Below are 142924 nucleotides of genomic sequence, written 5' to 3'. Positions count from 1 at the left end.
CATACCATCAGAACCTTAGACGTTGAAAGAGATACTTCATTTGCTCAAGTGTATAAAATTGTCCTGGAATTTTTTTTTTTTTCCTTTTTCTGAGACAGAGTATCACTAGGCCATCCATGCTTTTTTTTTTTTTTTTTTTTTTTTTTTTTTTTTGAGACGGAGTCTCGCTCTGTCGCCCAGGCTGGAGTGCAGTGGCCGGATCTCAGCTCACTGCAAGCTCCGCCTCCCGGGTTCACGCCATTCTCCTGCCTCAGCCTCCCGGTAGCTGGGACTACAGGCGCCCGCCACCGCGCCCCGCTAGTTTTTTGTATTTTTTAGTAGAGACGGGGTTTCACCGTGTTAGCCAGGATGGTCTCGATCTCCTGACCTCGTGATCCGCCCGTCTCGGCCTCCCAAAGTGCTGGGATTACAGGCTTGAGCCACCGCGCCCGGCCGGTCATCCATGCTTGAGTGCAGCGACACGATCTTGGCTCACTGCAACCTCTGCCTCCCAGGGCCAAAGATCCACCCCAGTCAGCCCCTCAAATGGCTGAGACCACGGATGCACACCACCACACCTGGCTAATTTTTTGTACTTTTGGTGAAGTGTCTCCTTCTCGAAACAACAGTGACTCAACCTGTAATGTACAGGTGGGGAATAAGACCAGAAAAGCTCAGTCAGAGTGACGCTGACCCCTGAAATACTTCGCCAAATAGTGTGTGGCTTTTCCTGTAGGAGAGGGCAATGCTCAGGTGTAATTTGAATTTTAAATGGATTCCTGTCCTCCCAAAATGTAAAAACACAAATACCAGAATGGAAAAAACGGGGGATTAGACTCAAATCATCTTGAACTTATTCTTTTCTCTGGCCACACCCACTGCTTTTCCTTATCTCACAGTTTTAACCCACCTACCCATGTCCCCTGCAGGCCTGTCCCCTGAGTTCTACAATCCTGTGTCCAGTTGTCTCAGCTCTGCTGGGACATCAAACAGGCATCTCCACCTTCACGTGTCCATAAGTGACTTCCTAAACCCCTAAACACGTTCCCTTACAGTCCTACACGTCTCAGATGAGGGTGACGGTGTACTTCTGGAAACTTAGTCAAACTTGACAGCATGTATTTTAAATATGGGAGATAAATTACATTATTTGTAAGTGTTGTCATTTATAATGTAAAGAGAAAGTTGCAGGTATACATAAAAGGAGTGAGAAAATACATCATTTCCGAAATTCTTTTGAAGTGTGAGAGAAAAATATTTTAAGACCTCATCCCTATGGATCTGGGCTCCCAGGACCCCTCTGACCTCATCTCCTGCCTGGGTTCTCCTTGCTCCCTCTGCTCCAGACACGCAGGCTTCCTTCTTTTTTCTGGGACTGAGGTTGCTCCTTTCTCAGGGCCTTCACTCGGGCTGTCCCTCTGCCTAGGATTCTCTGGCCCCTCAGCTGCAAGTGACAAGCAGCGTTTCTTCCCTAAGTATTTGTTCTGACATCAATTTTTCTGTGGAAACTTCTGATCGCCCACAGTCCTCCATTTGACATGGCAGCTCCACCTTCACCCCCACCTCTGGTCCATGTTGCCTGTTCCATGTGATTCTTTTTGCTCCTTCGCTGTTCACTGGATCCTGGTGGGAACAAGTCCCCAAGCAGACAGCAGAGCCAGAAGGTGGGGCTGTGCTGGGCTGGCGCCCTCTGAGGGGAGCTCGACCCTGACTTCACATTAGTGTTCTCAGGCATTTTGGAAATACATCTTTTATGCTGTTTTATCAGAGATTGCTATTATCATAGATTTAAACCCACCCTCAGTACTATTTACTATGGTGCTGGTGATTCTCATCGGTGTCCAGCATTGAACGTCAAGGCAGTTTTCTCCATGTTGAGAGCTGAGATCAGCCTGTGATCCACAGGGAGGTGAGGGGATTGTGGTCTGCATGGGGTTTGGTTAGGGCCAGATCTGTGCCCCGGAGATCTGTGTCCTGCTGCAGCGTGTGTGTGTGTGGACTATTCCAGGAGGGAGCAAGATCTGAAAACGGGTCAAAATTAGCCTTGTAGGTTTTCCTGTGGGACGTTCTTATCTCTGCATGATCTCGGGTGCAGTGGGCAGCAGAGGACACTCTTTCTCCTGGGTGAGGTCTCCCCTGTGTGTGTGTTTTGTCACGGGAAAGGAGTGAGTGATTTCTAAACATTAAATCTCTTATTTTTTTTCACACACAGGATTTCCAAAGACTCATGTTACATGAGGAAGCCACCAAGAAGAGCAAAGAAAAGGATCCAGGGATGGCTCTTCCTCAGGTGAGTGATATTCCTCGGTGGATTCTGCTGTCTCTTTCCTTTCTGAAATGCCAGGTATTGTGGTAGCCAGTCTTCTGTGAGTCTGAAGCGTCCTGCCTCACACGTTTGCTCGCACTCACCCATGCCTTTTTTCAGTCCTTGTCATCTTCACTTAAATTCCATCTCCTATAACCTAGTGAATGAGCTTGGGAAGAGGCTCCCCTGGGCATGGTCCTGGGAAGGGCTCACACCAGACATGGATGGAGATGGGGTGTGGGTCCCGTGCTGTCAGTGATGTTGGGCAGCAGGGATTGTTCAGAGACCACATCTGGATGCATGTTTAGCTCTTTGTGGACCAGATCAGAGAAACTGTATATGAAAGTCATACATTGTGGGTGAAAAGACAAGATATCAGACTGTTACTGTGTTTGTGTAGAAAAAGGAAGACATAAGAAATTCCATTTTGATCTGTACTAAGAAAAATTCTTATGCTTTGAGATGCTGTTAATCTGTAACCTTAGCCCCAACCCTGTGTTCACAGAAACATGTGTGTATTGAATCAAGATTTAATTGGTCTCGGGCTGTGCAAGATGTGCTTTGTTTAAAAAGTTCTTGCAGGCAGTATGGTTTGTGAAAGGCATTGCCATTCTCCATTCTCGATTAACCAGGGACACAATGTACCAAGGAAAGGAGCAGGAACCTCTGCTCAAGAAAGCCTGGGTATTGTTCAGTTTTTCCCCCACTGAGACAGCCTGAGATATGGCCTCATGGGAAGGGAAAGACCTTACAGTGCCCCAGCCCAGCACCTGTAAATGAAATGGTCTGTGCTGAGGAGGATTAGTGAAAGAGGAAGGCCTCTTTGCAGTTGAGGTAAGAGGAAGGCATCTGTCTCCTGCTTGTCCCTGGGAATGGAATGTCTCAGTGTAAAACCCGACTGTACATTCTATTTACTGAGATAGGAGAAAACCGCCCTATGGCTGGAGTGAGACATCATGGTGACAATACTGCTCTTTAGTGCACTGAGATGTTTGTGTAAAGTCAAACATAAGTCTGGCCTACGTGCACATCCAGGCACAGCACCTCTCCTTAAACTTATTTATGACCCAGAGTCCTTTGCTCACGTGTTTTCCTGCTGACCCTCTCCCCACCATTACCCTGTAGTCCTGCCACATCCCCCTCGCCGAGATAGTAGAGATAGTGATCAATAAACACTGAGGGAACTCAGAGGCTGAGGCCAGTGCAGGTCTTACTTGCTGAGTGTCGGTCCCCTAGACCCACTCTTCTCCCTCTATACTTTGTCCCTGTATCTTATTTCTTTTCTCAGTCTCTTATCTCCACCTTGTGAGGAATGCACACAGGTGTGGAGGGGCAGGCCCCCTTCAGCACATTAATGTGCATTGGTGTCTGGTAAATTCTGGAAAAGGAGACAAACTAGGGAAGCTATTTTGCATCTGATTTTGTAATGCATTTGAAGCTACACTAGTGAGTCAATATCTCTGACTCCAAACTTTCTTTTTTAAGAGACAAGGTGTCACTCTGGGGCCCAGTCTGGAGTGCAGTGGAACCATTCTATTAACAGCAGCCTCAAATTCATGGGCTCAAGTGACACCCATATTAGCCTCTCAAGGAGCCAGGATGATAGGCGTGTGCTACTATGCCAGGCTAATTCTAATCTGAGAGAAGGTGAGAATGAGAGCTGTGTACAGAATGAGGGAGGGAAACAGTGATGAAGATGAAGGGGGACCCTGGGTGCAGATGAGCGGTGAGTTGATTGGATGTGATGATGAAGTGATGACGTGTTGCTCCCTCTATTTGTAATGTAATGAATTTAAGTCCCTCTGGTACATAATATTTTAGGCAGGTGTTGAAGGATGGGCTGGACTGACTTTGAACCTTGGTTTAGCAGAGCCCAGGTGTTCATGAAGAAAACATTTGCTCAGATCTCATTTCTTTTTTTTTTTTTTTTTTTTTTTGAGACGGAGTCTCGCTCTGTTGCCCAGGCTGGAGTGCAGTGGCCGGATCTCAGCTCACTGCAAGCTCCGCCTCCCGGGTTCACGCCATTCTCCGGCCTCAGCCTCCCGAGTAGCTGGGACTACAGGCGCTGCCACCTCGCCCGGCTAGTTTTTGTATTTCTTAGTAGAGACGGGGTTTCACCGTGTTAGCCAGGATGGCAGATCTCATTTCTACAGCTGCCTCTTTTTCAGTGTTTTAAACACCTGCAGCTCTGTGTTCACAGTGTGTATATTTTCAACATATTTCTGTGACTTTCTGGGAGTGAGTGATTACATGTTTGGGATTGATGCCATCAGAACCTTAGACCTCAAAAGAAGTTTGTTTTGCTCAAGAATATACAAGATGGTTTTGGATTTTTTTTTTTTTTTTTCCAAGTGGCATGTCACTCTGTTACTTGGGCTGAAATGCAGTGGTACAATCTTGGACCACTGTAACCTCTGTGTCCCAGGCTCAAGTGATCTTGCATCAGCCTCCCAAGCAGCTGGGACCACAGATGTGTGCCAGGAAGCCTGGCTAATTTGTTGTATTTTCGGTAGAGATGGGGTTTCACCATGTTGCCCAGGTTGGTTTCAAACTTCTGGGCTGAAGTGCTCTGCCTGCCTCAACCTCCCAACGTGCTGGGATTACAGGGGTGAGCCACCCTCCTGGCTTGTTTTGGAGCTTTCCAGTGCAGGAAGACCACTGGGCCTATTGGGCCTTCCAGGCCATCACATGGGAATGAGCCACACCTCCTTCCTCCTCACCTCGGAGCTTCTCAGGATAACTTGGGGAAATGTCTCCCGCCATGAGCCTCGGTGAGCCCACCTGGAACATAGAGGTGAGGAATAAGACCAGGAAAGCTCAGTCAGAGTGACACTGACCCCTGAAATGACTGACAAAATACAGTGTGTGGCTTTTCTTCTGGGAGAGGGTAGTGCTCAGTTTTAACTGGAATTTTTTTTTTGTAGTGTGACATTTTTAATTTATTTTGGTTTCACTTAAGTTTAATGTTACTTCCACGCTGTGTTTTAGTAAGAACAATACACATTCTGTATCTGTGGCTCCAGTCAGATATCCACTATTACAGATTACCTTCAAGTTAGACATACTGAACAAAAGAGGTTGAGTGAGTGAAGGAGGGGAGGAGTGAGGGGAAGGAGGTAGGGGGAGGGGAAAGGAGAAGAACGAAGCATTGAACAGCCATGCCGGCTTCTCCATACCACCTTCAACACTAACCTGCTTCAGTGGGAGAGTAGAGTAGGCAACAATGAGCAGCCACAGACTGTTGAACTGTTACCAGCACCGTGCTTTTCAGCAACATTTCAGCAGAGCTTGAAACATTTTTTTTTTTTTTTTTTTTGAGACGGAGTCTCGCTCTGTCACCCAGGCTGGAGTGCAGTGGCCGGATCTCTGCTCACTGCAAGCTCCGCCTCCCGGGTTCACGCCATTCTCCTGCCTCAGCCTCCCGAGTAGCTGGGACTACAGGCGCCTGCCACCTCGCCCGGCTAAGTTTTTGTATTTTTAGTAGAGACGGGGTTTCACTGTGTTAGCCAGGATGGTCTCGATCTCCTGACCTCGTGATCCGCCCGTCTCGGCCTCCCAAAGTGCTGGGATTACAGGCTTGAGCCACTGCGCCCGGCCGCTTGAAACATTTTTTATAGCAAAACCATTACAACAAACTCTCTCCCCAAACAACCTCTAACCATCTCAAGCTAACACCCAATTACTTTCAAACATTGGTATAAAATGCAGTTTAAGCCATTAGAAAAATAGAAACCAATATCACTTATGTCTCTATCGTGTGATTAACCTCTCTCTTAGGTGCTTGCCTCACCTAGAGGTCTAATGGCTTTCAAATGTCATTTCCATTTCTAGCAGTGATAGTGCCACATCTGGCACGGAGACAACACAGTAACGGTGAAGAAGCCTGTATGTAGTTCGGTTAGTGTCTTAAAGAACCTAAAATCTGGGACCAGTAAAATCCACAGAAATTCACTCTCACCTTTAAGAACTTTTGAAAACTGTTAAAACAAAACCAAACCAAACCCAACAGGGCAGGAACCAAATTCTGAGACCAAATGTAAAAGTCAGATTTAGTGGTTCTTGGTGACAGTGGGGAGTTTCCAAGGGGTGGAATGGGGAGGACTCGGGTGGTCACAGATAGTTTCTCTTGTTGGCTTCTATGGCTCACTAATTTGAGTCTTTATGGCTCACAATTTGAGGCTTCCACGTCCTGCAGAGCTTCTTTATTCTGTTCTTCTCTGTCACCCTGCATGTCCGAAGTACATAGTGTCAGATTATCACGAAACAACTGCATGATAAGTGTAGAGTCCTTATAGCTTACTCCACTCAGCATATCCAGTTCTGCAATGCATCATCCAAAGCTGCCTTTGCCAACCTGCGGCATGGTCGGGGGAATTAAGAATTTCCTAGTAGAATATAAAACAATCGAGAGCAAGACCTAAGCGCATAGGACGTGTTGGTGGAAGTTCTGTCAATGCAGTATCACTAGCAGCTTTATCAGCCACTAGACTATTCTCCGCAGCCTCCTTCCTGTCATTTCCTGTGGCAAACTCTGCCAGATACCTGTGTAGTCCCCTTTCATTTTATAATAGAAAACCTTGGACTTGCCAGTGTTAGCTGCTGGAATGAGGGGTTTGTCCGGCACATCCAGAATGTCACAACAGATTAATGTTAGCTCAGTCTCAAATATTTGCTGATATCCCCAAATCATTCCTAGGCTGTCTTCTCCTCCCTTGTTTTCTTCTTCCTGTTCAATGCAGCTGCTTAATCTCCAGGAGGCCTTTATAGCTCCAATCACATTCTTACATGCAATAGAGAGAAGGTTTCTTTCTCCAACAGTCAGTTCCACATGCATCCCTGCTACTGTCTTCATGGACTCTTCCCGACAGTGGCTCCAGCAGGGTCTGCACTACGGATGGAAGTGGATAGTGTCTCCAGACTTCCTTTTTTTTTTTTTTTTTTGCTTTAGGACAGAGTCTTGCTCTGTTGCCCAGGCTGGAGTGCAGTGGTCAAGGGGGCCAGCCCATCCACACCTGTGTGTATTTCTTATCAGGCTGGATGAGAGACTGAGAAAAGAAATAAGAGACAGAGACAAAGTATAGAGAAAGAACAGTGGGCCCAGGGGACCAGCGCTCAGCATACGGAGGACCCACGCCAGCACTGGAGATGGTAGAGACAAGGGTCTCCATCTCAGAGATGGGATGATCACTATCTCTACCATCTCAGAGAGGGGGATGTGGCAGGACAATAGGGTAATGGGGGAAAAAGTCAGCAGGAAAACGTGAACAAAGATCTCTGGTCATAAATAAGTTTAGGCCGGGCGCGGTGGCTCAAGCCTGTAATCCCAGCACTTTGGGAGGCCGAGGCGGGTGGATCACGAGGTCAGGAGATCGAGACCATCCTGGCTAACATGGTGAAACCCCGTCTCTACTAAAAATACAAAAAACTAGCCGGGCGTGGTGGCGGGCGCCTGTAGTCCCAGCTACTCGGAGGCTGAGGTGGGAGAATGGCATGAACCCGGGAGGCGGAGCTTGCAGTGAGCCGAGATCGCGCCACTGCACTCCAGCCTGGGCAACACAGCGAGACTCCGTCTCAAAAAAAAAAATAAATAAATAAATAAAATAAATAAATAAATAAATAAGTTTAAGGACAGGTGCTGTGCTTTGATGTGCACGTATAAAAACATCTCGGTGCAGTAAAGAGCAGTATTGCCTCCAGCATGTCTCATCTCCAGCCATAAGGTGGTTTTCTCCTATCTCAGTGAATAGAACATGCAATCGGGTTTTACACCGAGACGTTTTATTCCCAGGGACGAGCAGGAGACAGATGCCTTCGTCTTATCTCAACTGCAAAGAGACCTTCCTCTTTCACTCATTCTCCTCAGCACAGACCACTTACGGGTGCCAGGCTGGGGGACAGTCAGGTCTTTCTCTTCCCATGAGGCCATATTTCAGGCTATCACATGGGGAGAAACCTTGGACAATACCTGGCTTTCCTGGGCAGAGGTCCCTGTGGCCTTCCACAGTGTATTGTGTCCCTGGGTACTCGAGATAGAGAATGGCGATGACTTTTACCAAGCATACTGCCTTCAAGCACTTTTTTAACAAAGCACATCCTGCACAGCCCTAAATCCATTAAACCTTGAGTCAACACAGCACATGTCTCTGCAAGCACAGGGTTGGGGCTAGGGTTACAGATTAACACATCTCAAGGCAGAAGAATTTCTTTTAGTACAAAACAAAATGGAGTCTCTTATGTCTACTTTTCTCTACATAGACACAGTAACAGTCTGATCTCTCTTTCTTTTCCCCACACAGTGGCATGATCTTGGCTCACTGCAGCCTCCCCATCCTGGGTTTAAGCAATTCTCCTGCCTCAGCCTCCGAGTAGCTGGGATTACAGGCACATGCTGCCACACCCAGCTAATTTTTGTATTTTTAATAGAGGCGGGGTTTCACCACATTGTCCAGGATGGTCTTGATCTCTTGATCTTGTGATTCAACCCCTTGGCCTCCCAAAGTGCTGGGATTACAAGCATGAGTCACTGCGCCCGGCCTTAACTCGAATTTTAAATGGATTCCAGTCCTCCAGAAGTGAAAAAAAAAAAAAAAAAAAAAGCAAAAGATGAGCAAAAACAGCGGATTAGACTCAAATCACCTTGAACTTTATCATCTCACAGCTTTAACCCACCCACACGGCTCCATGTTCCCTGCAGGCCTCTCCCCTGAGCTCTACAGTCCTGTGCCCAGTTCTCTCCTCTCTCTGCTGGGACATCAAACAGGCATCTCCGCCTTCACGTGTCCATAAGTGTCTTCCTAAACTCCCAAACATTCCCTTGCAGTCCTACACGTCTCAGATGAGGGTGACTGTGTACCTCTGGGGACTTAGTCAGACATGACAGCACGTATTTAAAATATGGGAGATAAATTATATTATTTGTAAGTGTTGTAATTTATAATGTAAAGAGAAATTAGTATGTATTCATGAAAGGACTGGGAAGATATATCACTTCTAAAATTCTTTTGTGTGTGTATGTGTGTCTGTGTGTGTGTCTGTGTGTGTGTGTATGTGTGTGTGTATGTGTTTGTGTGTGCTGGAGTTTGGCTCTTCTCACCCAGGCTGTAGTGCAGTGGCTTGATCTCTGTAGGCAGAGGATTACCCAGGTGCCGAGGCAAGAGAATGAAGGCACAAACTGTTTCAGTATAATAGAGAAAATAGTTAGAATAAGAATAGTCGTAATACAAATTAGATACAGAGATGATCATGGACAATTATCAATCATTATTAATTGTTAGCTTTTAACATTACTCTTTGTTGCATTACTAATATAACCTAGGAATAACCAGTGGGTAGAGGGGCAGGTGCTGAAGGGACATTGTGAGAAGTGACCTAGAAGGCAAGAGGTGAGCCTTCTGTCATGCCTGCATCAGGGCCGCGTGAGGGTTCCTTGGTGAAGTGGTAACGCCAGTGTCCGGGAAGGCACCTGTTACTTAGCAGACCACAAAAGGGAGTCTCCTTTCCTTGGAGGAGTCAGGGAACATTACTCTACCAGCTCCTTGTGGAAGGCTGGATATTATCCAGGCCTGCCCACAGTCATCCAGAGGCCTAAACCCCTGCCTGTGGTGCTTCAATGGTCACGCTCCTTGTCCACTTTCATGTTCCTCACATATTCCTGGTTCCTCTTTGGAGTTTGTAGTAGATAGTGGTAGAAGAAATAGTGAAAGTCTTAAAGTCTTTGATCTTTCTTATAAGTGCATAGAAGAAAACGCTGATATATGCTGCCTTCTCTCTGCTTCAGCTACCTAAAAGGGAAGGGACCCCTGTCCTGTGATCATGTGACTTGCTTCACCTTGTCAATCACTTAGAAGACTCACCCTCCTTACCCTGCCCCCTTGTCTTGTATGCAATAAATATCAGCGTGCCCAGCCGTTGGGGGCCACTACCGGTCTCCACATCTTGATGGTAGTGGTCCCCCAGTCCCAGCTGTTTTCTCTTTATTTCTTTGTCCTGGGTCTTTATTTATTACAATCTCTCATCTCCGCACACGGGGAGAACACCTGCTAAGCCCCGTAGTGCTGGACCCTATAGATCTCGATTCACTGCAGCCTCCTTCTGCCGGGTTCAAGCAGGGAGGTGGCTTCCAGGTCACAGATAAATGAGGCACAAATGGTTGCAATCTTTTGAGTTTCTTTTTTTTTTTTTTTTTTTTTGAGATGAAGTCTCATTTTGTTGCCTAGGCTGCAGTGCAGTGGCACGATCTCAGCTCGTTGCATCTGCCTCCCAAAGTGCTGGGATTACAGGCATGAGCCACGTTCTGGGCCCTTCTTTTGAGTTTTTGATTAGCCTTTCGAAGGAGGCACTCAGATACGCATCTATATCAGGGAGCAAAGGGGTGACTTTGAATAGAAGGCCAGTCTGGTTCCCTAAGTGGCTCCCAGCTTGACTTCTCCCTTTTACTTAATGATTTGGGGGCTTGAAGATTTATTTCCTTTCACACAGCCCATCATTCATCCCACCTCTGGTGCACGTTGCTTGTTCTATGTGATTAGTTTTGTGCCTTTGCCATCCACTGTCTGGATCCTGGTGAGAACAAGGCCCCAAGGGAAGAGCAGAGCCAGAACGTGGGGCTGTGCTGGGCTCACCCCTCTGAGTGGAGCTCAACCCTGGCTTCACATTAGACTGCAGAGCATTTTACAAATAGAGCATTTGTGCTGCTTTACTGGGATTCTTATTCTGAAGGGCTGGAGTCCACCCTCAGTAATAGCTGCAGTGGCCCAGGTGTTGTCATCTGTGTGCAGCATTGAGCATCGAAGCTCTGTGTCCCCCGTTTCTGAGGGCTGAGCTCAGCCTGTGATCCACAGAGAGATGAGGGGCTGTCCTCTGGATGGGGTTTGGTCAGGGATGGGTCTGTATCCTGAAGGGGAGATCAGTCCAGCCCAGCTGCCCCCTGCTGCCTCGTGTGTGGGGGCTTCTCCAGGAGGGGAGTGAGATCTGAAGACCGGGGTCAAACGTACACTTACAGGTCTTCCTGTGGGGCTTTCTTATCTCTGCATGGTCTCTGGTGCAGTGGGCCTCAGAGGACCGCCTTTCTACACGGTGAGGTCTCCCTTATCTGGGTGTTTTTGTCACAGGAAGGGAGTGAGTCATTTCTACATGAAGTTTCATATTTTTTTTTCACATACAGGATTGATTTCTAAAGACTCAGGTTACGTGAGGAAGCAGCTGAGAAGAGGAAAGGAAAGGAGCCAGGCATGGCCCTTCCTCAGGTGAAGTGATGTTCCTCTGGGGATTAATCTGTCTCTTTCCTTTCTGAAATGTCGGGTATGTAGTAGCCAGTCTTTTCTGAGTCTGAAGCATTTCCTGTCACCTGCTCTGAGATTCCATCTCCTGTGACCCAGTGACATGAACTTGGGAAGAGGCTCCACTGGGCATGGTCCTGGGAAGGGCTCACACCCAGACATGGATGGACACGGGGTGTGGGCCCCGTGGTGTCAGTGCAGCTGGGCAGCCTGGATTGTTCAGGGGCCACATCTGGATGTCAGCTCTTCGTGGACCAGATCAGAGAAATATTAAATACATACATTAATGTGTACAGATAGCTGGTAAATTCTGGAAAAGGAGACCAATAAGGGGAGATATTGTGTATCTGATTTGGTAATGCATTTGAAGCCACACTAGTAGATCAATATGTCTCTGACTTCAGACTTTTTTTTTTTTTTTTTTTTTTTTAAGAAACAGGATGTTGGTCTGGGTGTGTTGGCTGACGCCTGTAATCTCAGCACTATAGGAGGCCAAGGCGGGTGGATCCCTTGAGATCGGGAGATTGAGACCAGCCTGGCCCACGTGGTGAAACCTCATCTCTACTAAAAGTATAAAAATGAGTTGGGGGTGCTGGCGCATGCCTGTAATCTCAGCTACTCAAGAGGCTGAGGCGGGAGAATCACTTGAATCTGGGAGATGGAGGTCACAGAAAGCCATGATTGTGCCACTGCACTCCAGCCTGGGCAACAGAGCGAGACTCCATCTCTAAAAAATAAAGGAGAGAGAGAGAAAATGTCGCTCTGTGGCTTAGTTCTGGAGTACAATGGCACAATTTAGAGTTTACAGCGACCTGAAATTCCTGGGCTCAAGTAATCCCCACTTTAGTCTCCCAAAGAGCTTGAGTGATAGGCATGTGTCACCACATGTGGCTAATTGTTTTATTTATTTATTTAGAGATGGAGTCTCGCTTTGTTGCCCAAGCTGGAGTGCAGTGACAGGATCTCAGCTGACTGCAACATCCGCCTCCTGGGTTCAAGCAATTCTCGCGCGTCAGCCTCCTGAGTAGCTGGGATTACAGGCGCCCGCCACCATGACTGACTAATTTTTTTGTATTCTTAGTGGAGATCGGGTTTCCCCATATTGGTCAGGCTGGTCGGGAACTCCTGACCTTGCGTTTTTTCACCTCAGCCTCCCATAGTGCTGGGATTACGGGCCTGAGCCACCGTGCCCAGCTAGACTCTGCACTTTTAATGACTTGGAATGGAATGGAAAGTGGAGATACACAGCAGTGGAACAGGATGCTTTTTCACATCATTGATTTTACTTATTTATTTATTTATTTTTAGTTCAGTTTCAATCTGTCACTCAGGCTGGAGTGCAATAGTGGGATTTTTTCTCACTGTGGCCTCTGCCTCCTGGATTACAGTGATTCTTTTGCCTGAACCCCTTGAGTAGCTGGGATTAGAGGTGCACACCACCACGCATGTAACGCTGCGATGTGATGCGTGTGCGTGAATACATGGATGGATAAGCCCATGGTTTATGTAGAAAACACAACCTTTGCAGTAAGTTTTTTTTTTTATAATAATTGTAATGATTTTAAGATTTTTTCATTGTTGTCAACTGTCACAACAATGAGTTAATAGTAAGAAGGGGCCGGGCATGGTGGCTTATGCCTGTAATCCCAGCACTTTGGGAGGCCGATGCTGGTGGTCAGGAGTTCAAGACCAGCCTGACCAAAATGGTGAAACCCTGTCTCTACTACAAATACAAAATTTAGGATGGGTGCGGTAGCTCACGCCTGTAATCCCAGCAATTTTGGAGGCTGAGGTGGGCAGATCACGAGTCAAGAGATTGAGACCATCCTGGCTAACACGGTGAAACCCCATCTCTAATAAAAATGCAGGCCGGGCGCGGTGGCTCAAACCTGTAATCCCAGCACTTTGGGAGGCTGAGACGGGCAGATCACGAGGTCAGGAGATCGAGACCATCCTGGCTAACATGGTGAAACCCCGTCTCTACTAAAAAATACAAAAAAAAACTAGCCGGGCGAGGTGGCGGGCGCCTGTAGTCCCAGCTACTCGGGAGGCTGAGGCAGGAGAATAGCGTAAACCCGGGAGGCGGAGCTTGCAGTGAGCTGAGATCCGGCCACTGCACTCCAGCCTGGGAGACAGAGCGAAACTCCGCCTCAAAAAAAAAAAAAAATGCAAAAAAAATTAGCCAGGCCTGGTGGCGGGCACCTGTAGTACCAGCTACTCAGGAGGCTGAGGCAGGAGAATGGCGTGAACCTGGGAGGTGGAACTTGCAGTGAGCCGAGATTGTGCCACTGCACTTCAGCCTGATCAACAGAGTAAGACTCCGTCTCAAAAAAACAAAAACAAAAACAAAAATAAATACAAAATATAGCCAGGCCCAGTGGCAGGCACCTGTAATCCCAGCTACTCAGGAGGCTGAGATGAGAGAATTGCTTGAACCTGTGCGGCAGGGGTTGCAGTGATCTGAGATCATGCCACTGCACTCCAGCCCGGGCAATAGAGTCACACTGCATCTCAAAAATAAAGAAAAAAGAAACAAAAACTGTCATTATTATTGTTATTACAGGCATGAGCCACTGTGCTTGGCCTGGCTCTGTTTTCACAGACACATCTCTACCTACTCAGCCAGGGGATCCTTCTTCATGGCGAAGGTCTCCTTCATTGCTGTACTCCTCATAGAGTTTACTCATTTTTTTGTGTGTGTATGAAATTCTGGAATCTACACAAGGCATATTGTTGAGTATATGCTTGAAACTAGAAATCAGAGGCCATTTAATTTAAGAGATGTAAAACTGCTTTCACCTCAGGCCACCATACTGCTGCTTTTTTGGATCTCGTTGATTCTTGTCCCTTGCCTGTATTGTAATTTGCATAGTTAACCTTGGGTCAATATTTTACCATCTGCTAAATTAATTCCACTTTCCTCCAAGCTGAAGATTTGGTCTATCCTAGTGGAATTCTATTACCACAGACGTGCATGCACAAAGTTCACTCCTACATGCCCATTAATTCCTGCTGTCCACCCTTCCCTTCCTTTCCTGGCCTTGCCTCACATGGTACATTGATCTGGATGCAAATCCCAGCCTATTGATTTTGTAATGCTGAACACCCCAATTTCCCTGTGAGCCCCTCTCCTCCAACACTACTCTCACTGAGTAAGTCAAGACCTTGTTCATCCACTGGACAAAATTATAGGAGGCTGCCTGAATCAATGTGTGCAGGGCATGATGACTCAGCACATGGTCCATGAGTGATGACTTAGCACCACTGTCAGCAGCACAGCTCAGCCTTTGTGTCCCAGCTCAGCCCTGTGTCCCCCTTGTAGTATTTCATTCTGTTCTCCTTGTATTTTTTGTGACTGGTTATTTTCTGTACTTCCTTGGTGCACTATTGTGCTTAAAAACATGTCGTGGTATCCTTCAGGCCCAGGATCAAGTTTGTGCTTCCCTCACTGTATGTGCAAATTGAGGTCATGTACATGAACACTGTGGGCCTGCTGTACTTATTTGAGAAATAATGTTAATTTGTCTCCAGATTTTTTTTTTTTTTTTTTTTTTTTTTTTGAGATGGAGTTTTGCTCTTGTTGCCCAGGCTGGAGTGCAGTGGTGCAATCTCGGCTCACCACAACCTCTGCCCTGCCCCGCCCCCACCCTTCAAACAAATTCCCTGCCTGAGGCTCCCAAGTAGCCGGGATCACAGGCATGTGCCAACACGCCCAGCTAATTTTGTATTCGAAGTAGAGACAGGGTTTTTCCATGTCAGACTGCTCTCGAACTTCCGACCTCAGGTGATCCACCTGCCTAGGTCTTCCAAAGTGTTGGGATTATAAGCCTGAGCCATTGCGCCCGCTGCCTCCAGGTTTTTAAAACAAGCTAGTGCTATTAGATGGCTTCACACATTGCAGCTTTTATAAGACGAGCTGTAAACTGCCTTTGTGTAATAAGAGTTGTCAGCCTTCAGTGATGCTGATGATGACATGCTCCTTTTCCAGTCTCCGTCATTTCACTGTCCTATCAGTAATAGCTTAGACTGCCTGGCCATGGTGGCTCACGCCTCTAATCCCAGCACTTTGGGAGGCTGAGGTCGGTAGATTGTTTGAGGTCAGGAGTTTGAGACCAGTCAGTCCAACATGGTGAATCCTCGAATCTACTGAACACACAAAAGATGGCTGGGTGCGGTGGCTCAAATTTGTAATCCCGGTACTTTGGGAGGTAAAGACGGGCAGATCACCTGAGGTGAGGAGTTCGAGACCAGCCTGGCCAACATGGTAAAACCCCATCTCTACTACAAATACAAAAATTAGCTGGGTGTGGTGGCACTTGCCTGAAATCCCACCTACATGGGAGGTTGAGACAGCAGAATAACTTGAACCCAGGAGGCGGAGGTTGCAGTGAGCCAAGATCAGGCCATTGCAGTCTGCCTGGGCAACAAGAGTGAAACTCTTTCTCAAAAATTAAAAAAATAAATAAATAAATAAAAGCACTGGTCCTATTCATGAGTAGTTAACACCCATGACCAAATTATCTCAAAGGCTCCATCTGTAGGAACATCCTATTGGAGAATAAGAACTCTGAACATGGCTTTTGGCCAATATGAACATTCAGACCTGGGAGCCTGCATCTTTTTTTTTTTTTTTTTTTTTGAGACGGAGTCTCGCGCTGTCACCCAGGCTGGAGTGCAGTGGCCGGATCTCAGCTCACTGCAAGCTCCGCCTCCCGGGTTCACGCCATTCTCCTGCCTCCACCTCCCGAGTAGCTGGGACTACAGGCGTCGGCCACCTCGGCCGGCTAGTTTTTTGTATTTTTTAGTAGAGACGGGGTTTCACCGTGTTAACCAGGATGGTCTTGATCTCCTGACCTCGTGATCCGCCCGTCTCGGCCTCCCAAAGTGCTGGGATTACAGGCTTGAGCCACCGCGCCCGGCCGTTGCATCTTTTTTTTAATGTTTTTATTGTACAATTTGTTTTATACTATGTTTTCTCTGATCCCAGTTTAACAGTTTTCCCAGTACACATTCTATGTTTCATATCTTATGCATAGTGAACTAGATAACTAAGGGAAATGGGTATATATAGAATTGCTGTATTGCCTGGCTGTTACTTAACTGTAGTTGTGACAACATTATTGAACCCTTTGACACTGTTAGTCGGTTCTTTTTTTCTTTTTTGAGATGAAGGCTCTCCCTGTTACCCAGGCTGGAGTGCAATTGCATGATCTTGGCTCAGTGCAACCTCTGCCTCCTGGGTTCAAATGACACACTCCACTCATTAATGTCACAAAGTGCTGCCAGGTGCAGTGTCTCATGCCTGTAATCCTAGGACTTTGGGAGGCTGAGTTGGGTGGATCACTTGAGGTCAGGAGTTCGAGACCAGCGTGGCCTACATGGTGAAACCTTCTCTCTACTAAAAATGCAGTAATTAACCATGCATGGTGCAGCATGCCTGTAATCCCAGATACTCAGGAGGCTGAGGCAGGAGAATCGCTTGAACTCAGGAAGTGGAGGTTACATTTATCTGAGATCATGCCATTGCACTCCAGCCTGGGTGACAGAGGAAGACCCTGTCTCAAAAAAATTAAAATACATAGGCCGGGCGCGGTGGCTTAAGCCTGTAATCCCAGCACTTTGGGAGGCCGAGACGGGCGGATCACGAGGTCAGGAGATCGAGACCATCCTGGCTAACACGGTGAAACCCCGTCTCTATTAAGAAATACAAAAAACTAGCCGGGCGAGGTGGCGGGCGCCTGTAGTCCCAGCTACTTGGGAGGCTGAGGCAGGAGAATGGCATAAACCCGGGAGGCGGAGCTTGCAGTGAGCTGAGATCCGGCCACTGCACTCCAGCCTGGGTGACAGAGCGAGACTCCGTCTCAAAAAAAAAAAAAAAAAAATTAAAATACATAAAATAATTTTGAAAAAGTCACGAAGTGCCTGTTTTGCATGGATATTAGTGATATTCCTTGCTGAATTATCCTGTCTCTTTTCTTTCTGAAAAGGCAGGTATTACAGTAGCCAGTCTTTTCTGAGTATGAAGCATCCTGCCTGACACGTTTGCTCGCACTCACCCATGCCTTCTGTCAGTCCCTCTCATCTTCGCTTAAATTCCATCTTCTGGGCCGGATGCGGTGGCTCACGCCTGTAATTGCAGCACTTTGGGAGGTTGAGGCGGGCGGATCACAAGGTCAGGAGATCGAGACCATCCTGGCTAACACGGTGAAATCCCGTCTCTACTAAAAATACAAAAAAATTAGCTGGGAGTGGTGGTGGGCACCTGTAGTCCCAGCTACTCTGGAGGCTGAGGCGGGAGAATGGTGTGAACCCAGGAGGCAGAGCTTACAGTGAGTGGACAGGGAAGACTCTGTCTCAAAAAAAAAATAAATTTTTTTTCATGTTCTATAACCCAGTGACATGAGTTTCCATAGAGGCTGCACTTGGCATTGTCCTGGGAAGGGCTCACACCAGCCATGGAAGGAGACGGGGTGTGGGCCTCATGGTGTCAGTGCCACTGGGTAGCTGGGATTGTTCAGGTGCCACATTTGGATGCATGTTTAGCTGTGTGTGGACTGGATCCCAGAAACTACCTATGAAAGTCATACATCAATGTGCACCAATATCTCATACAGTCTGGAGAAGGAGACCAATAAAGGGAGATATTTTGTTTATGATTTTGTAATGCATTTGAAGCCAAACTTTTTTTTTTTTAAGAGACAGAGTTTTGCTCTGTGGCCCAGTCTGGAGTGCAATGGTACAATTCTAGTTTACAGCAGCCTCGAACTCCTGGTATCAAGTGATCCACACATTACCCTTCCAGGGAGCTAGGATGACAGGCCTATGTCACCATATCTGGCTAATTCTTTCATTTTTTATTGTGTGGCTATGGGGTCTTGCTATTTTGTCCAGGCAGGAGTATGGCAGTGTAGTCAAAGCTCACTGTAGTCTCGAGCTCCTGGCCTCAAGTGATTCTCCCATTTCAGCCTCCCAAATTGCTGAGATAACAGATGTGAGACAGCCAGCCTGGCTGGACCCTGCACTTTTTTTCTTTTTTTTTGGTGGGTGAAAATGTAGCCTTGCTCTATTGCCAGGCTGGACTGCAGTGGCATCTCTGTTGGCTCACTGCAACCTCTGGCTCCTGGTTTCAAGTAATTCTCCTGTCTCAGCCACCCAAGTAGCTGGGACTATAGGTGCACACCACCTGGCCCAGCTGAGTTTTTTGTTTGTTTGTTTGTTTTTCAGAGTCTCACTCTGTCACCCAGACTGGAGTACAATGGCGCGGTCTTGGCTCACTGCAAACTTCACCTCCCGCGTTCAAGCAATTCTCCTACCTCACCCTTCTGAGTAGCTGGGACTACAGGCGTGCGCCACCATACCCAGCTAATATTTGCATTTTCAGTAGAGATGGGGTTTTGCCATGTTGACCAGGCTGCTCTCAAAATCCTGACCTCATGACCCGCCCACCTCAGCCTCCCAAAGTGCTGGGATTACAGGTGTGAGCCAGCCCACCCAGCGCTAAGTTTTGTACTTTTAGTAGAAACGGGGTTTCACCACATTGGTCAGGCTGGTCTCAAACCTCTGAACTCTGGTGATCCGCCCACCTTGGACTCCCAAAGTGCTGGGATTACAAGCATTTGCCACTGCTCCCAGCCTTGACCCTGCACTTTTAATGACCTGGGATGGAGTGGAAAGCAGAGATAACACCAGTGGAAGAGGATAATTTCTTTTATTATTGCATCTAAAACAGGAAATCGGCCTCCCTAAGTGTTGGGATTACAGGCTTGAGCCACTGCGCCCGGCCAGGGGGGATTCTTTAAATCACTCTCAGCACTTTCATCGAACAGAGACTGTGGTTTTTTGCAGGACCTCTGATAAAGCAGGCATTTTAGGTACAACTCATTATAATTTTGCTCTGACATCAGAGCATAACTTCCTGTTAGAGAAGATGGAGTCATATTCTTCTACCCATTATTATTAAATGTTTCTTTTATGTTAAACATCACACAATGTATATATACATTGTATAGTAAAAGTTCAAAGAAAAGTTCACTTACGCATCCCCTTTCCTGTCCAGCCTTCCCCCCATTCCCATGGCTCAACGGGGAATCACTGCTGAGAGTTCTGTGGCAAGTCAGCATAAGTCCTGCAGAAATGTATTCAGTAACCATTATGAGATTTTAGACAAAATTATTTGATGAATGCGCCTGTCACCCAGACTGGAGTGCAGTGGCACAATCTTTGCTCACTGCAGACTCTTTCTCCCAGGTTCAAGTGATTCTCGTGCCTCAGCCTCCTGAATACCTGGGACTAAAGGTATGTGCTACCACGCCTGGATAAGTTTTTTGTATTTTTAGTAGAGATGGTGTTTCACCATGTCAGCCAGGGTGGTCTGGCACTCCTAGCCTCAAGTGATCCGTCCTCCTCAACCTCCCAAAGTACTGGGATTACAAGCGTGAGCCACTATGCCTAGCCAAATGACTTTTTTTTGTTGTATGTTTTGTGAGACAGTGTCTCACCCTGTCATCAGGCTGGAGCATAGCAGCACATTGCAACCTCTGCTTTGTGGGTTCAAATGATTCTCTAGCCTCAGCCAACTGAGTAGCTGCGTTACAGGTATGTGCCATCATGCTTGGCTAATGGTTATATTTTTAGTAGGGATAGTGTTTCTCCATATTGACCAGGCTGGTCTCAAACTCCTGGCCTCAAGTGATCCTCCCTCCTCAGCCTCCCAAGTACTGGGATTACATGCGTGAGCCACTGAGCTCGACATGTTAAATGTTTTGTTGCGGTATTTTATCCTGCAAGTCTTAAAATGTTCCACATTTTCAAGGTAGGAAACAAGATAGCTTGCTGTTTTTCATCCTCCTTGAGCATTTTCTGAATGAAGACACATGAGTCCTTCCCAGTTTTTCACTGTTACCAGGAAACCCACGCTGGCCGCCTGTGAGTGTGCTGACTTCACTACATGTATCTGGAGGGTTCCTGCAGGGGGCGCTATTGAAAAACTGATGGCTTCTTCTAGGATGTGGCATTTCCTCTTTTCTTAGATCTGGGAAGATTCCATCCCTACCCCCACCTGCAAAAGCGCTCTCTCTGAGAACACAGAGAGCACCATGTGTCCTGCAGCCTCTGCATTTCAGGCTCAAGCGATCCTCCCAGCTCAGCCTCCCAAGTAGCTGGGACTATAGGTGTGCACCACCATGTCCAGCTAATTTTTGTAGTTTTGGTAGAAACAGGTTTTCAACATGTTGCCCAGGCTTATTTTGAATTTTTAGTCTGATTATTTATAAGTCTCTGTTTTATAAATTTGTGTTTAATTTCTTGGGATCATCCATGTTATCTCTTTGTATATCTGGTTATGGTCTGTTGGAACTTTAGCAGTTCAGAAATCAGCCAGCTTTCATGGTTTTTGGTGTCTGACTTCAGTGAGGAAGGACACTCTCCAATCAGGCTGGCTAGAGATTCCTGAGACCTCTCCAGATTTTTCTCTATTTTCTTTTTTAAAGTTATTTATTTCTTTTTTTGAGATGGAGTCTCTCTATGTCACCCAGGCTAGAGGGCAGTGGCACAATCTCAGCTCACCGCAAACTCTGTCTCCCAGGTTCAAGTGATTCTTCTGTCTCAGCCTCTTGAGTAGTTGGGACTACAGGTGAGCGCCACCACACCTGGCTAATTTTTGTATCTTTGGTAGAGATGGAGTTTTACCATGTTGGCCAGGCTGTTTTCACAGTCCTGACCTCTGGTGATCTGTCCACCTTGGCCTCCCAAAGTGCCGGGATGGCAGGCATGAGCCACTGTGTGCCACCTTTTAAAAAATTTTATTTTATTTTATTTTATTTTATTTTATTTATTTATTTTTTTTTGAGACGGAGTCTCGCTCTGTCGCCCGGGCTGGAGTGCAGTGGCCGGATCTCAGCTCACTGCAAGCTTTGCCTCCCGGGTTCACGCCATTCTCCTGCCTCAGCCTCCCGAATAGCTGGGACTACAGGCGCCCGCCACCTCGCCCGGCTAGTTTTTTGTATTTTTTTTAGTAGAGACGGGGTTTCACCGTGTTAGCCAGGATGGTCTCGATCTCCTGACCTCATGATCCGCCCGCCTCGGCCTCCCAGAGTGCTGGGATTACAGGCTTGAGCCACCGCGCCCGGCCAAAAAATTTTATTTTTTATTTTTGAGACGGAGTCTCCCTCTGTCACCCAGTCTGGCATGCAGTGGTGCGATCTCAGCTCACTGCATGCTCCACCTCCCGGGTTCATGCCATTCTCTTGCCTCAGCCTCCCAAGTAGCTGGGACTACAGGCGCACGCCAACACACCAGGGTAATTTTTGTAATTACAGGAGAGATGGGGTTTCTCCATATTGTTCAGGCTGGTCTCCAACTTCCGACCTCAGGCCATCTGTCCTCCTTCAGTGCCCGGCCTGAAGTGGTATTTTTTAGAGAGTAACTAAACCTTTTTTCAGCTTAATGACCCAGGGATGTATTTCTGAAGGTCTTGGCAGTGCTCCTTGTAAGGCAAACTACAAGGGAGATAGTACCTCTATCTCAGTAGGAAGTTAAGTAATTCAAACATCAAATATTTCAAATTTAAAGCTACAGACATTTAAATAATTCTGAGTCTTGAGAGGAACGTGGTCATGCAACCTGAGTCCAGTGGCATGCAGGTGCAACTTCTAAGAATTTTGCTGACCAGGTGCGGTGGCTCACGCCTGTAATCCCAGCATTTTGGGAGGCTGAGGCTGGCGGATCACTTGAGGTAAGGAATTAGAAACCAGCCTGGTTGCCGGGCGCGGTGGCTCACGCCTGTAATCCCAGCACTTTGGGAGGCTGAGGTGGGCAGATCACGAGTCAGGAGATCGAGACCATCCTGGCTAACATGGTGAAACCCCGTCTCTATGAAAAATGTAAAAAATTAGCCAGGCATAGTGGTGGGCGACTGTAGTCCCAGCTACTCGGGAGACTGAGGCAGGAGAATGGCGTGAACCCAGGAGGCGGAGTTTGCAGTCAGTGAGCCGAGATCGCACCACTGCACTCCAGCCTGGGTGACAGAGCAAGACTCTGTCTCAAAAAAAAAAAAAAAAAAAAAAAAAAGAAACCAGCCTGACCAACATGGTGAAACCCCTACTCTACTAAAAAATACAAAAGCATTAGCCAGGCATGGTGGCGTGTGCCTGTATTCCCGGCTACTCAGGAGGCTGAGGCAGGAGAACTGCTTGAACCCTGGAGATGGAGGTTGCAGTGAGACAAGACTGCGCCACTGCACAACAGCCTGGGTGACAGAGCACGATTCTGTACCAAAAAAAAAAAAAAAAAGTGCAATAGAATTTAGTTTCCTAATATCAATTAAATAAATAAAAAAGCAGTTTACCTGTAAATAATTAGGAAGACTAAGCAGCCCCAGAGATAAGACGTTTTGGCATCATTGTCCCTTGTTCTGGAGTGATAAAGTAACCTTCCTTGAAGTGTATCAATCCGTCACCAATCAGGTTGCTGCAGCCGATGCACTGGTCTTGAATGGAAAATGTGATTCTGCTAAAGCTTCTCTGTCTTTCCCTGTGTGTGAAACCTAACCATCTCTACTTGGGAACAGGGGCCCCTTCATTTGGAATTGAGGTTTCCAGGTGGCTGTCCTCAAGCTTTGTGTTCAAATAAAGTCTATAATTAATCATGTATTCTAAATTTTATTATTTACTGCTGACATCAGTTTCTGTCCGATTGTAGGAGCCTCAACAGAGAGGGCACCTCTCACCATGTTGCAAAACTCACACTTGTCAAAAAGACATGGGTTAGGGTTACTCCCCCTCCCTCAGGATGAAGCTACTTAGCTGACACAGATGGTCACCTCCATTACCAAGTAGAGCCAGGATGAACTGTGTGTGACCAAGGGTGTTGTCAAGTCCTCTTCCCTGAGGACTGATTAGTGTTTATCTTGAAAATATATACTTAATGGGTTGTATAAAACAGTGAAGATTTTTTCTCTTTTCAGCCTCTCAGGTCTTCGCCTCTATTTCCCATCACATTCTGGTCTAAGGCTTATTTATTAATAAAATGGTTTTTATTTCTTCCTCTTTTGTCGTGAAGATGATTTCTCATTTTGGGGAATATTTTTTAGTTTTTCAATTGTATTTTCTCAACATTTAAAAAACTAAGTAAAGAGTATTTCTTGGGCCAGGCACAGTGGCTCACACCTGTAATCCCAGCACTTTGGGAGGCCGAGGCAGGCGGATCACTTGAAGTCAGGAGTTCTAGACCAGCCTGTCCAACATGGTGAAAGCCCGTCTCTACCCAAACTACAAAAATTAGCCGGGCATCCGAGATGTCGCCACTGCACTCCAGCATGCGCGACAGAGAAATAGTCTCAAAAAAAAAAAAAAACGAAAAGAAAAAATGTAAATAAAAGGGAAAAAGTAATAGATCTCTTTTACAAATATGCTGGGACAACTAACTGGATATCCACATGGAAAAGGGTAATGTTGGATTCCCATTTCATACAAGCAAAAAAAAAAATTTTTTTTTTCTTCTTCTTTTTTTTTTTTTTTTTGAGATGGAGTCTTGCTCTGTCGCCCAGGCTGGGGTGCAGTGGCTCCATCTCGGCCCACTGAAAGCTCCGCCTCTCAGGTTCAAGGCATTCTACTTCAGCCTTCTGAGTAGTAGCCTACGGGCGTCCGCCACCGCGCCAGGCTAATTTTTGTATTTTTAGTGGAGACGGGGTTTCACCGTGTCAGCCAGTCTCGATCTCCTGACCTCCCGATCCGCCCGCCTCAGTCTCCCAAAGTGCTGGGATTACAGGCTTGAGCCACCGTGTCCGGCCTAATCAAAATTGTATAAATTATTTCAAAATTAAAAGAAAAAAAAAGAGACTGCGGGAGGAAATGTTACTTTGTCGCCCAGGCTGGCCAGGACCGCCAGGCTCAGCGATCCTACCGCCACTGCTTCCTGAGTAGCGGGGACCTCAGGCTCCCACGCCCGCGCCCGCATCCCTGCTGTGTTTAAGCAGCAGGTGATGACCTCACTCCTCCCTGGTCTGAGCACTCCGTCCCGCATCCCAGGCGGTGGCCCTAGGGAAGTCTCTGAAGCTGAGCACTGGGTGGACTCTCCCTCCCGAGTGAATGGAGAATAGAAAGGGAGAGGATTTCTATTCTGTCCTGTGAGCCGTCAGCATGAAATCCTACCTTACGCTCAGGCAGGGTTTTGCATTTTACATTCTAGTTTGCATCCTCCTTCCAGACTATTCCAGGGCTTTTGAATCATCCTTCTGCTTTCTTGGCTACTCTCGCTGCTAAAAGCCGGAGAACAGGGCTGGAAGGAGGCTGAGAGACTCACAGGTCCCGCTCCGGCCCCGCCCTCTGCCGGTACTAAAGGGTAAGGTCTCTCCGCTTTGCGCCCCGCCCCTACCGCACGCAGGCCCCGCCCCTACCGCACGCAGGCCCCGCCCCTTCCTCACCCAGGCCCCGCCCACACCTCACCCAGGCCCCGCTCACCTCCTCATTGGCTCCACCCAGGCCTGGTTTCCGTCTAGCTCGCGCAAATGCGCGCAGACCAGGAAGCGGATCCCGTGGAGTGACGGTCGCACCGCGGCGGTGAGTTTTGCTCTGTGTTGTGTTAAGTCTGCGCTCCCCAGGTCGCGGCACTTCTGTACATGGGATGTGGGGTGCCCACAGACCTGGAATTTCTCGTCTTTCTTCCTTCACTCAGAGCAAATGGAGATGTTCTCCTGGGAGTCCGGAAGTCCCTTCTTTTGAGGTTTAAAGTCGCCCTGAGGCTGGTCTCGTCCTCGGTCTTTCTGCTACAGGGCATTGTATACACTTCCTATCGCGTAGTTTACCTGCTCAAAACAGTGTTTTGACTCCTTCCGCACTGCGCTTTTTTTTTTTTTTTTTTTTTTGAGACGGAGTCTCGCTCTGTCGCCCAGGCTGGAGTGCAGTGGCGCGATCTCGGCTCACTGCAAGCTCCGCCTCCCGGGTTCCCGCCATTCTCCTGGCTCAACCTCCCAAGTAGCTGGGACTACAGGCACCGCCACCACGCCCGGCTAATTTTTTGTATTTTTTAGTAGAGACGGGGTTTCACCGTGTTAGCCAGGATGGTCTCGATCTCCTGACCTCGGGATCTGCCCGCCTCGGCCTCCCAAAGTGCTGGGATTATAGGCGTGAGCCACCGCGCCTGGCCCCGCACTGCGCTTTTTAAAGTCCTCATCCGAGAGGTGTATTCCCTCTCTGCGCACCTCCCAGCCTCACCCTCATCGGTTGCTGGAGCACAGCACCCTGACCCCAGTCCCGGGGAGGCCGCGTTCTCTGTCTGGTCCTGGGATCCTGCGGATCCCACCCTTGTCTGAAGGCGTCGTTGCCCCCCACCTCCCTCCTCCTCATGCTGGGCCCCGCTGCTCTCCAGGTCCTCCCTCCGCAGTCACAGCTTCTCTTGAGCCCGCACTGTAGAGGTGCCCGGTGCCTGTCCTGTGATATGGGGTGTTCTTGCCTGCCCAGATCCAGCTCTTGGAAAATGCGCTCCTCCGAGATGCCGGTGTCTTCCTCCAAACCCTCGTGTGATTGTGTGGGCCAGCAGGATCAGGAGACAGAGAGAGGGACTGAGAGAGCAGTAGAAAACCAGAGGCAGAGAAAAGAAGAATGAGGAAGACCCATACAGATAGCAAAGTAGAGGATAGGTGAGGGATTTGCCAAGAGACAGCGAAAGTGAAAAAAAGATAAGAAAGCAGGAGAAAAGCAACTGCAGAAATGTAGAGAACAGCTAGATGTACAGAGAGATGAAGGACAGACAGCACGGTATGGAGAGGGGCAGAAATGTGGAGGCTCATCAGAATGAGGAAGAGGAGGAGGGATTTGGAGCCAGGACAAACAGAGCAGAGTGGTGCTGGTGGCAAGGAGAACAGAGGGAGAACCACAGCAGGGAGGACACCTGGGGATCTGGGGTGTCAGATTAGGTCCAGGGGGTTATAACAGGGAAGAGAGAATTTAATAGTGAGAGCAGAGGAGGTGCAGAGATGGTATAGAGGCAGAAATCTATGGAGATTGAGGACGATCTAAAGCTTGGGAAGGAGGAGCAACAAGAGGTTAAATAAGTTGTGACGATGGAGCCCGGGTAATTTTTGTATTTTTAGTAGAGACGGTTTCTCCATGTTGGCCAGGTTGATCTCAAACCCCTGACCTCAGGTGATCCACCCACCTCGACCTCCCAAAGTGCTGGAATTAAAGGTGTGAGCCACCGCAGCTGTCCACCCGTGTATTCTTGATTGAAAATTTTTGCTTATGTCTTAGTTCTACAGCTGACCCTGTTTCCCTGTTTTCAAGGTCAATAGCTGTGTGTTTACACTTCTGCATTTTATAAATGTTACTGAGATTTCCTTGTAAGGAAGAATTCAATGTTGGGAGTCAGTTTTCATCAGAACCTTTCAAAAGAATTTTCTTTAACCCAGGTATGTGATAGACACTTCTCTTAATTTTAAGGATGGGAATGATAAGACCAACCCATCCCATTAGCCCTTCCAGGCGCCCATGTAAGAATTCAGGCACACCTTCTCACTCATCTCAGACCTTCTCGGGGTAACTTGGTGAAAATGTTTCCCGCTCTGAGCCCCGGTGAGCCTCCCTGCAGCTTGATGATGAAGGGCTAGACCAGAAAAGCTCAACCTGAGTGACCCTGACCCCTGAAATGATTGGCAAAATAGTGGCGGTGTGTGGGCATGGCTTTTTCTCTGGGAGAGGGGAGTGCCCAGTTGTAATTAGAATTTTCCATGGACTGCAGTAACCCAAAAATGAAGAAAAAAAAAAAAAAAAAGCAGAAGAATGGAAGAAACAGAGTGGTAGACTCAGAAACAGAGACCATCTTCAGAGGCCTTTGTCTGTATGAGGATATCACAGCTATGTCTAAAGCAGGTCGTGTCAGTCCCTGGCAGGGAACCCCCCACTGGCTTCCTGTGTTCCCCGGGACAAAAGTCCAGCTCTTCACTGTGGCTCCACAGCCCTGTGTCCAGGGTCCCTGCCAGTGTCCAGCCTCCTCCTGGGAGCTTGCCCTCATCTCCTGGCTCCCTCTGCCCCAGTCACATTTGCTTTTCTCTTTTTTCAAACATCAAAATCCTTCCTGTCTCAGGTCGTCTCCGCTTTTATTCTATGTTTCTAAATGAAGATGGCACTGTCCCTTTCTCCTTCAGGTCTAGGCTCAGAGATGCCTCCCATGGCCTCCCACCCCCATCTGAAGTTCCCTCTGCCTGTCAGTGTCTATTACATTACTCAAGTTTTCTTATCTCTGTGTCAATCCCATCAGAAATGTACTTTTTTTTTTTTTTTTCAGACTCTCACTATGTCCTCCAGGCTGTGAGTGCAGTCTCGTGATCTTGGCTCACTGCAACCTCTGTCTCCTGGGTTCAAGTGATTCTTGTGCCTCAGCCTTCCAAGTAGCTGAGATTATAGGTGTGTGCCTCCACACCCTGCTAATTTTTGTATTTGTATTTGTATTTTATTTTATTTTTGAGTCTTACTCTGCCGCCCAGGCAGGAGTGCTGTGGCATGATCTCAGGTCACTGCAACCTCCACCTTTCAGATTCAAGCAGTTATCCTACCTCAGCCTCCTGAGTAGCTGGGATTACAGATGCCCACCAAGCCTGGCTACTTTTTGTATTTTTAGTAGAGAGAGGGTTTCACCATGTTGGCCAGGCTGGTCTTGAACTCCTGACCTCAAGTAATCCACCCACCTCGACCTTTCAGAGTGCTAGTATTACAGGCATGAGCCACCGTGTCCAGCCCAATTTTTGTATTTTTAGTAGAGACAGGGTTTCTCCCTGTTGTCCAGGCTGGTCTCGAACTCCTGACCTCAAGTAATCCACCCACCTCGACCTTTCAGAGTGCTAGTATTACAGGCACGGGCCACCGTGTCCAGCCCAATTTTTGTATTTTTAGTAGAGACAGGGTTTCTCCATGTTGGCCAGGCTGGTCTCAAACTTCTGAGCTCAAATGATCCTTCCACCTCAGCTTCCTAAGTAGCTGAGACCACAGACACACAGACGTGCACCACCATACCTGGCTAAGTTTTTGTATTTTTGGTAGAGATCTCCTGAACGGGAGCTCATCCCAGCCCAGCTCCCCACTGCTGCAGTGTGTGTGTGTGTGGGGGGGGCTTTTCCAGGAGCAGAGCAGGAGTTTTCCTGTAGGAATTTTTTGTTCCTGGTGCAGTGGGCAGCAGAGGGGACCATATTTCCTCAGAGTGATGTATCCTGTGTATGTGTCATTGTGTTACCGGGAAAGGATGTGTTGATTCTATGCAATAAACATCATATTTTTGACATTCAGGATTGACTTCTAAAGACTCTTGGTACGTGAGGAAGAAACCCGGAAGAGGAAGAGGAAAGCAGAGGAGTCAGGGATGGCTCTTCCTCAGGTGAGATGATATTTCGGTGGATTGTTCTGTCTCCTTCCTTTCAGAAACCCTGGGCCTTGGAGTTGGGAATCTTCTCTGAGTCTGAAGCGTCCTGCCTGACAGGTTTGCTCACACTCACCCGTGCCTTCCCTCAGTCCCTCTCGTGTCGCTTAGATTCCGTCTCTTGTGACCCAGTGGCATGAACTTGGAAGGAGGCTGCAGTGGTTGTTGTCCTGGGAAGGGCTCACACCAGACATGGATGGAGACGGGGTGAGGGTCCCGTGGTGTCAGGGCTGTTGGGCAGCAGGGATTGTTCAGGGGTCACATGTGGATGCACGTTTAGCTCTCTGTGGACCAGGATTAGAGCAGCTGCCACTGGAAGTCACGTATTAATGTGCACAAAGTATGTGGTAAATTCCAGAAAAGGAGACCAACATGGAGAAATGTTTTCTGCCTGATTTTTTACTACACTTTTAGGTAATTGAATGAGTTACTGTGTTTCTGACTCCAAAAATCTTACTAATTAGAATGGAAAGTTCATACGTAGATATGAATAATGAATGATTCCTTTATTATTATTATTATCATCATTATTATTATTATTTGAGGCAATATTTTGCTCTTGTTGTCCAGGCTGGAGTGCAATGGCATGATCTCAGCTCACCACAACGTCTGCCTCCTGGGTTCAGGCGATTCTCCTGCCTCAGCCTCCTGAGTAGCTGGGATTACAGGCATGTGTCACCACGCCCAGCTAATTTTGTATTTTTAGTAGAGATGGGGTTTCTCCATGTTGGTCAGGCTGGTCTCAAACTCCCAACCTCAGGTGATCTGCCCACCTTCGCCTCCCAAAGTGCTGAGATTACAAGTATGAGCCACTGTGCCTGGCCTATTCCTTCATTATTTTAAGAATATGAAATCAATGTAATAATAGCAGGAGGTTCATTAAACCATTCTTAGCACATTACGTTCATGAAGACAGTGGTGTTACTGTGGAGGGGCTTGTGAAACAAGTGTTTTTGGTTGCAATTTTTCTCAAATATGGAAGCAGTACTATTTTATCCAAGAGGATAAAGCTGTATTCTCATTCCGCGTATTGTTATTATTATTATTTTTCTGAAATGGAGTCTTGCTTTGTTGCTGAGGCTGGAGTGCAATGGCATAATCTAAGCTTACTACAACCTCTGTCTCCTAGGGTGAAGCGATTTTCCTGTGTCAGCCCACCTAGTAGCTGGGATTATAGGTGCGTGCCACCACGCCCAGCTAATTTTTTTGTATTCTTGGTAGAAACGGGGTTTCACCACGTTGGCCAGGCTGGCTTCGATCTCTTAACCTCAGGTGATCTGTCCGCTTCAACCCCCTAAAGTGCTGGGATTACAGGCACAAGTCACCATGCCCATCCCCACCAGTTATTATTAAATATAAATGGTTATATTTAAACGTCACATGATGTACACATTTGTTTTGTGGTAAAACTCCAAGCAAAGCTGCAGCTTAGACCCTTGGCCACAAGGCATCTCCTTTCCCTTTCACATCCTCCACCCTCCTTCCAACTTCGCTGGGAATTGCTACTGTCAGTTCTGTGCCAAGTGTTGTAAGTGTAACTGTGCCAAGTGTTCTGTGCAAGTCTTGTACACGCGTATTTCTGCATCTTTTTTTTTTTTTTTTTTTTTTTTTTTTTTTTTTTTTTTGAGACAGAGTCTCGCTCTGTCGCCCAGGCTGGAGTGCAGTGGCGCGATCTCGGCTCACTGCAAGCTCCACCTCCCGGGTTCCCGCCATTCTCCTGCCTCAGCCTCCCGAGTAGCTGGGACTACAGGCGCCCGCCACTGCGCCCGGCTAATTTTTTGTATTTTTAGTAGAGACGGGGTTTCACCGTGGTCTCGATCTCCTGACCTTGTGATCCGCCCGCCTCGGCCTCCCAAAGTGCTGGGATTACAGGCGTGAGCCACCGCGCCCGGCCTGTATTTCTGCATCTTTATGAGACTTTTAAACTTCTGTTGTAAGTTAAAGAAAATTTTTCACATTTTTTTTTACTTTACATTTGGGGCTACATGTGAGGGTTTGTTATTGAAGTCAACTTGCGTCATTGGAGTTTGCTGTGCCAATTATTTCATCACACCAGTATCAAGGCTGGTACCCAATAATTTTTTTTTAAATTTATTTTTTTGAGATTGAGTTTGCTCTTGTTGCCCAGGCTGGAGTATAATGGCATGATCTCAGCTCACTGCAACCTCCGCCTCCTGGGTTCAAGTGTGTCTCCTGCCTTAGCCTCTTGAGTAGCTGGGATTACAGGTGCCAGCCACCATGCCTGGCTAATTTTTGTATTTTTAGTAGAGACAGAGTTTCACCATGTTGGCCAGGCTGGTGTTGAATTCCTGTCCTCAGGTGATCCACCTGCCTCGGCTTCCAAAAGTGCTGAGATTACAGGTGTGAGCCGCTGTGCCCGGGCCCAGTAGTTATTTTCTCTGCTCCTCTCCTTCCTCCCACCGCCAAAGTATCCTTTCCACTGAGACAAGATTCCTCTTCAGTTAAACAAATCTTGCTACTTTTATATTTTAAAAACTTTTATATATATAAATATATATATACACATACATACACACATATCTATGCATAGACATACCTATATACACACACATACATATTTTGAAAATCTGGGGAAAATGACAACTTTTTTTTATTAATGTCTAATTTCTTGTGAGTCTTTGCACGTTTTATTATTTTTGGAGCATATATTTTCAGAGTAGATTTTCGTACTTTGAATAATGCTGTTTTCATATATTTATTTTATTTTGAGACAAGGTCTCACTCTGTTGCCCAGGCTGGAGTGCAGTGGCATGATCTTAGCTCACTACAACCTCCACACTCAGACTCAAGCCATCCCCCAACCTCTGCCTCTCAGGTAACTGGGACCACAGGTGTGTGCCACCATGCCGGTTTATTATTATTATTATTATTATTTTGAGATGGGATCTTGTTCTGCAGCCCAGGCTGGAGTGCAGTGGTGTGATGTCGGCTCACTGCAACCTCTGCCTTCTCAGTTTAAGCGATTCTCCTGCCTCAGGCTCCCGAGTAGCTGGGAATACAGGCGAGTGCCACCACGCCCAGATACTTTTTTGGTATTTTCAGTAGCGACGGGGTTTCACCTTTTTAGCCAGGATGGTTTCCATTTCCTAATCTTGCGAACTGCCCACGGCAACCTCTGCCTCCCAGGTTCAAGCGATTCTCTTGTGTATTGGTTCGTTTTGGGATCACGTTGATTTGCCTTCCTCTAAATAGGGACTCATCGGCCGGGCGCGGTGGCTCACGCCTGTAATCCCAGCACTTTGGGAGGCCGAGGCGGTTGGATCACAAGGTCAGGAGATCGAGACCATCCTGGCTAACACTGTGAAACCCCGTCTCTACTAAAAATGCAAAAAATTAGCCGGGCGAGGCGGCGGGCGCCTGTAGTCCCAGCTACTCGGGAGGCTGAGGCAGGAGAATGGCGTGAACCCGGGAGGCAGAGCTTGCAGTGAGCCGAGATCGCGCCACTGCACTCCAGCCTGGGCGACAGAGCGAGACTCTGTCTCAAAAAAAAAAAAAAAAAAAATAGGGACTCATCTAAGGCCAAGGAAGTCCTCATTGGCTCTTTGTCTGAGAACTCTATATATGCAAACCCTTTGGAATGGCCACTAAATTTGGCACAGAGTTTGGTAACACAGTTGACCCAACCACAGCCAGGACAGTGAGCTTCCAGCTCTTCTGCTGTTGCACCATGGTCCACATTACCAACATAGATGGAACGGGCATCAGCCTCCATCTTCTCCTCAATGTACATGATCTCTGGGCCAGCATTGCCTGGAGGTGGACTCATATTCATCTACTTCTCTAACTCGTTCTGTAGCTCCTTTAGCTTCTCAGCTTCTTCCTCCATCCTCCTGACTCCCGCTTTGATAGCTTCTAGCACCGCGTCCTCAATGGCGCCGTCCCCTGGGTCACCCTCGACCAGTCCCGGCTCTTCCTCTTCCTCTTGGCTGCAGGGGTTCCCGAACCTGGCCCAGGGCCCGGAGCTCCCGGGCGAGGGGCGAGGGGCGAGGGGCGTGGGGCGTGGGGCGTGGGGCCGGGGCGGCTTCTCTTCAGACTGGGGCTCCAGCTCGGGCTCCAGCAGCAGTTCCTCAGGCTCCATTTCCTCACACTCCAGGCCATTCCTTTCGTCCCCTGCGCCCCCGGGACACCATCCCCGGCGTCTCCATGGGCCCCAGGCACAAGATGGCGCCGCCGCCCCTGCCGGAGCCCTAGTGGCCTGCAGCTCCTGCTGCTGTTGCCGCCGCCGCTCAGACTCCTTTTATTTTTATTTTTATTTTTATTTTTTTGAGAAAGAGCCTCACTCTGTCACCCAGGCTGCAGTGAAGTGGCATAATCTCAGCTCACCACAACCTCCGCCCGGGTTAAAGCATTTTGTTGCCTCAGCCTCTCAAGTAGCTGAGATTACAAGCAGCCAACACCACGTCTGGCTTTTTCTTTTGTATTTTCAGTAGAGAAGGGGTTTCATTATCTTGGCCAGGCTGGTCTTGAACTCCTGACCTGGTTATTCACCTGCTCGACCTCTTACAGTGCTGGGATTACAGGCATGAGCCACCGCGCCCGGCCCATAATAGTTATTTTTTCTGCTCCTCTTCTTCCTCCCACCCTCCACCCTCAAGTAGACCCCAGTGTCTTGTTTTCTTCGTGTTCCAGTAAATATTTTGGTTTCATATTTGATTTTGCTAGTTGTGAATTTACACGTTGTCATGTTAGTAAACATGGCTAGCTTGCTCTTTGACATCTGCAGTGGAAACTGGCTCCTTTGCGATTTTTCCCTGTATAAAGAGTGCCATAGTGGCTGCCTCTGCGCACGCCTGCATTCCTACACATATCTGAAGCTTCCTCCAGGTCAGGCAGTTGAAAGGGTGATTGCTTCCTCTAGGATGGGGCATTTCCTGTTTTCTTAGATCCCACAAGATTCCCCCTTGCGCCCGACTGCCAAAGCGTCCTTTTCCAGCAAGATGAGATTCCTCTTCAGTTAAACAAAATTTGCTACTTTTTATATTTTTAAAAACTTTATATATGTATATACACATCCCCACACATGTGCACACACATATACATACAAACACATGTATACACACGTATATATTTTGAAAATCTAGGACAAAGGACAACCCTTTGTATTAACATCTAGTTTTTTGTGAGTCTCTGTAGGTTTTATTATTTTGTGAACCTATATATACACAATTGATTTTTGTACTTTGAGTAATTTTGTTTTCATGTACTTTATTTTATTTTGGGACGCGGTCTCGCTTTGTTGCCCAGGCGTGAGTCCCCTGGCGGGATCGTAGCTCACTGCAACCTCCACCCTCAGGGTCAAGCCATCCTCCCTCCTTAGCCTTCCAAGTAGCTGGGACCACAGGTGCCTCCCACCACACCCAGCTAACGTTTTTTTTTTTTTTTATTTTTTTGAGATGGAGTTTCTGTTGCCCGGGCTGGAGTGCAGTGACATGATCTGGGATCCCTGCAACCTCTGCCCCCCCCCGGATCAAACGATTCTCCTGCCTCAGCCTCATGCGTAGCTGGGATTACAGGCGTGTGTCACTGTGCCCAGCCTATCTTTTACTGTGGGCATTGTCATCTTTTAAGACATCAGTCGTGCTCTCTCTCATCTAGATAATGTCACTTGGTGTGTCAATACAAGTTCTGAACATTTTTATAACAGGAACCCAACATTGATTTTTCATTTGTTTATTTCTTGTATTTCTCACAAACATAGGAATTTCATACTGAAAGTGTGCCTGGACTTCTTCAAAAACTATAATAAAGACATCATGTGGCGCCGTCCCCTGGGTCACCTTCCTCAGATTTGTCAGAACATTCACTACAACTAAATCCATGCTTTCCCGTCTCTCCTCATTTTCGGTAAAGATGAGAACTCCTCCCATAACCATTTCCTTAAAATGTGTTTTCATTCCAGGGTCTGTTGACATTCAGGGATGTGGCCATAGAATTCTCTCAGGAGGAGTGGAAATGTCTGGACCCTGCTCAGAGGACTCTATACAGAGACGTGATGCTGGAGAATTATAGGAACCTGGTCTCCCTGGGTGAGGATAACTTCCCTCCTGGGGATGTGCCCTTGCATATCTTTGCCTTTTCTCTTGTTGCCTCTTGGAAGCCCCACACTTACTTGACTAAAATGGAAGCCGTATTGATTTTGACATGAAAAGCTTCATGATGCCAAGAGCACACCACTGCACTCCAGCCCAGGTGACAGAGCAAGACTCTGTCTCAAAAAACAAAAACAAAAACAAAAACAAATCTTATGGCAGACTTTAAACATATCCAGTTTCCTGTTTGCTTTTCTTGTGCTTTCAATTCGGTAGTTCTTGGAAGAGAGCTCGATGTCCACATATCACATATTACAATGCTCCCTCAGCATTCAGAAGGAAGCAGTCAGTAGAGGAATTTGTGAAATATTTTCCTAGATCCATCTGTAATGTTTTCTTTCCTACTGAAACATGGGCTGGGACTCTAGAAAAGCTCCAGCACATCATGGTCCTTTCTTTTTATAAGCAGGAGTCTCTTTCTGACCTGCTGTCTCCATGTTGGAGCAAGGGAAAGAGCCCAGGACTGTGGAGAGTGAAGTGAAAATAGCAAAAATATCCAGCTGGGAGGGAATGTATTACAGGTGTAAAGGCAGGTAAGAGCTCAGATGGGCAGAGTGGAAGCTCCACCTTCCACTAGTGTGTGGGGAAACTCTGCAAGTGGGAGAATTCTGTGGGAAAAGAAAAGTTTCAATCCTCATATCTCTGAAAGGGCATCTTTCTTTGCACCTGCTTATCTCTGTGCTCTTTCTTTCTTTCTATTCTTTCTTGTTTTATGACACAGTCTCACTCCGTGGCCCAGGCTACAGTGCAGTGGTACGATCTTGGCTAACTGCAGCCTCTGGCTCCTGGACTCAAAGCATTCTTGTGCCCCAGATTCCTGAGTAGCTGGAACTGCAGGCTCTTACCACCATGCCCAGCTAATGTTTGTGTTTTTAGTAGAGACAGTGTTTCACCATGTTGGCTAGGCTGGTTTCAAACTTGTGATCTCAAGTGATCCACCTGCCTCAGAATCCCAAAGCATCGGGATTACAGGTGCGAGCTGCCATGCCTGATCATTGTTATTATTTTAAATAGTTTTGTTTTTTAGTTCTTTAGATATTTGGGCAGAGGTTATTGTTGCAGGTATGTTAAACATCTTAAAGTTATAGCATAATAAAGAAACTTAAAATTTCCATAACCTGGATGTGTGCAGTGGCTCACACCTGTAATCCCAGCACTTTAGATGGCAGATCACCTGAGGTGAGGAGTTCAAAACCAGCCTGGCTAACATGTTGAAACTTCGTGTCTACTAAAATTACAAAAATTAGCCAGGCATGGTGGTGGGTGACTGTAATCCCAGCTACTCAGGAGGCTGAGGAAGGAGACCCTCTTGAATCTGGAAGGCGGCAGTTGCAGTGAGCCGAGATTGCACCATTGCACTCCAGCATGGGAGACAGAGCGAAACTCCGTTTTTCAAAAAGAGAACAAAAAAATTCCATAACCTGCAAAAACTACTTCGTCTCCACTGGAACATTTTTTTTTTATTTATGTCAGAATTATTTCTGTGTATGTTGCATTTTTGTTAACATATGTACAGTGTTTTTCTGCCTTTTATTTTAAATAATGTGAAAAAAAGTTTAGTTATGAAGAAGAGGTATACATATGCCAGTTTCTGTATCTGTCCTTTTATTAATTATGTATTTATGAGACAGAGTTTTGCTCTTGTCACCCAGGCTAAAGTACAATGCTGCAATCTCAGCCCACTGGAACCTCTGCCTCTCAGGTACAACCAATTCTCCTGCCTCAGCCTCCTGAGTAGCTGGGATTACAGGCATGTGCCACCACGTCCATATACTTTTGTATTTTTAGTAGAGACAGGGTTTCTTTTTGTTGCTCAGGCTGGTCTCAAACTCCCCACCTCAGTTGATCTGCCTGGCTCGTCCTCCCAAAGTGCTGGGATTATAGGCATGAACCACCACACCTGGACTATCTTGTCTTTTTTTTCACATTTACTGGAGAACTTTATTTATTTATTTATATTATTATTATTATTATTATTATTATTATTATTATTATTATTGTGATGGAGTCTCACTGTATCACCCAGGCTGGAGTACAGTGGTGTGATCTCAGCTCACTGCAACCTCCGCCTTCTGGGTTCAAGCAGTTCTGTCCTTCCTGAGTAGCTGTGACTACAGGCATGCGCCACTACACCCAGCTAATTTTTGTATTTTTAGTAGAGACGGGGTTTCACCATGTTGGTTGGCCAGGATGGTCTCGATCTCCTGACCTCGTGATCTGCCCCCCTCAGCCTCCCAAAATGCTGGGATTACTGGTGTGAACCACCACACCCAGCCTGGAGAACTTTATTATATAGACTTGTGGGTTGGAGTTACTCTTGTTTTTTTTGTTTGTTTATTTGTTTGTTTTGAGACGGAGTCTCGCTCGTTGCGCAGGCTGGAGTGCAATGGTGCGTTCTTGGCTCACTGCAAGCTCCACCTCCCGGGTTCACGCCTTCCTCAGCCTCCCCAGTAGCTGGGACTACAAGTGCCTGCCACCATGCCTGACTAATTTTTTGGATTTCCATAGAGACGGGGTTTCACTGTGTAAGCCAGGATGGTCTCGATCTCCTGACCTTGTGATCTGCCTGCCTCGGCCTCCCAACGTGCTGGGATTACAGGCGTGAGCCATCACACCTGGCCTGGAGTTAGTCTTTAGCCTTCTTTCATTTTTTTTTGTTTGTTTGTTTCTTTGAGACAGAGTTTCAGTCTGTAACCCAGGCTAAAGTGCAGTGGTGTCATCTCAGCTCACTGCAACCTCCAATTCCCAGGTTCAAGCAATTCTCCTGCCTCAGCCTTCCAAGTAGCTAGGACTACAGGTGAGTGCTAACACGCCAGGCTAGTTTCTTGTGTTTTTTTAGTAGAGATGGAGTTTCAGCTTGTTAGCCAGGATGGTCTCAATCTCCTGACTTAGTGATCCTCCCGCCTCAGCCTCCCAAAATGCTGGGATTATTGGCGTGAGCCTCTGCACCTGACCTGTCTCAAGGTTTTAAAAACATGTTAGTGCTAGTAGATGGCTTCAAATATTGCAAGTTTTACAGTACAGCCTCTTAACTTCCTTTGTTTAATTAGATTTGTCACCTTCAGTGATGTTAATGATGAGATGCTCTTTTTCCTGTCTCTGTCATTTCACTGTCCTGTCAGAAATAGCTTAGACTCGCCAGCCCCAGTGTCTCACGTTTCTAACCCCAACACTTTTAGAGACCAAGGTGGGTAGATTGCTGGAGGTCAGGAGTTTGAGACCAGTCTGGCCAACATGTTGAAATACTGAATGTACTAAATGCCAAAAATGGGCCAGGTGCAGTGGCTCACACCTGTAATCCCAGCACTTTGGGAGGCTGTGATGGGTTGATCACTTGAGGTCAGGAGTTCGAGACAAGCCTGGCCAATATGGTGAAACCCCATCTCTACTAAAAATGCAAAAATTAGCTGTGTATGGTGGCGTGCACCTGTAATCCCAGCTACTTGGGAGGTTGAGGCAGGAGAATCCCTTGAACCCGGGAGGTGGAGGTTGCAGTGAGCCAAGATCATGCCACTGAACTCCAGAACCGGTGACAGAGTGAAACTATGGACTGAGGAGGGAGAATCACTTGAGGTAGGATAATCCTGCCAGTACACTCCAGCATGGGCGATAGAGCGTGACTCGATCTGAAAAACAAACAAAAAAGGAAATAGCTTAAACTGGGAGGCTTAAGACACAGACATTTATTTCTCCTGAATTTGGAAAGTGGGAAATCCAAGAGCAAGGTGCCAGCCAAATTAGTTCCTGGTGAGAGCATTCTTCATGGTTTAGCCCAGCCATCTCCCTGCTGTGTCCTAATATGGTGGAAAGAGGAACAGGCAATGAGCTCTTTAATGTCTCTTTATAAATGCACTGGTCCTATTCACGAGTAGTCAACACCCATGACTCAGTCCTCTCAAGGTCTGCATCTGCAGGAACATCCTATTAGAGAATACCAAATCTACCGAAGCTTATTTGAGAAGTAGTTATTTATCTTGTTTGATTTTTTTGAGACAGTCTTATCCTGTCACCCAGGCTGGAGTGCAGTGGCACGATCCCGGTTCACTGCAACCTCCGCCTCCCAGGTTCAAAGGTTTTCTGCCTCAGACTACCAAGTACCTGGGATTACAGGCTCCCTCCATGACGACCAGCTAATTTTTTTGTATTTTTAATAGAGATGGGGTTTCACCATGTTGTCCAGGCTGGTCTTGAACTCCTGACCTCACGATTCACCTGCCTCAGCCTGCCAAAGTGCTGGGATCACAGGCCTGTGACACTGCACCCGGCTGTTAGTCAATTCTCATTCCTTATAATGCTGTGTATTTTCTTGACCTCATATATCAGAAGGTAGTGACCTTAACATGTATTTCAGGTCTTATGTTGTATGCTTATGGTAAGTACAAGTTTTGGCTCTTTTCTTAAGAGGGAATTGTTTAGAATTCTTCAATCTGTATAAATCTACTTATTATTTTCTGGCTTGTTTTATCATGGATTGCAGTATTTGATTAATTGATTTTTATGACTTTACATGTGAGTTTTCGGTATGTGGTATGCAATATAACTGACACACTGCCCCCATTAATGTCACAAAGTGCCACAGGTTGCAGTGGCTCAGCCTGTAATCCCATGTCTTTGGGAGGCCGAGACATATGGATCACCTGAGGTCAGCAGTTTGAGACCAGCCTAGCCAACATGGTGAAACCCCATCTCTACTAAAAAATGCAAAAATTAGCTGAGCATGGTGGCACGTGCCTGTAATCCCAGGTGCTCAGGACCTAAGGCAAGAGACTCATATGAACCCCAGCGCGGAGGTTGCATGAAGCCAAGATCATGCCATTGCACTCCACCCTGGGTGACAGAGCGAGACTCTATCTGAAAAAAATAAAAATATATAAAATTGAAAAAAAGTCCCAGCATGCCTGTTCCACATGGATATAGGTAATTTTGTAACAGTTATTCAGAAAAATACCGCATTAACATTTTCTTTTTTTTGAGATGGAATCTCACTCTGTCACCCAGGGTGGAGTGCAGTGGTGTGATCTCAACTCACCACAATCTTTGGCTCCTGAGTTGAAACGATTATCCTGCCTTAGCCTCCCAAGTAGCTGGAATTACAGGCGCCTGCGACCACGCTTGGCTAGTTTTTGTATTTTTAGTACAGACAGGGTTTCTCCATGTTGGCTGGGATGGTCAAACTCCTGACCTGAGATGATCTGCCTACCTCAGCCTCTGGAAGTACTGGGATTATAGGCACGAGCCACCACACCCTGCCTTTTTTCTTTTTCTTTTTCTTTTTTTTTTTTTTTTTGTTGAGATGGAGGCTCATTTTGTCACCTGGGCTGGAGTGTAGTGGTGTAATATTGGCTCACTGAAACCTTTGCCTTTTGGCTTAATGCAATTCTTGTGACACAGCCTTTGGAATAGCTAGGAGTACAGGTGCAGGCTGCCATACCTGGCTAATTTTTGTAATCTTTTGTTATCTTGTCAGTGCTGTGATTGTTTGACAATACAGAATTTCCATTGATTTTGGTTCTCCTTACAACAGCATGTTGTGGATTATTTACCAATATGGTATATTGTGTGATTCTTTAGCATTTATTTGTATACACTAAATATGCTGTAAATATGAAGATATATATTTTTATATTTTGATGTGACAGTGATGTGTTTTTTTGCAAACTGATACACTTTAGGGTCACAGTGGAAAAACACTCCTTTCTTTAGATTCACACATGTTTGCGCCCTGTCAGTGTCTTGTCATGATATTGGGAATAGGCTTCTGTAGAAATGATTTGAAGTACATGTAATTGCCCTTTATTTATTAAAGTATCTTACTGCTTTTGTGTTCATAAGCATTGAAGATCATGTTTGGGAAGTTTAAAATAAGTATTGTTTTTCATGTCATTTTTACACATTTCAGTATTATATACCATCTGTACTTAATTGGAAACCTATTGGTGTTTAAATTTTGTAGATATCTCTTCCAAATGCATGTTGAAGACGTTGTCATCAACAGGGCAAGGCAATACAGAAGTCATCCTCATCGGGACATTGCAAAGACAAGCAAGTCATCACACTGGAGAGTTTTGCTTCCAGAAAATTGAGAAAGACATTCATGGCTTCGAGTTGCAGTGGAAAGAAGATGAAACAAATGGTCATGCAGCACCCATGACAGAAATCAAAGAGTTGACTGGTAATACAGACCAACATGATCAAAGGCATGCTGGAAACAAGTCTATTAAAGATCAGCTTGGATCAAGCTTCCATTCACATCTGCCTGAACTGCACATATTTCAGCTTGAAGGGAAAATTGATAATCAAGTTGTGAAATCTTTCAACGATGCTTCCTCAGTTTCAACATCCCAAAGAATTTCTTTTAGGCCCAAAACCCGTATTTCTAATAAGTATGGAAATAATTACCTCCATTCTTCATTACTCACACAAAAATGGGAGGTACACATGAGAGAAAAATCTTTCCATTATATAGAGAGTGGCAAATCCTTTAATTGTAGCTCACTTTTAAAAAAACATCAGATAATCCACTTAGAAGGGAAACAATGTAAATGTGATATATGTGGGAAGGTCTTTAATCAGAAGCGATACCTTGCATGCCATCGTAGATGTCACATTGGTGAGAAACCTTACAAGTGTAATGAGTGTGGTAAGACCTTTGGTCACAATTCATCCCTCTTCATTAACAAGGCACTTCATACAGGTGATAAACCTTATAAATGTGAAGAATGTGACAAAGTTTTCAGTCGCAAATCACATCTTGAAGCACAGGAGATAATTTATACTGGAGAGAAAACATACAAATGTAAGGTTTGTGACAAAGCTTTCACGTGTAATTCATACCTGGCAAAACATACTATAATTCACACTGGAGAGAAACCTTACAAGTGTGATGAATGTGGCAAGGTTTTTAATCGACTATCAACCCTTGCACGCCATCGTAGACTTCATACTGGGGAGAAACCTTTTGAATGTGAAGAATGTGACAAAGTTTTCAGCCGCAAATCACACCTTGAAAGACATAAGAGGATTCATACTGGAGAGAAACCATACAAATGTAAAGTTTGTGACAAGGCTTTCGCATATAATTCATACCTGGGAAAACATAGTATAATTCACACTGGAGAGAAACCTTACAAGTGTAATGAATGTGGCAAGGTTTTTAATCAACAATCAACTCTTGCACGGCATCATAGACTTCATAGTGCAGAGAAACCGTATAAATGTGAAGAATGTGACAAAGTTTTCAGGTGCAGATCACACCTTGAAAGACATAGGAGGATTCATACTGGAGAGAAACCATACAAATGTAAGGTTTGTGACAAGGCTTTCCGGAGTGATTCATGCATTACAGAACATCAGAGAGTTCATACTGGAGAGAAACCTTACACATGTAATGACTGTGGCAAGGTTTTTAGTACAAAAGCAAACCTTGCATGTCATCATAAACTTCATACTGCAGAGAAACCTTACAAATGTGAAGAATGTGAGAAAGTTTTCAGTCGCAAATCACACCTGGAAAGACATAGGAGGATTCATACTGGAGAGAAACCATACAAATGTAAGGATTGTGACAAGGCTTTCCGGAGGGATTCACACCTGGCACAACATCAGAGAGTTCACACTGGAGAGAAACCTTACAAGTGTAATGAGTGTGGCAAAACCTTCCGTCAGACATCATCCCTTATAATCCATCGTAGGCTTCATACTGGAGAGAAACCTTACAAGTGTAATGAGTGTGGCAAGACCTTCAGTCAGATGTCATCCCTTGTATACCATCATAGACTTCATAGTGGAGAGAAACCTTACAAGTGTAATGAATGTGGCAAAGTTTTTAATCAACAAGCACACCTTGCACAGCATCAGAGAGTTCATACTGGAGAGAAACCTTATAAGTGTAATGAGTGCGGCAAGGCTTTCAGTCAGATGTCAAACCTTGTATACCATCGTAGACTTCATAGTGGAGAGAAACCTTAAAAGTATAATGAGAGTGGCAGCACCTTCCATCACAATTCAACCCTTGTAGGTCATAAAGCCATTCGTACTGGAGGGAAACCTTACAAGTGTAATGAATGTGGCAAGGTTTTTAATCAAAAAGCAACCCTTGCACATCATCGTAGACTTCATACTGGAGAGAACTTTACAGATGGGAAGAATGTGACAAAGTTTTCAGTCGCAAATGAAACCTTGAAACACATAAGAAAATTCATACTGAAGAGAAACCATACAGATGTAAGGTTTGTGACAAGATTTTCACATATAATTCATACCTGGCAAAACATCCTAGAATTCACACTGGAGAGAAACCTTAGAAGTGTAATGAATGTGGCAACACCTTTGGTCAAAATTCACACCTTGTAATTCAAAAGACAATTCATACTGGAGAGAAACCTTACAAGTGGAATGAATGTGGCATGGTTTTTTGTTTTTTTTTTTTTGAGACGGAGTCTCACTCTGTCTCCCAGGCTGGAGTGCAGGGGCCGGATCTCAGCTCCGCCTCCCGGGTTCACGCCATTCTCCGGCCTCAGCCTCCCGAGTAGCTGGGACTACAGGCGCCCACCACCTCGCCTGGCTAGTTTTTTGTATTTCTTAGTAGAGACGGGGTTTCACCATGTTAGCCAGGATGATCTCGATCTCCTGACCTCGTGATCCACCCGTCTCAGCCTCCCAAAGTGCTGGGATTACAGGCTTGAGCCACCGCGCCCGGCCTGTGGCATGGTTTGTAATCAACAATCACACCTTGCAAGTCATCATAGACTTCATACTGCAGAGAAATCTTAAAAATGTGAAGACTGTGACAAAGTTTTCAGTCACAAATCACAGCTTGAAAGGATAATTCATACTGGAGAAAAACCATACTAATGTAAGGTTTGTAACAAGGCTTTTGGGAGTGATTCACACCTGTCAAAACATACCAGAATTAACACTGGAGAGAAACCTTACAAGTGTAATGAGTGTGGCAAAGTCTTTAGTGGGCAGTCACCACTTATTCACCATCAAGCAATCCATAGTATACAGAAAGTTAACTAATGTAATGATTGTCACAAAGTTTTCAGTAATGCTACAATCATTACAAATCATTGGAGAATGCATAATGAAGAGAGATCTTACAAGTGTAATAAATGTGGCAAATTTTTCAGACATCGTTCATATCTTGCAGTTCTTTGTCAAACTGATGCTGGAGAGAAACCTTATAAATGTCATGATTGTGGCAAGGTCCTCAGTCAAGTTTCATCCTATGCAAAACATAGGAGAATTCATATAGGAGAGAAACCTCACACGTGTGATGATTGTGGCAAAGCCTTTACTTCACGTTCACATCTCAATTGGCATCAGGAAATCCGTACTGGACAGAAATCTTACAAATGTCATCAGTGTGGTAAGGTCTTCAGTCTGAGGTCGCTCCTTACAGAACATCGGAAAATTCATTTTGGAGACAGTTATTTCAAATGTGATGAGTATAGCAAACCATCAAGCGTTAATTGACATTACAGTCAAACAAGCATTGACCTGAGTTTGAGTTGGCTTAACATTGAGTTCAAGCATGAGTTGACATTAAACTGTTTATGTTAAGAGGATTGGGCTGGGTGCTGTGGCTCATGCCTGTAATGCCAGCACTTTGAGAGGCCAAGACAGGTAGGTCACTGGAGGTTAAAAGTTTGAGAACAGCCTGGCCAACAGATGGGAGCCACTTTTCCTGGCCTGTATTTTCATTTCTTTTTTTTTTTTTTTTTTTTGAGATGGAGTCTTGCTGTGTCACCCAGGTTGGAGTGCAGTGGCATGATCTCGGCTCACTGCAACCTCCGCCTCCCAGGTTCAAGTTATTCTCCTGCCTCAGTCTCCAAGTAACTGGGACTACAGGTGCGTGCCACCATGCCTGGGTAATTCTTTGTGTTTTTAGTAGAGACTGGGTTTCACCGTGTTTGCCTTGATGATCTTGATTTTCTGACCTTATGATCCACCTGCCTCCACCGCCCAAAGTGCTGAGATTATGAGTGTGAGCCACCGTGACTGGCCTGTTTTTTGTTTTTTTAACAAAAAGTTATATGGATTTCTATGGGTATTGTATTGAATCTAAATCACATTTGGTTATGTAATCATTGAGCAATACTAATTTTTCCAATCAATATGGGTTGTGTATGTATTTATACATGTTTTTAATCATTTTGATCAATGTTTGTAGATTTCAAGGTACAAGCTTCTCACCTTTATGTTTATTCCTAAATGTTTCTTACTTTAAGCTCTTTAGCAAATGGAAGTGGTTTTAATTTTCTTTTAAAATTATTTATTGTTAATGTATGAAAATTAAACTAAGTTTTGGTGCTGTTATTCTATTCTGCAAATACACTGAATGTGTTCCAGTTGTACTTTGGTTGACTCTGTGATTTTCTTCACAGAAGATCATGCCGTCTACAAACAAATAGGATTTTACTTCTTTCTTTCTGATTTGGATGAGTTTGATTTCTTTTGCTATTTCATTGCTCTGGCTAGGACAGCCAGTATTGATTGAATAGAAGGGGTGGAGCATTCTTGCATCATGTGAGATCCTACAGGAAAAGCATTCCATTTTCCCTGATTGGTTATTTCCACTGTGGTCATTTCATGGATTGTCTTTGTATTGTTGAGGTAAATTTTCTTCTTTATCTATTTTGCTTAGGATTTCTATGATGACTGGACGTTGAATTTTGTGAAATGCTTTTTCTCTGTGTATTGAGATGATGTGGTTTCCATCTTTCATTCTGTTCAAGTGGAATATCACATTGAATTGCTTGAATATGTTGAACCATCCTTACATCTCAGAAATAAGTGGCACTTGAATATCTACAATCCTTTTTATATCGTCTTGAATACAGTTTGCTAGTACAAGGGGTCTTCAAGAAGTTCATGAAAAATACATATTATGAGAAAATTGTGCATGACATCACATTTTTTTGCACCAAAATAAAATGGTACAAATTTGTTATGTGTAAACAGGGTCTAGTTTGAGGCACTCAGAAGGGTAAGATGAGTTTGAAAAGAGAATCCATCAAAGCAATGTAAATTCTGCTAAAATTGAAAGAAGAAGAAACGTTGAATTTACAATGAGACCAGATGCAGTGGCTCAGGCCTGTAATCTTAGCACTTTCAGAGATCAAGACAGGTAGGTCACATGAGCCCTGGTATTCAAGACCAGCCTGGACAGAATGGTGAAACCCCTTCTTTACAAAAAATACAAAAATTAGCTGAGCATGGTGGCACATGCCTGCTGGTTCAGCTTCTCTGGAGTTTGTAGTGGGAGGGTGGCTTGAGCCCAGGGGGTAGAGGCTGCAGGGAGCCATGATCATGCCACTGCACTCCAGCTGGGGTGACAGAGTGAGATAGTGTCTCAAGAAATGAATATGCTGAAGTTTGGGTAGAGGGACAATTAAATCATTGATGCTTTGTGAAAAGGTTATGGGGACGATGCCCAAAAGAAATCATTAGTTTGTAAATGGATAACTCATTTTAAGTTGAGACAAGACAATGTTGAAAGTGATGCATGGAGTGGCAGGTAGACCATTCACATCAGTTTTATAGACAAAAATAAATCTTGTTTGTGCTGCGATGAAGAGGACTGACAGCTAACAGCAGAAAGAATAGTCAGGAGTTTGAGACCAGCCTGGATAACATGCTGAATCCCCATCCCTACTAAAAATACAACAATTAGCTGGGCATGGTGGTGGCCACCTGTAAGCTACTCGGGGGGCTGAGACATGAGAATCACTTGAATCCAGGAGGCGGACGTTGCAATGAGTCGAGATCGTGCACCTGCACTCCAGCTGGGCAACAGAGCAAAACTCTTGTCTCAAAATAAAATAAAATAAAATAAATAAAATAAAACTGCTTCTCAAATAAGCTTTGGTAGAATCTTAAGGGGTCACATCATTGTTTTCCAACTATGATATGTGTTGAAAAATTTGTTCTTTGACCACACATTTTATTAGATTTTTTTTAACCATTATTAATGGTTTTTCTCTGAAATGTATTGTGTTCAGGTTACATTGAGGACTGCATGCTTTCTAGTCTGTATCATATATTGGAAACATTTTCTGGTACCTGATAAATGATTAGTTTGTTTCAATGTGTACTTGATAAAGATATCACGGAACTTTTTTCTTTTTCTTTTTCTTTTTTTTTTTTTTTTTTTTTTTTTGAGACGGAGTCTCGCTCTGTCGCCCAGGCTGGAGTGCAGTGGCCAGATCTCAGCTCACTGCAAGCTCCGCCTCCCGGGTTCACGCCATTCTCCTGCCTCAGCCTCCCGAGTAGCTGGGACTACAGGCACCCGCCACCTCGCCCGGCTAGTTTTTTGTATTTTTTAGTAGAGACGGGGTTTCACCGTGTTAGCCAGGATGGTCTCGATCTCCTGACCTCGTGATCCGCCCGTCTCGGCCTCCCAAAGTGCTGGGATTACAGGCTTGAGCCACCGCGCCCGGCCGGAACTTTTTTGTTTATGCTAACATCAAAATTTAGTTCAAGTGGCCATGATTCCATTTTATTTATTTATGTCATCTGATTAAATGGTGAGCTGTGAGCTTCTAAGTCATCGTTCCCCTCATGTTCCTCTGGTCCATAATATTTGCAGATGTTGAAGGATGGGCTGGATTGACCTGGAACCTTGTTCCACTGGAGCCCATGTGTTCATGAAGAAAACATTTGCTCAGATCTCCTTTTACCGCTGCTTCTTTTTCAGTGTTTTAAACACTTATGGCTATGTGTTCACAATTGTGTTTATTTTGAACGTTTCACAATCATTTTTCTGGGAAAATAATTACATGTTTAGGATTCATGCCATCAGAACCTTAGACATTGAAAGAGACACTTCATTTGCTCAGGTATATAAAATGGTACTGAAATTTTTTCCTTCTTTTTGAGACAAGAATGTCACTCTGTCACCCATACTTGAGTGCAGGGACACGATCTTGGCTCACTGCACCCTCCACCTCCCAGGCCCAGTGATCCACCTTAGTCAGCCTCCCAGATAACTGAGACCACAGATGCACACCACCACAGCAGGCCAATTTTCTGTACTTTTGGTAGCGACGGGGTTTTACCAAGTCTCCCAGGTTGGTTTCAAACTCCTGGGCTCAATGGTCTACCCACTCCAGCCTCCCAAAATGCTACGATTACAGGGTTAGCCACCATGCCCGGCCCATTGTGGAATTTTCTAGAGAAGGAAAACCAACACAGCCTATTGGCACTTCCAGCCATCACATGGGAATCAGCCACACCTCCTGACTCAACTCAGAGCTTCTCAGGATACCTTAGTGAAGTGTCTCCTGCTCGGAACAACTGACACAACCTGTAATGTACAGGTGGGGAATAAGACCAGAAAAGCTCAGTCAGAGTGACACTGACCCCTGAAATACTTCACCAAATAGTGTGTGGCTTTTCCTGTAGGAGAGGGTAATGCTCAGGTGTAATTTGAATTTTAAATGGATTCCTGTCCTCCCAAAATGTAAAAAACACAAATACCAGAATGGAAAAAACAGGGGATTAGACTCAAATCGTCTTGAACCTCTCCTTGTCTCTGTCCACACAAACTGCTTTTCCTAATCTCATCTCGCAGCTTTAACCCACCTACGCGGCTCCATGTCCCCTGCAGGTCTCTTCCCTGAGCTCTACAATCCTGTGTCCTGTTGTCTCCTCAGCTCTCTGCTGGGACATCAAACTGGCATCTCCACATTCACGTGCCCATAAGTGACTTCCTAAACTCCCAAACACATTCCCTTACAGTCCTACAGATCTCAGATGAGGGTGACTGTGTACTTCTGGGGACTTAGCCAAACTTGACAGCATGTATTTTAAGTATGGGAGATAAATTATATTATTTGTAAGTGTTGTAATTTATACTGTAAAGAGAAAGTTGCATGTATACATAAAAGGAGTGAGAAAATACATCATTTCCAACCTTCTTTTGAGGTGTGGGGGAAAAATGTTTGGAGACCTCATCCCTATGGATCTGTGCTCCCAGGACCCCTCTAACCTCACCTCCTGCATGCGTCCCTCTCGCTTTCTCTGCTCCAGCCATGCAGGCCTCTTTCCTTTTTCTGGGACTGAGGTTTCTCCCATCTCAGGGCCTTCAACTGTGCTGTCCCTCTGCCTAGGACTCTGTGGCCACTGAGCTGCAAGTGACAAGCAGAGTTTCTTCCCCAAGTCTTTGTTCTGACATCACTTTTACTATGGAGAACTTTATGTTCTCCCATAGCCCCCCATTTGTCATGACAACTCCACCTTCACCCCCACCTCTGGTCCATGTTGCCTGTTCTGTGTGATTCTTTTTGCTCCTTCGCTGTTCACTGGATCCTGGTGAGGACAAGTCTCTAAGCAGAGAGCAGAGCCAGAAGGTGGGGCTGTGCTGGGCTGGTGCCCTCTCAGTGGAGCTCAACCCTGACTTTACATTGGGGTTCTCAGGCATTTTGCAAATACATCTTTTATGCTGTTTTATCAGAGATTGCTATTTTCACAGTATGGGACCCACCCTCAGCAATACCTACAATGACACAGGTGATTCTCATCTGTCTCCAGCATTGAACGTCAAGGCAGTTTCCTCCATGTTGAGAGCTGAGATCAGCCTGTGATCCACAGGGAGGTGAGGGGACTGTGCTCTGCATGGGGTTTGGTTAGGGCAGATCTGTGCCCTGAAGGTCTCTCTCCTGCTGCAGCGTGTGTGTGGACTTTTCCAGGAGGGAGCAAGATCTGAAAACGGGTCAAAATTACCCTTGTAGATCTTCCCGTGGCACGTTCTTATCTCTGCATGATCTCTGGGACCGTGGGCAGCAGAGGACCATCCGTCTCCAGGGTAAAGTCTCCCCTGTGTGTGTGTTTTGTCACAGGAAAGGAGGGAGTGATTTCTAAACATTAAATCTCTGATTTTTTTTCACACACAGGATTTCCAAAGACTCATGTTACATGAGGAAGCCACCAAGAAGAGGAAAGAAAAGGATCCAGGGATGGCTCTTCCTCAGGTGAGTGATATTCCTCGGTGGATTCTGCTGTCTCTTTCCTTTCTGAAATGCCAGGTATTGTGGTAGCCAGTCTTCTGTGAGTCTGAAGCGTCCTGCCTCACACGTTTGCTGGCACTCACCCATGCCTTTTCTCAGTCCTTGTCATCTTCACTTAAATTCCATCTCCTATAACCTAGTGAATGAGGTTAGGAAGAGGCTCCCCTGGGCATGGTCCTGGGAAGGGCTCACACCAGACATGGATGGAGATGGGGTGTGGGTCCCGTGCTGTCAGTGATGTTGGGCAGCAGGGATTGTTCAGAGACCACATCTGGATGAACGTTTAGCTCTTTGTAAACCTGATCAGAAAAACCATATATGAAAGTCATTAATTAATGTGCCCTGGTATCTGGCAAATTCTAGAAAAGGAAACAAACTAGGGGAGATATTTTGTATCTGATTTTGTAATGCATTTGAAGTTACACTTGTGAGTCAATATGTCTCTGACTCCAAACTGTTTTTTTAAGAGACAGGTGTCACTCTGGGGCCCAGTCTGGAGTGCAATGGCACACAGCAGCCTCAAATTTGTGGCCTCAAGTGATCCCCACATTAGCCTCTCACGGAGTCAGATGACAGGCATGTGCCACCACGCCAGTCTATTCTAGTTTCAGAGAAGGTGAGAATGAGAGCTGTGTACAGAACGAGGGAGGGAAGCAGTGATGAAGATGAAGGGGACCCTGGGTGCAGATGAGCGGGGAGTTGATTGGATGTGATGATGAAGTGATGACGTGTTGCTTCCTCTCTTTACAATGTAATTAATGTAAAATTAAATTATGCAGATGAGAATCAGGGTTACAAGACTCCTGTGTCTAAGTGTGGTGCATTTTATAATTATGGTGTCAGAGACGAGCTTCCCTTTGCAATCCGTCTTCAGCCAGAGGACAGTGACTTAACTCGTTAGTTGTGGATCACCCTCTTCCCTTTTCATGGATGGGATGGAGAGTGGGGAAATGAAGTAGGGTAAGAAGTGACTGAGTCTCTGTTACTACATTGAATGTGATAAAAGGCATATTAAAAGTGCTTTTGTTCTCTTTTCATAATTTTTTTTGTTTTGTTTTGTTTTTTTTCCTGGTTTCTCTTTTAATTAGCTTAGCTGTTTTTTTGTGTGTTTATGTGTTGTGGGATCTGGCCAGCAGCCTGCAATGCAGCGGGCTGTCTCTTTTTTCCCATGAAGATCAGCAGGTCGAGGTGAGAGGTCGAATAAGTGGAGGAAAAGGCACATAATCCCAACAAGAATAATTTCGTGCAGCAGGTAAATCGGTGTGAAAGGAAACTGGTGAGACAGAAAGTAAAAGGAGGAGAATCATTAAATAAAACCTATTGTAGGTGAGATTGAGTGCTGAAGGAGGAAGAGAAGAACAGAGGCATGTTATTTTCAGGCTAATAGAAATGGTGAGATTTTTAGGTTTGTAAGGAGAAAAAGAAAGTTAATCAGAAGGGGGATTAGTTACATGGGTCTCCATTGCCATTAGGGGGGATTGAATTAGACCTCTTGTGATTTGGTGCGCCAGCTTCTAAGGAGTTGGCACAGATCTCACCACGTCTGAGGGCGGTTTGTGATGTGAATGTCTTTTCCCTGTGGTTTTCATCGTCAGTACTCACATGAAGCTTGAGTCTCCCAGTGGGTATCCAGAGAGGGGATTGGTGATCTCCCGGTGAAACAAGCATATCCTCTCCCCCACATTATAATTGTGCCAGGTTCTCAGGTATTGGTTTGGGAGTTTTTTTTTTTTTTTTTTTTTTGAGACGGAGTCTCGCTGTGTCTCCCAGGCTGGAGTGCAGTGGCGCGATCTCGGCTCACTGCAAGCTCCGCCCCCTGGGTTCACGCCATTCTCCCGACTCAGCCTCCCAAGTAGCTGGGACTACAGGCGCCCGCTACCACGCCCGGCTAATTTTTTTGTATTTTTAGTAGAGACGGGGTTTCACCGTGTTAGCCAGGATAGTCTCGATCTCCTGACCTCGTGATCCACCAGCCTCGGCCTCCCAAAGTGCTGGGATTACAGGCTTGAGCCACCGCGCCCGGCTGGGAGTTTTTCCATAACACTTGCTTGCCTTCATTTAGGGAGAATTTTTTGCCTTTATAATGGTGTTCGGCTGCAGTTAGATTATTATCTCTAGGAACATTTAAAAAATTTAAAGTAAATAATGCCAAATGTATTTGGGAATGGGGGGTAGTTAAATTATGCTTTTGTTGTTCAGACTGTTTAGACAATCGGGTTTTTAAAGTGCAATTGGCCCGTTCCACCACAACCTGTCCCTGAGGGCTGTAAGGGATTCCAGTAATATGGGAAATTCCCCGCTGTTGCATAAATAAATCAAAAGCCTTACTAACATATCCAGCGGCTTTGTCTGTATTTATTTGATATGGAAGCCCCATAATTGCAAAGCAAGAATACAGATTTTTTTAAACATGGGCCATGCCTTCCCCTGTTTGGCAGGTAGCCCAGATAAAACCTGAGAAGGTGTCTACAGAGACATGCACATGTGACAGTCTGCCAAAGGAGATAACATGGGTCACATCCATTTGCCATAAATCAGTAGGACTTAGGCCTCTGGGATTAACGCCAGGTTCCTGATTTGGAAGTACAAAAACTTGGCACTGAGGACAGCTGTGAACAATAATCTTAGCCTGTTTCCAGGTAAGAGCAAATGTATCTTTTAATCCAGCAGCATTGTCATGAGTGAGATTATGAAACTCCTGAATTTCTTGGGTTGCAAAAGAGACCAAACACTCGACTTTATGGTTACCGGCAGACATGGGTCCTGGTAGAGTGGTATGAGATCTAATATGCATAATATAGAAAGGGTGTCTACGTTGGTGAACCGCCTGTTGTAACCTTGAAGATAAAGAAGCCAATTCAGAATATCAATATGTTTGATAGTAGCAGTTTCTATATTTTTAGTGGCATGTACAACATAAGCAGAATCAGAGACAATATTTAAAGGATTAGGGAAATCCTGTAAGGCAATAATGACAGCAGTTAACTCTGCCTTTTAAGCAGAGGTGTAAAGGGTAGAAATAAGCTTATCTGCAGGACCCACATAACCAGCATTGCCATTACTGGAGCGGTCAATGAACACTGTAACGGCCTCAGGAGTGGGCTGACCTTTGGTTAAGACGTCACTTTTATAAAATCAAACAATTTATTCTTTGGATAATGATTATCAATAACGCCAATAAAATCAGCCAAGTGAATTTGCCACAGTATGGAATGTTGAAAGGCGGCTTGAACTTTGAGCCGATTTAAAGGAACTACAGTTAAATTCAGATCAAATCTGGAAATTTTAAGTATTCTACACCGAGCTTCTCCAATTACAGTGGCCATTTGGTCTAGATAAACAGACAAAGTTTTGACACGGAATGAGGAAGAAAACACCACTCCCCTAAATCATGTTGAACTATTAGTCCAGTAGGAGAGTGTAATGAAGTGAAAACCAGAAGCTGAAAAGGCTGAGACGGCTGTACTCTAGATAACTGGGCGGTCTGGATTCTTTCCTCTATAAATTCCAGTTCTAGTGAAGCCTCAGGGGTCAAAGTCCTGGGACTGTAGAGATTGGAATCTCCCCGCAGCATAGAAAACAATTTAGACAGTGCATAGGTTGGAATACCTGAAGTAGGTCTTCAATAATTAATGTTACCCAAAAGTTTTTGGAAGTCGTTAAAGTTTTCAAAGAATCTCTCCTAATTTGAACTTTTTGAGGTTGAATACATTGTTTATCGATCACCATTCCTAAATATTGAACAGGAGTGGTGTGTTGAATTTTATCCTGAGCGATGTGTAATCAGCCTCTGTAACATGGAGGCTCAAACTTTGATAACAGTCAATTACTTCTTTATCAGTGGGGGCAGAAAGTAAAATATCATCAATCTAATGAAGAATATAGGCCTGGGGAAATTGGGCTCGAACTGGGGAAAGCACTTGCCCAACATAGAGCTGGTAGACTGTAGGGCTATTCAGCATTCTCTGAGTAAGTACTCTCCATTGATAACGAGCTACAGCCTCCTGACTATAGATAGATGGTACAGTAAAAGCAAATTTTTCACAGTCCAATTTATGTAAAGGAATATGAAAAATATCTTTAAGATCGAGAACTATGAGAGGCCAATTTTTAGGTATTAAAGCAGGGGCAGGCCTGCCTGGTTGGATGGCCCCCATAGGTTTAATTACAGCGTTAATGGCCCTTAAATTGGTTACCATCTACCACTTGCCTGATTTCTTTTTTACTAGAAACAGGGGAATTCCAGGGGGAAAGAGAAGGTTCCACATTTCCAAGTTGTAATTGTTCAGAAACCAAGCGAGTTAAAGCCTCCAGTTTTTCTTTAGAGAGCGGCCACTGCTGAATCCAAACGGGTGTGTCAGATTTCCAGTGTAAAGGGATAGGATAAGGAGCCGAGGCAGCAGGATAACTTAAACCCACCCTGTTTTATTTTACAGTAACTGGGAGGGGTTTAGTAATCCCTTCATGTTTTGGATCGAGACGGAGTCCAGGAACAAACCTCATGGTTTCCATCATATGCTGACTGGGAGCACTATATGAATTATGTGGAATATTAATTTCAGCCCCCCATTGTGCCAGTAAATCTCTACCCCAAAGATTAATGAGGACTGGAGTGATATAAGGCTGAGCTGTACCCTTTTGACCACCAGAGTCAGTGCAAGGCAAGATAAATATGCTCTCATAAACTTCCTCGGCTTTTCCAACACATACTAGTCCCATGTTGGTGTGATGTTTAAGCCAGAAGGAAGACCATAAACTAGAGGAAATAACAGAAACATCAGCCCCAGTATCTACCAGGCCCTCAAACTTTTTTCCTTGAATGTGAATGGTGCAGGTGGGCTGCTGTTTAAAAATTATATTAATCCAGGCCGGGCGCGGTGGCTCAAGCCTGTAATCCCAGCACTTTGGGAGGCCGAGGCGGGTGGATCACGAGGTCAGGAGATCGAGACTATCCTGGCTAACATGGTGAAACCCCGTCTCTACTAAAAATACAAAAAACTAGCCGGGCGTGGTGGCGGGCGCCTGTAGTCTCAGCTACTTGGGAGGCTGAGGCGGGAGAATGGCGTGAACCCGGGAGGCGGAGCTTGCAGTGAGCCGAGATCACGCCACTGCACTCCAGCCTGGGAGACACAGCGAGACTCTGTCTCAAAAAAAAAAAAAAAAAAAAAAAATTATATTAATCCAATAAGCGGCCTTTTCACCACCTGAGCCAATCCTAGGGCCACGTGCCTTATTTCCTTTGTTTTAAATGATATTAGGTAGTAAAAGCTGGCCGGAATGGAAACAGGAGCCTTGGCAGATACGATTAATTTAATCTCATCAACGGAATCAGAATTAATGAGACCAGTATGAATGGTGATTCCTTTAGCAGAGGTGGATGCCCTACCTAACACCAGGCCTACTGAACCTTGAGGTAAAGGGCCAGTGACCCTTATGGGTACAATTAAAGGCAAAGAGTTACGTAGTAAATTTAGAGGAATAGTACTACAGATATCGACCTTCCCGCCCCCTACCGTGGAGTTGGACAAGCATTGTATTGAGACAAAAGGAGAGGCTGAGACCTATTTGGGTTGGCTGTAGGTAAATTTGTTTGTGCTGGGGGTTGCATTGGGACCGCCTGAAGCAGAAACGCAACTTTGGTCTGAGTCTGAAGCATCCTATTTGACATTGGGGCCTGCGGCTGGCCCTGCTCCCCATTTCCCTGGTGTTGTGGTGGGGGTTTCCATCTATATCATATTTAGAGCAGCAATTATTTGCCCAATGTTTACCTTTGTGACATGGGCAAACACTAGCAGCAGCATTTGGCTGTGTTTGTTGAGCTGGCTTAACAGCTTTTGTTTTTAACAGTGCAATTTTTTCAAGTATGACCAAGTTTACCGCTATTAGAAAAGAATTAGAAGTATACTGGTGATTACAGGTGTAAATGTGTGAAGAAGGTACAGAGAAGTAGTCTGAGTGGATGACAAAGGGACCCGGTGAGGAACCAAAATAACAGGAGGGTGAGGGGCTGAAGTGGATGGGGGAGGGCCTGAAGAATTATAGGTAAATTGTTGTTTGGTCCCAGAGCCATTAGGTAACTCTGGAGGTTTGAAGAGAGAAGAATTAGCATATATATGGTCCTGGACTGTCTGGGCTCCAAGAAAAGAATTAGTGGGACCAGTTTGGTTGGTGTCCTTCATAGCCCGTGCCCACAGAATAGCCTTGTGGGTGTCTGATTCAATGCCTTCACAAGCTTTAATATATACAGGCAACACCTTGTGATCAGGTAAATTTTGTCGTTGGACAGAATGCATAGCCATTTTACACTAATGGTTCGCATTTTCAAAAGCTAACATACGAAGGAGAATACCTTGAGCATGCTCATCAGAGACAGATTTTTCAACAGCATCTTGTAATTTAGCTGAAAAATCAGGGTATGATTCAGTGTGACCTTGTTTAACCATGGTAAAAGAAACAGGAGCTTGGCCTGGGGCACGTAATTTATCCCAGTTCTCATACCCACATTTGTTATTTGTTCTGTAGTAAGAGTATCAAAGTTTAATTGGGCTTAAGTATCAGAGAAACTATTGGAGCCTGTGAGCTGAGCCTGAGTAATTAGAATGCCATTAGTCCGACTTAGCCGGCAAACAGGCCTCTTCTATTTAATGGGTTGTACAGAACAGTGAAGTTTCTTTCTCTCTTTTTCCACCTCTTAGCTGTTTGCCTCTATTTCCCATCACATTCTGATCTAAGGCTTATTTATTAATAAAATTGTTTTCATTTCTTTCTCTGTTATTGTCATGGAGATGATTTCTCATTTGGGAGAAGAGTTTTTAGTTTTCAATTATACTTTGTCAACATTTAAAAAGCGAAGTAAAGAATATTTCTTGGGCCAGGCATGGTGGCTCATGCCTGTAATCCCAGCACTTAGGGAGGCTGAGGCAAGCAAATAACTTGAAGTGAGGAGTTCGATACCGGCTTGGTCAACATGGTGAACCCCGTCTCTACGAAAAATACAAAAATTAGCTGGGCATAGTGGCGCGCGCCTGTAATGCCAGCTGCTCCCGAGGCTGAGACAGGAGAATCGCTTGAACCCAGGAGGCAGAGGCTGCATTGAGTCGAGATCTCACCACTGCACTCCAGCCTGGGCGACAGAGAAATACTCTGTCTCACACACACACACACACTCACACACAAAAAAAAAAAAAGAAAGGAAAAGAAAAAGAAAAGAAAAAACAGAGAAAGAAAAAAGTAAATAATAATAATAATAATAAAGAAAGTAATTGATCTCTTCTACAAATGTGCCAGGACAACCAACTGGATATCCACATGGAAAAGAATAATGTTGGATCCCTTTGTCACACCATCAAAAATTTTAAAAAGTTTTTTTAAAAAAGAGAAAGAGAGAGACAAGGAAGGGAGACCTGTGGCAGTGGGTGTTACTTGTCGCCGAGGCTGGCTTGGAACCCCAGGCTCGGCGATTCTCCTGCCTCTGCTTCGTGAGCAGCTGGGACCTCAGGCTCCCACCCCCGTGCCTCTGCTGTGTTTAAGCAGCAGGTGGTGACCTCACTCCTCCCTGGCCTGAGCACTCCGCCCCGCACCCCAGGCGGTGGCTTTAGGGAAGTCTCTGAAGCTGAGCACAGGATAGACTCTCCCTCCCGAGTGGATGGACAATAGAAAAGGAGAGGATTTCTATTCTGCTCTGTGGGCCATCACCATGACATCGTACGTGCCGCCCAGGCAGGGCTTTGCATTTCATATTCTAGTTTGCATCCCGGTTCCAGACAATTCCAGGGCTTTTGAATCATTCCTCAGACTTTCTGGCCCTCTTGCCTCCACAGCCTGAAGACAGAGACGCTGGGAGAGGGGCTAAGAGATGCGCAGGACCTGCCCCGGCCCCGCCCTCTGCCAATTCTAAAGGACAGGGTCTCTCCGCCTCGCCCCCAGCCCCTACCTCGCCCAGGCCCCGCCCACCTCCTCCGGCCTCCCGCCCAGGCCTGGCTTCTGTCCTGCGCGCGCAGATTAACGCTAACCCGGAAGCGGATCGGGTGGAGAGACGGTCACGTCGCGCGGTGAGTTTTGCTCTGTGTTGTATTAAGTCTCCGGTTCCTAGGTCCCCAGCACTTCCCACCCTGGGAAGTGGGGTCTTCCCAGACCTGTAAATTCTCGCCCGTCTTCCTTCGCCCAGAGCAAATTGAGACATCCCCGTGAGACCCCGGGGTCGCTTCCTTTTGGGTTTAAAGTCGCCCTGAGGCTAGTCCCGTCACCCATCTTTCTGCTATAGGGCAATGTATACACTTCCTGTTGCGTAGTTTTCCTGCTCAAAACCTTGTTCTGACTCCTCCTGCGCCGCGCTTTTTAAAGTCCTCACCCTGGAGGTGGATTCTTGCCCAGGGGGCGCCTCTTAGCCTTCTCTTCGTTGGCCCCTGGAGCGCCGCGCTGCGGCCCCAGTCCCGGGGAGGTCCAGTCCTCTTCCGGGTCCTGGGATCCTGCAGAACCCAACCTTGTCCTAAGGTGCGCAACCCCCTCCCCACCTCCCTCCTCCTGCCAGGGCCTGCTGCTCCCCAGGTCTCCCCTCCGCTGTCACAGCTTTCACTGAAGCCGCACTGGGGAGGTCCCAGGGGCCTGTCCTGTGACGTGGGATCTTCTGGCCTGCCGAGCTCCAGCCCCTGGAAAATGCGCTCCTCCGGGATGCAGGCGTCTTACTCCAAACCCTCCTGTGATTGTGTGGGCCGAAGGGATCAGGAGACAGACAGAGAGCAGTAGAAAACCTGAGACAGAGAAAAGAAGAATAAGAAAGGCCCAGAACAGATGGCAAAATAGCGGATTGGTGAGGGATATGCCAAGAGATGGCAAAAGTGGAAAAAAAAAAAGAAAAAAAGTAAGAAAGCAGGAGGAGGAAAGCAACTGGAGAAATGTAGAGAAAAGCTAGATGTACAGAGAGATGAAGGACGGCAAGGTAGAGGGAGTGGCAGCAAAGAGGGAGGCTCATCAGAGTGAGGGAGAGAGGGAGGGATTTGGAGCCAAGGCAACAGAGCAGAGTGGTGCTTGTGTCAAGGAGAACCGAGGGAGAACCACAGAAGGGAGGACACCTGGGGATCTGAGGTGCCACAGAGTGGGGACAGGGAGTATATCAGGGAAGAGAGAATTTAACAAGGAGATCAGAGGAGGCGCAGAGATGGGAGAAGAGGCAGAAATAGATGGAGATTGAGGACGATCTAAAGATTGGGGAGAAGGAGCAACAAGAGGTTAAAAAAGTTGCGAGGATGGAGCAGAAGAGGTGGAAGAGAAGGAATAGAGGGAAGAAGGGGATAAACAGCAGAAGAGGAGAGTGGTACAAAATGAGCAGCAGAATCCCAGGGAGAAAGAAAAGAAAACGAAAGCTAGAGAGAGAAGGGGAGAATGAGAGGTATGTACAGAATTAGGGAGGGAAGCACAGTAACGAAGAAAGAGGGGCTGGGCACAGTGGCTCACGCCTGTAATCTCACTTTAGGAGACTAAGGCAAGGGGATTGCTTGAGTCCAGGAGTTCAAGACCAGCCTGGGCAACATAGTGAGACCCCCCCCCCACCGTCTCTGCCAAAAAAAAATAAGTAAATAACCGGGCTTAATGGTGTGCACCTGTACTCCCAGCTGCTCTGGAGGCCGAGCTGGGAGGATGACTTGAGCCCAGGGGGTCCAGGCTGCAGTGATCTGAGATCATGCAACTGTACTGCAGTCTCAAAATAAAAAAAAGGGTGAGAGACTTTGGGCTCAGATGAGTGGGTGAGTTCATTGGATATGATTAGTTGTGACATGTTGACTTCTGTGTATATAATCTAATAACTAAAAACTTGTTTAAATTATACAGATAAGATTGAGAATTTTAAAATTCATATCTGTAAGACGTGTATTGGCCGGGCTCAGTGGCTCACGCCCCCATAATTCCAGCACTTTGGGAGGCTGAGGTGGACGGATACCTAAGGTCGGGAGTTTGAGACCAGCCTAACCAACATGGAGAAACCCCGTCTCTACTAAAAATACAAAATTAGCTGGGCATGGTGGCACATGCCTGTAATCTCAGCTACTGGGGAGGCTGAGGCAAGAGAGTCGCTTGAATCTGGGAGGCGGAGGTTGTGGTGAGCCGAGATCGTGCCATTGCAGTCTAGCCTGGGCAGCAAGAGAGAAACTCTGTCTCAAAAAAAAAAAAAAAGACATGTATATTCTATAAATCTTGGCATAAGAGGTTATGTTCCACTTGGAATCCCTATTCAGCTAGGTTGAAGTGACTAATTCAGTTGTCAATCACTGCCTCCCCTTTTCCTAGGATGGGGTAAGACATGGGGCAGTGAAGTGGGAAAATAGTCACTGTTATTACATAATACTTTTAATTGAATTAATCAATATTTTGAGACAGGGTCTGGCTCTATCACCCAGGCTGGAGTGCAGTGGCCTGACCTCCTCTAACTGCAGCCTCGACCTCTTGGGCTCAAGTGATCCTCCTACCTCAGTCTTCTCAGTAGCTTGGACCAGAGGCATGAGCCACCAAGCCCGGCTAGTTTTTTTTTTTGTTTTTTTTTTTTTTTTTTTTTTTTTTTGTAGAAATCGGGTTTCACTATGTTTCCCAGGCTAGTCTCAAAATCCTGAGCTCAAAGGATCCTCCTGCCTTGTCCTCCCAAATCACTGGGATTACAGGTGGGATTACAGGGATGAGCCACCGTGTCTGGCCTACATAGCCCTTTTTTTTTTCTTTTCTTTTTTTTTTTTAAGAGAGGGAGTTTTGCTTTTGTTGCCCAGGCTGGAGTGCGATGGCATGATCTCAGATCACCACAACCTCCGCTTCGTGGTTTCAAGTGATTCTACTGCCTCAGCCTCCTGAGTAGCTGGGATTACAGGCGTGCACCACCACACCTGGCTAATTTTGTGTTTTTAGTAGAGACGGAGTTTCTTCATATTGGCCCAAGCTGCTCTCTAATTCCCGACCTCAGGTGATCCGCCCGCCTTGGCCTCCCAAAGTGCTGGGATTACAGGCATGAGCCACCATGCCAAGCCCATAGTAGTTTTTAAAAGGGACTTCAGGGCACTGTGGCTCACGCCTGTAATCCTAGCACTTTGGGAGGCCTAGGTGCGTGGATCACGAGGTCAGGAGTTTGAGACCAGCCTGGCCAACACAGTGAAACCCCATCTCTACTAAAGAAATACAAAAATTAGCTGGACATGATGGCAGATACCTGTAATCCCACCTACTCAGGAGGCTGAGGCAGGACAATTGTTTGAACCCCGGAGGCAGTGGTTGCAGTGAACCAAGATTGTGCCACTGCATGCCAGCTTAGGCAACAGAGCTAGACTCCATCTGAAAAAAAAAAAAGGAGAGAGAAAGGAACGTCAAAGCCCAGCGTGGTGGCTCATGCCTGAATCCCAGCACTTTGGGAGCACTTAAGGTCAGAAGTTCGAGACCAGCCTGGCCTACATGGTGAAACCCTGTCTCTACCAAAGTACAAAAATTCACCGGGCGTGATGGCACATGCTTCTAATTTCAGCTATTCCAGAGGCTGAGGCAGGAGAATTACTTGGACCCGGTTGGGAAGCCGAGGTTGCAGTGAGCCACGATCGCACCACGGCACTCCGGCCTGGGTGACAGAGTGAGACTGTCTCCCCCCGCCAAAAAAAAAAAAAAAAAGAAAATTAAAAAATTAGCCAAGGATGGTGGCATGTGTCTGTAGTCACATCGACTCAGGAGGCTGAAGCAGGAGAATCTCTTTAGGCAGGAGAATCATGCCACTACACTCCAGCCTGAGTGATAGAGCATGACTTGATCTCAAAAACAAAAACAAAAAAGAAATAGCAATCAGCTCTTTAATGTCTCTCTTTATAAAAGCGGTAGTCCTGGCTGTGCACAGTGGCTCACACTTGTAATTCCAGCACTTTGGAAGGCTGATGCGGGTGAATCACCTGAGGTTGGGGGTTCGAGACCAGCCTGACCAAAATAGAGAAACTCCATCTCTACAAAAAATACAAAATTAGCTGGGTGTGGTGGCGCATGCCTGTAATCCCAGCTACTCGGGAGGCTGAGGCAGGAGAATTGCATGAACCCAGGAGACAAAGGTTGTGGTGAGCCATGATTGCACCACTGCACTCCAGCCTGGGCAACAAGAGGGAAACTCTGTCTCAAAAAGTAAATAAATAAATAAATAATAAAAATAAAAGCGCTAGTCCTATTCACATGTAGTCAACACCCGTGACCAAATTCTCTCAAAGGCACTATCTTCAGGAACATCCTATTGGACAATGAGAACTCTGAACATCGCTGTTGGCCAATATGATCATTCAGACCAGAGAGCCTATATCTTGCCTTTTATGTTTTTATTGTGCAATTTGTTTTATACAATGTTTTCTGTGATCTCAGTTTATAAATTTTCCCAGTACACATTCTATATTTTATATTTTATGCACAGTTAACTAGATAACTAAGGGCAATGCATATATATAAAATTGCTGTATTGCCTGGTGTTACCTAACTGTATCTGTGACATCATAATTAATTTCACCCTCCGACACTGTAAGTCAGTTCTTTTTTTTTTTTTTTTTTGAGACGGAGTCTCGCTCTGTCGCCCAGGCTGGAGTACAGTGGCACAATCTCGTGATCCCCTGATCATGAAGTCAGGGGTTTGAGACCAGCCTGACCAACATGGTGAATCTCTACTAAAAATATAAAAATTAGCTGGGCATGGTGGCGGGCGCCTGTAATCCCAGCTACTCCGGAGGCTGAGGCAGGAGAATTGCTTGAACCTGGGAGGCAGAGGTTGCAGTGAGCCGAGATTGCACCACTGCACTGCAGCCTGGGTGACAGAGTGAGACTCTATCTCAAAAAAAAAAAAAAAAAAAAAAATGCATACAACCAGATAGATAATACCTGTGTCTCAGTAGGAAATTAAATAATTCAAACATCAAATGATTCCAATTTAAAGCTTTGGACCTTTAAATAATTCTGAGCCTTGAGAGGAATGTCATCCTGCAACCTGAGTCTAGTGGAATGCAGGCGCAACTTCTAAGAGTTTTCCTGGCTGACCATGGTGGCTCAAGCCTGTAATCCCAACAGTTTGGGAGGCCGAGGTGGGTGGATCACTTGAGGTCAGGAGTTCAAAACCAGCCTGGCCAGCTTGGCAAAACCTTGTCTCTACTAAATATACAGAAAAATTACAGGCGCCTGCTACCACGCCCAGCTAATTTTTTGTATTAGGGTTAGTGTTAGGGTTTCTCCCCTTCCCTTGGGATGAAGCTAATTAGCTGACAGAGATTCTCACCTCCATTACGAAGTACAGCCAGGATGAACTGTGTGTAACCAAGGGCTTGTCAAGTCCTCTTCCCTGAAGACTGATTAGTGTTTATCTTTAAAACATGTACTTAATGGGTTGTTTAGAATACTGAAGTTTCTGTCTTTTCAACCTCTTAGCTGTTTGCCTCTATTTCCCACCACATTCTGCTCTAAAGCTTATTAATAAAATAGTTTCTCTTTCTTTCTCTATTATCGTCGTAGAAATGATTTCTCATTTGGGGGAATTCTCTTGGTTTTTCAATTATATTTTCTCACATTTAAAAAGTGAAGGAAAGAATATTTCCTGGGCCAGACATGGTGACTCATGAGTGTAATCCCAGGAGGCAGGTGGATCACTGAAGTCAGGAGTTACAGACCAGCCTGGCCAACATGGTGAAACCCCGTCTCTACCAAAAATACAAAATTTAGTTGGGTGTGGCCGTGTGCGCTTGTAATAGCAGCTACTCCAAAGGCTGAGGCAGAATAGCTTCCACTCAGGAGGCAGAGGCTGCAGTGAGTCATGAACTCGCAACTGCACCCCAGCATGGGCCACAGAGAAATACTCTGTCTCAAAAATAAAAGGAAAGAAAAAAGTAAAAAAAGAGAAAGTAATAGATTTCTTTCACAAATGTGCTGGGACAACTAACTGGATATCCACATGGAAAAGAGTAATGTTGGATCCCTGTGTCACACCATCAAAAATTTTATTTAAAAAGGGCTAGAAAAGAAAAACAAAATCAAGGCGGGGCGCGGTGGCTCACCCCTGTAATCCCAGCACTTTGGGAAGCTGAGGCGGGTGGATCACGAGGTCAGGAGATCGAGACCATCCTGGCTAACACAGTGAAACCCATCTCTACTAAAAATACAAAAAATTAGCTGGGCATCATGGCGGGCGCCTGTAGTTCCAGTTATTCGAAAGGCTGAGGCAGGAGAACGGTGTGAACCTGGGAGGCGGAGCTTGCAGTGAGCCAAAATCTTGCCACTGCACTCCAGCCTGGGCGACAGAGCGAGACTCCATCAAAACAGAAAAAAAGGAAAGGAAAAGAAAAGGGCAAGAGAGAGACGGAGAAGGGAGTCCTCCGGGAGGGGTGTTACTTAGTCGCCCAGGCTGGCCTGGACCCCCAGGTTCAGAGATTCTCCCGCGGCTGCTTCCTGAGTAGCTGAGACCTCAGGCTTCTGTCTGGTGCCTGCATCCCTGCTGTGTTTAAGCAGTAGGTGGTGACCTCTCCTCTCCCTGGCCTGAGCACTCCGTCCCGCATCCCAGGCGGAGGCCCTAGGGAAGTCTCTGAAGCTGAGCACAGGGTGGACCCTCCCTCCTGAGTGAATGCAGAATAGAAAGGGAGAGGATGTCTATTCTGTTCTGTGGGCTGTCAGCATGAAATCGTACATTCCGCCCAGACAGGGCTTTGCATTTCACATTCTAGTTTGCATCCCCGTTCCAGAGAATTCCAGGGCTTTTGAATCATGCCTCAACCTTCCTGGCCACTCTCGCTTCCAAAAACCCGAAAAACAGGCTCTGGGTGCCAGGCAGAGAGACCCACAGGTCCCGCCCCTGGCCCACCCTCCGCCGCTTCCACAGGGCAAGGTCTCTCCGCCACACGCCCCGCCCCTACCCCGCCCAGGCTCCGTTAACTTGCTCGCGGGCTCCGCCCAGGCCTGGTTTCTGTCCTGCGCGCGCAAACCCGGAAGCGGATCGCGTGAGGTGAAGGTCCTATCGCGGAGCGTGAGTTTCACTCTGTCTTGTATTCACTGGCTTCCCAGGTTCCCAGCGTTTCTGTCCCTGGGACGTGGGGTCCCCACGGACCTGGAAATTCTCGCCTGTCTTCCTTCACCCAGAACAAATTGAGACGTCTCCGTAAGAGTCCGGAAGTTGCTTACTTTTGGGTTTGAAGTCGCCCCAGGCTGTTCCCGTCCCGGTCTTTCTGCTCTAGGGCAATGTATACACTTCCTATGCCATAATTTTCGCCTCAAAACCTTGTTCTGACTCCTCCCGCCCCATGATTTTTAAAGTCCTCAGGCTCGAGGTGGATTCCCGCCCTGTGCGCTGCCCAGCCTCGCCCCAGTCGGCCCCTGGAGCACAGCACCGCGGCCCCAGTCCCGGGGTGCTTCGACCTCTGCCTGGTCCTGGGATCCTGCAGGTCCAACCCTTGTCTTAAGGCGCTTTCAGCCCCCCACGTCCCTCCTCATGCTGGACCCTGCTGCTCCCCAAGTCTTTCCTCCGCAGTCACCGCTTCCCCTGAGCCAGGGTTGGGCAGGTCCCAGGGGCTTGTCCTATGACACCTGGTGTTCTTGCCTGCCCAGCTCCACCCCCTGGAAAATGCGCTTACTCCAAACCCTCCTGTGATTGTGTGGGCCAAAGGGATCAGGAGACAGAGAGAGGGACTGAGAGAGCAGTAGAAAACAAGAGACAGAGAAAAGAAGAATGAGAAAGGTCCATAACAGATGGCAAAGTAGAGGATGGGTGAGGGATTAGCCAAGAGACAGCAAAAGTGAAAGAAAAAAAAAGCGGGAAGAGAAAAGCAACTGGAGAAACGTAGAGAAAAGCTAGCTGTACAGAGATGAAGGACAGCAAGGTAGGGAGAGGGGCAGCAAAGAGGGAGGCTCACCAGAGTGAGGGAGAGGAGGAGGGATTTGAAGCCAGAGCAGAGTGGTGCTGGTGGCAAGGAGAACAGAGGGAGAACCACAGCAGAGAGGACACCTGGGGATCTGGGGTGCTAGAGAGTGGGGACGGGGGGTGTAACAGGGAAGAGAGAATTTAACAGGGAAAGCAGAGGGGACGCAGAGATAAGAGAAGAGGTGGTAATATATAGAGATTGAGGACGATCAAAAGATTGGGGAGAAGGAGCAACAAGAGGTTAAATAAGGACTGGGCGCGGTGGCTCATGCCTGTAATCTCAGCACTATGGGAGACTGAGGTGGGCGGATCACCTGAGGTCCAGAGTTCGAGACGAGCCTGACCAACATGGAAAAAACCACGTCTCTACTAAAAATACAAAATTAGCCAGGCGCGGTTGCACATGCCTGTAATCCCAGCTACTAGGGAGTCTGAGGCAGGAGAATCGCTTGAACCTGAGAGGCTGAAGTTGCGGTGAGCCGAGATCTCGCCATTGCACTCCACCCTGGGCAACAATAGCAAAACTCGGTCTCAAAAAAAAAAAAAAGAAAAAAAAAAGAGGTTAAATAAGTTGTGAGGATGGAGCACAAGAGGTGGAAGAGAAGGAATAGAGGGAAGAAGGGGATACATAGCAGGAGAGGAGAGGGGTACAAAATGAGGAGCAGAATCCCAGGGAAAAAGAGAAGAAAACAAGAACTAGAGAGAGAATTGGAGAATGAGAGATATGTACAGAATTAGGGTGCTCAGTCTTAACTCGAATTTTAAATGGGTTCCAGTTATCCAAATGTTAAAAAAACAAACAAACAAAAAAAAAACACAAGATGAGCAAAAACAGGGGATTAGTCAAATCACCTTGAGCCTTATCATCTCAGAGCTTTAACCCACCTACACGACTCCATGTCCGCTACAGGCCTCGCCACTGAGCTCTACAATCCTGTGTCTAATTGTCTCCTCAGCTCTCTCCTGGGACATCAAACGGACAGCCTCACCTTCAGGTGTCCATAAGTGATGTCCTAAACCCCCAAACATTCCCTTACAGTCTGCACATCTCAGAAGAGAGTGACTGTGTACTTCTGGTAACTTAGCTGAACTTGACAGCATGTGTTTTAAATATGGGAAATAAGTTACATTATTTATAAGTGTTGTAAATTATAATATAAAGAGAAACTTACATGTATACGTGAAAGGAGTGAGAAGATACATAACTTCCTTTTTTTTGGTTTTTTTTTTTTGAGACACATTTTCACTCTTGTGTCCCAGGCTGGAGTACAATGGCACGATCTCAGCTCACTGCAACCTCTGTCTCCTGGCTTCAAGGGATTCTTCTGCCTCAGAACCCCGCATAGCAGGGATCACCATCGACTTTCAAAATTCTTTTGGGTTGTGGGAGAAAATGTTTGAAGACCATGTCCCTATGGGTCTGTGCCCCCCCAGGACCTCTCTGACCTCATCTACCTGTGCCCTCCTCTCTTCCACTGCTCCAGCCACATGGATCGCTTTCCTTTTCCTGGGGCTGAGGTTGCTCCTGTCTCAGGGGCTTCACTGGAGCTGTCCCTCTGTCTAGGGCTCTCTGCCCCTCAGCTGCAAGTGAAAAGCAGCCTTTCTTTCCTAGGTCCCTGTTCTGATATCATCTTCTCCAGGTTTCCTTTGTGATCTCCCACAGCCCCCCGTTTGACATTGCAGCTGTGAAACCAGAAAATCTTACACAGATCTCAGTTAATTTAGAAAGTTTATTTTGCCCAAGGTGGTCGGGGCAGAGCTTTATTTTACACATATTATGGAGACATGCGGCATCATCAGTCAATATATGTAAGAAGTACATTGGTTTGGTCTGCATGGTGGCCAACTTTAAACAAAGGCAGGAAGACTTGAAGCAGGGCGGGGGCTTCCAGGTCACAGAGAACTGAGGCACAAATGGTTGCAATCTTCTGAGTTTCCTTTTTTTTTTTTGAAATGAAGTCTTGTTTTGTCGCCCAGGCTGGAGTGCAGTGGCACGATATCGGCTCACTGCAACCTCTGCCTCCTGGGTTCAAGTGATTCTCCTGCCTCAGCTTCCCAAGTAGATGCCTGGATCATTTTTGTATTTTTAATAGAGTTGGGGTTTCACCATGTTGGCTGAGCTGGTGTTGACCTCTTGACCCCAAGTGATCTGCCACCCTTGGCCTCCCACAGTGCTGGGATTACAGTCCTGAGCCACTGCTGGGTCCTTCTTTTGAGTTTCTGATTAGCCTTTCAAAGGAGGCACTCAGATATGCATCTATGTCAGGGAGCAGAGGGGTGACTTTGAATAGAAGGGGAGTCCTGTTCCCTAAGCAGTTCCCAGCTTGACTTTTCCCTTTTGCTTAGTGATTTGGGGCCCTAAATTCATTTTCCTTACACACAGGTGAGCCTTCGCCCTACGCCGGGTCCACATTGTCTGTTCTATTTGATTATTTTTGTGCCTTTGCCATCCGCTATTTGGATCCTAGTGAGAACAAGGCCCCAAGGGAAGAGCAGAACCAGAACGTGGGGCTGTGCTGGGCTCGCCCCTCTGAGTGGAGCTCAACCCTGGCTTCACATTAGACTGCAGAGCATTTTACAAATAGAGCATTTGTGCTGCTTTACTGGGGTTCTTATTCTGAAGGGCTGGAGTCCACCCTCAGTAATAGCTGCAGTGGCCCAGGTGTTGTCATCTGTGTGCAGCATTGAGCATCGAAGCTCTGTGTCCCCCGTTTCTGAGGGCTGAGCTCAGCCTGTGATCCACAGAGATGAGGGGCTGTCCTCTGGATGGGGTTTGGTCAGGGATGGGTCTGGATCCTGAAGGGGAGATCAGTCCAGCCCAGCTGCCCCCTGCTGCCTCGTGTGTGGGGGCTTCTCCAGGAGGGGAGTGAGATCTGAAGACCGGGGTCAAACGTACACTTACAGGTCTTCCTGTGGGGCTTTCTTATCTCTGCATGGTCTCTGGTGCAGTGGGCAGTGGGGACCATCTTTCTACAGGGTGAGGTCTCCCCTGTTCATGTGTTTTTGTCACGGGAAGGGAGTGAGTCATTTCTAACATGAAGTCTTTTTTTCACATACAGGATTGATTTCTAAAGACTCAGGTTACGTGAGGAAGCAGCTGAGAAGAGGAAAGGAAAGGAGCCAGGCATGGCCTTTCCTCAGGTGAAGTGATGTTCCTCTGGGGATTAATCTGTCTCCTTCCTTTCTGAAATGCCAGGTATTGTAGTAGCCAGTCTTTTCTGAGTCTGAAGCATTTTGCCTGACAGGTTTGCTCGCACTCACCCATACCTGCCCTCAGTTCCTGTCATCTGCACTGAGATTTCATCTCCTGTGACCCAGTGACATGAACTTGGGAAGAGGCTCCACTGGGCACGGTCCTGGGAAGGGCTCACACCCAGACATGGATAAACATGGAGTGTGGGCCCATGGATGTCAGTGCTGCTGGGCAGCCTGGATGGTTCAGGGACCACATCTGGATGTCAGCTCAGAGAAACTACATATGAAATACATATGTTAACTGGCCGGGTGCGGTGGCTCAAGCCTGTAATCCCAGCACTTTGGGAGGCCGAGACGGGCGGATCACGAGGTCAGGAGATCGAGACCATCCTGGCTGACACAGTGAAACCCCGTCTCTACTAAAAATACAAAAACTTAGCCGGGCGAGGTGGCGGGCGCCTGTAGTCCCAGCTACTCGGGAGGCTGAGGCAGGAGAATGGCGTGAACCCGGGAGGCGGAGCTTGCAGTGAGCCGAGATCGCGCCACTGCACTCCAGCCTGGGCGACAGCGTGAGACTCCGTCTCAAAAAAAAAAAAAAAAAAAAAAAAAAAGAAATACATATGTTAATGTGCACAGATATCTGGTAAATTCTGGAAAAGGAGACAAATAAGGGGAGATATTTCGTATCTGATTTGGTAATGCATTTGAAGCCACACGAGTAGATCAACATGTCTCTTTCTCCAAATTTTTTTTTTTTTTAAGAGACAAGATGTTGGTCCAGGTATGGTGGCTCACACCTGTAATCCCAGCACTTTGGGAGGCCAAGGCAGGTAGATCACTTGAGCTCAGAAGTTCGAGACCAGCCTAGCCAACACGGTGAAACCCCACCTCTATTAAAAGTACAAAAATTACCTGGGTGAGGCCGGGTGCGGTGGCTCACGTCTGTAATCCCAGCACTTTGGGAGGCCAAGGCGGACGGATCACGAGGTCAGAAGATCAAGACCATCCTGGCTAACACGGTGAAACCCTGTCTCTACTAAAAATACAAAAAAATAGCCGGGCGTGGTGGTGGGCACCTGTAGTCCCAGCTACTCAGGAGGCTGAGGCGGGAGAATGGCGTGAACCCGGGAGACGGAGCTTGCAGTGAGCCGAGATCGTGCCACTGCACTCCAGTGTGGGTGACAGAGCGAGACTCTGCCTCAAAAAAAAAAAAAAATTACCTGAGTGTGGTTGTGCATGCCGGTAATCACAGCTACTCAGGAGGCTGAGGCAGGAGAACCAGTTGAACCCAGGAGGTGGAGGTTACTGAACGCTGAAATTGTGCCCCTGCACTCCAGCCTTGGAGACAGAGTGAAACTCTGTCTCAAAAGAAAAAAGAGAGAGGAGAGAAGATGTTGCTCTGTGGCTTAATTCTGGAGTACAATGGCGCAATTCAGAGTTTACAGCAGCCTCAAACTCCTGGGCTCAACTAATCCCTGCTTTAGCCTCCCGAAGAGCCTGAAGGATAGGCATGGGTCACTATATATATCTATGTATGTATGTATGAATGAATGTATATATGTAGTTATTTATTTGCATTAAGATGGAGTCTCACTCAGTCACTAAAGCTGGAGTGCAATTGCACGATCTCAGCTCACTGCAACCTCCACCTCCCAGTTTCAAGCAATTCTTCTGCCTCAGCCTCCCAAGTTGCTGGGACTACAGGCATGCACCTCCACACCCAGCTAATTTTTGTATTTTTAGTTGAAACGGGGTTTCATCATGTTGGTTAGGCTGGTCTTGAACTCCTGACCTCGTGATCTGCCTGTCTCAGACTCCCAAAGTGCTGGGATTAAAGGTGTGTGCCACCGTGTCCAGCCTTATTTTTTACATTGTATTTTTATTTTGTTCTCCAGGCTGGAGTGCAGTGGTGCAATCACAGCTCTCTATAGCCTTGATATCCTGGCCTCAAGTGATCATCCCATCTTGGCCTCCCAAATGGCTGGCATTCCAGATGGGAGACAGCCAGCCCGGCTGGACTCTGTACTTTTTTGAGGTGGAGTCTCACTCTGTTGCCCAGGTTGGATTGCAGTGGCGGGATCTCAGCTCCCTGCAACCCCTGCCTTCTGGCTTTAAGCAATTCTTTTGCCTCAGCCTCCCGAGGATCTGGGATTACAGGCATTTGCTGCCACACCTGGCTAATTTTTTTGTATTTTTAGTAGAGATGGGGTTTCACCATACTGGTCAGGCTGGTGGAACTCCTGACCTTGTGATTCATCCACCTTGGCCTCCCAAAGTGCTGGGATTACAGGCCTGAGCCACTGTGGTTGGCCAAACTCTGCACTTTTAATGACTTGGAATGGAATGGAAAGTGGAGATAGGCATCAGTGACAGGCTTTATTACATCATTGATTTAACTTTATTTTTAAAATTTTTTTTTTTTTTTTTTTTTGTATTTTTTAGTAGAGACGGGGTTTCACTGGGTTATCCAGGATGGTCTCGATCTCCTGACCTCATGATCCGCCCGTCTCGGCCTCCCAAAGTGCTGGGATTACAGGCTTGAGCCACCGCGCCCGGCTATTTTTAAATATTTTTTGAGTTGTGTCTCACTCTGTCACCCAGGCAGGAGTGCAGTGGTGTGATTTCGTTTCACTGTAGCCTCTGACTCCTGGATTACAGTGATTCTGTTGCCTCAGCCTCTCAAGTAGCTGAGTTTAGAGGTGCGTGCCACCACCTGTGTAACGGCATGATGGGATGTGTGTGCGTGAATACATGGATGGATAAGCCCATGGTTTATATAGAAAACACAACATTTGTAATAAGTTTTATTTTTTATAATAATTGTAATGATTTTAACTATTTTTCATTTGCAATGTGTTTTATTTTTTATAATTGTAATGATTTTAAGTATTTTTTATTTGGAAGGCTGAGGCAGGTGGATCACAACATCAGGGGTTCAAGACCAGCCTGGCTAAGGTGGTGAAACCGCTTCTCTACTAAATATACAAAAATTAGATGGTTGCGGTGGCAGGTGCCTCAAATCCCACCTACTGGGGAAACTGAGGCAAGAGACTTGCTTGAACCTGGGTGGCAGAGGTTGCAGTGAGCCAAGATTGTGCCACTGCACTCCAGCCTGTGCAATAGTGAGGCTCCATCTCAAAAAAAAGAAAAAGAAAAGTAAGAAATATTGTGGAGGATTATTTGCACGCCTGTATGTGTCTATTCAGTGACCTTGTAGGATGCTCCATGTTCTCACCCTTGACCTTTATCACATTCTCTCCACTAGATAAACCTGTATCAGTTTAGTTTAAAGCTGTGTCTGTTACTTAGGTGTTTATATTCAAATGTGAACCCCAGACATCTGGATTCAGGTGCTCATGTTGATATTTTTAGCTATTTGATTTGTGACAAGTTTCCTAGAGTGTGTGTGATGTAACTGTCTCCAAGTACAGATCTTTCTTCATGGGATAGTATGTTATTTTATGGCTTATGACATGGGAAGCACTTAGAAGAGTGTATAGCACACGGGAAGCATTCAAGAATGTTAGTCATGGCTATTGCTGTGATCGTGACAGTTTTTTGTTTTTTGAGTTTTTTGGAGATGGAGTATTGCTCTGTCACCCAGGCTGAAGTGCATAGCATGATATCGGCTCACTGCAACCTCCGCCTCTTGGTTTCAAGCAATTCTATGGCCACAGCCTCCTGAGTATCGGGGATTATAGGCACCCCCCCACCATGCCCAGCTAAGTTTTGTATTTTTAGTAGAGAAGGGGTTTCAGCAAGTTCCTAGGCTGGTCTCGAACTCCTGACCTCATGATCTGCCCGCCTTGGCCTCCCAAAGTGCTGGAATTATAGGCATGAGCCACTGTGCCTGACCGATCATGATAGTTTTTAGATTCGGACTTTTCTTTCAAAGCCATTGGACTTTGTCCTCTCTGAAACAGCACTTGTATCTTAGCTCATCTAGAGACTTAATATCACCTGGTATGTTGAACATTATATCTGACATACCTCTAGAGAAAACCCTATATTTGCTTTTTTTTTTCCCCCTTTTTTTTTTTTGAGATGGAATATCAGTCTGTTGCCCAGGATGGAGTGCAATGGTGCCAACTTGGCTCACTACAGCCTCCATCTCCTGGGTTCTAGTGATTCTCCTGCCTCAGCTTCCTGTGTAGCTGGAATTACAGGTGCCTGCCACCAAGCCTGGCTAATTTTTATATTTTTAGTAGAGATAGGTTTTCACCATGTTGACCAGGCTGGTCTTGAACTCTTGACCTCAAATAATCTGCCCGCCTTGTCTTCCTGAAGTGTTGAGATTACAGGCGTGAACCACCATGCCTAGCCCTGTGCTTCCTTTTTATTTATATAGTTTTTATATTTTCTGTAAGATCGAGACTTCCATAGTGACTTATGGGATCTTAAAATCTTTGAAGGAAAAGTATAATAAAATGCAACTATGAGGAAAAAATATTCAAAAACACCTTAACGTGGTTTTGCCAGAACAGCCTTTGATCAAATAAATACTTATTTTCTCTTTTCTCATTTCCTGTGAAGGTGATAACTCCTCCATAATGTTTTGTGGAAATGTGTGTTTCATTTTAGGGACGCGTGACTTTCAGGGATGTGGCTATAGAATTCTCATTGGCGGAGTGGAAATGCCTGGACCCTGCGCAGAGGGCTTTATACAGGGAAGTGATGTTGGAGAACTACAGGAACCTGGAGGCTGTGGGTGAGGAAAATGTCCCTGCAGACATGAGGAGTCTGCTCTTGTCTGTCTTGGCTCTTCCTAGTTTTGTATTCTCTTTTGTGATTTTGCCCCATACATGGTTTTTTTGTTTTGTTTTGTTTTGTTTTTGTTTTTTGAGGTGGAGTTTCACTCTTGTTGACCAGACTGGAGTGCAATGGTATGATCTCAGCTCACCATAACCTCTGCCTTCCAGGTTCAAGCGATTCTCCTGCCTCAGCCTCCCAAGTAGCTGGGATTACAGGCATGCGCTACCACGCGCAGCTAATTTTGTATTTTTAGTAGAGACGGGTTTCTCCATGTTGGTCAGGCTTGTCTCTAACTCCTGACCTCAGGTGATCCACCCACCTCGGCCTTCCAAAGTGCTGGGATTACAGGTGCGAGCCACCGTGCTCAGCTCATTCTGGTTTTTGAGGAGCATCACAGAAGCATCTCTCACTGGCACTGTGACAATGTTCATCCCGTAAACTAATGATCATGTTCTCTAAGCAGCAGTCAGTGGTGTTGAAATTCCTCCTAGTGAGGAGGTCATTTGGGCTCACAGCCTCATATGTTTGAGGCTTTTGACTGAACTCTTGTTCATTTCGCATTTTCACACCAATATGTGCCATTGTTCATTTTTAACAAGAAAACCTATGTTCCCATTTTTTGTAGGATCAATCCTGTAACAGATATGGTTTTCATCAATCTTAGTGAGGGAGCTTGTGAAGTTGAATGGGGTTTCCATATTTTACTTCTACTGTCATTTCCTTAAGATACCGTGGCTTTCATCTTGTTGGTTTCTATGTTTTGCTTTGTTTTGTTTTGTTTTTGTTTTTTTTGATTCGGAGTCTCACTCTGTTGCCCAGGCTTGAGTGCAGTGGTGTGATCTTGGCTCACTGCAACCTCCACCTTTTGGGTTCAAGTGATTCTCCTGCCTCAGCCTCTTGAGTGGCTGGGATTACAGACATGTGTCACCACACCTGACTAATTTTTGGTAGTTCTATTCCCGATGGCGGTTTCGCCATGTTGACCAGGCTGGTTTTGATAGCCTGGCCTGACGTGATTCAGTTGCCTTGGATTCCCAAATTGCTGGAATTACAGGCATGAGCCACCGCCCCTGGCTCCATCCAAGTTTGTTTTTAAGGCTGAATAATATTCCATTTTATGTATATACCACATTTTGTTCATATATTTACCTGTCAATGGACATCTGGGTTGATTTCTTGTCTTTATTCTCATAAATAATACTGCCCAGGTGGGTGCGGCGGCACACACCTATAATCCCAGCACTTTGGAAGGCTGAGGTGGGTGAATCACCTGAGGTCAGGAGTTGGAGACCAGCCTGTCCAACGTGGGTGAAACCACATCTCTATTAAAGGTACAGTTTTTTTTTGTTGTTTTTTTGTTTTTTTTTTAAGACTGAGTATTGCTCTGTCACCCAAGCTGGAGTGCAGTGGTGCAACCTCAGCTCACTGCAAACTCCGCCTCCCGGGTTCAAGCAATCTCCTACCTCAGCCTTTTGAGTAGGTGGGATTACAGATGTGCACCACCATGCCTGACTAATGTTTTGTAGTTTTTTAGTAGAGACAGTGTTTCACCATGATGGCCTGGCTGGTCTCGAACTCCTGACCTTGTTTTCCACCCACCCATCACTTCTGGGATTACAGAAGTGAGCCACTGCACTCAGCCAGGCTCTGTTTTCACAAGCACATCACTACCTACTCATCCAGGGGATCCTTGTTCTCCCCCATGGTCTCCTACATTGCTGCACTGTACTCTTCATAGCGTTTACTTGTTTTTTTGTGTGTATGCATTTCTGGAATCTACACAGGGAATTTTGTTGAGTACATGCTTGAAACTAGAAATCAGAGGCATTGAATTTAAGAGATGTAAAACTGCTTTCACTTCAGGCCACCATACTGCTGCTTTCTTGGATCTCTTTCATTCTTGTCCCTTGCCCGTATTGTAATTTGCATAGTTAACCTTGGGTCAATATTTTACCATTTGCTAAATTAGTTCCACTTTCCTCCAAGCTGAAGATTTGGTCTATCCTAGTGGAATTCTATTCCCACAGACGTGCATGTACAAAGTTCACTCCTACAGGCCCATTACTTCCTGCCTTCCACACTTACCCTTTCTTTTGGGTCCTTGCCTCACATGATACATTGATCTGGATGCAATACTGTTTCTTTCCACCCTATTGATTTTGTAATGCCTGATGCCCCAATTTCCCCGTGAGCCCCTCCTCTCCAACACTACTCTCACTGAAGAAGTCAAGACCTTATTCATCCACTGGACAAAATTGTACAAAGCTGCCTAAATCAATGTGTGCAGGGCATGATGTCTCAGCACACGGTCCATGAGGGATGACTTAGCACCACTGTCAGCAGCACAGCTCAGCCCTTGTGTCCCAGCTCAGCCTTTGTATCCCGCTTGATGTACTTATTTCTGTTCTCCTTGAATTTTCTGTGACTGGTCATTTTCTGTACTGCCTGGGCTGACTATTGTGCCTAAGAACATGTGGTGGGATGCTTCAGGCCCAGGATCAAGTCTTGTCTCTCACTTACCATATGTGCAAACTGGGGTCATGTATATGAACAGTATGGGCCTACTGTCGTTATTTTAGAAATAATGTTAATTTGCTTCCAGGGTTTTTTTTTTTTTTTTTTTTTTTTGAGATGGAATTTTGTTCCAGTTTCCCAGGCTGAAGCGCAATAGCACAATCTCAGTTCACCGCAACCTCCACATCCCGTGTTCAAGTGATTCTGCTGCCTCAGTCTCCCGAGTAGCTGGGATTACAGGCATGCTCCACCACGCCTTGCTAATTTTGTATTTTCAGTAGGGATGGGGTTTCACCATGTTCGCTAGGCTGGTCTCGAACTCCTGACCTCAAGTGATATACCCTCCTCAGCCTCCCAAAGTGCTGGAATTACAGGCATGAGTGCCTGGCTTTTTTTTTAAGTGAAGTTTCCCTCTTGTTGCTCAGGCTGGAGTGCAATGGTGCAATCTCAGCTCACTGCAACCTCCACTTCCAGGGTTCAAGTGATTGTCCTGCCTCAGGCTCCCAAGTAGCTGGGATTATGCCTGGTGCAAGCCTGGCTAATCTTTGTATTTTTAGTAGACATGGGGTTTCTCCATAATGGTAAGGCTGGTTTCCAACCCCCAATCTCAAGTGACTCTTCCACCTGCTTTTTAAAACAAGTGAATACTATTAGACTTCTTCATATATTATAAGTTTTATAGTAGAGACTCTAAACTTCCTTTGTTTAATAAGATTTGTCAGTCTTCGGTTATGTTGATGATGAGATGCCTCTTCTCCTGTCTCACTCATTTTACTGTTCTGTCAAAAATAGCTTACACCGGCCAGCCGCAGTTCCAGACCAGCCTGGCCAACATGGTGAAACCCCGTCTCTAGTAAAAATACAAAAATTAGCTGAGCGTGTTGGTATGAACCTGTAATCCCAGCTTCTTGTGAGACTGAGACAGGAGAATCACTTGAACCTGGGAGGTGGATGTTGCAGTGAACCATGATCACTCCACTGCACTCCAGCTCGGGTGACAGTTAGATTCCGTTCCCCGCCCCCCCCTAAAAAAATTAGCCAGGCGTGGTGGCATGTGTCTGTAGTCCCTGCTACTCAAGAGGCTGAGGCTCTTTAGGTAGGAGAATCGTGCCACTACCTGGGTGATGAAGCATTACTCGGTCTCAAAAATAGATAAAAAAAGAAATAGCTTAAACTGGAAATCTTAAGACATAGAAATGTATTTCTCATGAATCTGGAGAGTGGGAAGTCCAAGAGCAAGATGTCAGTTAGATTGGTTCCTGGTGAGAGCCTTCTTCATGGTTTAGCCCAGCCATCTTCCTGCTGTGTCGTGACATGATGGAAAGAGGAACAGGCAATCAGCTCTTTACTGTCTCTTTTTATAAGAGCATTAGTCCTGGCCGGGCGTGGTGGCTCACGCCTGTATTCCCAGCATTTGGGAGGCTGAGATGGCCAAATCACATGAGGTCGGGAGTTTGAGACCAGCCTGACCAACATGGAGATACACCGTCTCTACTAAAAATACAAAATTAGCCGGGAGCGGTGGTGCATGCATTTAATCCCAGCTACTCAGATGGCTGAGGTGGGAGAATCGCTTGAACCTGGGAGGCAGAGGTTGCAGTGATCCTAGATCATGCTATTGCACTGCAGCCTGGGCAATAAGAGCGAAACTCTTTTTCAAAAATAAATGAAAGAAAACATACAATTAAAAGCCCTAGTCCTATTCACAATTAGTCAACATCCATGACCAAATTCTCTAAAAGGCCCCATCTGCAGGAACATCCTATCGGAGAATAAGAAACCTGATAATGGCTTTTAGCTAAGACAAACATTCGGGCCAGGGAGCATACATCATATTTTTTGTTTTTATTGTGCAATTTGTTTTGTACAATGTTTTCTCTGATCTCAGTTTATAAATTTTCCCAGTACACAGTCTGTATATTTTATGCATAGTGAACTAGATAACCATTGGGGAATGCATATATAGAAAATTGCTGTGTTGCCTGGCTATTACATAACTAGAGTTGTGACATCATAATTGCACTTTTCTACACTATTAGTCAATTATTTATCTATTTGTTTGTTTGTTTGTTTGAGACGGAGTCTTGCCCTGTCACCCAGGCTGTAATGCAATGGCGAGATCTCAGCTCACTGCAACCTCCGCCTCGTGAGTCCAAATGATTCTTTTGCCTTATCCTCCAGAGTAGCTGAGATTACAGGCGCCCACCACCACACCCAGCTGTTTCTTTTTGTATTCTTAGTAGAGATGGGGTTTTCCCATGTTGGCCTAACTGTTCTCGATCTCCTGACCTCGTGATCCACCTGCCTCAGCCACCCAACGTGCTGGGATTACAGGTGTGAGCCACCGTGCTCAGCCATTAGTCAATTCTTATTTCTTAAAATGCTGTGTATTTTCTTGACCTCATACCTCAGAAGGGAGTGATCTTATCATGTATTTCTTTTCTTATGTTGTGTGCTGATGCTTAAGTCGAAATTGTGGCTTTTTTCTTAAGAGGAATTGTTTAGAATTCTGCAGGCCGTATAAATGTACTCATTTGCTTGCTGGTTTTATCATGGGTTACAACATCTTATTTTTATAATTTTACATACGGCTTTACAGTATGTGGTATAGAATATAACTGACACACTACACTCGTTAATGTCACAAAGTGTCACCGGGTGCAGTGGCTCACACCTGTAATCCCAGAACTTTGGGAGGCCGAGGTGAGTGGATTACTTGAGGTCAGGAGTTTGAGACCAGACTGGCCAAGATGGTGAAACCCCATCTTTACTAAAAACACAAAAATTACACAGGCATAGTGGTGCGTGCCTGTAATCCCAGGTACTCAGGAGGCTGAGGCAGGAGAATTACTTCAACCCAGGTGGCAGAGGTTGCAGTGAGCTGAGATCATGCCATGGCACTTCAAGCTGGAGTGCAAGACTCCATCTCAAAAAAATAAAACTACAAAAAATTTTTCAAAAGTCACTAAGTGCCTGTTCTGTGTGGATATAAGTAATTTTATGACATTTATTCAGAATACATTGTAACATTTTTTTCTTTTTTTTCCTTTTATTTTTGAGGCAGAGTCTCACTTTGTCTCCCTGGCTGGAGTGCAGTAGTGCGATCTTGGCTCACTGCAACCTCTGCTTCTCATGTTCAAGAAATTCTTGTGCCTCAGCCTCCCGAGTAGCTGTGACTACAGGCACGGGCCACCACACCTGGCTAATTTTTGTAATCTTTTATTATATTCTCTGTGCTATAATTGTTTGACAATACGGAATTTACGTTGCTTTTGGTTATCCTTACATGAGGTTGTTGTGGATTATTTACCAATATTGTATATTGTGTGGGTTTTTGTTTTTTAGCATTTGTACACAGTAAATATGCTGTAAATATGAAGAATGTATATTTTTCTCTTCATTGATGTGACAGTGATATGTTTTTTGCAAATTGTGATACACTTTAGGGTCACAGTGGAAAAACACTCCTTACTTTCGGCTTACTCATGTTTGTGCCCTGTCAGTGTTTTGTCATGATATAGGAAATAGGTTTTCATGGAATTAATTTGAAGGATATGTAAATGCCCTTTGTTTATTAAAGAATCTTACTCCTTTTGTGTTCCTATACTTTGAAGATCATGTTTGGGAAGTTCAAAATAAGTATTCTTTTTGTCTCATATTTACACACTTCAGTATGATTTACCATCTGGACTTAATTGGAAACCTATTGGTGTTTATATTTTACAGATATCTCTTCCAAATGCATCATGAAGGAGTTCTCATCAACAGGGCAGTGCAATGCAGAAGTGTTCCACACCGGGACATTGCAAAGACATGAAAGTCATCACATTAGAGATTTTTGCTTCCAGGACATTGAGAAACAAATTCAGGACATTGAGTTTCAGTGTCAAGAAGATGAAAGAAATGGCCATGAAGGACCCATGACAAAAATAAAAATGTTCACTGGTAGTACAGACCGACATGATCAAAAACATGCTGGAAACAAGCCTATTAAAGATCAGCTTGGATCAAGCTTTCATTCACATCTGCCTGAACTGCACATATTTCAGATCAAAGGTAAAATGGGTAATCAACTTGAGAAGTCTACCGATGATGTTCCCTCAGTTTCAACATCCCAAAGAATTTCTTGTAGACCCCAAATCCGTATTTCTAATAACTGTGAGAATAATTCCCCAAATTCTTCATTACTCACAGAAGAACAGGAAGTACACATGACAAAAACATCTTTCCAGTGTAATGAGAGTGGCAAAGCCTTTAATTGTAGCTCACTCTTAAGGAAACACCAGACAATCCATTTAGGAGACAAAATATATAAACGTGATGTATGTGGCAAGGTGTTTAATCACAAGCAGAACCTTGCATGCCATCAGAAATGCCACACGGGTGAGAAACCTTACAAGTGTAATGAGTGTGGCAAGTCCTTCAGTCAGGTGTCATCCCTTACATGCCATCGTAGACTTCATACTGGAGTAAAACCTTATAAGTGTAATGAGTGTGGCAAGCTCTTTGGTCAAAATTCAGCCCTTGTAATTCATAAGGCAATTCATACTGGAGAGAAACCTTACAAGTGTAATGAATGTGACAAGGCTTTTAATCAACAATCAAACTTTGCACGTCATCATAGAATTCATACTGGAGAGAAACCTTACAAATGTGAAGAATGTGACAAAGTTTTCAATCGCAAATCAACCCTTGAGACACATAGGAGAATTCACACTGGAGAGAAACCATACAAATGTAAGGTTTGTGACACAGCTTTCACGTGGAATTCACAACTGGCACGGCATACCAGAATTCACACTGTAGAGAAAACTTACAAGTGTAATGAGTGTGGCAAGACTTTCAGTCACAAGTCCTCCCTTGTATGCCATCATAGACTTCATGGTGGAGAGAAATCTTACAAATGTGAGGTTTGTGACAAGGCTTTCGCATGGAATTCACACCTGGTAAGACATACTAGAATTCACAGTGGAGAAAAACCTTACAAGTGTCGTGAATGTGGCAAGACCTTTCGTCAAAATTCAGATCTTTTAGTTCATAAATCAATTCATACTGGAGAGCAACCTTACAAATATGAAGAATGTGAAAAAGTTTTCAGTCGAGCATCAACCCTTGAGACACATAAGGTAATTCATACTGGAGAGAAACCATACAAATGTAAGGTTTGTGACAAGGCTTTTGCATCTCATTCCTATCTGGCAAAACATACTAGAATTCATAGTGGAGAGAAACCTTACAAGTGTAATGAGTGCGGCAAGACCTTCCGTCTGAAGTCATACCTTGTATGCCATCGTAGAGTTCATAGTGGTGAAAAGCCTTACAAGTGTAATGAGTGCAGCAAGACCTTCAGTCAGAGGTCATACCTTCATTGCCATCGTAGACTTCATAGTGGTGAGAAACCTTACAAGTGTAATGAGTGTGGAAAGACCTTCAGTCACAAGCCATCCCTTGTATACCATCGTAGACTTCATACTGGAGAGAAATCTTACAAATGTACACTTTGTGACAAGGCCTTTGTGCGTAATTCATACCTAGCAAGACATACTAGAATTCACACTGCAGAGAAACCTTACAAGTGTAACAAATGTGGGAAGGCTTTTAATCAACAATCACAACTTTCACTTCATCATAGAATTCATACTGGAGAGAAACTTTACAAATGTGAAGCATGTGACAAACTTTTCAGTCGCAAATCACACCTTAAAAGACATAGGATAATTCATACTGGAGAGAAACCATACAAATATAAGGTTTGTGACAAGACTTTTGGGAGTGATTCACACCTGGCACAACATACTGGAATTCACACTGGAGAGAAACCTTACAAGTGTAGTGAGTGTGGCAAAGCCTTTAGTGAGAAGTCAACAATTATTTCCCATCAGGCAATTCATGGTGTAGGGAAACTGGACTAATGTAATGATTCTCACAAAGTCTTCAGTAATGCTAAAACTATTGTAAATCATTGGAGAATCCATAATGAAGAGAGATCTTACAAGCGTAACAAATGTGGCAAAATTTTCAGACATCGTTCATACATTGCAGTTCATTGCAAACTCATACTGGAGAGAAACCTTACAAATGTCATGACGGTGGCAAGGTCTTCAGTCAAGCTTCATCTTATGCAAAAACAGGAGAATTCATACAGGAGAGAAACCTCACAAGTGTGATGATTGTGGCAAAGCCTTTACTTCATGTTCACACCTTATTAGACATCAGAGAATCCATACTGGACAGAAATCTTACAAATGTCATAAGTGTGGCAAAGTCTTCAGTCCGAGGTCACGCCTTGCAGAACATCAGAAAATTAATTTTTGAGATAACTGTTCCCAATGCAATGAGTATAGCAAACCGTCAAGCATTAATTGACATTAGAGTCAAATCAGCATTGATTTGAGTTTGTATTGACTTAACATTCAGTTCAAGCCTTAATTGACATTAAAGTGTTTATGTTAAGAGGATTGAGCCAGGTGCGGTGGTTCATGCCTGTAATCCTAGCACGTTGGGAAGCCAAGGCACGTAGGTCACTTGAGGTCAGGAGTTTGAAACCAGCATGGCCAACAGATGTGAGCCACTTTTCTCAACCTATTTTCTGTTTCTTATTTTCTATTTTTCTTTTTTGAGATAGTGCTTTTTAAAGAGATAGTACTTTTTTGAGACAGTAGTTTTGAAAAGGGATATACCGTAGTACTTTTTAACAGGGATATCAGGCTGGGTACGGAGGCTCACGCCTGTAATCCCAGCACTTTGGGAGGCTGAGGCAGATGGATCATGAGGTGAAGAGGTTGAGACCAGCCTTGCTAACACGGCGAAACCGCGTCTCCACTGAAAATATAAAAAATTAGCCAGGCATGGTGGCGGGTGCCTGTAGTCCCAGCTACTCAGGAGGCTGAGGCAGGAGAATGGTGTAAACCCGGGAGGCAGAGCTTGCAGGGAGCCGAGATCACACCACTTCACTGCAGCCTGGGCAACAGAGTGAGAGTCTGTCTCAGAAACAAAACAAACCAGGATATGAGAGCCTGACAAGGTGGCTCATCCTTGCAATCACAGTACTTTGGTAGACCGACTTGAGTGGATCACCTAAGGTCAGAAGTTCAAGAGCATCCTGGCTAACGTGAAACCCCATCTCTATTAAAAATAAAAAAGTTAGCCAGGGCTGGTGGTGTGCACCTTTTGTTCCAGCTACTTGAGAAGCTGAGGCACAAGAATCACTTACACCTGGGAGGCAGAGGTTGCAGTGAGCCAATATCATCCCACAGCACTGCAGCCAGGGCGGCAGAGTAAGTCTCCATCTCAAACAAACACACAAACAAAAAATAGAAAAAAAAGAGACATCAAAAATTCTTTTGTTCTCATTGTATAATAGATTTCCTTTTTTTTTTTTTTTTCTTTCTGGTTCCTCTTCATTTCTCTATTTTTTATTTTTAATTTTTTTTGCAGTTTGAGTTTGAGATAAATCTTAGTGTTAAAAATTTTATTTCTGGCCGGGCATGGTGGCTCACACCTGTAATCTCAGCCGTTTGGGAGGCCAAGGCAGGTGGATCACGATGTCAGGAGATTGAGACCATCCTGGCTAACACTGTGAAACCCCGTCTTTACTAAAAATACAAAAAATTAGCCGGGCGTGGTGGCGGGCGCCTGTAGTCCCAGCTACTCGGGAGGCTGAGACAGGAGAATGGCGTGAACCCAGAAGGCGGAGGTTGCAGTGAGCCGAGGTTGTGCCACTGCACTCCAGCCTGGGTGACAGAGCGAGACTCCGTCTCAAAAAAAAAAAAATTTTATTTCTGCTCTCGGCCTTAGTGCCATGTTCTTGGAAACCTCTGTGCCATGAGAGCCAAGTGGAGAATGAAGTGAATGCTCAGCCTGAAGCACAAAAGAAGAAAGATGAGGTACAGCTCCAAGTAAACTGCTAGCTTGTTGCACCGTGGAGGCCACAGGAACAGAAACATGGAGTGCCAGACGCTGGCGATGCTGTTACAAGTTGTGAGACTGCATGCTACTATCTAGAGCTTGTCTCAATGGATCTAGAACTTCATCGCCCTGTGATCACCGATCACCTCTGAGACCCACCTTGCTCATAAACAAAACTGCCCATGTTGGTCCTCTGCCCTGGACCTGTGACATTCTGGACTATTTCTGTGTTTATTTGTGGCCAAGTGTAACAACCATATAATAAATCACCACTTCTGCTTTTTTAGCTGAACAATTGAAAAAAAAATTATTTCTTTCTTAATCCATAATGACTTCTGAAAGATGCCTTTGCAGCATCCTAAAATCAGCTCACATCATTCATTTCTGTACTTGAGTATTTTCCGGTTATTCTCTGTTGACCCCGGAATTCATTAGAATTTTTTTTTTTTAACAATTTCAAAATAGTTGCTGTTTGAAATTAGCATCCGGTTCAGTTCAAGGTCTGCATGCTTTCTAGTCTTTGTTATTTATTGGAAGCCTTGGTACCTAATACTTAAGTTTGATTGTTTCAGTGTATACTTGGTATAGATGTCAGTGACCTTTTAACTGAACATCAAAATATAGTTTAACCAGTTAGTCTGTTTTTCAGTTTTCTTTCCTTTTGTCATTTGTTAAAATCTTGAGCTGGGAGCTGTTTATTGCGTGTTTCCCTCAAGGCCCTCTGGTCCATCCTGTAAAAATGTTGAAACATGGGCTGCATTGGCGTAGAATACTCCTCCAAAAGAACCCATGTGTTCTTTTCTTTTTCTTGAAATGGAGTCTTGCTCTGTCGCCTTGGGTGGAATGCAGTGGTGCAAACTCAGGTCACTGAAACCTCTGCCTCCCAGGACCAAGGGATTCTCCTGCCTCAGTCTCCTGAGTAGCTAGAATTACAGGCACCCACCAGCACGCCAGGCTAATTTTTGTATTTTTAATATATTTTGGTATCTAAACATCACATGATGGACATATTTGTTTTCTGGAAAAACTCCGAGGAAAGCTGCCGCCATAGAGACCCATTGCCATAAAGCATCTCCTTTCTCTGTCACATCCTCCACCCTCCTTACAAACTCACTGGGCAGCAGCTACTGTCAGTTCTGTGTCAGGCGTCAGGGCAAGTCTCGTACACATGTATTTCTGCATAAAGCAAAATAGTGTTGAAGTGTTGGGAGGACGAAAATTTTTGGGGGTGGTATGGAGAGATAATGGGCGATGTTTCTCAGGGCTGCTGCAAGCGGATTAGGGGTGGCATGGGAACCTAGAGTGGGAGAGATTAAGCTGAAGGAAGATTTTTTGGTAATGGGTGATATTGTGGGCTTGTTAGAAGAAATATTTGTCACATAGAATTATTGGTGTTGGCCTGGATACAGTTTTGTTTGAATTGAAAACCTAATGGAATAAGAGAAGGAGAAAAACAGGTAGTAAAGGACTAAGAATTGGGAGGACCCAGGACATCCAATTAGAGAGTGCCCAAGGAGGTTCAGCATAGCCCTGCCAGCAAAGATTATTTATATACTTTAAGAGTTAAGAGTGGCAGTTTGGGAATAGCACCAGGAGATATCAGCTGTGATGTCTTGGAGAAATAGTGTAAACCAGCAGTGTAGAGAGCAGGGCATTTATGAGTAGTTGAGATCAGTGAATACAGAAGATAGTAGGGATGACAAAGTTTTGGGGACACAGTCCAAGTAGGTCTGGTGTCTGGAATGAGATTGGGACCTGATAAAAAGGAGTGTTGATACAGGAGCTCAAATGGGCTGTACCCTGTAGCATTCCAAGGACGGGACCTAATTCTGAGAAGGGCAAGTGGTAAAAGTATTGTCCAGTCCTTTTTAAGTTAGTGACCGAGCTTGGTGAGGTGTGTTTTGAAAAGACCATTAGTCCATTCTACCTTTTCTGAAGATTGAGGAAGGTAAGCAGTATGAAGGTTCCACTGAATACCAAGAGCCTGAGCTTGGGTGATTTAATAAAGGCTGGTCCGTTATTGGACTGTATAGAGGTAGGAAGGCCAAACTGAGGAATTATGTCTGACAGAAGGGAAGAAATAACCATGGTGGCCTTCTCAGACCCCGTGGGAAATGCCTCTGCCCATCCAGTGAAAATGTCTACCCAGACCAAGAGGTATTTTAGTTTCCTGACTCAAGGCATGTGAGTAAGTCAATTTGCCAGTCCTGGGCTGGGGCAAATCCCCAAGCTTGATGTGTAGGGAAGGGAGGGGGCCTGAGAAATTCCCAAGGAGTAGTAGAATAGCAGATGGAACACTGAGAAGTGATTTCCTTGAGGATAGAGTTCCATGATGGAAAGGAAACGAGAGGTTCTAAGAGGCAGGCTAGTGGCTTGTAACCTACATGGAAGAGGTTATGAAATGATGACAGAATAGAATGGGCCTGTGAGGCTGGAAGGAGATAATTTCCTTGGTTCAAGAACCATTTGCCTTGTGTGGGAAGAGATTGATAGGTGGAAGTTTCAGTGGGGGAGTGGCCAGATGAGAAGGAGAAAAACTGCTGTAAGAGATAGAAGTTGGAACACTAGCTGCTTTTTTAGCTACTTTATCAGCATAAGTGTTGTCCTGAGTGATGGGATCTGATGCCTTTTGATTACCCTTGGCGTGAATGGCTCCAGCTTCCTTTGTAGGTAAAGGGGCTTTGAGAAGAGTTTTTATTAAAGAGGCATTAATGATGGAGGACCCTTGCATGGTGAGGAAATTTTTTTCTGCCCATATAACAGCATGGTGGTGCAGGATATGGAAGGCATATTTAGAATCAGTATAAATATTGATGCACATTCCTTTTGCAAGAGTGAGGGCTCAAGTTCAGGCAATGAGTTCAGCTTGCTGAGAGGTAGTGGAGGGGGCGAGAGCAGTAGCCTCAATGATAGATACTATAGCATAGCCTGCGTTTGCTGGTGATTGGCGATTGGGCCTAGTGGAACTGCCATCAATACACCAAGTGTGATTAGGATGAGGAACAGGAAAGAAGGAAATATGGGGAAATGGAGTGAACGTCAGGTAGATCAGAGAGATACAGCCATGGGGGTCAGGTGTGGTATCCGGAATAATGTGGGAGGCCGGATTGAAGTCCGGGCTAGGAACAATGGTAATTGTAGGAGACTCTAAGAAACAGTGAGCATAGCTGAAGGAGCCAGGGAGCAGAAAGTATATGCATCAAGTGTGAGGAAGAAAATAGATTTTGGAAGTTATGAGAATTGTAGAGAGTGATTTGAGCAAAGTTTGTGATTTTGAGCCATGGGGGAGGATAGGCCAGACAATTTTGTTGATAAGGAGCAGATCCTGAACTAACCTGTAAGGCTTGTACGGTTTTTGGACAGGTAAAATGGGAGAATTGTAAAGAGAGTTTATAGACTTTAAAATGCCATGCTGTAACTGGTAAGTGATAACAGGCTTTAATCCTTTTAAAGCATGCTGTGGAATGGGATATTGGCATTGAGTGGGGTAAGGGAGATTAGGTTTTAATGAGATGGTAAGGGGTGCATGATCGATTGCCAAGGAGGGAGTAGAGGTATCCCATACTTGTGGGTTAAGGTGGGGGGATATGAGAGCAGGATGCGAAGGAGGCTTTGAACTGGGGAAAATGGTGGCAATGAGGTGCGGCTGTAACCTAGGAATTGTCAGTAAAGTAGATAATTTAGTTAAAATGCCTCAACCTAATAAGGGAACAGGGCAGGTGGGGATAACTAAAAAGGAGTGCTTAAAAGAGTATTGTCCAAGTTGGCACCAGAGTTGGGGAGTTTTAGGAGGTTTAGAAGCCTGGTCATCAATACCTACAAAAGTTATGGAGGCAAGGGAAACAGGCCCTTGAAAAGAAGGTAATGTGGACTGGGTAACCTCCGTATTGATTAAGAAGGGGTCGGACATACCCTCCACTGTAAGAGTTACCCAAAGAGTCTGTGATGGTCCAGGAGGCGTCCGAGGCAATCTGGCAGTGTCAGTCTTCAGTCGCTAAGCCGAACAGATCTGGGAAGGAGTCTGTCAGAGAGCCTTGGGCCAGAGTTCCAGGGGCTCTGGGAGTGGCTGCCAGGTTGGACAGTCTGATTTCCAGTAGGATCCCACACAGATGGGACACAGCTTAGGAGGAATCCTGGGCTGCAGACATTCCTTGGCCCAGTGGTCAGATTTCCAGCACTTGAAGCAAGCTCATGGGGTAGGCGGTCCTGGAGGGATGCCTGGCCACTGTGGTTCAGGCGTTTGGAAGTTCTTGTGTGTTGGAGATGTGGCTTGGGTTTGTCTCACAGTGGAGGCAAGGAATTGCAACTCAGAAATGTGTTGCTACTTGGCTGCTTCTACTCTATTATTATACACCTTGAAGGCGAGGTTAGTTAAGTTCTGTGGTGGGGTTTGAGGACCAGAATTTAATTTTTGGACCTTTCTTTAACGTCAGGAGTAGAGTAATAAAATGTATATTGAGAATAAGATGGCCTTCTGGCTCCTTTGGGTCTAGGGCAGTAAAGCGTCTAAGGGCTGTTGCCAAACAGGCCATGGACTGGGCTGGGTTTTTATATATGAAAAAGAGCCTACATGCTAACTGATTTGGGAGAAATCAGAAAAAGAAAAAAGAGCATTAACCTTGACTATGCCTTTAGCTCCAGCCACCTTTTTAAGAGGAAATTGCCAGGCACGTGGGAGAAGGCTATGGGAGAGGGCTATTCGCAGAACAAAACTGTTAACTGGACTGGGTGTGAAGAGGTGAGTTGATAAAAGGATTATAGGGTGGGGGAGCAGAGGCTGAGAAAGAATTGGGACCTGGCTTGGCCTGGTGAGGAGCAGCCTGGGGAGGAGGGGAGAGGTCAGATGGGTCCAAAGAAAAGGAAGATTAAAAAGACCCAACAACGATTGGGGTTGGGACTGAAGGGACAGGTGGGAGGGAAAGAAGCAAGATTTGGGATGAGTTGCATTGGGAACAGAGACTAGGTGGGGACCTACGTGTAACAGAATGCCTGTTCCTTGAACTGGTTGGTCTGAGGACAAGAGATTGTAGGTGGATCTTTCTCATGGAGCAAAGAGCAGGAGGACAGGGGATTGATCTCCCAAGGGAGGTCCCCCTATCCGAATCATGGCACCAAATTTCCCGGGTTTCAGCACCAAATTTCACTCTCTACAAGAGAAGAGACCACCCAACAGGCTTTATATGAGCAACAAGGCTGTTTATTTCACCTGTGTGCAGACGGGCTGAGTCTGAAAAGAGTCAGGGAAGGGAGATGGGGGTGGGGCAGTTTTATAGGATTTGGGTAGGCAAAGGGAAATTAGTCAAAGGGGGTTGGTCTTTGGCGGGCAGGGGCGGGGGTCACAAGGTGCTCAGTGGGGGAGCTTTTGAGCCAGGATGAGCCAGGAGAAGGAATTTCACAAGGTAATGTCATCAGTTAAGGCAGTAACAGGGCATTTTCACTCGTTTTCTGATTCTCCAGTTACTTTAGGCCATCTGGATGTATACGTGCAGGACACAAGGGATATGATGGCTTAGCTTGGGCTCAGGCCTGACAGTAAATTTTAGATAATTTTTTGTTTTCTTTTTCTTTTCTTTTTTTTTGAGATGGAGGCTCACTCTGTCACCTGGGCTGAAGTTCATTGGCATGATCACTGCAACCTCTGCCTCCCAGGTACAAGCATTTTCCTGCCTCTACCTCCTGAGTAGCTGAGATTACATGAGCCCACCACCACACCTGGCTAATTTTTGTATTTTTAGTAGAGACAGGATTTCACCATCTTGGCCAGTCTGGTCTTGAACCCCTGACCTCATGATTCACCCACCTCGACCTCCCAAAGTGATGGTATTACAGGCATGAGCCACCGCGCTTGGCCAAATTTTTTTATATTTATGTTTTTACTTTAGGTTTGGGGCCACATGTGAAGCTTTGTTACATAGGTAAAGTTGTGTCATCGGGGTTTGTTGTACAGATTATTTCTTCACTCTTGTATTAAGTCCAGTACCCAATAGTTTTTTTTTGTTTTTTTTTTTTTTTTAGACGAGTTTTGCTCTTGTTGCTCAGGCTTGAGTATAATGGCATGATCTCAGCTCACCGTAACCTCTGCCCCTCAGGTTCAAGCAATTCTTCTGCCTTAGCCTCCCGAGTAGCTGGGATTACAGGTGCCTTCTGCCATGCCTGGCTAATTTTTGTGTTTTTTACTAGAGACAGAGTTTCACTATGTTGGCCAGGCTGGTCTTGAACTCCTGATCTCAGGTGATCCTCTCCCCTAGATCTCTCAAAGTGCTGGGATTACAGGTGTGAGCCACCATGCCCAGCCCCCAGTAGTTATTTTTTCTGCTCCTCTCCTTCCTCCCACCCGTCACCCTCAAGTAGATCCCAGCATCTGTTGTTTTCTTATTTGCATTCCAGTAAATATTTTACTTTGATATTTGATCCTATTGGTGTAAAAATTTACATGTTATCATGTTAGCAAACGTGGCTAGCTTGCTCTTTGACATCTGCATTGGAAATTGGCTGAATGACAAGGTGTGGGTCCTTTTTGATTTTTCTCTGTATAAAGAGTCCTGTAGTGACTGCCTCTGTGCATACCTGCATTACTACAGATACCTGAAGCTTCCTCCATGTCAGGCAGTTGAGAGTGATTTCTTCCTCTAGGATGGGGCATTTCCTATTTTCTAAGATCTGACAAGATTTCCACCTGCCCCCAACTGCCAAACCATTCTTTTCCACCAAGATGAGATTCCTTTTCAGTTAAACAAAACTTGCTACTTCTTACATTTTTAAAAACATATATATACTATATACATTATATATAGTATATATACACACATCCCCACACATATACACACATATATACATACAGATTAATATATACACACACATATGTATATATTTTGAAAATCTTTTGTATTTTGAAAATCTGAGGAAAATGACAATCCTTTGTATTAACATCTAGTTTTTCTGAGTCTGTGTAGGTTTTATTATTTTGTTGACATATATATACAAAATGGATTTTTGTACTTTGAGTGATTTTGTTTTCATGTATTTTATTTTCAGACGGGGTCTTGCTTTGTTGCCCAGGCTAGTGTGCAGTGGTGTGATCGTAACTCACTGCAACCTCCACCCTAAGGATCAAGCCATCCTCCCACCTCCAGCCTGCCAAATAGCTGGGACCACAGGTGCCTGGCACCATGCCTGGCTAATTTTTTTTTTTGTGTGTGTGTGTGAGACAGAATTTCAGTTTCCCGGGTTGGAGTGCAGAGGCGCGATCTCGGATCACTGCAACCTCTGCCTCCAGTGATCAAGCGAATCTCCTGCCTCAGCCTCCCGCGTAGCTGGGATTACAGCCATGTGCCACCGTGCCTGGCCGATCTTTCACTGTGGATGTTGTCATCTTTGAAAACCTCACTCATGCTCTGGCAAATCTAGATACTGAATGTCACTTGGTGTGTCAAAGTTCCTAACATTTCTATAACGGGAACCCTGCATTGAGTTTTTAATTGATGTATTGCTTGTATTTTTTCACAAACGTAAGAAATTCATACTGAGAGGGTGTCATGACTTCTTCAAAAAGTGTAATAAAACACAACTGGGAAGACATCATGTGGTGAGAAATCCCTTACTCGGATTTGTCAGAACATTCATTACAATTAAATCCATGCTTTCCCCTCTCTCCTCTTCTCATTTTCTGTGAAGATAAGAACTCGTCCCTTAACCATTTGGTATAAATGTGTTTTCATTTCAGCGTCTATTGACATTCAGGGATGTGGTCATAGAAATCTCAGGATGAGTGGAAATGCCTGGACCCTTCTCAGAGGAGTTTATACAGAGACGTGATGCTGGAGAATTATAGGAACCTGGTCTCCCTGGGTGAGGATAACTTCCCTGCTGGGGATGTGCCCTTGTGTGTCTTTGTATTTTCTCTTGTTGCCTCTTGGGAGCCCCATCGTTCTCTGACTAAAATGGAAGCGATATTGATTTTGAAATGAAAAGCTTCATGAGGTAGCACCTGGACTTTCACTGTCCCCTTTGTTTAGACGTTCTGCGTTCTTTGTGATAGCTCATTGGGGGTTCCAGAACTAAAGTAGGCATAAAACGTTATGGCAGGCTGGGCACGGTTAAAAAAAAAATTTTGTAACCTGTAAAAACTACTCCTTCTCCACTAGAACTTTTTGTTATTTATGTCGGAATTATTTCTGTATATGTTGCATTTCTGTTAACATGTATGTTATGTGCATGTTGCATTCTGTACAATGTTTTTCATGTCTTTTTATTCTAAATAATATTTTAAAAGTTTAGTTTTGAAGAAAAAGTACATGTATGCCAGTTTTTGTATCTGTCCTTTAATTAATTAATTTATTTATGTATTTATGACATGGAGTTTGTTCTTTTCACCCCGGCTGAAGTACAATGGTGCAACAGTGGCTCACTGCAACCTTTGCCTCTTGGCTTAAAGAGATTTTTGTGCCTCGGCCTCCTGAGTAACTGGGACTACAGGCGCAGGCCACCACACCTAGCTAATTTTTGTAACCTTTTCTTATCTTCCCTGTGCTATGATTATTTGACAATACGGAATTTCCATTGATTTTGGTTACCCTTACATGAGCTTGTTGTGGATTATTTATAAATATAGTATATTGCGTGGTCCTTTAGCATTTACTTGTCTACAGTAAATATGCTATAAATATGAAGAATATATATTTTTCTCTTCAGTGATGTGACAGTGGTAAGTTTTTTGCAAACTGTTATATAATTTAGGGTCACAGTGGAAAAATACTCCTTACTTTAGGGTTATACATGTCTGTGTCCTGTCAGTGTTTTGTGATGATATTAGAAATAGGCTTCCATAGAAATGATTTGAAGTACATGGAATCACCCTTTATTTATTAAAGAATCTTACTTCTTTTGATGAAAATATCCATAACCTTTTTCTTTACCCTAACAACAAAATGTAGTTGAAGTAGCTGTCAGGCCTCTGAGCCCAAGCTAAGCCATCATATCCCCTGTGACCTGTGTGTGTACATCCAGATGGCCTGAAGTAACTGAAGAATCACAAAAGAAGTGAAAATGGCCGGGCGCGGTGGCTCAAGCCTGTAATCCCAGCACTTTGGGAGGCCGAGGCGGGCGGATCACAAGGTCAGGAGATCGAGACCACAGTGAAACCCCGTCTCTACTAAAAATACAAAAAATTAGCCGGGCGCGGTGGCGGGCGCCTGTAGTCCCAGCTACTCCGGAGGCTGAGGCAGGAGAATGGCGGGAACCCGGGAGGCGGAGCTTGCAGTGAGCCGAGATCGCGCCACTGCACTCCAGCCTGGGCAACAGCGTGAGACTCCGTCTCAAAAAAAAAAAAAAAAAAAAAAAAAGAAGTGAAAATGGCCTGTTCCTGTCTTAACTGATGACATTACCTTATGAAACTCCTTCTCTTGGCTCGAAACCTCCCCCACTGAGCACCTTGTGACTCCCACTCCTGCCTACCAGAGAACTGCCCCCTTTGACTGCAATTCTCCATTACCTGCCCAAACCCTACAAAATGGCCCCACTCCTATCTTCCTTCGCCGACTCTCTTTTCGGACTCAGCCCACCTGCACTCAGGTGATTAAAAAGCTTTATTGCTCACACGAAGCCTGTTTGGTGGTCTCTTCACACAGATGCGAGTGAAAGTAGCCTATTCCATTATCCTTCCTTATGTCATCTGATAAAATGGTGAGCTGTAAGCTTCTAAGTAAATGTCCCCGTCAAGTCCCTCTGGTCCATAGTATTCTCTGCAGATGTGGAAGGATGGGCTGGATTGACTTGGAACCTTGGTTTAGCAGAGCCCATATGTTCATGAAGAAAACATTTGCTCCAATCTCATTTTTACAGCTGCCTCTTTTTCAGTGTTTTAAACATTTGTAGCTATGTGTTCACACTTGTGTATATTTTGAATGTATTTCTGTGATTTTCTGAGAGTGAGTAATTACATGTTTGGCATTGATGTCATCAGAACCTTAGATCGTGAAAGAAGTTGCTTTTGCTCAGGTATATAAAAGACAGTCCGGGAACTTTGCTTTTTACTTGTTTCTTTGTGAGATAGAGTGTCACCCTGTCACCCAGGCTGGAATGCAGTGGCACAGTCTTGGATCACTGCAACCTCTGCCTCCCATGCTCAAGTAATCTTGCATCAGCCTCCCAAGTAGCTGGGACCACAGAGGTGTACCATGACACCTGGCTCAATTTTGTATTTTTGGTAGAGATGGGGTTTCACCATGTTGCCCATGTTGGTCTCAAACTTCTCAGCTCAAATGACCTGCCTGCAACAACTTCCCAAAGTGCTGGGATTACTCGGCTGAGCCCCCACTCCTGGCTGGTGTTGGAATTTTCTAGAGGAGGAAGACCAAGGCAGCCTATTGGGCCTTCCAGGCCATCACATGGGAATCAGCCACACCTCCTTCCTCCTCACCTCAGAGCTTCTCAGGATAACTTGGGGAAATGTCTCCCGCCGTGAACCTCAGTGAGCCCACTTGTAACATAGAGGTGAGGAATACGACCAGGAAAGCTCAGTCAGAGTGACACTGACCCCTGAAATGACTGACAAAATACAGTGTGTGGCTTTTCTTCCCCAGAGGGTAAAGCTCAGTTTGTTTGTTTGTTTGTTTGTTTGTTTGTTTGTTTTTGAGACCGAGTCTCACTCTGTCTCCCAGGCTGGAGTGCAGTGGTGAGATCTTGGCTCACTGCAACATCCACCTCCCGGGTTCAAGTGATTTTCCTGCCTCAGTCTCTCCAGTAGCTGGGATCAGAGTTGGCTTTCAATATTCTTTTGGGTTGTGGGAGAAAAATGTTTGCAGACCTTCTCCCTATGGATCTGTGCCCCCAAGACCTCTCTGACGTCATCGCCTGCCTGTGCCCTCCTTTCTTCCACTGCTCCACCCACAGGGGCCGCTTTCCTTTGCCTGGGGCTGAGGTTGCTCCTGACTCAGGGCCTTCACTTGAGCTGTCCCTCTGCCTAGGACTCTCTGTTCCCTCAGCTGCAAGTGACAAGCATCCTTTCTTCCCTAGGTGTTTGTTCTGGAATCACCTTCTCTGTGGAAACCTTTGTGATCTCACACAGCCCCCTCATTTGACATTGCAGCTGTGAACCCAGGACTTCTCAGACAGATCTCTGTTAATTTAGAAAGTTTACTTTGCCAAGGCTGAGGACACACCCGTGGCACAGCCTCAGGAAGCCCTGACGACATGTGCCCAAGGTGGGCGGAGCAGAGCTTAATTTTACACATTTTAGGGAGACATGAGACATCAATCAATATATGTAGTAAGTACATTGGTTTGGTCTGGGAAGTTGGGACAACTTTAACCAAAGCCAGGGAGACTTGAAGCAGGGAGGGGGCTCCCAGGTCACAGAGAAGTGAGGCACAGATGTTTAGACATGAGTCAAAAAATCATGGCTAAAATGGGATATGTACCAGGAAAGGGACTAGGAAAAAAATGAAAATGGCATTAAAGTCCCAATTGAGGCTGAGGGAAATCAAGAAAGAAAAGGAATAGGGTATCCTTTTTAGGGGCAGCCACTGTAGGGTTTCCTAAACCCATTCCATTAACTTGGAAAGCAGAAAAACCACTACGGGTAAATCAATGGACTCTACCAAAACAAAAACTGGCGGCTTTACATTTATTAGCAAAGGAACAATTAGAAAAGGGACATATTGAGCCTTCATTCTCACTTTGGAATTCTCGTGTGTTTGTAATTCAGAAAAAATCCGGCAGATGCCGTATGTTAACTAATTTAAGAGACGTCAATGCCTTAATTCAACCCAGGGGGCCTCTCCAACACGGGTTGCCCTCTCCGGCCATGATCCCAAAATTATAACTGATCTGAAAGATTGCTTTTTTACCATTCCTCTGGCGGAGCAGAATTTTGAAAAATTTGCCTTTACTACGCCAGCCATAAATAATAAAGAACCAGCCACCAGGTTTCAGTGGAAAGTGTTGCCTCAGGGAATGATAATAGTCCAACTATTTGTCAGATTTTCATAGGTCGAGCTCTTCAACCAGTTAGAGACAAGTTTTCAGACTGTTATAGCATTCATTATGTTGGTGATATTTTGTGTGCTGCAGAAACGAGGGATAAATTAATTGACTGTTACACATTTATGGAAGCAGAGGCTGCCAACGCAGGACTGACAATAGCATCTGATAAGATTCAAACCTCTACTCCTTTTCATTATTTAGGGATGCAGATAGAAAATAGAAAAATTAAGCCACCAAAAAAAAAAATAGAAATAAGAAAAGACACATTAAAAACATTAAATGACTTTCAAAAATTGCTAGGAGATATTAATTGGATTTGGCCTACTCTAGGCATTCCTACTTATGCCAGGTCGAATTTGTTCTCTATCTTAAGAGGAGACCCAGACTTAAATGGTAAAAGAATATTAACCCCAGAGGCAACAAAAGAAATTAAATTAGTGGAAGAAAAAATTCAGTCAGCACAAGCAAATAGAATGGATCCCTTAGTCCCCCACTAACTTTTGATTTTTGCTACTGCACATTCTCCGACAGGCACCATTTTTCAGTATACTGATCTTGTGGAGTGGTCATTCCTTCCTCACAGTACAATTAAGACTTTTACATTGTACTTGGATCAAAGAGCTACATTAATTGGTCAGGCAAGATTACAAATAATAAAATTGTGTGGAAATGACCCAGGCAAGATCATTGTTCCTTTAAACAAGGAACAGGTTAGACAAGCCTTTATCAATTCTGGTGCATGGCAGACTGATCTTGCTGATTTTGTGGGAATTATTGATAATCATTACCCAAAAACAAAGATCTTCCAGTTTTTAAAATTGACTACTTGGATTTTACCTAAAATTACCAGACATAAACCTTTAGAAAATGCTCTGACTGTTTACTGATGGTTCCAGCAATGGAAAAGCAGCTTACACAGGGCCAAAAGAGCGAGTCATCAAAACTCAGTATCAATGGACTCAAAGAGCAGAGTTGGTCACAGTCACTACAGAGTTACAAGATTTTAATCAACCTATTAATATTATATCAGATTCTGCATATGTAGTACAGGCTACAAGGGATGTTGAGACAGCTCTAATTAAATATAGCATGGATGATCAGTGAAACCAGCTGTTCAATTTATTACAACAACTGTAAAAAAGGAAATTTCCCATTTTATATTACTCATATTCAAGCACACACTAATTTACCAGGGCCTTTAGCTAAAGCAAATTAACAAGCTGACTTACTGGCATCCTCTGCATTCATAAAAGCACAAGAACTTCATGCTTTGATTCATGTAAATGCAGCAGGATTAAAAACAATTTGATGTCACATGGAAACAGGCAAAAAATATTGTACAACATTGAACCCAGTGTCAAGTCCTACAGCTGTCCACTCAAAAGGCAGGAGTCAGTCCCAGAGGTCTGTGTCCTAATGCTTTATGGCAAATGGATGTCACGCATGTACCTTCATTTGGAAGATTATCATGTGTCCATGTAACACTTGATACTTATTCACATGTCATATGGGCAACCTGCCAGACAGGAGAAAGCACTTTCCATGTTAAAAAACATTTATTATGGCCGGGCACGGTGGCTCAAGCCTGTAATCCCAGCACTTTGGGAGGCCGAGACGGGCGGATCACGAGGTCAGGAGATCGAGACTATCCTGGCTAATATGGTGAAACTCCGTCTCTACTAAAAAATACAAAAAAACTAGCCGGGCGAGGTGGCCGGCGCCTGTTGTCCCAGCTACTCAGGAGGCTGAGGCAGGAGAATGGCGTAAACCCGGGAGGCGGAGCTTGCAGTGAGCTGAGGTCCGGCCACTGCACTCCAGCCTGGGCCACAGAGCCAGACTCCGTCTCAAAAAAAAAAAAAAAACATTTATTATCTTGTTTTGCTGTAATGGGAGTTCCAGAATAAAATTAAAACCGACAACAAACCAGGATACTGTAGTAGAGCTTTCCAAAAATACTTAAATCAGTGGAAAATTACAAATACAACAGAAATTCCCTATAATTCCCAAAGACAGGCCATAGTTGAAAGAACTAATAGAACATTCAAAATGCAGTTAGTTCAACAAAAAGAAGGGGGAGACATTAAGGAGTGTACCACTTCTCAGATGAAACTTAATCTAGCACTCTATACTTTAAATTTTTCAAACATTTATGGAAATCAGACTACCGTAGGGAGACCCCCTGAAACTATTGCTATGGAATAAAAGATGAAATGTTCATGATTGTTGTAAATACAAAATTGCATGCCTGATTGTGTAAAGACATTGCCAGGTTGGACTGCCAGAATGAGCCAAGAGCTTGTGATGTGTTCCCCCTGCAGAGAGCCTGTGAATGAATGTGCAGTCAGGGAGGTTTCACATCACCAAGATTCCTATCCCTGAAAAGCAGACGTTCATAGCTCTGGGAATGGAATGCGACCCTTGTGGAATGCACCTATAAATGGACACATGAGGGGCGCCTGTCCATATGGATAAGATAGGGCTATAAACGTCCTCATCTTGCCACGGCTCTTCTAGGCCTCTTTAGGGTTAAGGCATACTCCCTTCTGAGAATTTCTGGCCTAACTAGTTGTCTAGATTCATGTCCTGTTTCTATGGATTGTTTGTAACCAGCTTTTGCTGCAAGTGTTACTGCTGATTAATATCTAGCTAATTAAGGTTAGGTTATGGAAAGGTTATGGAAAGACTGTGTTTCTGTTTTAAGGCTCTGTTAGAAATTACTGATGCACACACACACTATATTGTGAATTCTTCCCTCTGTATACTGTACTTCTGCAGACAGATGTTATGTTAAAGAATTACTTCATCCCCATGTGACCATCTCACCTCATAATCAAATGACCCTAAATCCCTCACTAACCTACCCCCACCTCACTAAACTTAATAATAAATGCTGGCATACCCAGTGCATTGTTGGCACTGCGGCACCAGAAGGCGGTGACGCCCCTGGACCCAGCTTTCACTATCTTGTGTGTGTCTGTTGTTTCTCGACCTGCCAATCTGCCTGGGAACAAAGAGAGAGCCCCGTTCCATTGTGGGCTGCTGGCCAGATCCTGCAGTATCTCGTGCTCCACGTAGCCTTCTTTGTTCCTCGGCTCAGTGCACTCTGAGTGTGGGTTCATGATGACTAGTCTTCAGTCTCGACGGTAAGGTCTCTGGGTACACTTTTTCCGACTCTCCCCTCTTTTCAGGTTTGTCGATCAGTATTATTCCAGGGTTATTATGGTACAATCACAGTCTAAACACCAGGCTTATCTGTCTTTTATTAAACTTCTTCTTCAACAGGGTAGAATCAAGGCTGATTCCAATAACCTTATTCTCTTATTTCAGACTATTGAAAAGCATTGTCCTTGGTTCCGTGACAAAGGTTCTATGGGCCTGTTAGACTGGGATAGAGTTGGCGCCACTCTCCACCAACTCATGAGAGATGGTGTTTTACTTCCTATTTCTGTTTGGACGGACTGGGCTCTTATTCATGTTGCTTTACTTCCTTTTCAGTCTGGTGATCCTCTTCAACTGCCGCAAGTTAATGCGGATGGTGAACCACTCCCTTTACCTCGGGTAGCTGACCCCCCTACTATCCTCCTCCTGATGATGAGGGAGAATTCGATCTCTCCTTGTTTTCTCCCCAAGGAGAGGAACCTGGTGATCATCCCCTCCCTCCACCCCTCCACCTCCTATCTTGGAACCTGTATATGTTAACTCTTCTACTAAGCCGTTGCCCCCTCTGACAGAGGAGGACGTGTGGCATTCATCTGAATGGCCTGTTTCTCATTCCTCTTGTCCTTTTGGACTCTCCCCTCTTCTAAGCCTACTGTTTGTTTCAACGCTCCGGGACCCCTTCTTTCGGAGGCTTGGAATCCTGCTTCCTGCCAATCCACGTCCCGGCGCCCTCGCTCTCCTTCTCTTCTTTCCTCTGCCCCTGCTAGACCTGTCTGCTCTTCTATTCAGGAGGCGATGGGTAGTTCTAGGGCTTCTGGTGGTTTGCATGCCTGGCAGTTCCGCATAGCCGTAGCCCCTAAGTCTGAGAGTGCAGGAGGTGGGGCAAAGGTACTGCTAAAGGCCGGCGACATTTTGAACCTTTCTTTTTTTTTTTTTTTTTTTTGAGGCGGAGTCTCGCTCTGTCGCCCAGGCTGGAGTGCAGTAGCGCGATCTCGGCTCACTGCAAGCTCCGCCTCCCGGGTTCCCGCCATTCTCCTGCCTCAGCCCCCCGAGTAGCTGGGACTACAGGCGCCGCCACCACGCCCGGCTAATTTTTTTTGTATTTTTAGTGGAGACGGGGTTTCATTGTGTTAGCCAGGATGGTCTCGATCTCCTGACCTCGTGATCCGCCCGTCTCGGCCTCCCAAAGTGCTGGGATTACAGGCTTGAGCCACCGCGCCCGGCCTCATTTTGAACCTTTCTCTTTGCAAATCCTTAAAGATTTTAAAGCTGCTTGTGATCAGTATGGACCTAATTCTCCTTATGTTAAAACTGTTCTATATTCTCTTACTACTGAACAACAGCTTGTTCCTACGATTGGAATTTCCTAGCTCGTGCTTCTCTTACCCCTTCTCAATTCCCACAATTTAAGACATGGTGATCAGAAGAGGCCATGATTCAAGCTTCTATAAATTCTGAAAATGGGACTGAAGGCTCTTGTGATATGCTTATGGGTTCTAGTGATTTGTGGAATACTCCTGCTCGACAATTGGAATATGATCAACGTATTTTAACTCAGGTTACTCAAGTGTGTTTATGAGCATGGGAACGTATTCAAGATGCAGGCAAGGCCCCTTTACCTTTTAGTGCTATTAAACAAGGTCCTTCTGAACCCTATCCTGATTTTGTGACTCGACTCACAGATGCTGCTGTAAAGGCTATTTCTGATACTAGAGCAAGAGATGTGGTTATCCAACTTACAGCGTTTGAAAATGCTAACACTGAGTGTCAGGCTGTCATACGACCTAAGACTCAAAACGTACCTGATGATGGCATAATTCCTTCCTACATTAGAGCCTGTGATGGTATTGGTTCTGAAACTCATAAAACTGTGCCCGTGGCTCAAGCCATGACTTCGTCCTTAAAAGCGGCTGCTGTTATTCCTAATGTTCCTACAACGGGTGTGCCCAATACTTTTCCTGGTACTTGCTATAAATGTGGGGGAGTAGGACACTTTAAAAAATCTTGTCCTTTACTTAATGCTAATCCCCAACAACCTACTCCACTAACTCCAAATTTACAGAAAGCACCTGCTACTACTTGCCCACGATGTAAAAAAGGTAAACGTTGGATGAATTCTTGTCGATCTAAATTTGATATTAGTGGTAATCTGTTGCCTCCTTTAAACGTGGCCAACACTGTTTCTAATCCCATTTCTTTTCAGGGAAACTGGGGGAGGGGCCAGCCTTGAGCCCCGATTGGGATTTCGGGGTCTGGTTTCTCCCTCTCTGTGGCTACCTCTATAACTGCACCAGCAATGCCGCAGGCTCAAGTACAAACAGTGCCACAGGCATTACCTCAACTTCAATACCCACAACCCAGTGCGAATTACCCCCTCCTCTTGTCCCAGTACAATGCCTGTCCGCCTCCACCACAGGAGGGGGCTCAATAGATTTATGTAGTACTTTCCCTCTGTCTTTACTCCCTGAAGAACAACCCGTCCTTGCTCCTGCTGGAGTTAAAGGGCCTTTACCTAAAGGTCATATTGGCTTAATTCTTGGCAGAGCTTCATTAACCTTAAAAGGTGTAGTTATTCATACTGGCGTTATCCATGCCAACACTACAGATGAAATTTGTTTGGTTATTTCTACCAAATCTCCCATTTTCATTGAACCAGAACGCATTGCTCAATTACTACTTGTCCCTGCACTGTGCCCCTCCGCAGACTCTGCTACTCGCACAGGAGCATAGGAAATACCTTTAAACAAAACAAAGCTGCTTATTGGGTTAATGCTATTTCTTCTCTTCATCCCACCTGTACTATTAAAATTTCCCAAAAAAGTTTGAAGGTTTAGTCGACACTGGGGCTGATGTTTCTGTAATCGCTGCTAATCAGTGGCCTTCCTCTCGGCCAAAACAGCCCTCTTCAACTAATTTAGTGGGAGTTGGAACGTCATCTGCTGTATACCAATTGGCACTATTCAACCTTTTATCACTCCGATTCCCATAAGTTCATAGGGACGTGATTTACTGCAACAATGGGGAGCTGAAATATCTATCCCTTTATCAAATTATAGTGAAGCTAGCAAAAACATAATGTATAAAGTGAATTTTGTTCCTGGAAAAGGATTGGGAGTTAACGGAGAGGGAATTAAAGAGCCCTTGGAACCCTCCCCAAAACTTAATAAATCAGGACTTGGATACCCTTTATAGGTGCGGTCACTGCTGCGCCTCCCCCACCAATCCCTTTACAATGGATGTGTGCGTCACCTGTTTGGGTAGAGCAGTGGCCGCTCTCCAAATACAAGTTGGAGGCTTTAATTGAAATTGTTAATGATTTACTACAAGCAAACACTATCGAGCCCTCCTTGTCTCCATGGAACTTGCCTGTGTTTGTTGTACAAAAAAAGTCAGGAAAATGGAGGATGGTAACAGACTTAAGAGCTGTTAATGCAGTTATTAAACCTACGGAGGCATTACAACCTGGTATGTCCTCCCCCTCCATGATTCCTAAGGAATGGCCTTTAATTATCATTGACCTTAAGGAGTGCTGTTTTCATATTCCTTTAGACAAGTCAGACTGTGAAAATTTGCTTTCACTATACCTTCCATGAGCAATTCAGCTCCCGCAGCTAGATATCGATGGAAAGTTTTACCTCAAGGAATGATTAACAGTCCTACTATTTGTCAGTTGTTTGTTGGTACTGTGTTACAACCTATCCAATAGACTTAAAAATAATTACATTCTTCGTTATGTGGATGATATACTGATTGCTGCCCCCACTAAAGATGAATTAATTCAATGTTTTACCTCTTTAAAATTAGCTGTTGCCAATGCAGGACTCCACATTTCTCCTGCTAAAATTCAACAAGCCAATCCAAAGGAGTTGTCTATGCCTCACATACAACTAAACTTGGCATTGCTCACGTTAAATTTTCTCAATATTCCTAAATCCTGTTCTGTTACTGCTGCGTAAAAACATTTTTCTGGTAACTGTCCCACGGTAAACCAAGGAAGGGAAGTGTGGTGGAAAGACGTTCAATCTAATATATGGTCAAAATATTCTATTTTAACCTGGGGAAGAGGCTATGCTTATGTTTCCCCAGGTGAACATCAATCTCCTGCTTGGATTCCTGCTAGACACCTGAAATTGCGTCCTGAAAATGCATGCAACAACAAGACAGATAAATTTGCTGAAAAAGAGCCACAGCAGAAAGCAACTAACACATCCCATCGTCAAAAAGAAGAAAATGACCACGCTAACTCCTTGACAACAGATAATCCCCTCAGCCATCCTGAACAACTTGTCTCCAGCGATCCAGGTCCAGCTCAACCTCTGCCTCCTCCTGATGATACTGATCTTACTACCCTCTGTCACTCCACAGACTGTTAAAAACCATACATATTGAGCCTATATTCCTTTTCCTCCTCTTATTCGAGCCATGACATGGATGGACGTTCCTATGGAGGTCTATGTTAATGATTGTATTTGGATGCCTGGTTCTGTAGATGACTGTTGTCCTGCCCAACCCTCAGAAGAAGGAACCCCTTTCAGTATCACTTTAGGTTGTAGGTATCCACCTTTGTGCCTGGGACCCTAATGGATGTCTCTCATTAGATATTCAAACTTGGGCAGTCACACTACTCTCTGGTCACTCTGTCCCTCCTTTAGGACACTTGGTATCAGGGCTCTCAGTAAAACCTCTAAGACAGATCAAAACAGGAATTGCTGATTATATTCACACATCCCAATATAAACTTTTAGGATCTACGTGTCCTCTCAACTTGTCTTCAAATGCTGACAAAGTAATATGGAAGGATTGTGTTAGTCCAGAAGAAACTGTGTTATTTAATTCTTCTCACCACACCATTGTTGATTGGTCTCCTAAAGGTCATATGACTAATGATTGCTTTCAGGGTCACAGAGATTGTCAACATTTTCTCTATGATATTACCTATCAAAAAAGCAGTGACAACCCTCCCCTATTATATCGTAGATTTAACTCCTGTTTTCCTTTTAAGTGGAAAGGGGCAGGGGTTGCCCTTCCAAAGTCAAGGTTCATTGTTCCCCACTTAGGACCTGAACATTCAGAATTATGGAGATTAACCATAGCTATGACTGGTATGAGAGTTTGGGCTGGAGAAAGTGTTATAAGTAAATACACCTTGTCACCTCGAAAACTAAGACAACAGATTGATTTACACTACTATTTCCACACAGCCAAAAATATCACTATGGCCATCCTCAAAAGGTCAATTCAAAGATGGGATAGTAAAGATTATGAGGACTTATACCCCCCTGTTGCTAATGTCCCCCCACCACCTCTCATAAAACCTATTCCCTCCAATCCACATTCACAAAAAAGAGTGCCATCCCAAAATACATATACTATCTATATGGAGTCTAACAAAAAAATGCCACTGAAAAGTTGTGTTAAACCATCATATATGTTATTAGTAGGAAATATGCATATTAGTTCAAAAACCAACATAATTATCTGTGTTAATTGTTACTTGTATACTTGTATTGACTCATCCTTTAATCAATATCATAGTATTTTAATAGTTGGAGCCAGAGGGGGCCGGGCGCGGTGGCTCAAGCCTGTAATCCCAGCACTTTGGGAGGCCGAGACGGGTGGATCACGAGGTCAGGAGATCGAGACCATCCTGGCGAACACCGTGAAACCCCGTCTCTACTAAAAAATACAAAAAACTAGCCGGGCGAGGTGGCGGGCGCCTGTAGTCCCAGCTACTCGGGGGGCTGAGGCAGGAGAATGGCGTAAACCTGGGAGGCGGAGCTTGCAGTGAGCTGAGATCCGGCCACTGCACTCCAGCCCGGGCTACAGAGCGAGACTCTGTCTCAAAAAAAAAAAAAAATAGTTGGAGCCAGAGAAGGTATTTGGCTCCCTGTAGTCTTACATAGGCCTTGAGAATCTTCCCCTTCTATCCATGTTATTATTAATATTCTACAGAAATTTCTTAAAAGGAGTAAACAATTTATTTTTACATTAATTGCAGTAATAATGGGCTTGATTGCTGTTACTGCGACTGCTGCTTCTGCTGGAGTTGCATGACATCAATCTATTCAAACTGCTCATTTTGTGGATAAATGGCAAAAAATTCTACTCGGATGTGGAATTCTCACTCAGGTATTGATCAAAAATTGGCCAATCAAATTAATGATCTAAGACAAACTGTTATATGGATGGGATACAGAATTATGAGTTTAGAACATAGATTACAAATGCAACGTGATTGGAATACTTCTGATTTTTGTATAACTCCTTCCAATATGAGTCTGTTCACAATTGGGAATTAGTGAAACGCCATTTACAAGGAAGTGAAGATAATTTAAGTTTAGACATAAGCAGGCTAAAACAACAGATTTTTGAGGCCTCTCAAGCACACTTAACTGCTTTATCCGGTGCTGAAGCTTTAGACGGTATCTCTGAGGGGTTATCTAATCTCAACCCCGTTCAATGGGTAAAATCTTTGGGAGGATCCACTATCGTTAATTTTGTTCTGTGCATAATTTGTGCCATTGGTTTATTGTTCATGTGTAAAATTGGAAAAAAAAAATCTTCAATCCAGTTGTAATGAGTGCCAAGCTATGATTGCTATGGCTCATTTAAATCAGAGAAAAGGGGGTGATATAGGGAGACCCCCTGAAACTATTGCTATGGAATAAAAGATGAAATGCTTCTGATTTATTGTAAATACAAAATTGCATGCAGGACTGTGTAAAGACAATGCCAGGTTGGACTGCCAGAATGAGCCAACAGTGCCTGATGTCCTTCCCCCTGCAGAGAGCCTATGAATGGATGTGCAGTCAGGGAGGTTTCACATCACCAAGATTCCTATCCCAGAAAAGCAGATGTTCATAGCTCTGGGAATGGAATGCGACCCTTGTGGAATGTGCCTATAAATGGACACATGAGGGGCTCCTGTCCATATGGATAAGATAGGGCTATAAACGTCCTCATCTTGCCACGGCTCTTCTAGGCCTCTTTAGGGTTAAGGCATACTCCCTTCTGAGAATTTCTGGTCTAACCGGTTGTCTAGATTCACGTCCTGTTTATATGGATTGTTTGTAACCAGCTTTTGCTGCAAGTGTTACTGCTGATTAATATCTAGCTAATCATAGGTTATGGAAAGAGTGTGTTTCTATTTCGAGGCTCTGTTAGAAATTACTGATGTACACACACTATATTGTAAATTCTTACCTCTGTACACTGTACTTCTGCAGACAGATGTTATGTTAAAGAATTACTTCATCCCCATGTGACCATCTCACCTCGTAATCAAATGACCCTAAATCCCTCACTAACCTACCCCCACCTCACTAAACTTAATAATAAATGCTGGTATATCCAGTGCATTGGTGGCACTGTGGGACTAGAGGTGGTGACCCCCTGGACCCAGCTTTCACTATCTTGTGTGTGTCCATTACTTCTCAAACTGCTGATCCACCTGGGAACAAAGAAAGAGCCCCGTGGCATTGCAGGTTGCTGGCCAGATCCTGCAACAGACTACGACCTCTGCAGAACAACATCTTACTGGTAAAAAGAACAGCCCACATGATGGAAAACTGATCTGGTGGAAAGACAATAAACATAAGACATGGGAAGTAGGGAAGGTGGTAACGTCGGAGAGAGGTTTTGCTTGTGTTTCACCAGAAGAAAATCAGCTTCCTGTTGGGATACCCACTGGAAATTTGAAGTTCTACAGTGAATCCATCGGAGATGCAAAGAAAAGCGCCTCCACGGAGATGGAGACACCGCCATCGAGCACCATCGACTCACAAGATGAACAAAATGGTGATGTCAGAGGAACAGATGAAGTTGCCATCCACCAAGAAAGTGGAGCCCCAACTTGGGTGCAATTAAAGAAGCTGACACAGTTAGCTAAAAAAAAGCCTAGAGAACACAAAAGTGACACAAACCCCAGAGGATATGCTGCTTGCAGCTTTGATGATTGTATCAGTGGTGGTCAGTCTCCCCATGCCTGCAGGACCAGCTGCAGCTAATTATACCTACCAAGCCTATGTGCCTTTCCCGCCCTTAATTCGGGCCGTCACATGGATGGATAATCCTATTGAAGTGTATGTCAATAATAGTGTTGGGTACCTGGCCCCACAGATGACTGTTGCTCTGCTAAACCTGAGGAAGAAGGAATGATGATAAATTTTTCCACTGGGTATCGTTATCCTCCTATTTGCCTAGGGAGAGCACCAGGATGTTTAAAGTCTGCAATCCAAAATTGGTTGGTAGAAGCACCTACTGTCAGCACCACCAGTAGATTTACTTATCACACGGTAAGTGGAATGTCACTCAGGCCACAGGTAAATTATTTACAGGACTTTTCTCATCAAAGATCATTAAAATTTAGGCCAAAGGAAAGCCTTGCCACAAAGAAATTCCCAAAGGATCAAAAGGCACAGAAGTTGTAGTTGGAGAAGAATGTGTGGCTGATAGTGCGGTGATATTACAAAACAATGAATTCGGAACTATTAGAGATTGGGCACCCCGAGGTCAATTCTACTACAATTGCACAGGACAAACTCAATCATGCCCCAGTACATGATTGAGAGACGAAAGGAAGGCACGTGGATCCCTGTGTCCATGGACCCACCGTCGGAGGCCTTGCCATCCATCCATATTTTGTCTGAAGATTTAAAAGACATTTTAAATAGATCCAAAAGATTCATTTTTACTTGAATTGCAATTATTATGGGATTAATTGCAGTCACAGCTATGGCTGCTGTGGCAGGAGTTGCATTGCACTCTTCTGTTCAGACAGTAAACTTTGTTAACGATGGGCAAAAGAATTCTAAGAGATTGTGGAATTCACAATCCGGTATTGATCAAAAATTGGCAAATCAAATTAATGATCTTAGACAAACTGTCATTTAGATGGGAGATAAGCTCATGAGCTTAGAACATCCTTTTCAGTTACAGTGTGACTGGAATATGTCAGATTTTTGCATTACACTCCGAGTTTATAATGAGTCTGAGCATCACTGGGACATAATTAGACGCCATCTACAAGGAAGAGAAGATAATCTCACTTTAGACATTTCCAAATTAAAAGAATAAATTTTTGAAGCATCAAAAGCCCATTTAAATTTGGTAGCAGGAACTGAGGCAATTGCGGGAGTTGCTGATGGCCTCACAAATTTTAACCCTGTCACGTGGGTTAAGACCATCGGAAGTTCTACTATTGTAAATTTCATATTAATCCTTGTGTGCCTGTTCTGTCTGTTGTTAGTCTGCAGGTGTACCCAGCAGCTCCGAAGAGACAGCGACCACTGAGAACCGGCCATGATGACGATGGCGGTTTTGTCGAAAAGACAAGGGGGAAATGTGGGGAAAAGAGAGATCAGACTGTTACTGTGTCTATGTAGAAACCTTAACGTCTCTATTTGGGAAGGCTGATCCCATTTCTTTGGAGTTGATGTTTCCAGGTGGCTTTCTTCAAGCGTTGTGTTCATTAACTCTATACTTAATCATATAGTTTAAATTTTATTGTTTACTGCTGATATCAGTTTCTGTGGTATTGTAGGAGCCTCACCAGAGAGGGCACCTGTCGCCATGTTGTAAAACTCACACTTGTCTAAAAGACATGGGTTAGGGTTTTTCCCCCTCCCTCAAGATGAAGCTAGTTAGCTGACACAGGTGGTCACCTCCATTACCAGGTAGAGCCAGGATGAACTACGTGTGAGCAAGGGTGTTGTCAAGTCCTCTTCCCTGAGGACTGATTAGTGTTTATCTTGAAAACATGTATTTAATGGGTTGTACAGAACAGTGAAGTTTCTGTCTTTTCAACCTCTTAGCTGTTTGCCTCGATTTCCCATCACATTCTGGTCTAAGGCTTATGCATTAATAAAATGGTTTTCATTTCTTTCTCTGTTATCGTCATGGAGATGATTTCTCATTTGGGAGAACAGTTTTTAGTTTTCAATTATACTTTTAACATTTAAAAAGCGAAGTAAAGCGTATTTCTTGGGCCAGGCATGTTGGCTCACGCCTGTAATCCCGGCACTTTGGGAGGTCGAGACAGGTAAATAACTTGAAGTGAGGAGTTTGATACCGGCCTGGTCAACATGGTGAAACCCTGTCTCTAACAAAAATACAAAAATTAGCCGGGCATAGTGGCGCGGGCCTTTAAGGCCAGCTGCTCCCGAGGCTGAGGCAGGAGAATCGCTTGAACCCAGGAGGCAGAGGCTGCATTGAGTCGAGATCTCGCCACTGGACTCCAGCCTGGGCGACAGAGAAATACTCTGTCTCAAAAGAAACAAACAAACAAACAAAACAAAACAAAACAAAACAGAAAAAGCAAAAAGGAAATAATAATTAAAAAAAGAAAGTAATCGATCTCTTCGACAAATGTGCCAGGACAACTAAGTGGTTATCCACATGGAAAAGAATAATGGTGGATCCCTTTGTCACACCATCAAAAATTTTATTTAAAAAAGTTGTGTGTTTTTTTTTTTTTTTTTTTTAAAGAGAGAGAGACGAGGAAGGTAGACCTGCGGTAGTAGGTGTCACTTGTCGCCCAGGCTGGGTAGGAACCTCAGGCTCAGCGATTCTCCCGCCGCTGCTTCCTGAGTAGCTGGGACCTCAGGCTCCCGCCCCCACGCCTCTGCTGTGTTTAAGCAGCAGGTGGTGACCTCACTCTTCCCTGGCCTGAGCACTCCGTCCGGCACCCCAGGCGGTGGCTTTAGAGAAGTTCTTGAAGCTGAGCACAGGATAGACTCTCCCTCTCAAGTGAACGGACAATAGAAAGGGAGAGGATTCCTATTCTGTTCTGTGGGCCCTCAGCGTGATATCGTAGGTGCCGCCCAGGCAGGGCTTTGCATTTCACATTGTAGTTTGCATCCCCGTTCCAGACAATTCCAGGGCTTTGGAATCATGCCTCAGAGTTTCTGGCACTCTAGTCTCCAAAATCTGAAAACAGAGACGCTGGCAGGGAGACTGAGAGAGGCGCAGGTCCCTCCTCGGCCCCGCCCTCTGCCGGTTCTAAACGGCAAGGTCTCTCCGCCTGGCACCCTGCCCCTATCTCGCTGAGGCCCCGCCCACCTCCTCCCGCCTCCCGCCGAGGCCTGGCTTCTGTTCTGCGCGCGCAGATTAACGCAAACTCGGAAGCGGATCGGTTGGAGAGAAGGTCACATCGCGCGGTGAGTTTTGCTCTGTGCTGTATTAAGTTTGTGCTTCTCAGGTCCCCGATCGCTTCTGTCCCTGGGACGTGGGGTCCCCACAGACCTGGAAATTCTCGTCCGTCTTCCTTCCCCAGAGCAAATTGAGACATCCCCGTGAGAGCCCGGGTGTCGCTTCCTTTTGGGTTTAAAGTCACCCTGAGGCTGTTCCGGTCCCCGGTCTTTCTGTTATAGGGCAATGTATACACTTTCTATTGCGTAGTTTTCCTGCCCAAAACCTTGTTCTGACTCCTCCCGCCCCGCGCTATTTAAAGTCCTCACCCGCAAGGTGGATTCTTGCCTGGGGCGCGCCTCCCAGCCTCGCCCTCGTCGGCCCTTGGAGTGCCGTGCCCCGGCTCCAGTCCCGGGGACGCCGAGTCCTCTGCGTGTCCTGGGATCCTGCAGACCCCATCCTTGTCCTAAGGCGCGCATCGCCCTCCCCACCTCCCTTCTCGTGCCAGGGCCTGCTGCTCCCCAGGTCTCCCCTCCGCAGTCATCGCTTCCATTGAACCCGCTCTGGGGAGGTCCCAGGGGCCTGTCCTGTGACACGGGATTTTCTTGCCTGCCGAGCTCCAGCCCCTGGAAAATACGCTCCTCCAGGATGCAGGCGTCTTACTCCAAACCCTCCTGCGATTGTGTGGGCCAAAGGGATCAGGAGACAGACAAGAGCAGTAGAAAACCTGAGACAGAGAAGAGAATAAAAAAGGCCCAGAACAGACAGGAAAAATAGACGATTGGTGAGGGATATGCCAAGAGATGGCAAAAATGAAAAACAAAAAGAAAAACAACATAGGAACGCAGGAGGAGAAAAGCAACTGGAGAAATGTAGAGAAAACCCAGATGTACAGACAGATGAAGGACGGCAAGGTAGGGGGAGTGAAAGCAAAGAGGGAGGCTCATCAGAGTGAGGGAGAGAGGGAGGGATTTGGAGCCAGGACAGACAAAGCAGAGTGGTGCTTGTGTCAAGAACAGAGGGAGAAGCACAGCAGGGAGGACAACTGCGGATCTCAGGTGCCACAGAGTGGGGACAAGGGAGTATATAAGGGAAGAGAGAATTTAACAGGGAGAACAGAGGAGGCACAGAGATGACAGAAGAGACAAATTGAGGACGATTGAAAGATTGGGGAGAAAGAGCAACAAGAGATTAAATAAGTTGCGAGGACGGAGCAGAAGAGGTGGAAGAGAAGGAATAGAGGGAAGAAGGAGATAAACAGCAGAAGAGGAGAGGGGTACAAAATGAAGAGCAGAATCCCAGGGAGAAAGAAAAGAAAACAAGAGCTAGAGAGAGAAGGGGAGAATGAGAGATAGGTACAGAATTAGGGAGGGAAGCACAGTAGTGAAGAAAGAGGGGCTGGGCACAGTGGCTCACGCCTGAAATCTCCACACTTTAGGAGACTGAGGCAAGGGGATTGCTTGAGTCCAGGAGTTCAAGACCAGCCTGGGCAACATAGTGAGACCCCCCCATCTCTGCCAAAAAAGATAAGTAAATAACCAGGCTTAATGGTACACCTGTACTCCCAGCCGCTCTGGAGGCCAAGCTGGGAGGATGACTTGAGCCCAGGAGGTCCAGGCTGCGGTGAGCTGATATCATGTCACTACACTGCAGCCTGGACAACAGAGCAAGACATTGTCTCAAAAGAAAAAAAGGGGCGAGAGACCTTGGGTTTAGATGAGTGCGTGAGTTCATTGGATATGATTAGTTGTGACAGGTTGACTTCCGTGTATATAATCTAACAACTGAAAACTTGTTTAAATTATACAGACGAGATTGAGGATTTTAAAATTCGTATCTATAAGACATGTACATTCTATAAATCTTGGCATGAGAGGTATCTTCCACTTGGAATCCCTATTCAGCCAGAGGGAAGTGACTTATTCAGTTGTGAATCACTGCCTTCCCTTTTCCTAGGATGGGGTAGGACGTGGGTAGTGAAGGGGGGAAAAAGTCACTGTCTGTTATTACATAATACTTTTTAATTTAATTAATTAAATCATATTTTGAGACAGGGTCTGGCTATATCACCCAGGCTGTTGTGCAGTGGTGTGATCTCCTCTAACTGCAGCCTCAACCTCTTGGGTTCAAGCGATCCTCCCACCTCAGCCTTCTGAGTAGCTGGGACCAGAGGCATGAGCCACCTAGCCCGGCTAATTTTTGTATTGTTTTTGTAGAAATGGGGTTTCACTATGTTTCCCAGGCTGGTCTCAAAATCCTGGGCCCAAAGGATCCTCCTGCCTTGGCCTCCCAAATTACTGGGTTTACAGGTGGGATTACAGAGATGAGCCACTGCATCTGGCCTATATAGCCTTCTCTTTTCTTTTCTTTTCTTTTTTTTCTGAGGGAGTTTTGCTCTTGTTGCCCAGGCTGGTGTGCGATGGCATGATCTCAGCTCACCACAATCTCCGCTTCTCAGCTTCAAGCGATTCTACTGCCTCAGAGAGGCAGGGTATTACACTGCAGCCTGGTCAACAGAGCGAGGCATTGTCTCAAAAGAAAAAAAGGGGCAAGAGACCTTGGGTTTAGATGAGTGGGTGAATTCATTGGATATGATTAGGAATACAAGCTAACTAACAGTGAGTAGCTGGGATTACAGGCATGCACCACCACGCCCAGGTAATTTTGTGTTTTTAGTAGAGACTGGGTTTCTTCATGTTGGTCCAGGCTGGTCTCTAACTCCCGACCTCAGGTGATCTGCCTGCCTTGGCCTCCCAAAGTGCTGGGATTACAGGCGTGAGCCACCATGCCCACACCCATAGTAGTTTTTAACATGGACATCAGGGCACGGTGGCTCATGCCTGTAATCCCAGCACTTTGGGAGGCCGAGGTGCATGGATCACGAGGTCAAGATTTCGAGACCACCCTGGCCAACACAGTGAAACCCCATCTGTACTTAACAGATACAAAAATTAGCCAGGTGTGGTTGCAGATGCCTGTAATCTCAACTGCTCGGAAGGCTGAGGCAGAATTGCTTGAATCTGGGAGGCAGAGGTTGCAGTGAGCCGAGATTGTGCCACTGCATGCCTGCCAGCCTGGGCAACAAGAGGGAAACTCCATCTCAAAAAATTAATTAATTAATTAATTAATTAATAAAACTAAAAGCACTGGTCCTATTCACGTGTAGTCAACACCCATGACCAAATTATTTCAAAGACACCACCTGCAGGAACATCCTATTGGACAATAAGAACTCTGAACATAGCTTTTGACCAATATGATCTTTCAGACCAGGGAGCCTACATCTTGTTTTTTATGTTTTTATTGTGCAATTTGTTTTATACAATGTTTTCTGTGATCTCCGTTTATAAATTTTCACAGTACACATTGCATGTTTTATATTTTATGCATAGTTAGCTAGAGAACTAAGGGCAATGCATATATATATAAATGCTGTATTGCCTGGTGTTATGTAACTGTACCTGTGACATCATAATTGCACCCTCCGACACTGTTAGTTACTTCATATTCCTTATAATGCTGTGTATTACTTGAACTCATACATCAGAAGGTATACATCTTAAGATGTATTTCAGTTCTTATATTGTGTGCTGGTGGTAAGTAGAAGTTGTAGCTTTTTTCTTAAGAGGGAATTTTTAGAATTCTGCAGGCTGTATAAATGTACTTGTTATTTGCTTGCAGGTTTTATCATGGGTTACAATAGTTTACTGATTAACATTTAAGATTTCACATATGGCTTTTCGGTATATGGTATGTAATATAACTGACACACTGCACTTGTTCATTTCAGTAAGTCCCTGTTCTGTGTGGATATAGGTAATTTTATGACAGGTATTCAGAAAAATGTTGTATTAACATTGTTTTCTTTTTCTTCTTCTTTTTTCTTTTTTTTTTTTTTTTTGAGATGGAGTCTCACTCTGTCACCCAGGCTGGAGTGCAGTGGTGCAATCTTGGCTCCCTGCAAACTTTCCCTTCCAGGTTCAAGCGATTCTTGTGCCTCAGCCTCCCGAGTAGCTGGGACTGCAGGTGCAAGCCACCAGGCCTGGCTAATTGTTGTAATCTTTTCTTATCTTCCCTGTGCTGTGATTATTTGACAATACAGAATTTCCATTGATTTTGGTTACTCTGACATGAGCTTGTTGTGGATTATTTACCAATATAGTATATTGTGTGGTCCTTTAGCATCTATTTGTATACACTAGATATTCTGTAAATATGAAGAATACATACTTTTCCTTGTGTGACAGTGATATGTTTTTTGGAAACTGTGATGCACTTTAGGGTCACAGTGGAAAAATACTCCTGACTTTAGGCTTACACATGTTTGTGCCCTGTCAGTGTTTTGTCACGATATTGGAAATAGGCTTCCATAGAAATGATTTGAAGGACACGTAATCGCCGTTTATTTATTAAAGAATCTTACTCCTTTTGTGCTCCTAAACTTTGAAGATCATGTTTGGGAAGTTTAAAATAAGTACTGTTTTTTGTGTCGTATTTCCACATTTCAGTATGATTTACCACCTGGGCTTCTTTGGAAACGTATTGGTGTTTATATTTTGTAGCTATCTCTTCCAAATGCTTAGTGAAAAAGGTGGGAGGATCACTTGAGCCAGGGCGTTGAAGGCTGCAATGAGCCCTGTTTTTGTCACCACATTCCAGCCTGGGTGAGTGAGCTAGACTCTGTCTCAAACAAACAAGCAAATAAATGAGAGGTACAATTCCTCCTTTGAAAATAAAGAAAGAGATTTTCTTTCCTTTCGTCTTTTTTCTTAGGACATTTATTTAGAAAATTTGCAAATGCATTTTCTGTCTTCTGAGGTCCTTTCCTTTCCTTTCCTTTCCCTTTGTCTTTCCCTTTCCCTTTCCCTTTCCGTTTCGCTCTTGTTTCCCAGGCCGTAGTAAAATGGCGCGATCTCGGCTCACAGCAATTTCCATCTCCCCGGTACATGCGATTCTCCTGCCTCAGCCTCCAGAGTAGCTGGGACTACGGGCACCCGCCATCATGCCTGGCTGATTTTTATAGTTTTGTAGAGACGGGGTTTCACCATGTTGGCCAGGCTGGTCTTGAACTTCTCATTTTAGATGATCCTCCAGGCTCGGCCTTCCAAAGTACTGGGATTACAGGCCTGAGCCACCGCTCCCGGCCCAGGGATGTATTTCTGAAGAATTTGGGAGCTCGCTTTGAAAGGCAAACAACGACTGGGCACGGTGGCTCACGCCTGTAATCCCAGCACTTTGGGAGGCCAAGGTGGGCTGATAAAGAGGTCAGGAGTTTGAGATCGCCTGACCAACATGGTGAAACCCTGTCTCTACTAAAAACACAAAAAAATTAGCCAGGCGTGGTGGCACATGCCTGTAGTCCCAGCTTCTCAGGAGGCTGAGACAGGAGAATTGCTTGAACCTGAGAGGCAGAGGTTGCAGTGAGCCGAGATTGCACCACTGCACTGCAGCCTGGGTGACAAAGCGAGACTCCATCTCAAAAAAAAAAAAAAAAAAGAAAAGAAACTAAATAATTCATCAAATGATTCCAATTTAAAGCTTTGGACCTTTAAATAATTCTGAGCTTTGAGAGGAATGTGGTCCTACAACCTGAGTCTAGTAAAATGCAGGTGCAACTTCTAAGAGTTTTCCTGACTGACCATCGTGGCTCAAGCCTGTAATCCCAACACTTTGGGATGCCGAGGTGGGTGGATCACTTGAGATCAGGAGTTCAAAACCAGCCTGGCCAGCTTGGTGAAACCCTGTCTCTACTAAAAATACAGAAAAATTACAGGCATCTGCCATGGCGCCCTGCTAATATTGTGTTAGGGTTAGTGTCAGGGTTTCTCTCCCTCCCTCAGGATGAAGCTACTTAGCTGACAAAGATGGTCACCTCCATTACCAAGCAGAGCCAGGATGAACTATGTGTGACCAAGGGTGTTGTCAAGTCCTCTTCCCTGAGAACTGATTAGTGTTTATCTTGAAAACATGTACTTAATGGGTTGTACAGAACAGTGAAGTTTCTTTCTCTCTTTTCAACCTCTTGGCTATTTGCCTCTATTTCCCACCATATTCTCATCTAAAGCTTATTTATTAATAAAATAGTTTTAATTTCTTTCTCTATTATCGTCTGGAGATGATTTCTCATTTGGGAGGAGACTCTTTGATTTTCAATTATATTTTCTCACATTTAAAAAGTGAAGGAAAGAATATTTCCTGGGCCAGGCACGGTGACTCACTAGTGTAATCCCAGCACTTTGGGAGGCTGAGGCAGGCAGATCACTTGAAGTCAGGAGTTCCAGACCAGCCTGGCCAACATGGTGAAACCCCGTCTCTACCAAAAATATGAAAATTAGCTGGGCATAGCCGTGTGCACTTGTAATAGCAGCTACTCCAAAGGCTGAGGCAGAATAGCTTCCACCCAGGAGGCAGAGGCTGCAGTGAACCATGATCTCGCAACTGCTCCCCAGCACGGGCCACAAAGAAATACTCTGTCTCATAAATAAAAGGAAAGAAAAAAGTAAAAAAAAGAGAAAGTAATAGATTTCTTTCACAAATGTGCTGGGACAACTAACTGGATATCCACATGGAAAAGAGTAATGTTGGATCCCTATGTAACACCATCAAAAATTTTATTTAAAAAGGGTTTAAAAAAAAAAAAAGGGCAGACACGGTGGCTCACACCTGCAATCCCAGCACTTTGGGAGGCTGAGGCGGTGGGATCACGAGGTCAGGAGATCCAGACTATTCTGGCAAACACGGTGAAACCCCGTCTCTACTAAAAATACAAAAACTTAGCGAGGAGTCGTGACTGGCGCCTGTAGTCCCAGTTACTCAAAAGGCTGAGGCAGGAGAATGGCGTGAACCCGGGAGGCGGAGCTTGCAGTGAACCAAAATCGTGCCACTGCACTCCAGCCTGGGCGACAGAGCGAGACTCAGTCTCAAAAAAAAAAAAAAAAAAAAAAAGAAAAGAAAAGAAAAGAAAGAAAGAAAAAAGAAAGAAAAGTAAAAAGAGTGAGAGAGAGATGAGGAAGGGAACCCTGAGAGAGGGGATGTTACTTTGTCGCCCAGGCTGGCCTGGACCCCCAGGTCCAGCGATGCTCCGCCGTTGCTTCCTGAGTAGCTGGGACCTCAGGCTTCCTCCCCCACGCCCGCATCCCTGCTGTGTTTAAGCATCAGATGGTGACCTCAGTTCTCCTTGGCCTGAGCACTCCGTCGCGCATCCCAGGCGGAGGCCCTAGGGAAGTCTCTGAAGCTGAGCACAGGGTGGGCTCCTTCTCCTGAGTAAATGGAGAATAGAAAGGGAGAGGATTTCTTCTCTTTTCTTTTCTTTTTTTTAGACGGAGTCTCGCTCTGTCCTCCAGGCTGGAGTGTAGTTACACGATTTTGGCTCACTGCAAGCTCCACCTCCCGGGTTCACGCCATTCTCTTTCCTCAGCCTCCCGAGTAGCTGGGACTACAGGCGTCCACCACCACGCCCGGCTAATTTTTTGTATTTTTAGTAGAGACAGGGTTTCACCGTGTTAGCCAGGATGGTCTCCATCTCCTGACCTCGTGATCCGCCCGCCTCCGCCTCCCAAAGCGCTGGGATTACAAGTGTGAGCCACCTCGTCCGGCATTGAGAGGATTTCTATTCTCTTCTGTGGGTCATCAGCATGAAATCGTATGTTCCTTCCAGGCAGGGCTTTGCATTTCATATTCTAGTTTGCATTCCCGTTCCACACAATTCCAGGGCTTTTGAATCGTGCCTCAGCCTTCCTGGCCGCGCTCGCCTCCAAAACCCCGAAAAACAGAGGCTCTGGGTGCGAGGCTGAGAGACGCACAGGTCCCGTCCCGGCCCCGCCCTCTGCCCGTTCTAAAGGGCAAGGTCTCAGGTCTCTGGGTCCTGCTCCCCGCCCCGATCCCAGGCCCCGTTAACCAGCTCGCGGGTGGAGTCCAGGCCTGGCTTCTGTCCTGCGTGCGCAAACCCGGAAGCGGATCGCGTGACGTGAAGGCCCTACCGCGGTGCCTGAGTTTTGCTCTGTCTTATATTAAGTCTGCCCTTCCCAGGTCCCCGGCGCTTCTGTCCCTTGGACGTGGGGACCCCACAGACCTGGAAATTCTCGCCTGTCTTCTTTCACCCAGAGCAAACTGAGAGGTCCCCGTAAGAGTCCGGAAGTTGCTTTTTGGGTTTGAAGTCGCCAGGAGGCTGGTCCCGTACCCGCTCTTTCTGCTATAGGGCAATGTATACACTTCCTATCGCATAGTTTTCCTGCTGAAAACTTTTTTTTGACTGTGTTGGGCTGGGGGATGGTCAGGTCTTTCCCTTCCCACGAGGCCATATCTCAGGCTGTTTCAATGGGGAGAAACCTTGGACAATACCCAGGCTTTCTTGGGCGGAGGTCCCTGTGGCCTTCAGCAGTACATTCTGTCCCTGGGTACTTGAGATTAGAGAATGGCGGTGACTTTTACCAAACATACTGTCTGCAAACACTTTTTAACAAAGCACATCCTGCACAGCCTTAAATCCATTATCCCTTGTCAACACAGCACATGTTTCTGCAAGCACAGGGTTGGGGACAGGGTTACAGACTAACAGCATTTCAAGGCAGAAGAATTTCTCTTAGTAGAGAAAATGGGGTTTCTTTCTTTTTTTTTTTTTTTTTGAGACAGAGTCTTGCTCTGTCGCCCAGGCTAGAGTGCAGTGGCTGGATCTCAGCTCACTGCAAGCTCTGCCTCCCGGGTTTAGGCCATTCTCCTGCCTCAGCCTCCCAAGCAGCTGGGACTACAGGCACCAGCCACCACACCCGGCTAGTTTTTTGTGTTTTTTTTAGTAGAGACCTGGTTTCACCGTGTTAGCCAGGATGGTCTTGATCTCCTGACCTCGTGATCCGACCATCTCGGCCTCCCACAGTGCTGGGATTACAGGATTGAGCCACCGCGCCCGGCAGAGATGGGGTTTCACCATGTTGGCTGGACTGGTGTCGGCCTCTTGACCCCAAGTGATCTGCCTGCCTCCGCCTCCCACAGTGCTGGGATGACCGGGCCTGAGCCACTGTGCTGGGTCTTTCTTTTGGGTTTCTGATTAGCCTTCCAAAGGAGACACTCATATAGGCATCTATGTCAGGGAGCAGAGGGGTGACTTTGAATAGAAGGGGAGTCTGGCTCCCTAAGCAGCTCCCAGCTTGACTTTCCATTTTGCTTAGTGATTTGGGGCCCCAAGATTTATTTTCCTTACACACAGCCCAACCTTCATCCTACCTCTGGTCCACATTGACTGTTCTGTGTGATTATTTTTGTGCCTTTGCCATCCGCTGTCTGGATCCTGGTGAGAACAAGGCCCCAAGGGAAGAGCAGAGCCAGAACGTGGGGCTGTGCTGGGCTCGCCCCTCTGAGTGGAGCTCAACCCTGGCTTCACATTAGACTGCAGAGCATTTTACAAATAGAGCATTTGTGCTGCTTTACTGGGATTCTTATTCTGAAGGGCTGGAGTCCACCCTCAGTAATAGCTGCAGTGGCCCAGGTGTTGTCATCTGTGTGCAGCATTGAGCATCGAAGCTCTGTGTCCCCCGTTTCTGAGGGCTGAGCTCAGCCTGTGATCCACAGAGAGATGAGGGGCTGTCCTCTGGATGGGGTTTGGTCAGGGATGGGTCTGTATCCTGAAGGGGAGATCAGTCCAGCCCAGCTGCCCCCTGCTGCCTCGTGTGTGGGGGCTTCTCCAGGAGGGGAGTGAGATCTGAAGACCGGGGTCAAACGTACACTTACAGGTCTTCCTGTGGGGCTTTCTTATCTCTGCATGGTCTCTGGTGCAGTGGGCAGTGGGGACCATCTTTCTACAGGGTGAGGTCTCCCCTGTTCATGTGTTTTTGTCACAGGAAGGGAGTGAGTCATTTCTAACATGAAGTCTCATTTTCTTTTTTTTCACATACAGGATTGATTTCTAAAGACTCAGGTTACGTGAGGAAGCAGCTGAGAAGAGGAAAGGAAAGGAGCCAGGCATGGCCTTTCCTCAGGTGAAGTGATGTTCCTCTGGGGATTAATCTGTCTCTTTCCTTTCTGAAATGCCAGGTATTGTAGTAGCCAGTCTTTTCTGAGTCTGAAGCATTTTGCCTGACAGGTTTGCTCGCACTCACCCATACCTGCCCTCAGTTCCTGTCATCTGCACTGAGATTTCATCTCCTGTGACCCAGTGACATGAACTTGGGAAGAGGCTCCACTGGGCATGGTCCTGGGAAGGGCTCACACCCAGACATGGATAAACATGGAGTGTGGGCCCATTGAGGTCAGTGCTGCTGGGCAGCCTGGATGGTTCAGGGGCCACATCTGGATGTCAGCTCTTTGTGGACCAGATCAGAGAAACTACATATGAAATATATATGTTAATGTGCACAGATATCTGGTAAATTCTGGACAAGGAGATGAATAAGGGGAGATATTGTGTATGTGATTTGGTAATGCATTTGAAGCCACACTAGTAGATCAACATGTCTCTGACTCCAAACTTTTTTTTTTTTTTAAAGAGACAGGATGTTGGTCCAGGTGCGGTGGCTCACACCTGTAATCCCAGCACTTTGGGAAGCCAAGGCAGGTAGATCACTTGGAGGTCAGGAGTTCAAGACCAGCCTAGCCAATATGGTGAAACTGTATCTCTACTAAAAATACAAAAATTAGCTGGCTGTAGTGGTGCATACCTGTAATCTCAGCTTCTCAGGAGGCTGAGGCAGGAGAATCACTTGAACCCTGGAGGTGGAAGTTACCATATGCCGAAATTGTGCCACTGCACTCCAGCCTAGGAGACAGAGTGAGACTCTGTCTCAAAAGAAAAAAGAGAGAGAGAGAAGGTGTCACTCTGTGGCTTTGTTCTGGAGTACAATGGCACAATTCAGAGTTTACAGCAGCCTCAAATTCCTGGGCTCAAGTAATCCCTACTTTAGCCTCCCAAAGAGCCTGAAGGATAGGCATGGGTCACCATATATATCTATGTATGTATGTATGTATGTATGAATGTATGTATGTATTTATTTATTTATTTTAAGATGGAGTCAGTCAACAAAGCTGGAGTACGATGGCACAATCTCAGCTCACTGCAACCTCTGCCTCCCAGTTTCAAGCAATTCTTCTGCCTCAGCCTCCCGAGTTACTGGGACTACAGGCACGCACCTCCACACCCAGCTAATTTTTGTATTTTTAGTTGAGACGGGGTTTCATCATGTTGGTTAGAGTGGTCTTGAATTCCTGACCTTGTGATCTGCCTGTCTGGGACTCATAAAGCACTGGGATTAAAGGTGTGGGCCACTGAGTCCGGCCCTATTTTTTATATTGTATTTTTATTTTGTTGTCCAGGCTGGAGTGCAGTGGTGCAATTGTAGCTCACTATCGCCTTGATATCCTGGCCTCAACTGTTCCTCCCATCTTGGCCTCCCAAATTGCTGGCATTCCAGATGGGAGACAGCCAGCCCGGCTGGACTCTGCACTTTTTTGAGATGGAGTCTCGCTCTGTTGCCCAGGTTGGATTGCAGTGGCGGGATCTCAGATCACTGCAACCTCTGCCTTCTGGCTTCAAGCAATTCTTCTGCCTCAGCCTTCCATGCATCTGGGATTACAGGTATTCACTGCCATGGCTGGCTAATTTTTTTGTATTTTTAGTAGAGATGGGGTTTCACCATATTGGTCAGGCTGGTTGAACTCCTGACCTTGTGATTCCTCCAGCTCGGCCTCCCAAAGTGCTGGGATTACAGGCCTGAGCCACTGTGCTTGGCCAAACTGCACTTTTAATGACTCAGAGTGGAATGGGAAGTGGAGATAGGCATCAGTGGTACAGGATGCTTTATTATATCATTGATTTTATTTTATTTTTTATTTTTATTTTTTGAATTGACTCTCACTCTGTCGCCCAGGCAGGAGTGCAGTGGTGTGATTTTGTTTCCCTGTAGCCTCTGACTCCCGGATTACAGTGATTCTGTTGCCTCAGCTGCTTGAATAGCTGGAATTAGAGGTGCATGCCACCACATGTGTAATGGCATGATGGGATGTGTGTGCATGAACACATGGATGGATAAGCCCATGGTTTATGTAGAAAACACATTTGCAATAAGTTTTATTTTTTATAATAATTGTAATGATTTTAAGTATTTTTCATTGTTGTCAACTATCACAATAATGAGTTAATAGTAAGAAGGGGCCGGGAGCCATGGCTCACGCCTGTAATCCCAGCACTTTGGAAGACTGAGGCGGGTAGATCACTACGTCAGGAGTTCAAGACCAGCCTGGCTAAGATGGTGAAACCCCTTCTCTACTAAATATATAAAAATTAGATGGATGCTGTGGCAGGTGCCTCAAATCCCAGCTACTAGGGAGGCTGAGGCAAGAGAATTGCTTGAACCTGGGTGGCAGAGGTTGCAGTGAGCTGAGATTGTGCCACTGCACTCCAGCCTGTGCAATAAAGTAAGATTCCATCTTAAAAAAAAAAAAAAAAAAAAAAGTATTGTGAAGGATTATATGCATGCCTGTGTGTGTCCATTCAGTGACCTTGTAGGATGCTCCATGTTCTCACCCTTGGACCTTTATCACATTCTCTCCACTAGGTAAACCTGTGTCAGTTTAGTTTAAAGCTGTGTCTGTTACTTAGGTGTTTATATTCACATGTGAACCCCAGACATCTGGATTCAGGTGCTCATGTTGATATTTTTAGCTATTTGATTTGTGGCAAGTTTCCTAGAGTGTGTGTGATGTAACTGTCTCCAAGTACAGATCTTTCTTCATGGGATAGTATGTTATTTTACGGCTTAAGACACGGGAAGTACTTAGAAGAGTGTGTAGCACATGGGAAGCATTCAAAAGTGTTAGTCATGGCTATTGCTGTGATCATGACAGTTTTTTGTTTTTTTGTTTTTTGGAGATGGAGTATTGCTCTGTCACGCAGGCTGAAGTGCAGAGCATGATATCGTCTCGTTGCAAACTCCGCCTCCTGGTTTCAAGCAGTTCTCCGGCCTCAGCTTCCCGAGTATCAGGGATTACAGACACCCACCACCACACCCAGCTGATTTTTGTATTTTTAGTAGAGAGGGGGTTTCAGCATGTTCTCAGGCTGGTCTCAAACTCCTAACCTCATGATCCGCCCGCCTCGGCCTCCCAAAGTGCTGGGATTACAGGCATGAGCCACTGTGCCTGACCAATCATGATAGTTTTTAGATTCGGACTTTTCTTTCAAAGCCGTTGGACTTTGTCCTCGCTGAAACAGCACTTGTATCTTAGCTCATCCAGAAACTTAATACCACCTGGTACGTTGAACATTATATCTGACATGTCTCTAGAGAAAAGCCTGTGTTTGCTTTTTTTTTTTTTTTTTTGTGAGATGGAGTCTTGCTCTGTTACCAGGCTAAAGTGCAGTGGCGTGATCTTGGCTCACTGCAACCTCCGTCTCCCAGATTCAAGCAATCCTCCTGCCTCAGCCTCTTGAGTAGCTGGGAGTACTGGCCCGCTCCATGACACCCAGCTAGTTTTTGTATTTTTAGTAGAGATGTGGTTTTGCCACATTGGCCAGGATGGTCTCGATCTCTTGACCACATTATCTGCCCGCCTTGGTCTCCCAAAGTGTTGAGATAACAGGTGAGAGCTATCACCTAGCAGTGTTTTTTTGTTTTGTTTTGTTTTGTTTTTGTTTTTTGAGATGGAGTGTCAGTCTGTTGCCCAGGATGGAGTGCAGTGGTGCGATCTGGACTCACTGCAGCCTCCGTCTCCTGGGTTCAAGTGATTCTCCTGCTTCAGCCTCCTGTGTAGCTGGGATTACAGGTACCTGCCACCATTCCTGGCTAATTTTTATGTTTTTAGGAGATACAGGTTTTCACCATGTTGGCCAGGCTGGTCTCAAACGCTTGACCTCAAATAATCTGCCCGCCTTGGCCTCCCGATGTGTTGGGATTACAGGTGTGAATCACCATGCCTGGCTCTGTGTTTCCTTTTTATTTATATAGTTTTTGTTTTGTCCATAAAATCGAGCCTTCCATAATGATTTATGGGATCTTAAAATCTTTCAAGGAAAAGTATAATAAAATGCAACAATAGGGAAAAAATATTCAAAAATACATTAACGTGGTTTTGTCAGAGCACAGTCTTTGATGAAATAAATACTTCTTTTCTCTTTTCTCATTTCCTGTGAAGGTGATAACTCCTCCATAATGTTTTGTGGAAATGTGTGTTTCATTTTAGGGACGCGTGACTTTCAGGGATGTGGCTATAGAATTCTCATTGGCGGAGTGGAAATGCCTGAACCCTGCGCAGAGGGCTTTATACAGGGAAGTGATGTTGGAGAACTACAGGAACCTGGAGTCTGTGGGTGAGGAAAATGTCCCTGTAGGCCTGAGGAGTCTGCTCTTGTCTGTCTTGGTTCTTCCTGGTTTTGTATTCTTTTTTGTGATTTTTGCCCCATACATTTTTTTTTTGTTTGTTTTTTTGTTTTTTTTGAGACGGAGTCTCGCTCTGTCGCCCAGACTGGAGTGCAGTGGCCGGATCTCAGCTCACTGCAAGCTCCGCCTCCCGGGTTTACGCCATTCTCCTGCCTCAGCCTCCCGAGTAGCTGGGACTACAGGCGCCGCCACCACGCCCGGCTAGTTTTTTGTATTTTTTAGTAGAGACGGGGTTTCACAGTGTTAGCCAGGATGGTCTCGATCTCCTGACCTCGTGATCCGCCCGTCTTGGCCTCCCAAAGTGCTGGGATTACAGGCTTGAGCCACCGCGCCCGGCCTTTTTTTTTTTTTTTGTATTTTTTGAGATGGAGTTTCGCTCTTATTGCCTCGGCTGGAGTGCAATGGTATGATCTCAGCTCACCATAACCTCCGCCCCTCAGGATGAAGTGATTCTCCTGCCTCAGCCTCTCGAGTAGCTGGAATTACAGGCATGCGCCACCATGCCCAGCTAATTTTGTATTTTTAGTAGAGACGTGGTTTCTCCATGTTGGTCAGGCTCGTCTCTAACACTCGACCTCAGGTGATCCACCCACCTCGGCCTCCCAAAGTGCTGGGATTACAGGTGCGAGCCACCGTGCTCAGCTCATTCTGGTTTTTGAGGAGCATCACAGAAGCGTCTCTCACTGGCACTGTGACAATGTTCATCCCGTAAACTAATGATCATCTTCTCTAAGCAGCAGTCAGTGGTGTTGAAATTCCTCCCAGCGAGGATGTCATTCGGGCTCACAGCCTCCTATGTATGAGGCTCTTGACCGAACTCTTGTTCATTTCACATTTTTCACACCAATATGTGTCATTGTTGATTTTTGACAAGAAAACCTATGTTCGCCGGGCGCGGTGGCTCACGCCTGTAATCCCAGCGCTTTGGGAGGCCGAGGCGGGCGGATCACAAGGTCAGGAGATCGAGACCACGGTGAAACCCCGTCTCTACTAAAAATACAAAAAATTAGCCGGGCGCGGTTGTGGGCGCCTGTAGTCCCAGCTACTCGGGAGGCTGAGGCAGGAGAATGGCGTGAACCTGGGAGGCGGAGCTTGCAGTGAGCCGAGATCGCGCCACTGCACTCCAGCCTGGGCCACAGAGCGAGACTCCGTCTCAAAAAAAAAAAAAAAAAAGAAAACCTATGTTCAGTTTGTTGTAGGATCAATCCTGTAGCAGATATGGTTTTCATCAATCTTAGTGAGGGAGCTTGTGAGGTTGAATGAGGTTTACATATTTTAGTTCTACTGTCATTTCCTTAAGACACAGTGGCTTTCAACTTGTCTGTTTCTATGTTTTTTGTCTGTTTGTTTGTTTGTTTTGACCCAGTCTCACTCTGGTGCCCAGGCTTGAGTGCAGTGACATGATCTTGGCTCACTGCAACCTCCACCTTTTGGGTTCAAGTGATTCTCCTGCCTCAGCCTCTTGAGTGGCTGGGATTACAGGCATGTGTCACCACACCTGACTAATTTTTGGTAGTTCTATTCCAGATGGTGGTTTCGCCATGTTGACCAGGCTGGTTTTGATAGCCTGACCTGACGTGATTCAGTTGCCTTGGATTCCCAAAGTGCTGGGATTACACACATGAGCCACCGCCCCTGGCCCCATCTGAGTTTGTTTTTAAGGCTGAATAATATTCCATTTTATATGTATACCACATTTTGTTCATATATTTATCTGTTGTGAACATCTGGGTTGGTTTCTTCTCTTTATTCTTATAAATCATACTGCCAGGCTGGGTGCGGTGGCACACACCTATAATCCCAGCACTTTGGAAGGCTGAGGTGGGTGAATCACCAGAGGTCAGAAGTTCGAGACCAGCCTGTCCAACGTGGTGAAACCACATTTCTATTAAAGGTACAGTTCCTTTTCCTTTTTTTTTCTTTAAGATGGAGTATTGTTCTGTCACCCAGGCTGGAGTGCAGTGGTGCAATCTCAGCTCACTGCAAACTCCGCCTCCCGGGTTCAAGCAATCTCCTACCACAGCCTTCTCAGTAGCTGGGATTACAGACGTGCACCACCATGCCTGACTAATGTTTTGTATTTTTTTAGTAGAGACAGTGTTTCACCATTCTGGCCTGGCTGGTCTTGAACTCCTGACCTTGTGATCCACTCGCCCATCCTCCCAATGTGCTGGGATTACAGACGTGAGCCAGTGCACTCAGCCTGGCTCTGTTTTCACAAGCACATCTCTACCCACTCAGCCAGGGGATCCTTGTTCTCCCCCATCGTCTCCTACGTTGCTGCACTATACTCTTCATAGCGTTTACTTGTTTTTTTGTGTGTGTACGCATTTCTGGAATCTACACAGAGAATTTTGTTGAGTACATGCTTGAAACTAGAAATCAGAGGTATTGAATTTAAGAGATGTAAAACTGCTTTCACCTCAGGCCACCATACTGCTGCTTTCTTGGATCTCTTTCATTCTTGTCCCTTGCCCGTGTTGTAATTTGCATAGTTAACCTTGGGTCAATATTTTACCACTTGCTAAATTAGTTCCACTTTCCTCCAAGCTGAAGATTTGGTCTATCCTAGTGGAATTCTATTCCCACAGACGTGCATGTACAAAGTTCACTCCTACAGGCCCATTACTTCCTGCCCTCCACACTTACCCTTCCTTTCCTGGCCTTGCCTCACGTGATACATTGATCTGGAAGCAAATACAGTTTCTTTCCAGTCTATTGATTTTGTAATGCTGAACACCCCAATTTCCCTGTGAGCCCCTCTCCTCCAACACTACTCTCACTGAGTAAGTCAAGACCTTGTTCATCCACTGGACAAAATTATAGGAGGCTGCCTGAATCAATGTGTGCAGGCATGATGACTCAGCACATGATCCATGAGGGATGACTTAGCACCACTGTAAGCAGCACAGCTTAGCCTTTGTGTCCCAGCTCAGCCCTTGTATCCCCCTCAATGTGGGGCTTTCTGTTCTCTTTGTATTTTCTGTGTGTGGTCATTTTCTGTACTGCCTGGGCTGACTATTGTACCTAAGAACATGTCATGGGATCCTTCAGACCTAGAATCAGGTCTTGTCCCTCACTTATCATACATGCAAATTGGGGTCATGTACATGAACACTGTCAGCTTGCTGTCTTTAATTGAGAAATAATGTTAATTTAACTCCAGGGTTGGTTTTTGGTTTTTGTTTTTGTTTTTTTTTTTTTGTTTTTTTTTTTTTAAATGGAGATTTGCTCCTGTTGCCCAGGCTGAAGTACAATGGCACTATCTCAGTTCACCATAACCTCCACCTCCCAGTTTCAGGCAATTCTTCTGTCTCAGCCTACTTAGCAGCTGGGATTACAGGCATGCACACCACGTGCTAATTTTGTGTTTTTAGTAGAGATGAGGTTTCACCATGTTGGCCAGGCTGGTCTCCAACTCCTGACCTCAAGTGATCTACCTTCCTCAGCCTCCCAAAGAGCTGGGATTACAGGCATGATCCAGTGTACCTGGCATTTTTGTTTGTTTGTTTGGTTGGTTGTTTTCAGGTGGAATTTCCCTCTTGTTGGCCAGGCTGGAGCGCAGTGGTGCAATCTCAGCTCACAGCAACCTCCACTTCCTGGGTTTAAGCAATTGTCCTGTCTCAGGTTCCCAAGTAGCTGGGATTATGCCTGGCACAAGCGTGGCTAATTTTTGTATTTGTAGTAGAGACGGGATTTCTCCATATTGGTCAGGCTGGTCTTGAACTCCCAACTTCAGGTGTTTCATCCACCTGCTTTTTAAAACAAGTGAATACTATCAGATGGCTTCATATATTTTTATAGTGCAGACTCTAAACTTCCTTTGTTTAATAAGATTTGTCAGCCTTCGGTGATTTTAATGATGAGATGCCCATTTTCCTGTCTCACTCATTTTACTGTTCTGTCAGAAATAGCTTAGACTGGCCAGCCACAGTGGCTTTCGCCTCTATTTCCAGCACTTTCAAATGCTGCGGTGGGTAGATGGCTCACGGTCAGGAGTTTGAGCCCAGTCGGGCAAGCATAATGAAACCGTGAATCTATGATTGCGCCACTGCACTCCAGCCTGGGTGACAGAATTAGATTCCGTTCCCCCCCCCCAAAAAAAAATTAGCCAGGCACGGTGGCATGTGTCTGTAGTCCCTGCTACTCAAGAGGCTGAGGTGCGAGAATCTCTTTAGGTAGGAGAATCATGCCACTACACTCCAGCCTGGGTGATCAAAACAGACAAAAAAAAAAGAAAAAAAGAAAGAAATAGCTTAAACTGGAAAGCTTAAGACATAGAAATTTATTTCTCCTGGATCTGGAAAGTGGGAAATCTAAGAGCAAGATGTCAGCTAGATTGGTTCCTGGTGACAGCCTTCTAAGTGGTTTAGCCCAGCCATCTTCCTGCCCTGTCCTGACATGGTGTAAAGAGGAACAGGCAATCAGCTCTTTACTTTCTCATATTATAACAGCCCTAGGCCAGGCGCGGTGGCTCACACCAGTAATCCCAGCACTTTGGCGGCCGGGGCGGGTGGATCACGAGGTCAGGAGATGGACACCATCCTGGCTAACACGGTGAAACCCCGTCTCTACTAAAAATACAAAAAAGTTAGCCGAGCGTGGTGGCGGATGCCTGTAGTCCCAGCTAGTCAGAAGGCTGAGGCAGGAGAATGGCGTGAACCCAGGAGGCGGAGCTTGCAGTGAGCCGAGATCGCACCAGTGCACTCCAGCCTGGAATCCGTCTCAAAAAAAAAAAAAAAAAAAAAAAAAAAGCCCTAGTCCTGGCCGGGCGTGGTGGCTCACGCCTGTAATCCCAGCACTTTGGGAGGCGGATATGGCCAAATCACAAGAGACCAGGAGTTTGCGACCAGCCTGAGCAACATGGAGAAACCACGTCTCTACTAAAAATACAAAATTAGCCAATCTAAAAATACAAAATTAGCCAATAGTGGTGTCACTCACCGGGAGTGGTGCCTGTAATCCCAGCTACTTGGGTGGATGAAGCAGGAGACAGGAGACTCGCTAGAACCTGAGAGGCAGAGGTTGTGGTGATCCTAGATCACGCTATTGCACTCCAGCCTGGGCAACAAGAGCGAAACTCTGTCTCAAAAACAAATAAAGAGGCCGGGCAAGGTGGCTCACGCTTGTAATCCCAGCACTTTGGGAGGCTGAGGAGGGCGGATCACGAGGTAAAAGATCGAGACCAGGCCGGGCGCGGTGGCTCAAGCCTGTAATCCCAGCACTTTGGGAGGCCGAGACGGGCGGATCACGAGGTCAGGAGATCGAGACCATCCTGGCTAACACGGTGAAACCCCGTCTCTACTAAAAAATACTAAAAACTAGCCGGGCGAGGTGGCGGGCGCCTGTAGTCCCAGCTACTCGGGAGGCTGAGGCAGGAGAATGGCGTGAACCCGGGAGACGGAGCTTGCAGTGAGCTGAGATCTGGCCACTGCACTCCAGCCTGGGCTACAGAGCGAGACTCCGTCACAAAAAAAAAAAAAAAAAAAAAAAAAAAATCATGATGAAACCCTGTCTCTACTAAAAATATAAAAATTATCTGGGCGTGGTCGTGGGCGCCTGTAGTCCCAGCTACTCAGGAGGCTGAGGCAGGAGAATCGCTTGAACCCGGGAGGCAAAGATTGCAGTGTGCCGCGATTGCGCCACTGAACTCCAGGCTTGGCGACGGAGCAAGACTCCGTCTCAAAAAAATAAAAAATAAAAGAAAGAAGAAAGAAAAAATACAATTAAAAGCCCTAGTCCTATTCACAATTAGTCAACACCTGTGACCAAATTCTCTAAAAGGCCCCATCTGTAGTAACATCCTATTGGAGAATAAGAAATCTGATAATGGCTTTTAGTCAATACGAACATGCGGGCCAGAGAGCATATATCACATTTGTTTTGTTTTTATTGTGCAATTTGTTTTATACAATGTTTTCTCTGATCTCAGTGTATAAAATTTCCCAGTACTCATTGTATATTTTATATTTTATGCGTAGTGAACTAGGTAACTATGGGGAATGCATATATATACAATTGCTGTATTGCCTGGCTGTTACAAAAGTGTAGTTGAGACATCATAATTGCGCTTTACTACGCTATTAGTCAATTTTTTATTTATTTATGTACTTATTTTGGAGACAGAGTCTTGCCCTGTCACCCAGGCTGGAGTGCAATGGCACGATCTCAGCTCACTGCAACCTCCACCTCCTGGGTTCAAACAATTCTTTTGCCTCAGCCTCCAGAGTAGCTGAGATTACAGGTGCCCGCCACCATGCCCAGCTGATTTTTTTGTATTCTTAGTAGAGATGGGGTTTCCCCAGATGGCCAGACTGTTCTTGAACTCCTGACCTCGTGATCCACTTGCCTTGGCCTCCCAAAGTGCTTGGATTACAGGTGTGAGCCACTGTGCCTGCCGTTAGTCAATTGTTATTTCTTAAAATGCTGTGTATTTTGTTTAGTTTTGTTTTGTTTTTTGAGATGGAATCTTGCTCTGTCGCCCAGGCTGGAGAGCAGTGGTGCGATCTCAGCTCACTGCAAGCTCCACCTTCTGGGTTCAGGCCATTCTCCTGCCTCAGCCTCCAGAGTTGCTGGGACTACAGGTGCCCGCCACCACGCCTGGCTAATTTTTTTGTATTTTTTTAGTAGAGACGGGGTTTCAGCATGTTAGCCAGGATGGTCTCAATCTCTTGACCTCGTGATTCGCTACCTCGGCCTCCAAAAGTGCCAGGATTACAGGTGTGAGCCACCGCGCCCAGCCAAATGCTGTGTATTTCCTTGACCTCATACATCAGAAGGTAGTGATCTTAACATGTATTTCAGTTCTGATGTTGCGTGTTGGTGGTTAAGTAGAAGTTGTGGATTTTTTCTTAAGAGGAATTGTTTAGAATTCTGCAGCCTGTATAAATGTACTCATTTACTTGCTGGTTTTATCATGGGTTCCAATATTTTATTAATTAATTTTTATAATTTTATATATGGCTTTTTGGTATGTGGTATGCAATATAACTGACACACTCCACTCGTTAAAGTCACAAAGTGCCACCGGGTGCAGTGACTCACACTGGTAATCCCAGAACTTTGGGAAGCTGAGGCGGGTGGATTACTTGAGGTCAGGAGTTTGAGACCAGCCTGGCCAACATGGTGGCCAACATGGTGAAACCCCATCTTTATTAAAAACACAAAAATTTGCCAGGCATAGTGGTGCATGCCTGTAATCCCAGGTACTCAGGAGTCTGAGGCAGGAGAATCACCTCCACCCAGGAGGCAGAGGTTGCAGTGAGCTGAGATCGCACCATGGCACTCCAAGCTGGAGTGAAAGACCCTGTCTCAAAAAAATAAATATACAAAAAATTTAAAAGCGCCTGTTTTGTGTGGATATAGGTAATTTTATGACATTTATTCAGAAAAATATTGTATTAACTATTTTTTCTTTTTTTCTTTTTTTTTTTTTTGAGGTGGAGTCTCACTTTGTCACCCAGGCTGGAGTGCAGTGGTGTGATCTCGGCTCACTGCAACCTCTGCCTCCTGATTCAAGTGATTCTTGTGCCTCAGCCTCCCAAGTAGCTGTGACTGCAGGCACGGACCACCATACTTGGCTAATTTTTGTAATCTTTTCTTATCTTCTCAGTGCTATAATTGTTTGATAGTACAGAATTTCCATTGCTTTTGGTTATCCTTATATGAGCTTGTTGTGGATTATTTACCAATATTGTATATTGTGTGGGTTTTTTTTTTTGTAGCATTTATTTGTATACAGTGAATATGCTTTAAATGTGAAGAATACATATTTTTCTCTTCGTTGATGTGACAGTGATATGTTTCTTGCAAATTGTGATACACTTTAGGGTCACAGTGGAAAAATACTCCTCACTTTAGGCTTACACATGTTTGTGCCCTGTCAGTGTTTTGTCATAATACAGAAAATAGACTTCCATAGAATTGATTTGAAGGACATATAATTGCCCTTTATTTATTAAAGAATCTTACTCCTTTTGTGTTCCTATACTTTGAAGATCATGTTTGGGAAGTTCAAAATAAGTCTTGTTTTTTGTGTCATATTTACACACTTCAGTATGATTTGCCATCTAGACTTAATTGGAAACCTGTTGGTGTTTATATTTTGTAGATATCTCTTCCAAATGCATGATGAAGGAGGTCTTGTCAACAGGGCAAGGCAATACAGAAGTGTTCTACCCAGGGACATTGCAAAGACCTGAAAGTCATCACATTGGAGATTTTTGCTTCCAGGACATTGAAAAAGAAATTCATGACATTGAGTTTCAGTGTCAAGAAGATGAAAGAAGTGGCCATGAAGCACCCATGACAAAAATTAAAATCTTGACTGGTAGTACAGACCAATATGATCAAAGGCATGCTGGAAACAAGCCTATTAACGATCAGCTTGGATCAAGTTTTCATTCACATCTGCCTGAATTGCACATATTTCAGATCAAAGGCAAAATTGCTAGTCAACTTGAGAAGTCTACCAGTGATGCTCCCTCGGTTTCAGCATCCCAAAGAATTTCTTGTAGACCCCAAACCCAGATTTCTAATAACTATAGGAATAATTTCTTGAATTCTTCATTACTCACACAAGAACAGGAAGTACACATGACAGAAACATCTTTCCAATGTAATGAGAGTGGCAAAGCCTTTAATTGTAGCTCACTCTTAAGGAAACACCAGACAATCCATTTAGGAGACAAACCATATAAATGTGATGTATGTGGCAAGCTCTTTAATCATAAGCAGTACCTTGCATGCCATCAGAGATGCCACACAGGTGAGAAACCTTACAAGTGTAATGAATGTGGCAAGTCCTTCAGTCAGGTGTCATCCCTTACATGCCATCGTAGACTTCATACTAGAGTAAAACCTTACAAGTGTAATGAGTGTGGCAAGATCTTTGGTCAAAATTCAGCCCTTGTAATTCATAAGGCAATTCATACTGGAGAGAAACCTTACAAGTGTAATGAATGTGATAAGGCTTTTAATCAACAATCAAACTTTGCACGTCATCATAGAATTCATACTGGAGAGAAACCTTACAAATGTGAAGAATGTGACAAAGTTTTCAGTCACAAATCAACCCTTGAGACACATAAGAGAATTCACACTGGAGAGAAACCATACAAATGTAAGGTTTGTGACACAGCTTTCACGTGGCATTCACAGCTGGCTCGACATACCAGAATTCACACTGGAGAGAAAACTTACAAGTGTAATGAGTGTGGCAAGACTTTCAGTCACAAGTCCTCCCTTGTATGCCATCGAAGACTTCATGCCAGAGAGAAATCTTATAAATGTAAGGTTTGTGACAAGGCTTTCATGCGGAATTCACAACTGGCAAGACATACTAGAATTCACCCTGGAGAAAAACCTTACAAGTGTCATGAATGTGGCAAGACCTTTGGTCAAAATTCAGATCTTTTAATTCATAAATCAGTTCACACTGGAGCACACCCTTACAAATGTGAAGAATGTGAAAAAGTTTTCAGTCGCCAGTCAAGCCTTGAGACACATAAGGTAGTTCATACTGGAGAGAAACCATACAAATGTAAGGTTTGTGACAAGGCTTTCGCGTGTCATTCCTATCTGGCAAAACATACTAGAATTCATAGTGGAGAGAAACCTTACAAGTGTAATGAGTGTGGCAAGACCTTCAGTCACAGGTCATACCTTGTATGCCATCGTAGAGTTCATAGTGGTGAGAAACCTTATAAGTGTAATGAGTGCGACAAGACCTTCAGTCGCAGGTCATCCCTTCATTGCCATCGTCGACTTCATAGTGGTGAGAAACCTTACAAGTGTAATGAGTGTGGCAATACCTTCCGTCACTGGCCATCCCTTATATACCATCGTAGACTTCACACTGGAGAGAAATCTTACAAATGTACTGTTTGTGACAAGGCTTTTGTGCGTAATTCACTCCTGGCAAGACATAATAGAATTCACACTGCAGAGAAACCTTACAAGTGTAATGAATGTGGGAAGGTTTTTAATCAACAATCACACCTTTCACGTCATCATAGAATTCATACTGGAGAGAAACCTTAGAAATGTGAAGCGTGTGACAAAGTTTTCAGTTGGAAATCACACCTTAAAAGACAGAATTCATACTGGAGAGAAGCCATACAAATGTAAGGTTTGTCACAAGACTTTTGCGAGTGATTCACTCTGGCACAACATACTGGAATTCACACTGGAGAGAAACAAGTGTAATGAGTGTGGCAAAGCCTTTAGTGGACAGTCAACACTTATTCCCCATCAGGCAGTTCATGGTATGGGGAAATTTGACTAATGTAATGATTCTCACAGTCTTCAGTAACGCTAAAACCATTGCAAATCATTTGAGAACCCATAATGAAGGGATATCTTACAAGTGTAATAAATGTGGTAAAGTTTTCAGACATCATTTGTACATTGCAGTTCATTGGCAAACTCATACTGGAGAGAAACCTTACAAAGGTCATGACTGTGGCAAGGTCTTCAGTCAAGCTTCATCCTATGCAAAACATAGGAGAATTCATACAGGAGAGAAAGCTCACAAGTGTGGTGATTGTGGCAGAGCCTTTACTTCATGTTCACACCTCATTAGACATCAGATAATCCATACTGGACAGAAATCTTACAAACGTCATAAGTGTGGCAAGGTCTTTATTCCGAGGTCACTCCTTACAGAACATGAGAAAATTCATTTTTGAGCTAACTGTTCCCAATGAAATGAGTATAGCAAACCATCAGGCATTAATTGACATTAGAGTCAATTCAGCATTGACTCGAGTTTCTGTTGACTTAACATTGAGTTCAAGCCTTAATTGACATTAAAGTGTTTGTGTTAAGAGGATTGGGCCAGGTGTGGTGGCTCAGGCCTGTTGTGCCAGCACATTGGGAGGCCAAGGCAGGTAGATTACTTGAGGTCGGGAGTTTGAAACCAGCATGGCCCACACATGTTAGCCACTTGTTTCAGCCTGTTTTTTGTTTCTGATTTTCTATTATTATTATTATTATTATTGGAGATAGTACTTTTTAAAGAGATAGTACTTCTTTGAGATAGTACTTTTTAAAAGGAGTATCAGCTGGGTGTGGTGGCTCACGCCTGTAATCCCAGCACTTTGGGAAGGCGGGTGGATCACGAGGTCAGTAGATCGAGACCATCCTGGCTAACACGGTGAAACCCCGTCTCTACTTAAAAAAATACAAAAAAACCAGCCGGGCGAGGTGGCGGGCACCTGCAGTCCCAGCTACTTGGGAGGCTGAGGCAAGAGAATGGCGTGAACCTGGGAGGTGGAGCTTGCAGTGAGCTGAGATCCGGCCACTGCACTCCAGCCTGGGTGACAGAGTGAGACTCCGTCTCAAAAAAAAAAAAAAAAGAAAAGAAAAAAAATACAAAAAATTAGCCTGGCGTGGTGGTGCGTGCCTGTAGTCCTAGCTACTGGGGAGTCTGAGGCAGGAGAATGGCGTGAACCTGGAAAGTGGAGCTTGTAGTGAGCTGAGATCATGCCATTGCACTCCAGCCTGGGAGACAGAGCCAGACTCCATCTCAAAAAAGAAAAAAGAAGAAGCAAGGGTAATACATAGGGGAGCAGCAAGCAAGTTCTTATTACTAGCAATATATCTACAATGACGGTTTTAAATCCTGCTGTAGCTGGAAACTATTTTCTAAATAAAGACCTAGGATCAAACTCGTGCTCAGGCTGTACAGGCACATGTGAAAACTTTGTCATGTCCTTGACTATGTTTTTAACTACGTGTCCTTGATCATTTATTTGTAGGCAGCAATTGGTTAAGTTAAATTTTTTACAGACTCCTCCTTCAGCTGCCAGCAAGTAGTCTAAGGTCAGTCTATTCTGATAGATAGCATTCTTCATTTGGGCTTCCTGCCAAGCTAAAACAGTCAAAGCTCTGCCAGTTTCATTAGTAATTATTTTTAAGATGGCAGGCAACTGTATGATCCGATTGAGCAAGTAGATGGGGGTTCAGTATCTTCATAAGCCGTCTTGTGCCCATGTGGCAGGCTTATAATACTGTGTGATCCTTTCAGAGGGCCACTTATTATCTTTCCAGTTTCCTATAACTATGCTTCTCTTTTCTTGGGAGGCATAGACAAGGAAGCCTAGGAACTCACTTGGTTTTGCGGGTAATAAAAAAAAGGACAGCTTAAGAGTGCCAATAACACAACTGCCTGCCTATTTATTAGGTAACCAAATGTGGGCTCTGTGCCTACATATCCAGTATAGTCCAGCAGGGCCGTCCAGTCCTGATGAGATTCTGGATAAGCCCAGGCAGTTTTTAGCTTAGAAGATTTACTAAATGGGTTCTTTTCAGTGTGGTTTAGGCCCCACAAAATAATTGTCTTTGTTGTGCTGTTGTACAACTTCTGTGCTATACAATTAAGATTTCTTACTGGGATGATAAAGTTTTTTCCTCCTCTAGCTATACAGTATTGTTCAATAATTGAGGTTTTTAGGACCTAGAAGTTGCTAGCTTAGGCCTTCTGAACTGGAATTACATCAGGAGCTGGATCAGTGGGCACCAACTCTTGGGCTTCCGAAGGCCATTGGTCTCTGATAGTGGTTCCTCCACATACATAAGAAGTAACACTGCGGGAATGAGCTACATTTTCTGCTAATTGGAGCAACAATTTTTTTGTCTTTTTCAGAAGTTCTGGTTCTGGTAGATTCAGCTCATCATAAAAGGTTTGAAACACTGGTTCGGGAGAGCTCTTGTGAACCTCCCTTTGGAATAAAATGACAACTTGGGGGATTTAACCTTGTCCCATCAATTCAGGGTTACAAGTTCTCCTTTTTTCTAATGGGGATCTAGGGGATGGGTAATTATTAGTTCTAGTGGGTTACAGTGACCGGCAGCACAGGAGGGGTTGGCGGGGATCTAGGGGATGGGTGATTATTAGTTCCAGTGGGTTACAGTGACCGGCAGCACAAGAGGGGTTGGCGGGGATCTAGGGGATGGGTAATTATTAGTTCCAGTGGGTTACAGTGACCGGCAGCACAGGAGGGGTTGGCGGGGATCTAGGGGATGGGTGATTATGAGTTCCAGTGGGTTACAGTGACCGGCAGCACAGGAGGGGTTGGCGGGGATCTAGGGGATGGGTGATTATTAGTTCCAGTGGGTTACAGTGACCGGCAGCACAGGAGGGGTTGGCTTCCTCCTTCTGAAGGTGAACCGGGTCCTTTTTGTTCTTTTTCTAAGTAGCCTAAATAACACATGGCTAACAGGCACAATTTTCACAAACTTCTGACTCATGACAAACATTTATTTTCTATTCTGTAGCTTCTTTCCTAATTAAGAGAACCACATCCTGTTCCTAGCTTGTTACTATTAATGGCTGCACAAGCATCAAACCTTAAAGTTTCTTGTTTGGGGATTCCTTTTTCTTCTGTTCTAGTTATTGTTTTACTTGTATCACCGAGGAAAAGGCCAGTTCTTAATCTTATTTCAAAAACGGTGGCTGCAGGGGGCTCAGATGGATTATAACACACATCAGGTTGGTCATTCCTCAGGCTACATATCTTGTACTGAGTGGCATTATACAAACAAGTTTCTTTTAAGGTTCCTACACATTTATAATAACCATAGAACAGAAAGATTGTTTTAATTTGCTGTCCTACTTCAGTGACCTGATGAATACACTGGGAACAGTCTCCAGTTTGAGTAAGGTCAGTTGAATCCTTTACTGTATAATCTAAAATTTAAGGCCGGGCGTGGTGGCTCAAGCCTGTAATCCCAGCACTTTGGGAGGCCCAGGCAGGTGGATCACGAGGTCAGGAGATCGAGACCATCCTGGCTAACATGGTGAAACTCTGTCTCTACTAAAAAATACAAAAAAACTAGCCGGGCGAGGTGGCGACAGAGTGAGACTCTGTCTCAAAAAAAAAAAAAAAAAAAAATTTAAAGTGTAGAGTGTTAGATTAAGATGCATCAGAGGAGTGGTACACTCCTTACGGTCTCCCTCTTCTTTTTGTTTAATCAATAGAGTTTTGAGTGTTCTATTAGTTCTTTCAACTATGGCCTGTCCTTGGGAATTATAGGGAATTCCTGTTGTATGTGTAATTTTCCACTGATTTAAGAATTTTTGGAATGCTTTACTTCAGTATCCTCATCCATTGTCAATTTTAATTTTTTTTTTTTTTTGGAACTCCCATGACAGCAAAACAAGATGATAAATGTTTTTTAACATGGGAAGTGCTTTCTCCTGTCTGGCAAGTTGCCCATATGAAATGTGAATAAGTATCAACTGTTACATGGACACATGATAATCTTCCAAATGAAGGTACATGCGTGACATCCATTTGCCATAACGCATTATGACATACACCTCTGGGATCGACTCCTGCCTTTTGAGTGGACAGCTGTAGGACCTGACACTGGGTTCAATGTTATACAATATTTTTTGCCTGTTTCCATGTGACATCAAATTTGTTTTTTATTTTTATTTAAAAAAATTTTTTTTGAGACAGAGTTTCACTCTTTTTGCCCAGGCTGGAGTACAATGGCACAATCTCGGCTCACCGCAACCTCTGCCTCCCAGGTTCAAGCAATTCTCCTGTCTCAGCCTCCTGAGTAGCTGGGATTACAGGCATGCATCACCATGCTTGGCTAATTTTGTATTTTTAGTAGAGACAGGGTTTCTCCATGTTGAGGCTGGTCTTGAACTCCTGACCTCAGGTGATCCACCCGCCTTGGCCTCCCAAAGTGCTGAGATTACAGGCATGAGCCACTGGGCCTGGAAAATTTGTTTTTTAATCCTGCTGCATTTACATGAGTCAAAGCATGAGGTTCTGTGCTTTTGTGAATGCAGATGATACCAGTAAGTCAGCTTGTTCATTTGCTTTAGTTGAAGGCCCTGGTAAATTAGTGTGTGCTCCAATATGAGTAATATAAAACAGGAAATTTCTTTTTCTTACAGTTTGCTGTAATAAATTGAACAGCTGGTTTCACTGATCATCCATGCTATATTTAATTAGAGCTGTCTCAACATCCCTTGCAGTCTGTACTACATATGCAGAATCTGATACAATATTAATAGGTTGATTGAAATCTTGTAACACTGCAATGACTGCAACCAACTCTGCTTTTTGAGCCAATTGATACTGAGTTTTGATGACTCGCTCTTTTAGGCCTCTGTAAGCCACTTTTCCATTACTGGAACCATCAGCAAACACTGTCAGAGCATTTTCTAAAAGTTTATGTCTGGTAATTTTAGGTAAAATCCAAGTAGTCAATTTTAAAAACTGGAAGATTTTTGTTTTTGGGTAATGATTATCAATAATTCCCACAAAATCAGCAAGATCAGTCTGCCATGCACCAGAATTGATAAAGGCTTGTTTAACCTGTTCCTTGTTTAAAGGAACAACGATCTTGTCTGGGTCATTTCCACGCAATTTTATTATTCGTAATCTTGCCTGACCAATTAATGTAGCTCTTTGATCCAAGTGCAATGTAAAATTCTTAATTGTACTGTGAGGAAAATTTTTCAAAATCCTGCTCCGCCAGAGGAATGGTAAAAAAGCAATCTTTCCAATCAATTATATTTAAAGGCCAGTCCTTTGAGATCATGGCCGGAGAGGGCAACCCGGTTGGAGAGGCCCCATGGGTTGAATTATGGCATTTACGGCTCCTAAGTCAGTTAACATTCGCCATCTGCCAGATTTTTTCTGAATTACAAACACAGGAGAATTCCAAGGTGAGAATGAAGGCTCAATACAGAGTAGTATTGCCTCCAGCATATCACACCTCCAGCCACAGGGTGGTTTTCTCCTATCTAAGAATAGAACCAATGGGAATGGTCGGCTTTACACCAAGACATTCCATTCCCAGGACTTGCAGGAGACAGAAGCCTTCCTCTTATCTCAACTGCAAAGAGGCCTCCCTCTTTAACTAATCCTCCTCAGCACAGACCCTTCAAGGGTGTCGGACTGGTGGATGGTAAGGTCTTTCCTTTCCCAGGAGGCCATATCTCAGGCTGTCTCAGTGGGGGGAAACCTTGGACAATACCCAGGCTTTCTTTGGCAGAGTTCCCTGTGGCTTTCCACAGTGCATTGTGTCCCTGGTTAATCGAGAATGGAGAATGGCGATGACTTTTACCAAGCACACTGCCTGCAAACATACTGTTAACAAGGCACATCCTGGCCAGGCATGGTGGCTCACACCTGTAATCTAAGCACTTTGGGAGGCTGAGGCATTCGGATCACAACGTCAGGAGTGCCAGACCAGCCTGACCAAGATAGTGAAACCCCATCTCTACCAAAAGTGCAGAAATTAACCAGGTGTGGTGGTGAGCACCTGTAATCCCAGATACTCAGGAGACTGAGGCAGGAGAATCTCTTGAACCCTGGTGGCAGAGGTTGCAGTGAGCCGAGATCACACCACTGCACTCCAGTCTGGGCCACAAAATGAGACTCCACCTCGAAAAACCAAAACCAAAAAAAAAAAAAAAAAAAAACCCGAAAAACAAGAAACAAAAAAGGGCACATCCTGCACAGCCCTAAATCCATTAAATTTTGATTCATTATAGCACATGTTTCTGTGAGCACAGGGTTGGGGCTAAAGTTACAGGTTAACAGTATCTCAAAGCAGAAATAATTTTTCTTAGTACAGATCAAAATGGAGTTTCTTATATCTTCCTTTTCTACATAGACACAGTAACAATCTGATCTGTCTTTCTTTTCCCCACAATCCAGGCACAGTACCTTTCCTTAAACTCATTCATGATACAGAATCCTTTGCTCACATGTTGTTTCCCTGCTGACCTTCTCCCCACCATCACCCTGTTACCCTGCTGCACTCCCCTCACCAAGATAGTAAAAATAGTGATCAACAAATACTGAGGGAACTCAGAGACCAGCACCGGTGGGGGTCCTCGCATGCTGAGTGTGCCCGTCCCCTGGGCCCACTGTTCTTTCTCTATACTTTGTCTCTGTGTCTTATTTCTTTTCTCAGTCTCTCATCTCCACCTGATGAGAAATATCCACAGGTGTGGAGGGGCTGGCCCCCTTTATTTTTCACATATAGGATTGATTTCTAAAGACTAATGTTACATGAGGAAACAGCTCAGAGGAGGAAAGAAAAAGAGCCAGGCCTGGCTCTTCCTCCAGTGAAGTCATCTTCCTCGGTGGATTAATCTGTTTCTTTCCTTTCTGAAATGCCAGATATTGTAGTAGCCAGTCTTTTCTGAGTCTGAGGCAGTCTGCCTGACACGCTCACTTCCACTCACCCATGCCTGACCTCAGTTCCTCTCACCTGCTCTGAGATTCCATCCCCTGTGACCCGGTGACAAGAACTTCTTAAGAGGCTGCACTGGGCACGGTCCTGGGAAGGGCTCACACCCAGACATGGATGGACACCGGGTGTGGGCCCCCTAGTGTCAGTGCTATTGAGGAGCCTGGATTGTTCAGGGGCCACATCTGGATGTCAGCAATTTGTGGACCAGATCAGAGAAACAATATGTGAAGTGCATACGTTATTGTGCACAGATATCTGGTCAATTCTGAAAAAGGAGACCAATAAGGGGAGATATTTTGTATCTGATTTGGTAATGCATTTCAAGCCACACTTTGGGGGCGGGGTCTGGTTAGACCGCGTGGGGCGGGTGGGGACTGGGGTGGGGCAAAAAGTAGGAGGCTGCCTGGAGGCTGGGCTGGACAGCGGGACGGGGTGTGGCCAGAGGCTTATTTTTGTCTTGGGGCCTGGGCTTGAAATGGGGTGTTGTTCTTCAGGGCGGGGCCTGGCGGCGATGGGTCGGGGCTCTCTCCTCAGCTGGGTCCATGATGTGAGCTGCTGTCATCCTCTTCACCTCCAGGACTGGATCCCCCGGGTTCTGATTGGTGGATTGTTGCTGGTGTGCCGTGATATTACCCCTAATATCACAGGGATACTTCCTGCCCATTTTAAGTTAGCATTTCCAACAATCGAAGGTAAAACATTTTGTAGTGGGCCACCCGTACC

The 142924-nt window shown here is 45.2% G+C and overlaps 5 protein-coding genes and 2 pseudogenes across 6 annotated transcripts; 5 read left to right on the top strand and 2 right to left on the bottom strand.

The window, feature by feature from the left end:
- Positions 1 to 5665: 5665 nt before the first annotated feature.
- LOC105497046 (14-3-3 protein epsilon pseudogene) lies at positions 5666 to 7361 on the bottom strand (annotated as a pseudogene).
- A 20488-nt stretch (positions 7362 to 27849) lies between these two features.
- On the top strand, positions 27850 to 43365 carry LOC105497045 (zinc finger protein 28). 2 transcript variants are annotated; one of them, XM_071086089.1, is made up of 4 exons: positions 27850 to 27959; positions 28836 to 28923; positions 34886 to 35012; positions 41029 to 43358. In XM_071086089.1, exons 2-4 carry the CDS (start codon positions 28909 to 28911, stop codon positions 43041 to 43043), a joined length of 2157 nt encoding a protein of 718 aa, XP_070942190.1. In that variant the 5' UTR covers positions 27850 to 27959; positions 28836 to 28908; the 3' UTR covers positions 43044 to 43358. The 2 variants fall into 2 exon arrangements, with proteins under 2 accessions (XP_070942190.1, XP_070942191.1); XM_071086090.1 differs by lacking the exons at positions 27850 to 27959; positions 28836 to 28923; positions 34886 to 35012 and adding an exon at positions 35525 to 35608 and having other exon boundaries at positions 41029 to 43365.
- LOC139360181 (polyadenylate-binding protein 2 pseudogene) lies at positions 32616 to 33148 on the bottom strand (annotated as a pseudogene).
- A 563-nt stretch (positions 43366 to 43928) lies between the features above and the next one.
- LOC139360203 (putative zinc finger protein 137) lies at positions 43929 to 47429 on the top strand (the record flags this gene model as incomplete). The annotated part of the gene is given in 1 exon segment (XM_071086211.1): positions 43929 to 47429. A coding segment is annotated over 1 exon segment (624 nt), but the record flags the coding sequence as incomplete, so codon positions are not given.
- A 9928-nt stretch (positions 47430 to 57357) lies between these two features.
- LOC105497042 (zinc finger protein 600) lies at positions 57358 to 103876 on the top strand. Its single transcript, XM_071086085.1, has 6 exons — positions 57358 to 58137; positions 69032 to 69113; positions 73749 to 73875; positions 80160 to 83710; positions 92065 to 95542; positions 103569 to 103876. The coding sequence occupies exons 2-4, from the start codon at positions 69099 to 69101 to the stop codon at positions 82343 to 82345; spliced, it is 2328 nt and encodes a 775-aa protein (XP_070942186.1). The 5' UTR covers positions 57358 to 58137; positions 69032 to 69098; the 3' UTR covers positions 82346 to 83710; positions 92065 to 95542; positions 103569 to 103876.
- Positions 99444 to 109349, top strand: LOC139360498 (endogenous retrovirus group K member 19 Rec protein-like). The gene is made up of 5 exons (XM_071087879.1): positions 99444 to 99466; positions 99512 to 99523; positions 99819 to 99881; positions 107183 to 107321; positions 108730 to 109349. The coding sequence occupies exons 1-5, from the start codon at positions 99444 to 99446 to the stop codon at positions 108784 to 108786; spliced, it is 294 nt and encodes a 97-aa protein (XP_070943980.1). The 3' UTR covers positions 108787 to 109349.
- Positions 109350 to 110546: 1197 nt separating this feature from the next.
- Positions 110547 to 135366, top strand: LOC105497040 (zinc finger protein 611). Its single transcript, XM_071086091.1, has 5 exons — positions 110547 to 110638; positions 115172 to 115273; positions 120499 to 120580; positions 124776 to 124902; positions 133083 to 135366. Exons 3-5 carry the CDS (start codon positions 120566 to 120568, stop codon positions 135011 to 135013), a joined length of 2073 nt encoding a protein of 690 aa, XP_070942192.1. The 5' UTR covers positions 110547 to 110638; positions 115172 to 115273; positions 120499 to 120565; the 3' UTR covers positions 135014 to 135366.
- The last annotated feature ends 7558 nt before the right edge of the window (positions 135367 to 142924 follow it).

This window comes from Macaca nemestrina, chromosome 20 (genome assembly GCF_043159975.1).
Source record: "Macaca nemestrina isolate mMacNem1 chromosome 20, mMacNem.hap1, whole genome shotgun sequence".
In the NCBI taxonomy this organism is placed as follows: domain Eukaryota; kingdom Metazoa; phylum Chordata; class Mammalia; order Primates; family Cercopithecidae; genus Macaca; species Macaca nemestrina.
The sequence above is the reverse complement of the archived record's forward strand: the minus strand, read 5'-3'. Positions and strand labels throughout refer to the sequence as shown.

Bases quoted from the DNA above. Each gene is read 5' to 3' on its own strand.
- LOC105497045 (XM_071086089.1), top strand. The intron at 35,013-41,028 runs GTGAGGATAACT...TAAATTTTGTAG, and splicing joins TAGGAACCTGGTCTCCCTGG to ATATCTCTTCCAAATGCATG.
- LOC105497042 (XM_071086085.1), top strand. The intron at 73,876-80,159 runs GTGAGGAAAATG...TATATTTTACAG, and splicing joins CAGGAACCTGGAGGCTGTGG to ATATCTCTTCCAAATGCATC.
- LOC139360498 (XM_071087879.1), top strand. From the start codon at position 99,444: ATGACTAGTCTTCAGTCTCGACG. The intron at 99,882-107,182 runs GTAGCTGACCCC...GGAAATTTGAAG, and splicing joins AACCACTCCCTTTACCTCGG to TTCTACAGTGAATCCATCGG. The intron at 107,322-108,729 runs GTGGAGCCCCAA...GTCTGTTGTTAG, and splicing joins AGTTGCCATCCACCAAGAAA to TCTGCAGGTGTACCCAGCAG.
- LOC105497040 (XM_071086091.1), top strand. The intron at 124,903-133,082 runs GTGAGGAAAATG...TATATTTTGTAG, and splicing joins CAGGAACCTGGAGTCTGTGG to ATATCTCTTCCAAATGCATG.